General features: G+C 38.6%; 40 non-coding genes across 40 annotated transcripts; all 40 read right to left on the reverse strand.

The window, feature by feature from the left end:
• Positions 1–26,725: 26,725 nt before the first annotated feature.
• TRNAW-CCA (transfer RNA tryptophan (anticodon CCA)) lies at positions 26,726–26,797 on the reverse strand. The gene has a single exon. It is a non-coding gene; the product is annotated as a tRNA-Trp (tRNA).
• A 1,408-nt stretch (positions 26,798–28,205) lies between these two features.
• Positions 28,206–28,277, reverse strand: TRNAW-CCA (transfer RNA tryptophan (anticodon CCA)). The gene has a single exon. It is a non-coding gene; the product is annotated as a tRNA-Trp (tRNA).
• A 2,898-nt stretch (positions 28,278–31,175) lies between these two features.
• TRNAW-CCA (transfer RNA tryptophan (anticodon CCA)) lies at positions 31,176–31,247 on the reverse strand. Its single transcript has one exon. It is a non-coding gene; the product is annotated as a tRNA-Trp (tRNA).
• Positions 31,248–33,169: 1,922 nt separating this feature from the next.
• On the reverse strand, positions 33,170–33,241 carry TRNAW-CCA (transfer RNA tryptophan (anticodon CCA)). Its single transcript has one exon. It is a non-coding gene; the product is annotated as a tRNA-Trp (tRNA).
• Positions 33,242–33,671: 430 nt separating this feature from the next.
• Positions 33,672–33,743, reverse strand: TRNAW-CCA (transfer RNA tryptophan (anticodon CCA)). Its single transcript has one exon. It is a non-coding gene; the product is annotated as a tRNA-Trp (tRNA).
• Positions 33,744–34,650: 907 nt separating this feature from the next.
• TRNAW-CCA (transfer RNA tryptophan (anticodon CCA)) lies at positions 34,651–34,722 on the reverse strand. The gene has a single exon. It is a non-coding gene; the product is annotated as a tRNA-Trp (tRNA).
• Positions 34,723–36,130: 1,408 nt separating this feature from the next.
• Positions 36,131–36,202, reverse strand: TRNAW-CCA (transfer RNA tryptophan (anticodon CCA)). The gene has a single exon. It is a non-coding gene; the product is annotated as a tRNA-Trp (tRNA).
• A 925-nt stretch (positions 36,203–37,127) lies between these two features.
• TRNAW-CCA (transfer RNA tryptophan (anticodon CCA)) lies at positions 37,128–37,199 on the reverse strand. Its single transcript has one exon. It is a non-coding gene; the product is annotated as a tRNA-Trp (tRNA).
• Positions 37,200–38,608: 1,409 nt separating this feature from the next.
• TRNAW-CCA (transfer RNA tryptophan (anticodon CCA)) lies at positions 38,609–38,680 on the reverse strand. The gene has a single exon. It is a non-coding gene; the product is annotated as a tRNA-Trp (tRNA).
• Positions 38,681–40,585: 1,905 nt separating this feature from the next.
• On the reverse strand, positions 40,586–40,657 carry TRNAW-CCA (transfer RNA tryptophan (anticodon CCA)). Its single transcript has one exon. It is a non-coding gene; the product is annotated as a tRNA-Trp (tRNA).
• A 1,396-nt stretch (positions 40,658–42,053) lies between these two features.
• TRNAW-CCA (transfer RNA tryptophan (anticodon CCA)) lies at positions 42,054–42,125 on the reverse strand. Its single transcript has one exon. It is a non-coding gene; the product is annotated as a tRNA-Trp (tRNA).
• A 1,411-nt stretch (positions 42,126–43,536) lies between these two features.
• TRNAW-CCA (transfer RNA tryptophan (anticodon CCA)) lies at positions 43,537–43,608 on the reverse strand. The gene has a single exon. It is a non-coding gene; the product is annotated as a tRNA-Trp (tRNA).
• A 1,396-nt stretch (positions 43,609–45,004) lies between these two features.
• On the reverse strand, positions 45,005–45,076 carry TRNAW-CCA (transfer RNA tryptophan (anticodon CCA)). The gene has a single exon. It is a non-coding gene; the product is annotated as a tRNA-Trp (tRNA).
• A 2,903-nt stretch (positions 45,077–47,979) lies between these two features.
• TRNAW-CCA (transfer RNA tryptophan (anticodon CCA)) lies at positions 47,980–48,051 on the reverse strand. Its single transcript has one exon. It is a non-coding gene; the product is annotated as a tRNA-Trp (tRNA).
• A 1,910-nt stretch (positions 48,052–49,961) lies between these two features.
• Positions 49,962–50,033, reverse strand: TRNAW-CCA (transfer RNA tryptophan (anticodon CCA)). The gene has a single exon. It is a non-coding gene; the product is annotated as a tRNA-Trp (tRNA).
• Positions 50,034–54,410: 4,377 nt separating this feature from the next.
• TRNAW-CCA (transfer RNA tryptophan (anticodon CCA)) lies at positions 54,411–54,482 on the reverse strand. The gene has a single exon. It is a non-coding gene; the product is annotated as a tRNA-Trp (tRNA).
• A 2,907-nt stretch (positions 54,483–57,389) lies between these two features.
• Positions 57,390–57,461, reverse strand: TRNAW-CCA (transfer RNA tryptophan (anticodon CCA)). The gene has a single exon. It is a non-coding gene; the product is annotated as a tRNA-Trp (tRNA).
• Positions 57,462–57,891: 430 nt separating this feature from the next.
• TRNAW-CCA (transfer RNA tryptophan (anticodon CCA)) lies at positions 57,892–57,963 on the reverse strand. Its single transcript has one exon. It is a non-coding gene; the product is annotated as a tRNA-Trp (tRNA).
• Positions 57,964–59,372: 1,409 nt separating this feature from the next.
• Positions 59,373–59,444, reverse strand: TRNAW-CCA (transfer RNA tryptophan (anticodon CCA)). Its single transcript has one exon. It is a non-coding gene; the product is annotated as a tRNA-Trp (tRNA).
• Positions 59,445–61,862: 2,418 nt separating this feature from the next.
• TRNAW-CCA (transfer RNA tryptophan (anticodon CCA)) lies at positions 61,863–61,934 on the reverse strand. Its single transcript has one exon. It is a non-coding gene; the product is annotated as a tRNA-Trp (tRNA).
• A 1,902-nt stretch (positions 61,935–63,836) lies between these two features.
• TRNAW-CCA (transfer RNA tryptophan (anticodon CCA)) lies at positions 63,837–63,908 on the reverse strand. Its single transcript has one exon. It is a non-coding gene; the product is annotated as a tRNA-Trp (tRNA).
• A 1,409-nt stretch (positions 63,909–65,317) lies between these two features.
• On the reverse strand, positions 65,318–65,389 carry TRNAW-CCA (transfer RNA tryptophan (anticodon CCA)). The gene has a single exon. It is a non-coding gene; the product is annotated as a tRNA-Trp (tRNA).
• A 2,404-nt stretch (positions 65,390–67,793) lies between these two features.
• TRNAW-CCA (transfer RNA tryptophan (anticodon CCA)) lies at positions 67,794–67,865 on the reverse strand. Its single transcript has one exon. It is a non-coding gene; the product is annotated as a tRNA-Trp (tRNA).
• A 2,405-nt stretch (positions 67,866–70,270) lies between these two features.
• TRNAW-CCA (transfer RNA tryptophan (anticodon CCA)) lies at positions 70,271–70,342 on the reverse strand. The gene has a single exon. It is a non-coding gene; the product is annotated as a tRNA-Trp (tRNA).
• Positions 70,343–72,748: 2,406 nt separating this feature from the next.
• TRNAW-CCA (transfer RNA tryptophan (anticodon CCA)) lies at positions 72,749–72,820 on the reverse strand. The gene has a single exon. It is a non-coding gene; the product is annotated as a tRNA-Trp (tRNA).
• Positions 72,821–75,225: 2,405 nt separating this feature from the next.
• On the reverse strand, positions 75,226–75,297 carry TRNAW-CCA (transfer RNA tryptophan (anticodon CCA)). The gene has a single exon. It is a non-coding gene; the product is annotated as a tRNA-Trp (tRNA).
• A 2,404-nt stretch (positions 75,298–77,701) lies between these two features.
• On the reverse strand, positions 77,702–77,773 carry TRNAW-CCA (transfer RNA tryptophan (anticodon CCA)). Its single transcript has one exon. It is a non-coding gene; the product is annotated as a tRNA-Trp (tRNA).
• A 2,405-nt stretch (positions 77,774–80,178) lies between these two features.
• TRNAW-CCA (transfer RNA tryptophan (anticodon CCA)) lies at positions 80,179–80,250 on the reverse strand. The gene has a single exon. It is a non-coding gene; the product is annotated as a tRNA-Trp (tRNA).
• A 2,908-nt stretch (positions 80,251–83,158) lies between these two features.
• On the reverse strand, positions 83,159–83,230 carry TRNAW-CCA (transfer RNA tryptophan (anticodon CCA)). Its single transcript has one exon. It is a non-coding gene; the product is annotated as a tRNA-Trp (tRNA).
• A 3,881-nt stretch (positions 83,231–87,111) lies between these two features.
• TRNAW-CCA (transfer RNA tryptophan (anticodon CCA)) lies at positions 87,112–87,183 on the reverse strand. The gene has a single exon. It is a non-coding gene; the product is annotated as a tRNA-Trp (tRNA).
• Positions 87,184–91,064: 3,881 nt separating this feature from the next.
• On the reverse strand, positions 91,065–91,136 carry TRNAW-CCA (transfer RNA tryptophan (anticodon CCA)). Its single transcript has one exon. It is a non-coding gene; the product is annotated as a tRNA-Trp (tRNA).
• A 2,908-nt stretch (positions 91,137–94,044) lies between these two features.
• TRNAW-CCA (transfer RNA tryptophan (anticodon CCA)) lies at positions 94,045–94,116 on the reverse strand. The gene has a single exon. It is a non-coding gene; the product is annotated as a tRNA-Trp (tRNA).
• Positions 94,117–96,515: 2,399 nt separating this feature from the next.
• TRNAW-CCA (transfer RNA tryptophan (anticodon CCA)) lies at positions 96,516–96,587 on the reverse strand. The gene has a single exon. It is a non-coding gene; the product is annotated as a tRNA-Trp (tRNA).
• A 430-nt stretch (positions 96,588–97,017) lies between these two features.
• On the reverse strand, positions 97,018–97,089 carry TRNAW-CCA (transfer RNA tryptophan (anticodon CCA)). The gene has a single exon. It is a non-coding gene; the product is annotated as a tRNA-Trp (tRNA).
• Positions 97,090–97,514: 425 nt separating this feature from the next.
• TRNAW-CCA (transfer RNA tryptophan (anticodon CCA)) lies at positions 97,515–97,586 on the reverse strand. The gene has a single exon. It is a non-coding gene; the product is annotated as a tRNA-Trp (tRNA).
• Positions 97,587–98,015: 429 nt separating this feature from the next.
• On the reverse strand, positions 98,016–98,088 carry TRNAW-CCA (transfer RNA tryptophan (anticodon CCA)). The gene has a single exon. It is a non-coding gene; the product is annotated as a tRNA-Trp (tRNA).
• Positions 98,089–100,496: 2,408 nt separating this feature from the next.
• TRNAW-CCA (transfer RNA tryptophan (anticodon CCA)) lies at positions 100,497–100,568 on the reverse strand. Its single transcript has one exon. It is a non-coding gene; the product is annotated as a tRNA-Trp (tRNA).
• Positions 100,569–100,997: 429 nt separating this feature from the next.
• TRNAW-CCA (transfer RNA tryptophan (anticodon CCA)) lies at positions 100,998–101,069 on the reverse strand. The gene has a single exon. It is a non-coding gene; the product is annotated as a tRNA-Trp (tRNA).
• A 430-nt stretch (positions 101,070–101,499) lies between these two features.
• On the reverse strand, positions 101,500–101,571 carry TRNAW-CCA (transfer RNA tryptophan (anticodon CCA)). Its single transcript has one exon. It is a non-coding gene; the product is annotated as a tRNA-Trp (tRNA).
• Positions 101,572–103,498: 1,927 nt separating this feature from the next.
• On the reverse strand, positions 103,499–103,570 carry TRNAW-CCA (transfer RNA tryptophan (anticodon CCA)). Its single transcript has one exon. It is a non-coding gene; the product is annotated as a tRNA-Trp (tRNA).
• Between the last annotated feature and the right edge of the window lie 40,609 nt (positions 103,571–144,179).

The following is a 144,179-nucleotide window of genomic DNA, read 5'->3' on the forward strand; positions in this document are numbered from 1 at the left end:
GACATAAACAAGAAAGAATGAACATCTTGATATTGGGAATGCAGGGTTTTCCAGTTTAAAATTTAAAGTCTAGTAAAGAACCCTTTTTTCTTCTGGATTAAAAGATGACAATGCTATCATCAAGTTGAAAGGAGATCCCGATGTGACTTAAATATTCAATGTTTTGACTTCGCTTCCCGATGATTTTTCTCATCAGAGAATTGTTTATAAGATATTAATCTATACCAATCAACTAAAAGACACTTTTTTAGACTCTGCGCTGACAGATAGCAACACAGTTTCAATTTTAATCCAGACATGGGTTTAGTTATGAAATAGTTTTCTGACCACGATGTGATTTGAACACGCAATCTTCTGATCAGGAGTCAGACGCGCTACCGTTGCGCCACAAGATCATATGAAAAGAAACTTTCCACCCATAATTCACATGAAAAGTGTATGAAGAAATCGCGCAAATCTGGAAATTTGCTGCTTTTGCTCACAGACTGAAAATGACATAAACAAGGACGAATGAACATCTTGATATTGGGAATGCAGGGCTTTCCTGTTTAAAATTTAGAATCTAGTAAAGAACCCTTTTTTCTTATGGATTCAAAGATGACAATGCTATGATCAAAGTGAAAGGAGATCCCGACGTGCCTTAAATATTCAATGTTTTGATTTTGTTTCCCGATGATTTTTCTCATCAAAGAATTGTTTGTAAGATATTAATCTATAACATTCAACTAAAAGACACTTTTTTAGACACTTTGCTGACAGATAGCAACACAGCTTCAATTTTAATCCAGACATCATGGGTTAAGTTATGGAAAAGTTTTTTGACCCCGACGTGATTTGAACACGCAACCTTCTGATCTGGAGTAAGACGTGCTACCGTTGCGCCACAAGGTCATATTAAAAGAAACTTTCCGCCCATAATATAACTTACTTAAAAAGTGCATGAAGAAATCGTGGCACACCTTCTCAAAATTTGCTACTTTTACTTACAGGCTGAAAAAGACATAAACAAGAACGAATGAACATCTTGATATTGGGAATGCAGGGATTTCCAGTTTAAAATTTAGAATCTAGTAATGAATACTTTTTTCTTATGGTTTCAAAGATGACAATGCTATGATCAAAGTGAAAAGAGATCCCGAAATGCTTTAAATATTCAATGTTTTGATTTCGTTTCACGATGATTTTTCTCATCAAAGAATTGTTTATAAGATATTAATCTATAACATTCAACTAAAAGACACTTTTTTAGACACTGCACTGACAGATTGCAACACAGTTTCAATTTTAATCCAGACATTTTTTAAGTAATGAAAAAGTTGCTTGACCCTGGTGTGATTTGAACTAGCAACCTTCTGATCTGGAGTCAGACGCGCTACCGTTGCGCCACAAAATCTCATGAAAAAAACTTTCCACCCATAATTCACATGAAAAGTGCATGAAGAAATCGCGCAAAGCTTCTCGAAATTTGCTACTTTTGCTCACAGACTGAAAAAGACATAATCAAGAACGAATGAAAATCTTGATATTGGGAATGCAGGGATTTCCAGTTTAAAATTTAGAATCTAGTAATGAACACTTTTTTCTTATGGTTTCAAAGATAACAATGCTATGGTCAAAGTGAAAAGAGATCCCGAAGTTCATTAAATATTCAATGTTTTGACTTCGCTTCCCGATGATTTTTCTCATCAGAGAATTGTTTATAAGATATTAATCTATAACAATCAACTAAAAGACACTTTTTTATACACTGTGCTGACAGATAGCAAGACAGTTTCAATTTTAATCCAGACATGGGTTAAGTTATGAAAAAGTTTTTTGACCCTGACATGATTTGAACACGCAACCTTCTGATCTGGAGTCAGAGACGCTACCATTGCGCATTGAGGTCACATGAAATATAATTTTCCGCCCATAATATAACTCACTTAAAAAGTGCATGAAGAAATCGTGGAACAGTTTCTCGAAATTTGCTACTTTTACTTACAGACTGAAAAAGACATAAACAAGGACGAATGAACATCTTGATATTGGGAATGCAGGGTTTTCCAGTTTAAAATTTAAAGTCTAGTAAAGAACCCTTTTTTCTTCTGGATTCAAACATGACAATGATATGATCAAGGTGAAAGGAGATCAAGATGTGACTTAAATATTCAATGTTTTGACTTCGCTTCCCGATGATTTTTCTCATCAGAGAATTGTTTATAAAATATTAATCTATACCAATCAACTAAAAGACACTTTTTTAGACACTGCGCTGACAGATAGCAACATAGTTTCAATTTTAATCCAGACATGGGTTTAGTTATGAAATAGTTTTCTGACCACGATGTGATTTGAACACGCAATCTTCTGATCGGGATTCAGACGCGCTACCGTTGCGCCACAAGATCATATGAAAAGAAACTTTCCACCCATAATTCACATGAAAAGTGTATGAAGAAATCGCGCAAATCTCGAAATTTGCTACTTTTGCTCACAGACTGAAAATGACATAAACAAGCACGAATGAACATCTTGATGTTGTGAATGCAGGGCTTTCCTGTTTAAAATTTAGAATCTAGCAAAGAACCCTTTTTTCTTATGGATTCAAAGAATACAATGCTATGATCAAAGTGAAAGGAGATCCCGACGTGCCTTAAATATTCAATGTTTTGATTTTGTTTCCCGATGATTTTTCTCATCAAAGAATTGTTTGTAAGATATTAATCTATAACATTCAACTAAAACACACTTTTTTAGACACTGTGCTGACAGATAGCAACACCGCTTCAATTTTAATCCAGACATCATGGGTTAAGTTATGGAAAAGTTTTTTGACCCCGACGTGATTTGAACACGCAACCTTCTGATGTGGAGTAAGACGCGCTACCGTTGCGCCACAAGGTAACATGCAAAGAAACTTTCCGCCCCTAATATAACTTACTTAAAAAGTGCATGAAGAAATCGTGGCACACCTTCTAAAAATTTGCTACTTTTACTTACAGGCTGAAAAAGACATAAACAAGAACGAATGAACATCTTGATATTGGGAATGCAGGGATTTCCAGTTTAAAATTTAGAATCTAGTAATGAATACTTTTTTCTTATGGTTTCAAAGATGACAATGCTATGATCAAAGTGAAAAGAGATCCCGAAATGCATTAAATATTCAATGTTTTGCTTTCGTTTCACGATGATTTTTCTCATCAAAGAATTGTTTATAAGATATTAATCTATAACATTCAACTAAAAGACACTTTTTTAGACACTGTACTGACAGATAGCAACACAGTTTCAATTTTAATCCAGACATGGGTTAAGTTATGAAAAAGTTGCTTGACACTGGCGTGATTTGAACCAGCAACCTTCAGATCTGTAGTCAGACGCGCTACCGTTGCGCCACAAAATCTTATGAAAAGAAACTTTCCACCCATAATTCACATGAAAAGTGCATGAAGAAATCGCGCAAAGCTTCTCGAAATTTGCTACATTTGCTCACAGACTGAAAAAGACATAAACAAGAACGAATGAACATCTTGATATTGGGAATGCAGGGATTTCCAGTTTAAAATTTAGAATCTAGTAATGAACACTTTTTTCTTATGGTTTCAAAGACGACAATGCTATGGTCAAAGTGAAAAGAAATCCCGAAGTTCATTAAATATTCAATGTTTTGACTTCGCTTCCCGATGATTTTTCTCATCAGAGAATTGTTTATAAGATATTAATCTATAACAATCAACTAAAAGACACTTTTTTAGACACTGCGCTGACAGATAGCAACACAGTTTCAATTTTAATCCAGACATGTGTTAGGTTATGAAAAAGTTTTCTGACCCCGACGTGATTTGAACACGCAATCTTCTAATATGGAGTCAGATGCGCTACCGTTGCACCTCAAGATCAGATGAAATGAAACTTTCCGCCTATAATTCACATGAAAAGTGTTTGAAGAAATCACCCAAATCTCGAAATTTACTACTTTTGCTCACAGACTGTAAATGACATAAACAAGGACGAATGAACATCTTGATATTGGGAATGCAGGGTTTTCCTGTTTAAAATTTAGAATCTAGTAATGAACCCTTTTTTATTATGGATTCAAAGATGACAATGCTATGATCAAAGTGAAAGCAGATCCCGATGTGCCTTAAATATTCAATCTTTTGATTTCGTTTCCCGATGATTTTTCTCATCAAAGAATTGTTTGTAAGATATTAATCTATAACATTCAACTAAAAGACACTTTTTTAGACACTGTGATGACAGATAACAACACAGCTTCAATTTTAATCCAGACATGGGTTAAGTTATGAAAAAGTTTTTTGACCCCGACATGATTTGAACACGCAATTTTCTGATATGGAGTCAGACATGCTACAGTTGCACCTCGAGGTCATATGAAAAGCAAGTTTCCGCCCATAATATAACTCACGTAAAAAGTGCATGAAGAAATCGTGGCACACCCTCTCGAAACTTGCTACTTTTACTTACAGACTGAAAAAGACATAAACAAGGATGAATGAACATCTTGATATTGGGAATACAGGGTTTTCCAGTTTAAAATTTAGAGTCTAGTAAAGAACCCTTTTTTCTTATGGATTCAAAGATGACAATGCTATGATCAAAGTGAAAAGAGATCCCAACGTGCCTTAAATATTCAATGTTTTGATTTTGTTCCCCGATGATTTTTCTCATCAAAGAATTGTTTGCAAGTAGTGTTGAGCAATACCTTCCGATATCAGGAAATATCGTATCGGATTGGATCGGACCGATACCCAAAAAGTATCGGATATCGACGATTCCAATACCGGAAACCAATGCAAGTCAATGGGACACAAATATCGGAATGAAAATAAACCCTTTCTTTCCTTGTAGGTTAATTCAACATGAAGTAAAACAACTAAGAATAATGTAGAATGTATTACGCGAAAAGCCGGCAATTCATCAGCGGCATACACCGGTACCCGACAATTTATAACAGACAGAATAGAGCTTCACACATAGATTAGATAGATAGAAACATGTCAGTCACATATATATGAAGTACAGTGACAGTGTTGGTTACTGTACTTGTCATTTAGTGTAAAGGATTTATTTAAAAAAATAATAGTGTTTTCATGCACCGTCTCTTTAAAAAAGCCGGCCGGCAATTCAGCAGAGGTACCCGACAATTTATAACAGACAGAATAGAGCTTCACACATAGATTAGATATATAGAAACATGTCAGTCACATATATATGAAGTACAGTGACAGTGTTGATTACTGTACTTGTCATTTAGTGTAAAGGATTTATTTAAAAAAATAATAGTGTTTTCCTGCACCGTCTCTTTAAAAAAGCCGGCCGGCAATTCAGCATCTGTACCCGACAATTTAGAATAGAAGGAATAGAGAATCACACATAGATTAGATAGATAGAAACATGTCAGTCACATATATATGAAGTACAGTGACAGTGTTGATTACTGTACATGTCATTTAGTGTTAAAATAAAGGATTTATTTAAAAAAAAATTGGCGTGGGGTTCCCCTTAATTTTAGGCTCTAGCGGAGGTTAAGGAGACAGCTGGGGCAGATGTTTGACGCCTGGGAAGGGGGTAATACCCACGGAGCTTCCCATGCTACTAATATCAGCCCCCAGCTGAATACCTAGCCTTTACTAGCTATTAAAATGGGGGACCCCCCAAAAAAATGACGTGGGGTCCCCCCTATTTTAATAGCTAGCAAAGGCTAGGCAGACAGCTGGGGTCTGATATTAATAGCCCAGGAAGGGTGCCATGAATATTGGCCCCCTCCCAGGCTAGAAACACCAGCGTCAGCCGCCCCAGACATGGTGCATGCATAGGATGCGCCAATTCTGGCACTTAGCCTCGCTCTTCCCACTGCCCTGTAGCGGTGGCAGTGGGGTAATAGTGGTGGGGATGATGTCAGCTTATAATGCCAGCTGACATCAAGCCCAGGTTAGTAATGGAGAGGCGTCTATAAGACACCCCCATTACTAACCCCATAGTCAAAGTTTAAAAAAAAACAGAAACACCCAGAATAAAGTCCTTTAATTGAAATAAACACACAATTCTTTATTGTTCTAAATTAAACTATACTTACCATCACGCCCATTCCAGCTGAAGCCAAAGATCTCCTGCAATAAAAGAAAAATAATAAAGCAACATAATCCTTACCTTTCCATGGTTCCCAGGTCAGCTTCAGCTCTGCTACATCGAGATGACAGGCTGGACCGCAGCAGAAAGCTGCCATCCAGCCTGTCATCCCGCAGACACTGAGAAGCGCAGGCATGCTTGCGCTCCTCAGCGTCTCTCTGTGACGGCATAAAGATGAGCCGAGTTCATGTCCAATGAACTCAGCTCACCTCATGTACGTCACTGACAGCGTGGGAGAATTCTCACGCTGAAGCTCTGAGTGCAGGAGAATTTTCCCACGCTGTCAGTGACGTGCATGAGGCTGATATTTAAATTTGGCGCACAAATCGGTGATTGGTCGCGGGCAGCGTCCGCGACCAATCAGCACAGTAGTGTTTAACTTTGGCGGCAAGATCAGTGATTGGTCGTGCGCCAAGACCGCGACCAATCACCGATTTGGGCGCCACATTTAAATATCGGCCGTGACCAATCAGCACAGCGTTGTTTAAATGTGAATCCAAGATCGGTGATTGGTCGTGGCCGATATTTAAATTTGGCGCACAAATCTGTGATTGGTCGCGGGCAGCATCCGTGACCAATCAGCACAGTAGTGTTTAACTTTGGCGGCAAGATCAGTGATTGGTCGCAGTCAAGACGGCGACCAATCCCCGATTTGTGCGGCACATTTAAATAGCGGCAGCACCGCTCCCCGGTCCTCCCTTTACACCCTAGCCACAAGGATGTCAGCGGTGCTGCCTGTGCGGATTCTTCCGCTGCGAGAATCCGGGACATGAGCGGGCGCTCGCAGCAGAAGTATCCCGACCCGCAGCGCCGCTCCCCGGTCCTCCCTTCACACCCTAGCCGCTGATGTCCCCACAGTATCCGCATGGTGTTACAAAGGTCCGGACATTTGTGTAAAAAATCGCTGATTGGTCGCTGGCGCTGCCCACGACCAATCACCGATTTGGGCGCCAAATTTAAATATCGGCCGCGACCAATCACCCATCTTGGCTCCACATTTAAACACCGCTGTACTGATTGGTCGCGGACGCTATTTAAATGTGGCGCCAAAATCGGTGAATGGTCGCGCCCAGCGTCGGCGACCAATCAGCACAGCGGTGTTTAAATGTGGAGCCAAGATCGGTGATTGGTTGCGGCCGATATTTAAATTTGGCGCCCAAACCGGTGATTGGTCGCTGGCAGCGCCAGCGACCAATCAGCGATTTTTAACACAAATGTCCGAATCTTTGTAATACCATGCAGATACTGTGGGGACATCAGCGGCTAGGGTGTCAAGGGAGGACCGGGGAGCGGCGCTGCGGGTCGGGATACTTCTGCTGCGAGCAGTCGCTCATCTCCCGGCTTCTCGCAGCGGAAGTGTCCGACCAGGCAGCGGCGCTCCCCGGTCCCCACCAATACGATTCGCTGATTGGTCACGCTCTCCGCACGCGACCAATCAGTGATCTTGGTGCTAAAGTTACACACCGCTCTGCTGACTGGTCGCGGACGCTGCCCGCGACCAATCACCGATTTGGGCGCCACATTTAAATAGCGGCCGCGACCAATCAGCGAGCTTGGCGCCAAATTTAAACAACGCTCTGCTGATTGGTCGCGGACGCCAGACGCGTCCAATCAGTGAGATTGGCGCCAAATTTAAACAACGCTCTGCTGATTGGTCGCGGACTCCAGCCGCGACCAATCAGCGAGATTGGCACCAAATTTAAACCCTGCTCGGCTGATTGGTCACGGTTGCCGGCCACGACCAATCAGCAGTATTGTCGCCAAATATAAACCCCGCTCTGCTAATTGGTCGCGGATGCCGGCCGCGATTAATCAGCATTATTGGCGCCAAATTTAAACACCGTTCTGCTGATTGATCGCGGTCGCCGTCCGCGACCAATCAGCAGTATTGGCCCCAAATTTAAACCCTGCTCGGCTGATTGGTCACGGTTGCCGGCTGCGACCAATCAGCAGTATTGGCGCCAAATTTAAACCCCGCTCTGCTGATTGGTCACAGTTGCCGGCCGCGACCAATCAGCGATTTTGGCGCCAAATTTAAACCCCGCTCTGCTGATTGGTCGCGACCGCCGGCCGCGACTAATCAACATTGTTGCCGCCAAATTTAAACACCGCTCTGCTGAATGGTCGCGGTCGTGACCAATCACCATTATTGGCGCAAATTTAAACACCGCTTTGCTGATTTTTTCGCGACCGCAACCAATCAGCATTATTGATGCAAAATTTAAACACCGCTTTGCTGATTGGTCGCGACCGCGACCAATCAGCATTATTGGCGCAAAATTTAAACCCCGCTCTGCTGATTAGTCGCGACCGCCGGCTGTGACCAATCAGCGATATAGTCGCCAAATTTCAACACCGCTTTGCTGATTGGTCGCGGTTGCTGGCCGCGACCAGTCAGCGATTTTGGGCCAAATTTAAACACCGCTCTGCTGATTGCGCCGGGTCTGCCGCATACATATTCTAGAATACCCGATGCGTTAGAATCGGGCCACCATCTAGTTTCATGAAATAATTTAAAAAAAAATTGACGTGGGGCTTCGCACTATATTTGTGTCCAGCCAGGTACAGCAGGCAGGAACAGGCTGCCCCCAATCACCAGCTGCCTATTTGTACCTGGACAGACACAACAATATAGGAAAGCCCTTTCTTTCTTAATTATTTCATGAATTTCATGAAATAATTTAAAAAAAAAATACGTGGAGCTTAGCCCTATTTTTGTGTCCAGCCAGGTACAACTAGGCAGCTGGGGGCTGGAATCTGCAGCGCAGGGAGGCCCAAGCTTTCTGGGTCCCCCCCGCTGCAAAATGCAGTCCGCAGCCACCCCGGAAAATGGCGCATTCATAGAAGCACCATCTTCTGGTGCTGTACCCAACTCATCCAGGGCCCTGGTGCGGTGGCTCACTGGGTAATAAAGGGGTTAGGGCCAGCTTGGTATTATCAGCTGGCCCTAAGCCCGAAATTCATGGGGTCACGCCAATATTAGACATGACCGCCATGAATTTCTAGTAAAGTATTTAAAAAAAACACAACACCCAGAAAAAAGTCCTTTAATTGAAATATACACACAATTCCTTATTGTTCTAAATTAAACCATACTTACCATCACGCCCATTCCAGCTGAAGCCAATGTCTTCTGCAATAAAAGTAAAATAATTAAGCAACCTCATCCTTACCTTTCCATGGTTCCCACGACAGCTTCAGCTCTGCTACATCGAGATGACAGGCTGGACCACAGCAGAACGCTGCCATCCAGCCTGTCTTCCCGCGGACACTGAGAAGCGCAGGCATGCTTGCGATCCTCAGTGTCTCGCTGTGACGGCATAAAGATGAGACGAGTTCATGTCCAATGAACTCGGCGCACCTCATGCACGTCACTGACAGCGTGGGAGAATTCTCCTGCACTCAGCACTTCAGCGTGAGAATTCTCCCACGCTGTCAGTGACGTATATGAGGTCAGCTGAGTTCATTGGACATGAATGAGCTCACCTCATGCACGTCACTGACAGCGTGGGAGAATTCTCACGTTGAAGTGCTGAGTGCAGGAGAATTCTCCCACGCTGTCAGTGACGTGCATGATGTGCGCAGAGTTCATTGGACATGAACTCGTCTCATCTTTATGCCGTCACAGCCAGACACTGAGGAGCGCAAGCATGCCTGCGCTTCTCAGTGTCTGCGGGATGACAGGCTGGATGGCAGCTTTCTGCTGCGGTCCAGCCTGTCATCTCGATGTAGCAGAGCTGAAGCTGTCGTGGGAACCATGGAAAGGTAAGGATGAGGTTGCTTTATTATTTTTCTTTTATTGCAGGAGATATTTGGCTTAAGCTGGAATGGGCGTGATGGTAAGTATGGTTTAATTTAGAAAAATAAAGGAATGTGTCTTTATTTCAATTAAAGGACTTTATTCTGGGTGTTTGTGTTTTCTTTTAACTTTGACTATGGCGTTAGTAATGGGGGTGTCTTATAGACGCCTCTCCATTACTAACCTGGCCCAACCCTATTACCCCACTGCCACCGCTACAGGACAGTGGGAAGAGCGAGGCTAAGTGCCAGAATTGCCGAATCCTAAGGATGAGCCATTTCTGGGGCTGCTGACGGCTGGTGTTTCTAGCCTGGGAGGGGCCAATATTCATGGCACCCTTACTGGGCTATTAATATCAGCCACCAGCTGTCTGCCTAGCCTTTGCTAGCTATTAAAATAGGGGGGACCCCACGTCATTTTTTTGGGGGGTCCCCCATTTTAATAGCTGGTAAAGGCTAGGTATTCCACTGTGGGCTGATATTTGTAGCCTGGGAAGCTCCGTGGGTATTATCCCCTTCCCAGGCTTCAAACATCTGCCCCTGCCGTCTGCTTAACCTCCGCTAGAGCCTAAAATTATAGGGAACACCACGCCAATTTTTTTTTTAATAAATCCTTTATTTTAACAATAAATGACAAGTACAGTAATCAACACAGTCACTGTACTTCATATATATGTGACTGACATGTTTCTAGCTATCTAATCTATGTGTGATTCTCTATTCCTTCTATTCTAAATAGTCGGGTACAGATGCTGAATTGCCGGCCGGCTTTTTTAAAGAGACAGTGCATGAAAACACTATCATTTTTTTTAATAAATCCTTTACACTAAATGACAAGTACAGTAAGCAACACTGTCACTGTACTTCATATATATGTGACTGACATGTTTCTATCTATCTAATCTATGTGTGATTCTTTATTCTTTCGAATCTAAATTGTCGGGTACCGCTGCTGAATTGCCGGCCAGCTTTTTTAAAGAGACGGTGCATGAAAACACTATTATTTTTTTTGATAAATCCTTTACACTAAATGACAAGTACAGTAAGCAACACTGTCACTGTACTTCGTATATATGTGGCTGACATGTTTCTATCTATCTAATCTATGTGTGATTCTCTATTCCTTCTATTATAAATTGTCGGGTACAGATGCTGAATTGCCGGCCGGCTTTTTTAAAGAGACAGTGCATGAAAACACTATTATTTTTTTTAATAAATCCTTTACACTAAATGACAAGTACAGTAAGTAACACTGTCACTGTACTTCATATATATGTGACTGACATGTTTCTATCTATCTAATCTATGTGTGATTCTTTATTCTTTCTATTCTAAATTGTCGGGTACCGCTGCTGAATTGCCGGCCGGCTTTTTTAAAGAGACGGTGCATGAAAACACTATTATTTTTTTTGATAAATCCTTTACACTAAATGACAAGTACAGTAAGCAACACTGTCACTGTACTTCGTATATATGTGGCTGACATGTTTCTATCTATCTAATCTATGTGTGAAGCTCTATTCTTTCGGTTCTAAATTGTCGGGTACCGGTGTATGCCGCTGCTGAATTGCCGGCTTTTCATGTTTCACTGTTGGCACTGTTCCCATCGATTTGGGCAATCACTGTAATGCCACAACCACCATGGCTGTGGCATTACAGTGAGTGGCAGACAATCCCTGCATGATTGGTGCTCAAAATAGCGCCAGACATGCAGGACATGCTTTTGGTGCATGAACAGTTATCGAACATAACCTCGAACAGCCGAATTTTTTGCAAATAGTTCGGGTTCGTCGAACAACTCGAACACCGCCCAAAACAGCTCGAATTTGAGATTGGCGAACAGTTCTAGTCGAACACCGCTCATCTCTATCTATAACATTCAACTAAAAGACACTTTTTCATACACTGTGCTGACAGATAGCAACACAGCTTCAATTTTAATCCAGACATGGGTTAAGTTATGAAAAAGTTTTTTGACCCTTACATGATTTGAGCACACAACCTTCTGACCTGGAGTCAGCAGCGCTACCGTTACGCCACGTGGTGATATTAAAAATAACTTTCCGCCCATAATATAACTCACTTAAAAAGTGCATGAAGAAATCGTGGCACACCTTCTCGAAATTTGCTACTTTTACTTCCAGACTGAAAAAGACATAAACAAGGACGAATGAACATCTTGGTATTGGGAATGCAGGGTTTTCCAGTTTAAAATTTAGAATCTAGTAAAGATCCCTTTTTTCTTATGAATTCAAAGATGACAATGCTGTGATCAAAGTGAAAGGAGATCCCAACGTGCCTCAAATATTCAATGTTTCGATTTCGCTTCCCAATGATTTTTCTCATCAAATAATTGTTTATAAGATATTAATCTATAACATTCAATTAAAAGACACTTTTTTAGACACTGTGCTGACAGATAGCAACACAATTTAAATTTTAATCCAGACATGGGTTAAGTTATGAAAAAGTTTTCGGACCCCGACGTGATTTTAATACGCAAACTTCCGATATGGAGTCAGATGCGCTACCGTTGCACCATAAGATGACATGAGAAAAAAACTTTCCGCCCATAATTCACATAAAAAGTGTATGAAGAAATCGCGCAAATCTTCTCGAAATTTGCTACTTTTGCTCACAGACTGAAAATGACATAAACAAGGACGAATGAACATCTTGATATTGGGAATAGACATGAGCGTTGTTCTACTCGAACTGTTCGCCAACTCAAATTCGAGCTGTTTTGGGCGGTGTTCGAGCCGTTCGGCGAACACGAACAATTTGAGAAAAATTCGGCTGTTCGAGGTTATGTTCGATAACTGTTCGTGCACCAAAATCATAACTGGATTTTTTCTCAGTAATGATGAAAATTAATGTTAATACGCAGTTTGAGTGTACAGCGGGGTGGGGGGAGGGGCAGGGGATGGATCTCTGCAGGAACAATGAAGATCTCCATTTTTTTTTTCTCTTTCCCGCATTTACAGTGGGGAGGTGCAATCTGTCAGCCTATCAGCAGCGCACACACGGAGGGAAGTGCTCTTTTTCACACAAGCAAGGGCATGTGTCATTGGCAGTGTATGTCACATGTCCTTGCCCTATAAGACCAAGCCATTTTCCCCGTCGCCACCATTTTCTCACTGCTGCAGCTGCGTGTTAGACGGCACCGCTGTTGCTGTGTGCGCTATACCTTGTTAATTTCAAGCCAATTTTCGCACAAATCTACAGATAGCTTGGGAGTAGGGAATAGTTGTGATTGCAGTCCTTTTAAGGACTAGATTACAGCATTTACTACGACTTTTATCAGGCAGGTCTGTGCTCTTAAATAGATAGATTGTGGGAGTAAAGACTAATTGTAATTGGAGTCCTTTTCAGGACTAGGTTACATCAGTTCCTATCAGTTTTTGCCAGGCAGGTCTGTGCCAGTGCTGTGCAAGTTTTTTTCACAGCATTTGGCTGAATCTAGCAAAGCTAATCCTTATTGGCCTATTGCAGAGTGTGTTAGTCAGTGGAGTAGCCTATCTGTGTTGCAAGATATACCACCTGTGTATAGAATACCAATTTTTTTACTGCACCTAGTGAAGTAAAATCTTTTGGGCATAGCATCATTCTATTAGTCCATCTATACTGACCTCCATCAGGTTGCAAATTGAATATAATTTTTTTCTGCATCTAGCTCTGAAAAAATATTGGGCTTCTAGCTGTGTGTGGGACTTGTTGTATTAGTCCATCTATACTGACCTCCATCAGGTTGCAAATAGAGATGAGCGATGTTCTACTCGAACTGTTCGCCAATCTCAAATTCGAGCTGTTTTGGGCGGTGTTCGAGCCGGTCGGCGAACACGAACAATTTGAGAAAAATTCGGCTGTTCGAGGTTATGTTCGATAACTGTTCGTGCACCAAAATTATAACTGGATTTTTTCTCAGTAATGATGAAAATTAATGTTAATACGCAGTTTGAGTGTACAGCGGGGTGGGGGGAGGGGCAGGGGATGGATCTCTGCAGGAACAATGAAGATCTCCATTTTTTTTTCTCTTTCCCGCATTTGCAGTGGGGAGGTGCAATCTGTCAGCCTATCAGCAGCGCACACACGGAGCGAAGTGCTTTTTTTCACACAAGCAAGGGCATGTGTGATTGGCAGTGTATGTCACATGTCCTTGCCCTATAAGACCAAGCCATTTTCCCCGTCTCCACCATTTTCTCACTGCTGCAGCTGCGTGTTAGACGGCACCGCTGTTGCTGTGTGCGCTATACCTTGTTAATTTCAAGCCAATTTTCGCACAAATATACAGATAGCTTGGGAGTAGGGAATAGTTGTGATTGCAGTCCTTTTAAGGACTAGGTTACAGCATTTCCTACGACTTTTATCAGGCAGGTCTGTGCTCTTAAATAGATAGATTGTGGGAGTAAAGACTAATTGTAATTGGAGTCCTTTTCAGGACTAGGTTACATCAGTTCCTATCAGTTTTTGCCAGGCAGGTCTGTGCCAGTGCTGTGCAAGTTTTTTTCACAGCATTTGGCTGAATCTAGCAAAGCTAATCCTTTTTGGCCTATTGCAGAGTGTGTTAGTCAGTGGAGTAGCCTATCTGTGTTGCAAGATATACCACCTGTGTATAGAATACCAATTTTTTTACTGCACCTAGTGAAGTAAAATCTTTTGGGCATAGCATCATTCTATTAGTCCATCTATACTGACCTCCATCAGGTTGCAAATTAAAAATAATTTTTTTCTGCATCTAGCTCTGAAAAAACATTTGGGCTTCTAGCAGTGTGTGGGACTTGGTCTATTAGTCCATCTATACTGACCTCCATCAGGTTGCAAATTAAAAATAATTTTTTTCTTCATTTAGCTCTGAAAAAATATTTGGGCTTCTAGCAGTGTGTGGGACTTGTTCTATTAGTCCTTCTATACTGACCTCCAGCAGGTTGCAAATTGAATATAATTTTTTTCTGCATCTAGCTCTGAAAAAATATTTGGGCTTCTAGCGGTGTGTGGGACTTGGTCTATTAGTCCATCTATACTGGCCTCCATCAGGTTGCAAATTAAAAATAATTTTTTTCTGCATCTAGCTCTGAAAAAATATTTGGGCTTCTAGCAGTGTGTGGAACTTGGTCTATTAGTCCATCTATACTGACCTCCATCAGGTTGCAAATTAAAAATAATTTTTTTCTTCATTTATCTCTGAAAAAATATTTGGGCTTCTAGCAGCGTGTGGGACTTGTTCTATTAGTCCATCTATACTGACCTCCATCAGGTTGCAAATTAAAAATAATTTTTTTCTGCATCTAGCTCTGAAAAAATATTTGGGCTTCTAGCAGTGTGTGGGACTTGGTCTATTAGTCCATCTATACTGACCTCCATCAGGTTGCAAATTAAAAATAATTTTTTTCTGCATCTAGCTCTGAAAAAATATTTGGGCTTCTAGCAGTGTGTGGGACTTGGTCTATTAGTCCATCTATACTGACCTCCATCAGGTTGCAAATTGAATAAAATAATTTTCTGCATCTAGCTCTGAAAAAATATTTGGGCTTCTAGCGGTGTGTGGGACTTGGTCTATTAGTCCATCTATACTGACCTCCATCAGGTTGCAAATTAAAAATAATTTTTTTCTGCATCTAGCTCTGAAAAAATATTTGGGCTTCTAGCAGTGTGTGGGACTTGTTCTATTAGTCCTTCTATACTGACCTCCACCAGGTTGCAAATTGAATATAATTTTTTTCTGCATCTAGCTCTGAAAAAATATTTGGGCTTCTAGCGGTGTGTGGGACTTGGTCTATTAGTCCATCTATACTGACCTCCATCAGGTTGCAAATTAAAAATAATTTTTTTCTGCATCTAGCTCTGAAAAAATATTTGGGCTTCTAGCAGTGTGTGGGACTTGGTCTATTTGTCCATCTATACTGACCTCCATCAGGTTGCAAATTAAAAATAATTTTTTTCTTCATTTATCTCTGAAAAAATATTTGGGCTTCTAGCGGTGTGTGGGACTTGGTCTATTAGTCCATCTATACTGACCTCCATCAGGTTGCAAATTAAAAATAATTTTTTTCTGCATCTAGCTCTGAAAAAATATTTGGGCTTCTAGCAGTGTGTGGGACTTGGTCTATTAGTCCATCTATACTGACCTCCATCAGGTTGCAAATTAAAAATATATTTTTTCTGCATCTAGCTCTGAAAAAATATTTGGGCTTCTAGCAGTGTGTGGGACTTGGTCTATTAGTCCATCTATACTGACCTCCATCAGGTTGCAAATTAAAAATAATTTTTTTCTTCATTTAGCTCTGAAAAAATATTTGGGCTTCTAGCAGTGTGTGGGACTTGTTCTATTAGTCCTTCTATACTGACCTCCAGCAGGTTGCAAATTGAATATAATTTTTTTCTGCATCTAGCTCTGAAAAAATATTTGGGCTTCTAGCGGTGTGTGGGACTTGGTCTATTAGTCCATCTATACTGACCTCCATCAGGTTGCAAATTAAAAATAATTTTTTTCTGCATCTAACCCAGCCAATAGTTTTGGCCTAATACCACAGTTTGGCCACTCAGCTCTGCTCGGTTACCATCCATTGTTTTTTTGTGCAAACAACTCCAGAGTTGTGAATTAGTTAACCACCAAAATGAGTGGAAAAAGGCCTGCTGCTGGTGGAAAGGGGAATAGGCGTGTTGGGAAGGGGAAAAAAGGTTGTGTCCGTGGGGTAGGTGCAGAAGAAAGACCATCTTCCAGCCAAACTAAAATGTCTACTTCTTTTAGCGGACAATGTGATAAGATCCCTTTCTTACGGCCACGCCAATCGCTACAAATTCCAGATGAGGCACAAAAACAGCAGGTGCTTCAACGGATATCAAGTGCTCCTTTAAGTGGGCTCTCCTCCACATCAACTTCAACATCACAAATACTCCAGTCCTCAAAGGTGTCACCCAAATCGCACTTGCTTCCTCACAGCTCCCAAATCTCCAGCTGCCCGTCTGAGTATGAGGTAGAACAGATGGTTGAGTCTGCAGAGCTGTTTACTCATACTATAGCCTGGGAATCAGAGGTCGACTCCAGCGCTTCTGTGAATCCAGACGAGGAAATGATCTGCACTGATGCCCAGAATCTTTATGAGTCGGATCCAGGACCAGACGCAGAAGGTTCTGACCATAATGTAGACCCTCATTCCCAAACTGTAACTCCTGTTGGTGGAGACAATGAGGAAGACGATGATAAGACTCAAATACCTGATTGGAGCGACAACTTTAGTTTTTTGTCAGGGCAGGAACAGGTTGGCTCTGAGGACGACGGGTGTGATAACGCACAGGGTGATGATGATGAGGTCGGAGATCCCACTTACTGTCAACCCACAGTCAGCCAAGAGATGAGGTCAGCAGAGGAGGTGGAGGAAGATGCTAGTGACGACGAGGTCAGGTTGCGCCTTCCTGGACAGAGACGTAGTACTGGAAGCACGTCAACAACTGCATCCTCAAACACAACTCTGCCTCTCACCACAAGTCGTGGTGGCTCTTCAGGTCGCATGGGTGCTAAGCCTTGCATAGCCTGGGCATTTTTTCAGATCGATAAAGATGACCCAACTCGTGTTATCTGTAACATTTGTCAGCAAAAGCTAAGTAGAGGCCAAAAAATACATAGTTTGAGTACTTCATGCATGAACCGGCACATGGACATGAAGCATAAGTTGCAGTGGGAAGCTCAGTGTGCTACAATGCGGTCTAGCCGGCCGGGCCAACCACCGTCTGCCATATCTTGTGCATCCGCGGCCTCTTCATCCTCTGTGACTGGGGGGACAGCAGTCACACCTGTTTTGGGGCGCAGACCTGCCACCTCTTTACCCGCAACAGCCAGCGTGATTGGCAGGTCATCATTTTCTTTGGAGGTGGTAACACCAGCTGGTGTTGAGCGCTGTCCGACATCGATAGCACCACCTTTGGATCAAGGCAACCTAACATGTCCGCCTGCATCTTCCTCACAGACCGGCAGTTTGCCGGGGACACCCTTATCAACCCCGTCTAAGCACAATAGCCAGCCCTCGGTCCCTCAGATGTGGACAAGTAAAAGACCATTTCCTCCTAGCTAGGAGAAAGCTAAGAGGTTGAATTTCACCATCTGCAAGCTCTTGGCTACAGAAATGCTGCCTTTCCGCCTGGTGGACACAGAGGATTTTCGAGACCTTATGTCCGTCGCAGTGCCCCAGTACCAGATGCCCAGTCGGCACTACTTCTCAAAGAAAGGTGTGCCTGCGCTCCACCAGCATGTCGCACACAACATCACCGCTTCTTTGAGAAACTCTGTGTGTGACAGGGTGCATTTCACCACAGACACTTGGACGAGTAGGCATGGACAGGGGCGTTACATGTCGCTGACTGGGCACTGGGTAACTATGGTGACAGCAGGACAAGGGGCTGCTGTCCAAGTCTTGCCGTCCCCACGAGTTGTGCGTCAATCCTCTTTATGTCAAAGTTCCTCCACTGCTTCTGCCTCCTCAACCTCCTCTCGGTCTTCCACCTGCACCCAAAGCCTGTCTGGTCATGCCACAAGCTTTCTAACTGCGCAGAAGGGATCCTGCACACCTCCTTACTATGCTGGCAGTAGGGCTCAACGTCATCAGGCGGTTTTTACATTGAAATGTCGGGGAAATGTGAGTCACACAGCTGAGGAGTTGTGGTCAGCTCTGGAGAACCAATTTCATGAATGGTTGTCTCCACTGGACCTGAAACCAGGGAAGGCCGTGTGCGACAATGCTGCAAACCTGGGTGCGGCCCTTCGCCGGGGCAATGTCACACACGTGCCTTGTATGGCTCACGTGTTGAACCTGGTTGTCCAGCAATTTTTAGCCCACTATCCCAGACTAGATGGCCTTCTGCAGAGGGCACGGTCGCTGTGTGCTCACTTCCGCCGTTCGCATCCCGCAGCTCAGCGACTTACATCTCTACAGAAGTCGTTGGGCCTGCCACTTCACCGGCTAAAATGCGATGTGCCTACCCGGTGGAATTCGACCCTGCACATGTTGCAGCGACTGTGGCAGCACCGACAAGCCCTGGTGCAATACGTTCTGACGTATAGCCTGGGCCAACGAGATTCAGAGGTGGGGCAAATCACGCTGGAGGAGTGGTCTCAGATCAGGGACCTATGCACCCTTCTGCACAGTTTTGAAATGGCGACGAAGATGTTTAGTGCTGACGATGCCATTATCAGCATGACTATTCCGGTGATTTACATGCTGGAGCACATGTTAAACAGAATTCGGAGTCAGGTGGTGGCACAAGAGGAGGTGGAGGAAGTAGAGGAGGAGGAGTTGTATGCGGAAGGGCTAACATCTGCAAGGTCCAGACGGTCGGCAGCACCAAGGCGGCAGGCATGTGAGGGTGGGGGAGATGATTTTACCAGGGCGCATGGTAGCAGCCAAACTAGTGAGGAAGGTGCAGGAGCCCAGGAAGAAGTGGAGGACGAACTGATGGAAGACTCATCAGATGAGGGAGACCTTGATCACATTTCTGTTGTGCGAGGTTGGGGGGAGAGGACCGAGGAAGGAAGCATGATTGTTACCTCGCCACCAACACAACAGGGACTTGGTGCTCCTGGATGCGCAACACACATGAGTGCCTTCTTGCTGCACTACCTGCAACATGACCCTCGAATTGTGAGAATTAGAAATAATCCTGACTACTGGGTTGCCACACTGTTAGATCCCCGGTACAAAAGTAAATTTGCAGAAATTATTCCTGCCATAGAAAGGGATGCACGCATGCAGGAGTATCAGCAGAGACTGTTGCAGAATCTTACATGTGCTTTTCCACAAAATACCAGTGGTGCACGTAGTGAATCTCACAGTTCCAACTTGCCAACCGTGGGACCGTCAAGTGTTCAGCACTCAAACCGTAACAGAACCACAGTATCTGCTGGTAACATCAATTTTGCGGAATCATTTCACCACTTTTTTAGCCCATCCTTTGCAAGGCCACAGGAGACAAGAAGTCTGACACATAGTCAACGCCTAGAGACGATGGTACAGGAGTATCTCCAAGTAAACATTGAAGCCACGACTGTGTCACTGGACCCTTGCTCTTTTTGGGCTTCCAATCTGGATAAATGGCCGGAGCTAGCCACTTACGCCTTGGAGATCTTGTCATGCCCCGCAGCCAGCGTTCTGTCTGAACGAGTGTTCAGTGCTGCTGGTGGTGTGCTGACAGATAAGCGCACGCGGCTCTCCACTGATAATGTAGACAGACTCACGTTCATAAAGATGAACAAATCATGGATCCGAAACGACTTTTCTACCCCTGTGTCATCCTGGGGAGAGTAAAAGCTTGATGATTGGTTAAAATCACCCTACCAACCGTTTTAAGCTTTCAAATTACTAATCATGTTTATCTGTATCTTGACTGGAAAATAATTTGGGCTTTGTAGCAGTGTGCAGCACTGATCCTATTAGGCCATCTATAATAAGCTTCACCAGATTTAAAATTAAAAATAATTTTTAGCTGCATCTAGCCCGGAAAATAATTTTGGGGCTCCGAGATGCGCAAGACACATAAGTGCCTTCTTGCTGCACTACCTGCAGCATGACCCTCATATTGTCAGAATTCGAAGTAATCATGACTACTGGGTTGCCACACTCTTAGATCCCCCAAACTTTTCGATCAACCTTTTCATTTTAATAAAGACCAAAAAAATGGTCATTTTTGAAATTATAAGCATTAGCAGGTTGTTAGAAACTGAAATCAAACAGTTTTCAACTCAAAACTTTATTCTAGGTGATGTTACATTTTCACATAGGACCCCTTGTTCGAAAGGAGCTTCTGAACTCTCTCGTCCATTGAATTTGTCAGGTTTTGGATGGTTTCTGCTTCAATTGTTTTGCATGAGGACAGGATACCCTCCCAGAGCTGTTGCTTAGATGTGAACTGCCTCCCGCCATCATAGACACTCCTTTTAATGATGCTCCAAAGGTTCTGAATGGGGTAGAGGTCAGGGGAGCATGGGGGTCACACCATAAGTTTGTCCCCTTTTATGCCCATATCAGCCAGAGATGCAGATGTTTTATGTGCAGCATGAGATGGTGCATTATCATGCAGAAAAATGATCTTGCTGTGAAATACACGGTTCTTCTTCTTGAACCATGGCAGGAAGTGCTGTTTGAGAAAATCCACATACATTATGGAGTTCATCTTTAGCGCCTTCAGGGATCCTAAAGGGGCCGACAATCTCTCTCCCCATGATTCCAGCCCAAAACATTACTCCACCTCCTCCTTGTTGGCGCTGTAGCCATGTTTGCGTGGGGTGTCCATCAACCAGCCATCCTCCACTCCATTCATCTGGACCATCGAGCGCTGCACGGCACTCATCCGTGAACAAAACAGTTTTGAAATCAGTCTTCATGTAATGTTTGGCCCACTGGAGCCGTTTCTGCTTGTGTGAAGTGGATAGAGGAGGTCGACAGGATGGCGTATGCACAGCTGCAAACCTCTGAAGGACCCTGCATCTTGTTGTTCGGGGGACGTTGGAGGCACAAGCAGCTTCAAAAACTTGTCTGCTGCTATGACAAGGCTTTTTTGCCGCTGCTCTTTCAACCTGACGTAATTGCCTGTAGGAAAGAGTCCTCAATTTGTCCTTATCAGCACGCACACGTGTGTACTGTGAATCAGCTACATACTTCTTGATTGCCAAGACACTTCATCCTGATCATCGCACAATGTTGATTGTAGTCATGCCTTGACCTAAACACTCCACAATTTGTTGCTTCTCAGCAGCCGACACATCCTTTTTCTTTCCCATTTTGGCAGAAAATGTAGGCTGCTTAATAATGTGAGAGAGCCTTCTTAAGTAGTCTTGCCTTTCATTGGACACACCTGCCAAACTAATTAGCACAGGTGTCTGCAATTGCTTACAGTGATATAAAGAGCCCTGACACACATCACCATCAATGAGTTTAACTGACAAACAAACAAATTCTTCCCTTATCACTCCTAAACACTTTTTGCATAATAATTTGGAACGCGGTGTACATGTGCTTTTCCACAAAACACCAGTGGTTCACGTAGTGAATCTTACAGTTCTAACTTGCCAACCGTGGTCTGTATGGAATTGTTCAATAAAGGGCCCAAAATTAAGATAACATTGATGGGAGAGGTCTCTATGAATAGGAATTCCTAAGTATTTGATACCCTGTGAGGGCCAGGCAAAGGGAAAGTTGGACTGGATGGAATCCTATATGGATTTAGGGAGGGAGACATCGAGGGCCTCAGACTTCGCTGCATTGATTTTAAAATTTTACCATGTAACAAAGTGATCTATTTCAGCCATAACAGCAGGAATGGATATATGTGATTGAGTGATATATATTAGGACATCATCAGCAAATAGAGAGCACTTGTACTCGGTGCCTCCCACCTCAATCCACCTAATATTGGGGTTATGGCGAATTGATGAGAGCAGGTGCTCCGTCACTAGGATGTATAAGAGAGGGGACAGAGGACATCCCTGCCTTGTCCCATTGGGGATTGTGAAAGGTGATGAAAATGTTCTGACGCACCCCCTGGGCCTTGGGACACCCGGGGCCGGACCCATTTTGGTGGATGCTGGTGGTTGTAGTCTTCGTGGCGGCGATCCGGGTCCGTGGCTCAGGGCGGTCAAACCAGTGGCGGAACTATTTATGTGGTTTTGATGTTTAAATGTCCGACTACGCCACCCGTGGATTGCGGTCAGAGTGAACCGCCGCTACAGGGCAGACCGCTAAGGCTGGTGTTGTGGGTGCAGCAGAGCGTAGCATAACTCCCCACGGGAGGAGTATAGCCTCAGGGCAGTGTATGCGGAGGATGGGGGTGATGGTGCAGGGCAGCAGCAGTAACGACACGGAGTCAGTGATGCAGTTCAGGGCCTTTACTCACAGTTCTTATTATCCAGACCACGTCTGCAGGTAACGGCTGCCCACGTCGTACTGTGCTCACCAGGTGAGGGGCTCAGACAACTCCCAGATAACTTTGGAGCCCCTTTGTGTGTCCTTTGTCTGGCCTTTCTTACCAACACTTCTGTCCGGCTGCCTCGGGCCTCCTCTTGGTAAACTTGGCACCAGTTTCCCTGACCCTATGTGGTGCCTTCCTAGCGGGTGGAGCAAGGGGCTGCGCCACATAAAATGTCAGAGCCTCCGGTTTCTAGCTGAGGGTCGTTTCCTGCCTCCACTAGCTCGGGGACCGGTCTCCCCCCTTGGCCTGACCCCTCCACGCAGGTGGATTCGGGCGTGCGGTGGCGACTCGCCCGTCCACACCCCTGGGATCCCTTCATTCCTCGTTCCTGGAGCCTTCTCAGCTCCTCTTCCTTCCTTCTCCCTCTTGCAGGCCTGGGCCTCTGTTACTAGGCCCGCCTCCGGAGCAGAGCTCATGCAGAGCCCCTGCTCCCTGCCACTTCTGCTCAGACTTCTCTGCACTGAACTAAGATGGTGCCCACCTTTTATACTCCCTTCTCAATGCACCGAGGAACTGCTTCCTCCCTGCTCCTGCACTGCAGGGTTCCCCTTCCTCAGTGTTCCCTCCCCCCACTCCAGCCAGGGACAGGGACTGTCGTGCCCATCTCAGGGGCATATTGGTCGCCCTGCCCCACGGCAATGTGGTGTAATGCATGCAGGTTTCGGGTCCTGATCCACACTTCATCCTTATCTGAGAGTGAGATATCACACCTCTGGGTGAGGTGCAATACGTCTGTAGCAACCGAGCCCTCGGTGCTACAGTTCCATTTATCTTCAGCCTAGGTGACGTATTGTGATACAGGGCCGTGATTTTGGCTATAAAAGGGTCCCCTAGACCCCTACCCCAAGCTTTTTAAGAGAATCATATATGGCGTGCCAAGAGACTCTATGGAATGCTTTCTCAGCATCCAACGAGAGTATCTACTTCCAAATTTTTAACTGCATCTAGCCCAGGAAATACTTTGTGCCTAGTAGCAGTGTCTGCTAGTCAGTGGATTATCCCGGCTGTTAAGCAAGCTACACCACCTGTAGTTTGGACACTTAATTTTTTCAAAGGAAATGCTTCGGGACCACGGGATACTCAGTGAAGAGCATCAGGAGGCACCCCAAGGCATAGGGGCTGGGACTGGCACTAGGATGCCTTGCAGTGGACAGCCGAGCTCGATCCTTATAAAAGCTTTTTAACTGCAGCAGCTTTAGTGGACGCTACTGGAGCTGGAATTACGCGGCTGCTGGCATGAGACTTGCCCTCCAATAGATCCTTGTAAATGGATTTAAAGTGTATTCATTCAAATTAGAGGGACAATTTAAATTAAAAAGCTTAGAGCTGCCTCCACCACAGGGGGGCTCTCTCGACCCACCAGCGGACAGGCACCAGTATTGGGAGAGGGGGGCTGGCCGTCAGGGTTCACCGCGGCTCTGGCACAAATCCGGCGACACGGAGGTGGCACGGGCAGGAGCGGACTGGCCGTCTCGGCTTCTCACTTTTTGGATTTTAGAAGGGCATGACATGCCTATATCTGTGTCTCCCCCTCCTTTTACTCCTCCACCTCCTTTCTTTTCGCATGACTATATGTACTTGTCACTTTTCCATGTGTTAGTTGTGTCTTCTGAGCAGTTTGTCAACTTTTGGACACCTTTGAAGGTGTTTTCTAAGTGTTTCTATGTGTTTTTGTTTGCCTGCCATTGGTTTTAACGGTGTTCGACGAACACACGGGTGTTCGACGAACCGAACCAAACTCGAACACTACGGGGGTGGCTCAACACTATTTTTTATAAGATATTAATCTATAACATTCAACTAAAAGACACTTTTTTAGACACTGCGCTGACAGATAGCAACACAGTTTCAATTTTAATCCAGACATGGGTTAAGTAATGAAAAATTTGCTTGACCCTGGCGTGATTTGAACACGCAACCTTCTGATCTGGAGTCAGACGCGTCACTGTTGCACCACAAGATCATACGGAAAGAAACTTTCCGCCCATAATTCACTTAAAAAGTGCATGAAGTAATCGTGGCACACCTCGAAATTTGCTACTTTTACTAACAGACTGAAAAAGACATAAACAAGGACGAATGAATATCTTGGTATTGGGAATTGAGGGTTTTCCAGTTTAAAATTTAGAGTCTAGTAAAGAACCCTTTTTTCTTATGGATTCAAAGATGACAATGCTATGATCAAAGTGAAAAGAGATCCCAACGTGCCTTAAATATTCAATGTTTTGATTTCGCTTCCCTATGATTTTTCTCATCAAATAATTGTTTATAAGATATTAATTTATAACATTCAACTAAAAGACATAATTCATACACATAGCTTCAATTTTAATCCAGACATGGGTTAAGTTATGAAAAGGTATTTTGATTTGAACACGCAACCTTCTGATCTGGAGTCAGACGTGCTACCATTGCGCCACGAGTTCATATGAAAAGAAGATTTCCGCCCATAATATAACTCACTTAAAAAGTGCATGAAGAAATCGTGGCACACCTTCTAGAAATTTGCTACTTTTACTTACAGACTGAAAAAGACATAAACAAGGACGAATGAACATCTCGATATTGGGAATGCAGGGATTTCCAGTTTAAAATTTAGAATCTAGTAATGAACACTTTTTTCTTATGGTTTCAAAGATAACAATGCTATGATCAAAGTGAAAAGAGATCCCGAAATGCATTAAATATTCAATGTTTTGATATCGTTTCACGATGATTTTTCTCATCAAAGAATTGTTTATAAGATATTAATCTATAACATTCGACTAAAAGACACTTTTTTAGACACTGCGCTGACAGATAGCAACACAGTTTCAATTTTAATCCAGACATGGGTTAAGTAATGAAAAAGTTGCTTGACCCTGGCGTGATTTGAACACAAAAACTTCTGATCTAGAGTCAGACGCGCTACCGTTGCACCACAAGATCATACGAATAGAAGCTTTCCGCCCATAATTCACATGAAAAGTGTATGAAGAAATCGCGCAAACCTTCTCGAAATTTGTTACTTTTGCTCACAGACTGAAAATGACATAAACAAGGACGAATGAATATCTTGATATTGGGAATGGAGGGTTTTCCAGTTTAAAATTTAGAGTCTAGTAAAGAACCCTTTTTTCTTATGGATTCAAAGATGACAATGCTATGATCAAAGTGAAAGGAGATCCCGACATGCCTTAAATATTCAATGTTTTGATTTTGCTTCCTGATTATTTTTCTCATCAAATAATTGTTTACGAGATATTAATCTATAACATTCAACTAAAAGACACTTTTTCAGACACTGTGCTGACAGATAGCAACACAGCTTCAATTTTAATCCAGACATGGGTTAAGTTATGAAAAAGTATTTTGACCTTGACATGATTTTAACACGCAACCTTCTGATGTGGAGTCAGACGCGTCACTGTTGCACCACAATATCATACGGAAAGAAACTTTACGCCCATAATTCACTTAAAAAGTGCATGAAGAAATCGTGGCACACCTCGAAATTTGCTACTTTTACTAACAGACTGAAAAAGACATAAACAAGGACGAATGAATATCTTGGTATTGGGAATGGAGGGTTTTCCAGTTTAAAATTTAGAGTCTAGTAAAGAACCCTTTTTTCTTATGGATTCAAAGATGACAATGCTATGATCAAAGTGAAAAGAGATCCCAACGTGCCTTAAATATTCAATGTTTTGATTTCGCTTCCCTATGATTTTTCTCATCAAATAATTGTTTATAAGATATTAATTTATAACATTCAACTAAAAGACATTTTTCATACACATAGCAACACAGCTTCAATTTTAATCCAGACATGGGTTAAGTTATGAAAAAGTGTTTTTGACCCCGACGTGATTTGAACACGCAACCTTCTGATCTGGAGTCAGACGCGCTACCCTTGCGCCACGAGGTCACATGAAAAGAAACTTTCCGCCCATAATATAACTCACTTAAAAATTGCATGAAGAAATCGTTACACACCTTCTCGAAATTTGCTACTTTTACTTACAGACTGAAAAAGACATAAACAAGGACGAATGAACATCTTGATATTGGGAATGCAGGGATTTCCAGTTTAAAATTTAGAATCTATTAATGAACCCTTTTTTCTTATGGTTTCAAAGATGACAATGCTATGATCAAAGTGAAAAGAGATCCCGAAATACATTAAATATTCAATGTTTTGATTTCATTTCACGATGATTTTCTCATGAAAGAATTGTTTATAAGATATTAATCTATAACATTCAACTAAAAGACACTTTTCTAGACACTGCGCTGACAGATAGCAACACAGTTTCAATTTTAATCCAGACATGGGTTAAGTAATGAAAAAGTTGCTTGATCCTGGCGTGATTTGAACACGAAAACTTCTGATCTACAGTCAGACGCGCAACCGTTGCACCACAAGATAATACAAAAAGAAGCTTTCCGCCCATAATTCACATGAAAAGTGTATGAAGAAATAGCGCAAACCTTCTCGATATTTGTTACTTTTGCTCACAGACTGATAATGACATAAACAAGGACGAATGAATATCTTGATATTTGGAATGCAGGGATTTCCAGTTTAAAATTTAGAATCTATTAATGAACCCTTTTTTCTTATGGTTTCAAAGATGACAATGCTATGATCAAAGTGAAAAAAGATCCTGAAATGCATTAAATATTCAATGTTTTGATTTTGTTTCACGATGATTTTTCTCATGAAAGAATTGTTTATAAGATATTAATCTATAACATTCAACTAAAAGACACTTTTTTAGACACTGCGCTGACAGATAGCAACACAGTTTCAATTTTAATCCAGACGTGGGTTAAGTAATGAAAAAGTTGCTTGACCCTGGCGTGATTTGAACACGCAACCTTCTGACGTGGAGTCAGACGCGTCACTGTTGCACCACAAGATCAAACGGAAAGAAACTTTCCGCCCATAATTCACTTAAAATGTGCATGAAGAAATCGTGGCACACCTCGAAATTTGCTACTTTTACTAACAGACTGAAAAAGACATAAACAAGGACGAATGAATATCTTGGTATTGGGAATGGAGGGTTTTCCAGTTTAAAATTTAGAGTCTAGTAAAAAACCCTTTTTTCTTATGGATTCAAAGATGACAATGCTATGATCAAAGTTAAAAGAGATCCCAACGTGCCTTAAATATTCAATGTTTTGATTTCGCTTCCCTATGGTTTTTCTCATCAAATAATTGTTTATAAGATATTTATTTATAACATTCAACTAAAAGACATTTTTCATACACATAGCAGCACAGCTTCAATTTTAATCCAGACATGGGTTAAGTTATGAATAAGTTTTTTTGACCCCGACGTGATTTGAACACGCAACCTTCTCATCTGGAGTCAGACGCGCTACCCTTGCGCCACGAGGTCATATGAATAGAAACTTTCCGCCCATAATATAACTCACTTAAAAATTGCATGAAGAAATCGTGGCACACCTTCTCGAAATTTGCTACTTTTACTTAAAGACTGAAAAAGACATAAACAAGGACGAATGAACATCTTGATATTGGGAATGCAGGGATTTCCAGTTTAAAATTTAGAATCTATTAATGAACCCTTTTTTCTTATGGTTTCAAAGATGACAATGCTATGATCAAAGTGAAAAGAGATCCCGAAATGCATTTAATATTCAATGTTTTGATTTCGTTTCACGATGATTTTTCTCATGAAAGAATTGTTTATAAGATATTAATCTATAACATTCAACTAAAAGACACTTTTTTAGACACTGCACTGACAGATAGCAACACAGTTTCAATTTTAATCCAGACATGGGTTAAGTAATGAAAAAGTTGCTTAACCCTGGCGTGATTTGAACACGCAAACTTCTGACCTGGAGTCAGACGTTCTACTGTTGCACCACAAGATCATATGAAAAGAAACTTTCCGCCCATAATTCACATGAAAAATGTATGAAGAAATCGCACAAACCTTCTCGAAATTTGCTACTTTTGCTTATAGACTGAAAATGACATAAACAAGGACGAATGAACATCTTGATATTGGGAATGCAGGGTTTTCCTGTTTAAAATTTAGAATCTAGTTATGAACCCTTTTTTCTTATGAATTCAAAGATGACAATGCTATGATCAAAGTGAAATGAGATCCTGACGTGCCTTAAATATTCAATGTTTTGATTTTGTTCCCCGATGATTTTTCTCATGAAAGAATTGTTTATAAGATATTAATCTATAACATTCAACTAAAAGACACTTTTTTAGACACTGCGCTGACAGATAGCAACACAGTTTCAATTTTAATACAGACATGGGTTAAGTAATGAAAAAGTTGCTTGACCCTGGCGTGATTTGAGCACGCAACCTTCTGATCTGGAGTCAGACGCGATACCGTTGCACCACAAGATCATATGAAAAGAAACTTTCCGCCCATAATTCACTTAAAAATTGCATGAAGAAATCGTGAATACCTTCTCGAAATTTGCTACTTTTACTTACAGACTGAAAAAGACATAAACAAGGACGAATGAATATCTTGGTATTGGGAATGGAGGGTTTTCCAGTTTAAAATTTAGAGTCTAGTAAAGAACCCTTTTTTCTTATGGATTCAAAGATGACAATGCTATGATCAAAGTGAAAGCAGATCCCGACGTGCCTTAAATATTCAATGTTTTGATTTTGCTTCCTGGTTATTTCTCTCATCAAATAATTGTTTATGAGATTTTAATCTATAACATTCAACTAAACGACACTTTTTCAGACACTGTGCTGACAGATAGCAACACAGCTTCAATTTTAATCCAGACATGGGTTAATTTATGAAAAAGTATTTTGATCTCGACATGATTTGAACACGCAACCTTCTGATCTGGAGTCAGACGCGCTACAGTTGCTCCACGAGGTCATATGAAAAGAAACTTTCCGCCCATAATTCACTTAAAAAGCGCATGAAGAAATCATGGCACACTTTCTCGAAATTTGCTACTTTTACTTACAGACTGAAAAAGACATTAACAAGGATGAATGAACATCTTGATATTGGGAATGCAGGGATTTCCAGTTTAAAATTTAGAATCTATTAATGAACCCTTTTTTCTTATGGTTTCAAAGATTACAATGCTATGATCAAAGTGAAAAGAGATCCCGAAATGCATTAAATATTCAATGTTTTGATTTCGTTTCAAGATGATTTTTCTCATCAAAGAATTGTTTATAAGATATTAATCTATAACATTCAACTAAAAGACACTTTTTTAGACACTGCGCTGACAGATAGCAACACAGTTTCAATTTTAATCCAGACATGGGTTAAGTAATGAAAAAGTTGCTTGACCCTGGCGTGATTTGAACACGAAAACTTCTGATCTAGAGTCAGACGCACTACCGTTGCACCACAAGATCATACGAATAGAAGCTTTCCGCCCATAATTCACATGAAAAGTGTATGAAGAAATCGCGCGAACCTTCTCGAAATTTGTTACTTTTGCTCACAGACTGAAAATGACATAAACAAGGACGAATGAATATCTTGATATTGGGAATGGAGGGTTTTCCAGTTTAAAATTTAGAGTCTAGTAAAGAACCCTTTTTTCTTATGGATTCAAAGATGACAATGCTATGATCAAAGTGAAAGGAGATCCCGACGTGCCTTAAATATTCAATGTTTTGATTTTGCTTCCTGATTATTTTTCTCATCAAATAATTGTTTATGAGATATTAATCTATAACATTCAACTAAAAGACACTTTTTCAGACACTGTGCTGACAGATAGCAACACAGCTTCAATTTTAATCCAGACATGGGTTAAATTATGAAAAAGTATTTTGACCTTGACATGATTTGAACACGCAACCTTCTGATGTGGAGTCAGACGCGTCACTGTTGCACCACAATATCATACGGAATGAAACTTTACGCCCATAATTCACTTAAAAAGTGCATGAAGAAATCGTGGCACACCTCGAAATTTGCTACTTTTACTAACAGACTGAAAAAGACATAAACAAGGACGAATGAATATCTTGGTATTGGGAATGGAGGGTTTTCCAGTTTAAAATTTAGAGTCTAGTAAAGAACCCTTTTTTCTTATGGATTCAAAGATGACAATGCTGTGATCAAAGTGAAAAGAGATCCCAACGTGCCTTAAATATTCAATGTTTTGATTTCGCTTCCCTATGATTTTTCTCATCAAATAATTGTTTATAAGATATTAATTTATAACATTCAACTAAAAGACATTTTTCATACACATAGCAACACAGCTTCAATTTTAATCCAGACATGGGTTAAGTTATGAAAAAGTTTTTTTGACCCCGACGTGATTTGAACACGCAACCTTCTGATCTGGAGTCAGACGCGCTACCCTTGCGCCACGAGGTCATATGAAAAGAAACTTTCCGCCCATAATATAACTCACTTAAAAATTGTATGAAGAAATCGTGGCACACCTTCTCGAAATTTGCTACTTTTACTTACAGACTGAAAAAGACATAAACAAGGACGAATGAACATCTTGATATTGGGAATGCAGGGATTTCCAGTTTAAAATTTAGAATCTATTAATGAACCCTTTTTTCTTATGGTTTCAAAGATGACAATGCTATGATCAAAGTGAAAAGAGATCCCGAAATACATTAAATATTCAATGTTTTGATTTCATTTCACGATGATTTTCTCATGAAAGAATTGTTTATAAGATATTAATCTATAACATTCAACTAAAAGACACTTTTTTAGACACTGCGCTGACAGATAGCAACACAGTATCAATTTTAATCCAGACATGGGTTAAGTAATGAAAAAGTTGCTTGACCCTGGCGTGATTTGAACACAAAAACTTCTGATCTACAGTCAGACGCGCTACCGTTGCACCACAAGATCATACGAAAAGAAGCTTTCCGCCCATAATTCACATGAAAAGTGTATGAAGAAATCGCGTAAACCTTCTCGATATTTGTTACTTTTGCTCACAGACTGATAATGACATAAACAAGGACGAATGAATATCTTGATATTGGGAATGGAGGGTTTTCCAGTTTAAAATTTAGAGTCTAGTAAAGAACCCTTTTTTCTTATGGATTCAAAGATGACAATGCTATGATCAAAGTGAAAGGAGATCCCGACGTGCCTTAAATATTCAATGTTTTGATTTTGCTTCCTGATTATTTTTCTCATCAAATAATTGTTTATGAGATATTAATCTATAACATTCAACTAAAAGACACTTTTTCAGACACTGTGCTGACAGATAGCAACACAGCTTCAATTTTAATCCAGACATGGGTTAAGTTATGAAAAAGTATTTTGACCTTGAGATGATTTGAACACGCAACCTTCTGATCTGGAGTCATACGCGCTACCCTTGCGCCACGAGGTCATATGAAAAGAAACTTTCCGCCCATAATATAACTCACTTAAAAATTGCATGAAGAAATCGTGGCACACCTTCTCGAAATTTGCTACTTTTACTTACAGACTGAAAAAGACATAAACAAGGACGAATGAACATCTTGATATTGGGAATGCAGGGATTTCCAGTTTAAAATTTAGAATCTATTAATGAACCCTTTTTTCTTATGGTTTCAAAGATGACAATGCTATGATCAAAGTGAAAAGAGATCCCGAAATACATTAAATATTCAATGTTTTGATTTCATTTCACGATGATTTTCTCATGAAAGAATTGTTTATAAGATATTAATCTATAACATTCAACTAAAAGACACTTTTCTAGACACTGCGCTGACAGATAGCAACACAGTTTCAATTTTAATCCAGACATGGGTTAAGTAATGATAAAGTTGCTTGACCCTGGCGTGATTTGAACACGAAAACTTCTGATCTACAGTCAGACGCGCAACCGTTGCACCACAAGATCATACGAAAAGAAGCTTTCCGCCCATAATTCACATGAAAAGTGTATGAAGAAATCGCGCAAACCTTCTCGATATTTGTTACTTTTGCTCACAGACTGATAATGACATAAACAAGGACGAATGAATATCTTGATATTGGGAATGCAGGGATTTCCAGTTTAAAATTTAGAATCTATTAATGAACCCTTTTTTCTTATGGTTTCAAAGATGACAATGCTATGATCAAAGTGAAAAGAGATCCCGAAATGCATTAAATATTCAATGTTTTGATTTTGTTTCACGATGATTTTTCTCATGAAATAATTGTTTATAACATATTAATCTATAACATTCAACTAAAAGACACTTTCTTAGACACTGCGCTGACAGATAGCAACACAGTTTCAATTTAAATCCAGACATGGGTTAAGTAATGAAAGAGTTGCTTGACCCTGGCGTGATTTGAACACGCAACCTTCTGATCTGGAGTCAGACGCGCTACCCTTGCGCCACGAGGTCATATAAATAGAAATTTTCCGCCCATAATATAACTCACTTAAAAATTGCATGAAGAAATTGTGGCACACCTTCTCGAAATTTGCTACTTTTACTTAAAGACTGAAAAAGACATAAACAAGGACGAATGAACATCTTGATATTGGGAATGCAGGGATTTCCAGTTTAAAATTTAGAATCTATTAATGAACCCTTTTTTCTTATGAATTCAAAGATGACAATGCTATGATCAAAGTGAAATGAGATCCTGACGTGCCTTAAATATTCAATGTTTTGATTTTGCTCCCCGATGATTTTTCTCATGAAAGAATTGTTTATAAGATATTAATCTATAACATTCAACTAAAAGACACTTTTTTAGACACTGCGCTGACAGATAGCAACACAGTTTCAATTTTAATCCAGACATGGGTTAAGTAATGAAAAAGTTGCTTGAGCCTGGCGTGATTTGAACACGCAACCTTCTGATCTGGAGTCAGACGCGCTACCGTTGCACCACAAGATCATACGAATAGAAGCTTTCCGCCCATAATTCACATGAAAAGTGTATGAAGAAATCGCGCAAACCTTCTCGAAATTTGTTACTTTTGCTCACAGACTGAAAATGACATAAACAAGGACGAATGAATATCTTGATATTGGGAATGGAGGGTTTTCCAGTTTAAAATTTAGAGTCTAGTAAAGAACCCTTTTTTCTTATGGATTCAAAGATGACAATGCTATGATCAAAGTGAAAGGAGATCCCGACGTGCCTTAAATATTCAATGTTTTGATTTTGCTTCCTGATTATTTTTCTCATCAAATAATTGTTTATGAGATATTAATCTATAACATTCAACTAAAAGACACTTTTTCAGACACTGTGCTGACAGATAGCAACACAGCTTCAATTTTAATCCAGACATGGGTTAAGTTATGAAAAAGTATTTTGACCTTGACATGATTTGAACACGCAACCTTCTGATGTGGAGTCAGACGCGTCACTGTTGCACCACAATATCATACGGAATGAAACTTTATGCCCATAATTCACTTAAAAAGTGCATGAAGAAATCGTGGCACACCTCGAAATTTGCTACTTTTACTAACAGACTGAAAAAGACATAAACAAGGACGAATGAATATCTTGGTATTGGGAATGGAGGGTTTTCCAGTTTAAAATTTAGAGTCTAGTAAAGAACCCTTTTTTCTTATGGATTCAAAGATGACAATGCTATGATCAAAGTGAAAAGAAATCCCAACGTGCCTTAAATATTCATTGTTTTGATTTCGCTTCTCTATGATTTTTCTCATCAAATAATTGTTTATAAGATATTAATTTATAACATTCAACTATAAGACATTTTTCATACACATAGCAACACAGCTTCAATTTTAATCCAGACATGGGTTAAGTTATGAAAAAGTGTTTTTGACCCCGACGTGATTTGAACACGCAACCTTCTGATCTGGAGTCAGACGCGCTACCCTTGCGCCACGAGGTCATATGAAAAGAAGCTTTCCGCCCATAATATAACTCACTTAAAAATTGCATGAAGAAATCGTGGCACACCTTCTCGAAATTTGCTACTTTTACTTACAGACTGAAAAAGACATAAACAAGGACGAATGAACATCTTGATATTGGGAATGCAGGGATTTCCAGTTTAAAATTTAGAATCTATTAATGAACCCTTTTTTCTTATGGTTTCAAAGATGACAATGCTATGATCAAAGTGAAAAGAGATCCCGAAATACATTAAATATTCAATGTTTTGATTTCATTTCACGATGATTTTCTCATGAAAGAATTGTTTATAAGATATTAATCTATAACATTCAACTAAAAGACACTTTTTTAGACACTGCGCTGACAGATAGCAACACAGTATCAATTTTAATCCAGACATGGGTTAAGTAATGAAAAAGTTGCTTGACCCTGGCGTGATTTGAACACGAAAACTTCTGATCTACAGTCAGACGCGCTACTGTTGCACCACAAGATCATACGAAAAGAAGCTTTCCGCCCATAATTCACATGAAAAGTGTATGAAGAAATCGCGCAAACCTTCTCGATATTTGTTACTTTTGCTCACAGACTGATAATGACATAAACAAGGACGAATGAATATCTTGATATTGGGAATGGAGGGTTTTCCAGTTTAAAATTTAGAGTCTAGTAAAGAACCCTTTTTTCTTATGGATTCAAAGATGACAATGCTATGATCAAAGTGAAAGGAGATCCCGACGTGCCTTAAATATTCAATGTTTTGATTTTGCTTCCTGATTATTTTTCTCATCAAATAATTGTTTATGAGATATTAATCTATAACATTCAACTAAAAGACACTTTTTCAGACACTGTGCTGACAGATAGCAACTCAGCTTCAATTTTAATCCAGACATGGGTTAAGTTATGAAAAAGTATTTTGACCTTGAGATGATTTGAACACGCAACCTTCTGATGTGGAGTCAGACGCGTCACTGTTGCACCACAATATCATACGGAAAGAAACTTTACGCCCATAATTCACTTAAAAAGTGCATGAAGAAATCGTGGCACACCTCGAAATTTGCTACTTTTACTAACAGACTGAAAAAGACATAAACAAGGACGAATGAATATCTTGGTATTGGGAATGCAGGGATTTCCAGTTTAAAATTTAGAGTCTAGTAAAGAACCCTTTTTTCTTATGGATTCAAAGATGACAATGCTATGATCAAAGTGAAAAGAGATCCCAACGTGCCTTAAATATTCAATGTTTTGATTTCGCTTCCCTATGATTTTTCTCATCAAATAATTGTTTATAAGATATTAATTTATAACATTCAACTAAAAGACATTTTTCATACACATAGCAACACAGCTTCAATTTTAATCCAGACATGGGTTAAGTTATGAAAAAGTGTTTTTGACCCCGACGTGATTTGAACACGCAACCTTCTGATCTGGAGTCAGACGCGTTACCCTTGCGCCACGAGGTCACATGAAAAGAAACTTTCCGCCCATAATATAACTCACTTAAAAATTGCATGAAGAAATCGTGGCACACCTTCTCGAAATTTGCTACTTTTACTTACAGACTGAAAAAGACATAAACAAGGACGAATGAACATCTTGATATTGGGAATGCAGGGATTTCCAGTTTAAAATTTAGAATCTATTAATGAACCCTTTTTTCTTATGGTTTCAAAGATGACAATGCTATGATCAAAGTGAAAAGAGATCCCGAAATACATTAAATATTCAATGTTTTGATTTCATTTCACGATGATTTTCTCATGAAAGAATTGTTTATAAGATATTAATCTATAACATTCAACTAAAAAACACTTTTCTAGACACTGCGCTGACAGATAGCAACACAGTTTCAATTTTAATCCAGACATGGGTTAAGTAATGAAAAAGTTGCTTGACCCTGGCGTGATTTGAACACGAAAACTTCTGATCTACAGTCAGACACGCAACCGTTGCACCACAAGATCATACGAAAAGAAGCTTTCCGCCCATAATTCACATGAAAAGTGTATGAAGAAATCGCGCAAACCTTCTCGATATTTGTTACTTTTGCTCACAGACTGATAATGACATAAACAAGGACGAATGAATATCTTGATATTGGGAATGCAGGGATTTCCAGTTTAAAATTTAGAATCTATTAATGAACCCTTTTTTCTTATGGTTTCAAAGATGACAATGCTATGATCAAAGTGAAAAGAGATCCCGAAATGCATTAAATATTCAATGTTTTGATTTTGTTTCACGATGATTTTTCTCATGAAAGAATTGTTTATAACATATTAATCTATAACATTCAACTAAAAGACACTTTTTTAGACACTGCGCTGACAGATAGCAACACAGTTTCAATTTTAATCCAGACATGGGTTAAGTAATGAAAAAGTTGCTTGACCCTGGCGTGATTTGAACACGCAACCTTCTGATCTGGAGTCAGACGCGCTACCCTTGCGCCACGAGGTCATATGAATAGAAACTTTCCGCCCATAATATAACTCACTTAAAAATTGCATGAAGAAATCGTGGCACACCTTCTCGAAATTTGCTACTTTTACTTAAAGACTGAAAAAGACATAAACAAGGACGAATGAACATCTTGATATTGGGAATGCAGGGATTTCCAGTTTAAAATTTAGAATCTATTAATGAACCCTTTTTTCTTATGGTTTCAAAGATGACAATGCTATGATCAAAGTGAAAAGAGATCCCGAAATGCATTTAATATTCAATGTTTTGATTTCGTTTCACGATGATTTTTCTCATGAAAGAATTGTTTATAAGATATTAATCTATAACATTCAACTAAAAGACACTTTTTTAGACACTGCGCTGACAGATAGCAACACAGTTTCAATTTTAATCCAGACATGGGTTAAGTAATGAAAAAGTTGCTTGACCCTGGCGTGATTTGAACATGCAAACTTCTGACCTGGAGTCAGACGTTCTACTGTTGCACCACAAGATCATATGAAAAGAAACTTTCCGCCCATAATTCACATGAAAAATGTATGAAGAAATCGCACAAACCTTCTCGAAATTTGCTACTTTTGCTTATAGACTGAAAATGACATAAACAAGGACGAATGAACATCTTGATATTGGGAATGGAGGGATTTCCAGTTTAAAATTTAGAATCTATTAATGAACCCTTTTTTCTTATGGTTTCAAAGATGACAATGCTATGATCAAAGTGAAAAGAGATCCCGAAATGCATTAAATATTCAATGTTTTGATTTTGTTTCACGATGATTTTTCTCATGAAAGAATTGTTTATAAGATATTAATCTATAACATTCAACTAAAAAACACTTTTTTAGACACTGCGCTGACAGATAGCAACACAGTTTCAATTTTAATCCAGACATGGGTTAAGTAATGAAAAAGTTGCTTGATCCTGGCGTGATTTGAACATGCAACCTTCTGATCTGGAGTCAGACGCGTCACTGTTGCACCACAAGATCATACGGAAAGAAACTTTCCGCCCATAATTCACTTAAAATGTGCATGAAGAAATCGTGGCACACCTCGAAATTTGCTACTTTTACTAACAGACTGAAAAAGACATAAACAAGGACGAATGAATATCTTGGTATTGGGAATGGAGGGTTTTCCAATTTAAAATTTAGAGTCTAGTAAAAAACCCTTTTTTCTTATGGATTCAAAGATGACAATGCTATGATCAAAGTTAAAAGAGATCCCAACGTGCCTTAAATATTCAAAGTTTTGATTTCGCTTCCCTATGGTTTTTCTCATCAAATAATTGTTTATAAGATATTTATTTATAACATTCAACTAAAAGACATTTTTCATACACATAGCAGCACAGCTTCAATTTTAATCCAGACATGGGTTAAGTTATGAATAAGTGTTTTTGACCCCGACGTGATTTGAACACGCAACCTTCTCATCTGGAGTCAGACGCGCTACCCTTGCGCCACGAGGTCATATGAAAAGAAACTTTCCGCCCATAATATAACTCACTTAAAAATTGCATGAAGAAATCGTGGCACACCTTCTCGAAATTTGCTACTTTTACTTAAAGACTGAAAAAGACATAAACAAGGACGAATGAACATCTTGATATTGGGAATGCAGGGATTTCCAGTTTAAAATTTAGAATCTATTAATGAACCCTTTTTTCTTATGGTTTCAAAGATGACAATGCTATGATCAAAGTGAAAAGAGATCCCGAAATGCATTTAATATTCAATGTTTTGATTTCGTTTCACGATGATTTTTCTCATGAAAGAATTGTTTATAAGATATTAATCTATAACATTCAACTAAAAGACACTTTTTTAGACACTGCGCTGACAGATAGCAACACAGTTTCAATTTTAATCCAGACATGGGTTAAGTAATGAAAAAGTTGCTTGATCCTGGCATGATTTGAACACGCAAACTTCTGACCTGGAGTCAGACGTTCTACTGTTGCACCACAAGATCATATGAAAAGAAACTTTCCGCCCATAATTCACATGAAAAATGTATGAAGAAATCGCACAAACCTTCTCGAAATTTGCTACTTTTGCTTATAGACTGAAAATGACATAAACAAGGACGAATGAACATCTTGATATTGGGAATGCAGGGTTTTCCTGTTTAAAATTTAGAATCTAGTTATGAACCCTTTTTTCTTATGAATTCAAAGATGACAATGCTATGATCAAAGTGAAATGAGATCCTGACGTGCCTTAAATATTCAATGTTTTGATTTTGTTCCCCGATGATTTTTCTCATGAAAGAATTGTTTATAAGATATTAATCTATAACATTCAACTAAAAGACACTTTTTTAGACACTGCGCTGACAGATAGCAACACAGTTTCAATTTTAATACAGACATGGGTTAAGTAATGAAAAAGTTGCTTGACCCTGGCGTGATTTGAACACGAAAACTTCTGATTTACAGTCAGACGCGCTACCGTTGCACCACAAGATCATACGAAAAGAAGCTTTCCGCCCATAATTCACATGAAAAGTGTATGAAGAAATCGCGCAAACCTTCTCGATATTTGTTACTTTTGCTCACAGACTGATAATGACATAAACAAGGACGAATGAATATCTTGATATTGGGAATGGAAGGTTTTCCAGTTTAAAATTTAGAGTCTAGTAAAGAACCCTTTTTTCTTATGGATTCAAAGATGACAATGCTATGATCAAAGTGAAAGGAGATCCCGACGTGCCTTAAATATTCAATGTTTTGATTTTGCTTCCTGATTATTTTTCTCATCAAATAATTGTTTATGAGATATTAATCTATAACATTCAACTAAAAGACACTTTTTGAGACACTGTGCTGACAGATAGCAACACAGCTTCAATTTTAATCCAGACATGGGTTAAGTTATGAAAAAGTATTTTGACCTTGAGATGATTTGAACACGCAACCTTCTGATGGGGAGTCAGACGCGTCACTGTTGCACCACAATATCATACGGAAAGAAACTTTACGCCCATAATTCACTTAAAAAGTGCATGAAGAAATCGTGGCACACCTCGAAATTTGCTACTTTTACTAACAGACTGAAAAAGACATAAACAAGGACGAATGAATATCTTGGTATTGGGAATGGAGGGTTTTCCAGTTTAAAATTTAGAGTCTAGTAAAGAACCCTTTTTTCTTATGGATTCAAAGATGACAATGCTATGATCAAAGTGAAAAGAGATCCCAACGTGCCTTAAATATTCAATGTTTTGATTTCGCTTCCCTATGATTTTTCTCATCAAATAATTGTTTATAAGATATTAATTTATAACATTCAACTAAAAGACATTTTTCATACACATAGCAACACAGCTTCAATTTTAATCCAGACATGGGTTAAGTTATGAAAAAGTGTTTTTGACCCCGACGTGATTTGAACACGCAACCTTCTGATCTGGAGTCAGACGCGCTACCCTTGCGCCACGAGGTCACATGAAAAGAAACTTTCCGCCCATAATATAACTCACTTAAAAATTGCATGAAGAAATCGTGGCACACCTTCTCGAAATTTGCTACTTTTACTTACAGACTGAAAAAGACATAAACAAGGACGAATGAACATCTTGATATTGGGAATGCAGGGATTTCCAGTTTAAAATTTAGAATCTATTAATGAACCCTTTTTTCTTATGGTTTCAAAGATGACAATGCTATGATCAAAGTGAAAAGAGATCCCGAAATACATTAAATATTCAATGTTTTGATTTCATTTCACGATGATTTTCTCATGAAAGAATTGTTTATAAGATATTAATCTATAACATTCAACTAAAAGACACTGCGCTGACAGATAGCAACACAGTTTCAATTTTAATCCAGACATGGGTTAAGTAATGAAAAAGTTGCTTGACCCTGGCGTGATTTGAACACGAAAACTTCTGATGTACAGTCAGACGCGCAACCGTTGCACCACAAGATCATACGAAAAGAAGCTTTCCGCCCATAATTCACATGAAAAGTGTATGAAGAAATCGCGCAAACCTTCTCGATATTTGTTACTTTTGCTCACAGACTGATAATGACATAAACAAGGACGAATGAATATCTTGATATTGGGAATGCAGGGATTTCCAGTTTAAAATTTAGAATCTATTAATGAACCCTTTTTTCTTATGGTTTCAAAGATGACAATGCTATGATCAAAGTGAAAAGAGATCCCGAAATGCATTAAATATTCAATGTTTTGATTTTGTTTCACGATGATTTTTCTCATGAAAGAATTGTTTATAAGATATTAATCTATAACATTCAACTAAAAGACACTTTTTTAGACACTGCGCTGACAGATAGCAACACAGTTTCAATTTTAATCCAGACATGGGTTAAGTAATGAAAAAGTTGCTTGACCCTGGCGTGATTTGAACACGCAACCTTCTGATCTGGAGTCAGACGCGTCACTGTTGCACCACAAGATCATACGGAAAGAAACTTTCCGCCCATAATTCACTTAAAATGTGCATGAAGAAATCGTGGCACACCTCGAAATTTGCTACTTTTACTAACAGACTGAAAAAGACATAAACAAGGACGAATGAATATCTTGGTATTGGGAATGGAGGGTTTTCCAGTTTAAAATTTAGAGTCTAGTAAAAAACCCTTTTTTCTTATGGATTCAAAGATGACAATGCTATGATCAAAGTTAAAAGAGATCCCAACGTGCCTTAAATATTCAATGTTTTGATTTCGCTTCCCTATGGTTTTTCTCATCAAATAATTGTTTATAAGATATTTATTTATAACATTCAACTAAAAGACATTTTTCATACACATAACAGCACAGCTTCAATTTTAATCCAGACATGGGTTAAGTTATGAATAAGTTTTTTTGACCCCGACGTGATTTGAACACGCAACCTTCTCATCTGGAGTCAGACGCGCTACCCTTGCGCCACGAGGTCATATGAATAGAAACTTTCCGCCCATAATATAACTCACTTAAAAATTGCATGAAGAAATCGTGGCACACCTTCTCGAAATTTGCTACTTTTACTTAAAGACTGAAAAAGACATAAACAAGGACGAATGAACATCTTGATATTGGGAATGCAGGGATTTCCAGTTTAAAATTTAGAATCTATTAATGAACCCTTTTTTCTTATGGTTTCAAAGATGACAATGCTATGATCAAAGTGAAAAGAGATCCCGAAATGCATTTAATATTCAATGTTTTGATTTCGTTTCACGATGATTTTTCTCATGAAAGAATTGTTTATAAGATATTAATCTATAACATTCAACTAAAAGACACTTTTTTAGACACTGCGCTGACAGATAGCAACACAGTTTCAATTTTAATCCAGACATGGGTTAAGTAATGAAAAAGTTGCTTGACCCTGGCGTGATTTGAGCACGCAAACTTCTGACCTGGAGTCAGACGTTCTACTGTTGCACCACAAGATCATATGAAAAGAAACTTTCCGCCCATAATTCACATGAAAAATGTATGAAGAAATCGCACAAACCTTCTCGAAATTTGCTACTTTTGCTTATAGACTGAAAATGACATAAACAAGGACGAATGAACATCTTGATATTGGGAATGCAGGGTTTTCCTGTTTAAAATTTAGAATCTAGTTATGAACCCTTTTTTCTTATGAATTCAAAGATGACAATGCTATGATCAAAGTGAAATGAGATCCTGACGTGCCTTAAATATTCAATGTTTTGATTTTGTTCCCCGATGATTTTTCTCATGAAAGAATTGTTTATAAGATATTAATCTATAACATTCAACTAAAAGACACTTTTTTAGACACTGCGCTGACAGATAGCAACACAGTTTCAATTTTAATACAGACATGGGTTAAGTAATGAAAAAGTTGCTTGACCCTGGCATGATTTGAGCACGCAACCTTCTGATCTGGAGTCAGACACGATACCGTTGCACCACAAGACCATATGAAAAGAAACTTTCCGCCCATAATTCACTTAAAAATTGAATGAAGAAATCGTGAACACCTTCTCGAAATTTGCTACTTTTACTTACAGACTGAAAAAGACATAAACAAGGACGAATGAATATCTTGGTATTGGGAATGGAGGGTTTTCCAGTTTAAAATTTAGAGTCTAGTAAAGAACCCTTTTTTCTTATGGATTCAAAGATGACAATGCTATGATCAAAGTGAAAAGAGATCCCAACGTGCCTTAAATATTCAATGTTTTGATTTCGCTTCCCTATGATTTTTCTCATCAAATAATTGTTTATAAGATATTAATTTATAACATTCAACTAAAAGACATTTTTCATACACATAGCAACACAGCTTCAATTTTAATCCAGACATGGGTTAAGTTATGAAAAAGTGTTTTTGACCCCGACGTGATTTGAACACACAACCTTCTGATCTGGAGTCAGACGCGCTACCCTTGCGCCACGAGGTCACATGAAAAGAAACTTTCCGCCCATAATATAACTCACTTAAAAATTGCATGAAGAAATCGTGGCACACCTTCTCGAAATTTGCTACTTTTACTTACAGACTGAAAAAGACATAAACAAGGACGAATGAACATCTTGATATTGGGAATGCAGGGATTTCCAGTTTAAAATTTAGAATCTATTAATGAACCCTTTTTTCTTATGGTTTCAAAGATGACAATGCTATGATCAAAGTGAAAAGAGATCCCGAAATACATTAAATATTCAATGTTTTGATTTCATTTCACGATGATTTTCTCATGAAAGAATTGTTTATAAGATATTAATCTATAACATTCAACTAAAAGACACTGCGCTGACAGATAGCAACACAGTTTCAATTTTAATCCAGACATGGGTTAAGTAATGAAAAAGTTGCTTGACCCTGGCGTGATTTGAACACGAAAACTTCTGATGTACAGTCAGACGCGCAACCGTTGCACCACAAGATCATACGAAAAGAAGCTTTCCGCCCATAATTCACATGAAAAGTGTATGAAGAAATCGCGCAAACCTTCTCGATATTTGTTACTTTTGCTCACAGACTGATAATGACATAAACAAGGACGAATGAATATCTTGATATTGGGAATGCAGGGATTTCCAGTTTAAAATTTAGAATCTATTAATGAACCCTTTTTTCTTATGGTTTCAAAGATGACAATGCTATGATCAAAGTGAAAAGAGATCCCGAAATGCATTAAATATTCAATGTTTTGATTTTGTTTCACGATGATTTTTCTCATGAAAGAATTGTTTATAAGATATTAATCTATAACATTCAACTAAAAGACACATTTTTAGACACTGCGCTGACAGATAGCAACACAGTTTCAATTTTAATCCAGACATGGGTTAAGTAATGAAAAAGTTTCTTGACCCTGGCGTGATTTGAACACGCAACCTTCTGATCTGGAGTCAGACGCGTCACTGTTGCACCACAAGATCATACGGAAAGAAACTTTCCGCCCATAATTCACTTAAAATGTGCATGAAGAAATCGTGGCACACCTCGAAATTTGCTACTTTTACTAACAGACTGAAAAAGACATAAACAAGGACGAATGAATATCTTGGTATTGGGAATGGAGGGTTTTCCAGTTTAAAATTTAGAGTCTAGTAAAAAACCCTTTTTTCTTATGGATTCAAAGATGACAATGCTATGATCAAAGTTAAAAGAGATCCCAACGTGCCTTAAATATTCAATGTTTTGATTTCGCTTCCCTATGGTTTTTCTCATCAAATAATTGTTTATAAGATATTTATTTATAACATTCAACTAAAAGACATTTTTCATACACATAACAGCACAGCTTCAATTTTAATCCAGACATGGGTTAAGTTATGAATAAGTTTTTTTGACCCCGACGTGATTTGAACACGCAACCTTCTCATCTGGAGTCAGACGCGCTACCCTTGCGCCACGAGGTCATATGAATAGAAACTTTCCGCCCATAATATAACTCACTTAAAAATTGCATGAAGAAATCGTGGCACACCTTCTCGAAATTTGCTACTTTTACTTAAAGACTGAAAAAGACATAAACAAGGACGAATGAACATCTTGATATTGGGAATGCAGGGAATTCCAGTTTAAAATTTAGAATCTATTAATGAACCCTTTTTTCTTATGGTTTCAAAGATGACAATGCTATGATCAAAGTGAAAAGAGATCCCGAAATGCATTTAATATTCAATGTTTTGATTTCGTTTCACGATGATTTTTCTCATGAAAGAATTGTTTATAAGATATTAATCTATAACATTCAACTAAAAGACACTTTTTTAGACACTGCGCTGACAGATAGCAACACAGTTTCAATTTTAATCCAGACATGGGTTAAGTAATGAAAAAGTTGCTTGACCCTGGCGTGATTTGAGCACGCAAACTTCTGACCTGGAGTCAGACGTTCTACTGTTGCACCACAAGATCATATGAAAAGAAACTTTCCGCCCATAATTCACATGAAAAATGTATGAAGAAATCGCACAAACCTTCTCGAAATTTGCTACTTTTGCTTATAGACTGAAAATGACATAAACAAGGACGAATGAACATCTTGATATTGGGAATGCAGGGTTTTCCTGTTTAAAATTTAGAATCTAGTTATGAACCCTTTTTTCTTATGAATTCAAAGATGACAATGCTATGATCAAAGTGAAATGAGATCCTGACGTGCCTTAAATATTCAATGTTTTGATTTTGTTCCCCGATGATTTTTCTCATGAAAGAATTGTTTATAAGATATTAATCTATAACATTCAACTAAAAGACACTTTTTTAGACACTGCGCTGACAGATAGCAACACAGTTTCAATTTTAATACAGACATGGGTTAAGTAATGAAAAAGTTGCTTGACCCTGGCATGATTTGAGCACACAACCTTCTGATCTGGAGTCAGACACGATACCGTTGCACCACAAGATTATATGAAAAGAAAATTTCCGCCCATAATTCACTTAAAAATTGCATGAAGAAATCGTGAACACCTTCTCGAAATTTGCTACTTTTACTTACAGACTGAAAAAGACATAAACAAGGACGAATGAATATCTTGGTATTGGGAATGGAGGGTTTTCCAGTTTAAAATTTAGAGTCTAGTAAAGAACCCTTTTTTCTTATGGATTCAAAGATGACAATGCTATGATCAAAGTGAAAGCAGATCCCGACGTGCCTTAAATATTCAATGTTTTGATTTTGCTTCCTGGTTATTTCTCTCATCAAATAATTGTTTATGAGATTTTAATCTATAACATTCAACTAAACGACACTTTTTCAGACACTGTGCTGACAGATAGCAACACAGCTTCAATTTTAATCCAGACATGGGTTAATTTATGAAAAAGTATTTTGATCTCGACATTATTTGAACACGCAACCTTCTGATGTGGAGTCAGACGCGCTAAAGTTGCTCCACGAGGTCATATGAAAAGAAACTTTCCGCCCATAATATAACTCACTTAAAAATTGCATGAAGAAATCATGGCACACTTTCTCGAAATTTGCTACTTTTACTTACAGACTGAAAAAGACATTAACAAGGATGAATGAACATCTTGATATTGGGAATGCAGGGATTTCCAGTTTAAAATTTAGAATCTATTAATGAACCCTTTTTTCGTATGGTTTCAAAGATTACAATGCTATGATCAAAGTGAAAAGAGATCCCGAAATGCATTAAATATTCAATGTTTTGATTTCGTTTCACGATGATTTTTCTCATCAAAGGATTGTTTATAAGATATTAATCTATAACATTCAACTAAAAGACACTTTTTTAGACACTGCGCTGACAGATAGCAACACAGTTTCAATTTTAATCCAGACATGGGTTAAGTAATGAAAAAGTTGCTTGACCCTGGCGTGATTTGAACACGAAAACTTCTGATCTAGAGTCAGACGCGCTACCGTTGCACCACAAGATCATACAAATAGAAGCTTTCCGCCCATAATTCACATGAAAAGTGTATGAAGAAATCGCGCAAACCTTCTCGAAATTTGTTACTTTTGCTCACAGACTGAAAATGACATAAACAAGGACGAATGAATATCTTGATATTGGGAATGGAGGGTTTTCCAGTTTAAAATTTAGAGTCTAGTAAAGAACCCTTTTTTCTTATGGATTCAAAGATGACAATGCTATGATCAAAGTGAAAGGAGATCCCGACGTGCCTTAAATATTCAATGTTTTGATTTTGCTTCCTGATTATTTTTCTCATCAAATAATTGTTTACGAGATATTAATCTATAACATTCAACTAAAAGACACTTTTTCAGACACTGTGCTGACAGATAGCAACACAGCTTCAATTTTAATCCAGACATGGGTTAAGTTATGAAAAAGTATTTTGACCTTGACATGATTTGAACACGCAACCTTCTGATGTGGAGTCAGACGCGTCACTGTTGCACCACAATATCCTACGGAAAGAAACTATACGCCCATAATTCACTTAAAAAGTGCATGAAGAAATCGTGGCACACCTCGAAATTTGCTACTTTTACTAACAGACTGAAAAAGACATAAACAAGGACGAATGAATATCTTGGTATTGGGAATGGAGGGTTTTCCAGTTTAAAATTTAGAGTCTAGTAAAGAACCCTTTTATCTTATGGATTCAAAGATAACAATGCTATGATCAAAGTGAAAAAAGATCCCAACGTGCCTTAAATATTCAATGTTTTGATTTCGCTTCCCTATGATTTTTCTCATCAAATAATTGTTTATAAGATATTAATTTATAACATTCAACTAAAAGACATTTTTCATACACATAGCAACACAGCTTCAATTTTAATCCAGACATGGGTTAAGTTATGAAAAAGTGTTTTTGACCCCGATGTGATTTGAACACGCAACCTTCTGATCTGGAGTCAGACGCGCTACCCTTGCGCCACGAGGTCATATGAAAAGAAACTTTCCGCCCATAATATAACTCACTTAAAAATTGCATAAAGAAATCGTGGCACACCTTCTCGAAATTTGCTACTTTTACTTACAGACTGAAAAAGACATAAACAAGGACGAATGAACATCTTGATATTGGGAATGTAGGGATTTCCAGTTTAAAATTTAGAATCTATTAATGAACCCTTTTTTCTTATGGTTTCAAAGATGACAATGCTATGATCAAAGTGAAAAGAGATCCCGAAATACATTAAATATTCAATGTTTTGATTTCATTTCACGATGATTTTCTCATGAAAGAATTGTTTATAAGATATTAATCTATAACATTCAACTAAAAGACACTTTTTTAGACACTGCGCTGACAGATAGCAACACAGTTTCAATTTTAATCCAGACATGGGTTAAGTAATGAAAAAGTTGCTTGACCCTGGCGTGATTTGAACACGAAAACTTGTGATCTTCAGTCAGACGCGCTACCGTTGCACCACAAGATCATACGAAAAGAAGCTTTCCGCCCATAATTCACATGAAAAGTGTATGAAGAAATCGCGCAAACCTTCTCGATATTTGTTACTTTTGCTCACAGACTGATAATGACATAAACAAGGACGAATGAATATCTTGATATTGGGAATGGAGGGTTTTCCAATTTAAAATTTAGAGTCTAGTAAAGAACCCTTTTTTCTTATGGATTCAAAGATGACAATGCTATGATCAAAGTGAAAGGAGATCCCGACGTGCCTTAAATATTCAATGTTTTGATTTTGCTTCCTGATTATTTTTCTCATCAAATAATTGTTTATGAGATATTAATCTATAACATTCAACTAAAAGACACTTTTTCAGACACTGTGCTGACAGATAGCAACACAGCTTTAATTTTAATCCAGACATGGGTTAAGTTATGAAAAAGTATTTTGATCTTGACATGATTTGAACACGCAACCTTCTGATCTGGAGTCAGACGCGCTACCCTTGCGCCACTAGGTCATATGAAAATAAACTTTCCGCCCATAATATAACTCACTTAAAAATTGCATGAAGAAATCGTGGCACACCTTCTCGAAATTTGCTACTTTTACTTACAGACTGAAAAAGACATAAACAAGGATGAATGAACATCTTGATATTGGGAATGCAGGGATTTCCAGTTTAAAATTTAGAATCTATTAATGAACCCTTTTTTCTTATGGTTTCAAAGATGACAATGCTATGATCAAAGTGAAAAGAGATCCCGAAATGCATTAAATATTCAATGTTTTGATTTCGTTTCACGATGATTTTTCTCATGAAAGAATTGTTTATAAGATATTAATCTATAACATTCAACTAAAAGACACTTTTTTAGACACTGCGCTGACAGATAGCAACACAGTTTCAATTTTAATCCAGACATGGGTTAAGTAATGAGAAAGTTACTTGACCCTGGCGTGATTTGAACACGCAACCTTCTGATCTGGAGTCAGACGCGTCACTGTTGCACCACAAGATCATACGGAAAGAAACTTTCCGCCCATAATTCACTTAAAATGTGCATGAAGAAATCGTGGCACACCTCGAAATTTGCTACTTTTACTAACAGACTGAAAAAGACATAAACAAGGACGAATGAATATCTTGGTATTGGGAATGGAGGGTTTTCCAGTTTAAAATTTAGAGTCTAGTAAAGAACCCTTTTTTCTTATGGATTCAAAGATGACAATGCTATGATCAAAGTTAAAAGAGATCCCAACGTGCCTTAAATATTCAATGTTTTGATTTCGCTTCCCTATGATTTTTCTCATCAAATAATTGTTTATAAGATATTTATTTATAACATTCAACTAAAAGACATTTTTCAAACACATAGCAGCACAGCTTCAATTTTAATCCAGACATGGGTTAAGTTATGAATAAGTTTTTTTGACCCCGACGTGATTTGAACACGCAACCTTCTCATCTGGAGTCAGACGCGCTACCCTTGCGCCACGAGGTCATATGAAAAGAAACTTTCCGCCCATAATATAACTCACTTAAAAATTGCATGAAGAAATCGTGGCACACCTTCTCGAAATTTTCTACTTTTACTTACAGACTGAAAAAGACATAAACAAGGACGAATCAACATCTTGATATTGGGAATACAGGGATTTCCAGTTTAAAATTTAGAATCTATTAATGAACCCTTTTTTCTTATGGTTTAAAAGATGACAATGCTATGATCAAAGTGAAAAGAGATCCCGAAATGCATTAAATATTCAATGTTTTGATTTCGTTTCACGATGATTTTTCTCATGAAAGAATTGTTTATAAGATATTAATCTATAACATTCAACTAAAAGACACTTTTTTAGACACTGCGCTGACAGATAGCAACACAGTTTAATTTTTAATCCAGACATGGGTTAAGTAATGAAAAATTTGCTTGACCCTGGCGTGATTTGAACACGCAAACTTCTGACCTGGAGTCAGACGTTCTACCGTTGCACCACAAGATCATATCAAAAGAAACTTTCCGCCCATAATTCACATGAAAAATGTATGAAGAAATCGCACAAACCTTCTCGAAATTTGCTACTTTTGCTTTTAGACTGAAAATGACATAAACAAGGACGAATGAACATCTTGATATTGGGATTGCAGGGTTTTCCTGTTTAAAATTTAGAATCTAGTTATGAACGCTTTTTTCTTATGGATTCAAAGATGACAATGCTATGATCAAAGTGAAAGGAGATCCCGACGTGCTTAAATATTCAATGTTTTGATTTTGTTCCCCGATGATTTTTCTCATGAAAGAATTGTTTATAAGATATTAATCTATAACATTCAACTAAAAGACACTTTTTTAGACACTGCGCTGACAGATAGCAACACAGTTTCAATTTTAATCCAGACATGGGTTAAGTAATGAAAAAGTTGCTTGACCCTGGCGTGATTTGAACACGCAACCTTCTGATGGGGAGTCAGACGCGTCACTGTTGCACCACAAGATCATACGGAAAGAAACTTTCCGCCCATAATTCACTTAAAAAGTGCATGAAGAAATCGTGGCACACCTCGAAATTTGCTACTTTTACTAACAGACTGAAAAAGACATAAACAAGGACGAATGAATATCTTGGTATTGGGAATGGAGGGTTTTCCAGTTTAAAATTTAGAGTCTAGTAAAAAACCCTTTTTTCTTATGGATTCAAAGATGACAATGCTATGATCAAAGTGAAAAGAGATCCCAACGTGCCTTAAATATTCAATGTTTTGATTTCGCTTCACTATGATTTTTCTCATCAAATAATTGTTTATAAGATATTTATTTATAACATTCAACTAAAAGACACTTTTCATACACATAGCAGCACAGCTTCAATTTTAATCCAGACATGGGTTAAGTTATGAATAAGTTTCTTTGACCCCGACGTGATTTGAACACGCAACCTTTTCATCTGGAGTCAGACGTGCTACCCTTGCACCACGAGGTCACATGAAAAGAAATTTTCCGCCCATAATATAACTCACTTAAAAATTGCGTGAAGAAATCGTGGCACACCTCCAAATTTGCTACTTTTACTTACAGACTGAAAAAGACATAAACAAGGACGAATGAACATCTTGATATTGGGAATGCAGGGATTTCCAGTTTAAAATTTAGAATCTATTAATGAACCCTTTTTTCTTATGGTTTCAAAGATGACAATGCTATGATCAAAGTGAAAAGAGATCCCGAAGTGCATTAAATATTCAATGTTTTGATTTCGTTTCACGATGATTTTTCTCATGAAAGAATTGTTTATAAGATATTAATCTATAACATTCAACTAAAAGACACTTTTTTAGACACTGCGCTGACAGATAGCAACACAGTTTCAATTTTAATCCAGACATGGGTTAAGTAATGAAAAAGTTGCTTGACCCTGGCGTGATTTGAACACGCAAACTTCTGACCTGGAGTCAGACGTTCTACTGTTGCATCACAAGATCATATGAAAAGAAACTTTCCGCCCATAATTCACATGAAAAATGTATGAAGAAATCGCACAAACCTCGAAATTTGCTACTTTTGCTTATAGACTGAAAATGACATAAACAAGGACGAATGAACATCTTGATATTGGGAATGCAGGGTTTTCCTGTTTAAAATTTAGAATCTAGTTATGAACCCTTTTTTCTTATGAATTCAAAGATGACAATGCTATGATCAAAGTGAAATGAGATCCTGACGTGCCTTAAATATTCAATGTTTTGATTTTGTTCCCCGATTATTTTTCTCATGAAAGAATTGTTTATAAGATATTAATCTATAACATTCAACTAAAAGACACTTTTTTAGACACTGCGCTGACAGATAGCAACACAGTTTCAATTTTAATCCAGACATGGGTTAAGTAATGAAAAAGTTACTTGACCCTGGCGTGATTTGAACACGCAACCTTCTGATCTGGAGTCAGACGCGATACCGTTGCACCACAACATCATATGAAAAGAAACTTTCCGCCCATAATTCACTTAAAAATTGCATGAAGAAATCGTGCACACCTTCTCGAAATTTGCTACTTTTACTTACAGACTGAAAAAGACATAAACAAGGACGAATGAATATCTTGGTATTGGGAAAGGAGGGTTTTCCAGTTTAAAATTTAGAGTCTAGTAAAGAACCCTTTTTTCTTATGGATTCAAAGATGACAATGCTATGATCAAAGTGAAAGCAGATCCCGACGTGCCTTAAATATTCAATGTTTTGATTTTGCTTCCTGATTATTTCTCTCATCAAATAATTGTTTATGAGATATTAATCTATACCATTCAACTAAACGACACTTTTTCAGACACTGTGCTGACAGATAGCAACACAGCTTCAATTTTAATCCAGACATGGGTTAAGTTATGAAAAAGTATTTTGACCTCGACATGATTTGAACACGCAACCTTCTGATCTGGAGTCAGACGCGCTACAGTTGCTCCACGAGGTCATATGAAAAGAAACTTTCCGCCCATAATATAACTCACTTAAAAATTGCATGAAGAAATCATGGCACACTTTCTCGAAATTTGCTACTTTTACTTACAGACTGAAAAAGACATTAACAAGGATGAATGAACATCTTGATATTGGGAATGCAGGGATTTCCAGTTTAAAATTTAGAATCTATTAATGAACCCTTTTTTCTTATGGTTTCAAAGATTACAATGCTATGATCAAAGTGAAAAGAGATCCCGAAATGCATTAAATATTCAATGTTTTGATTTCGTTTCAAGATGATTTTTCTCATCAAAGAATTGTTTATAAGATATTAATCTATAATATTCAACTAAAAGACACTTTTTTAGACACTGCGCTGACAGATAGCAACACAGTTTCAATTTTAATCCAGACATGGGTTAAGTAATGAAAAAGTTGCTTGACCATGGCGTGATTTGAACACGAAAACTTCTGATCTAGAGTCAGACGCGCTACCGTTGCACCACAAGATCATACAAATAGAAGCTTTCCGCCCATAATTCACATGAAAAGTGTATGAAGAAATCGGGCAAACCTTCTCGAAATTTGTTACTTTTGCTCACAGACTGAAAATGACATAAACAAGGACGAATGAATATCTTGATATTGGGAATGGAGGGTTTTCCAGTTTAAAATTTAGAGTCTAGTAAAGAACCCTTTTTTCTTATGGATTCAAAGATGACAATGCTATGATCAAAGTGAAAGGAGATCCCGACGTGCCTTAAATATTCAATGTTTTGATTTCGTTTCAAGATGATTTTTCTCATCAAAGAATTGTTTATAAGATATTAATCTATAACATTCAACTAAAAGACACTTTTTTAGACACTGCGCTGACAGATAGCAACACAGTTTCAATTTTAATCCAGACATGGGTTAAGTAATGAGAAATTTGCTTGACCCTGGTGTGATTTGAACATGCAACCTTCTGATCTGGAGTCAGACGCGTCACTGTTGCACCACAAGATCATACGGAAAGAAACTTTCCGCCCATAATTCACTTAAAAAGTGCATGAAGAATTCGTGGCACACCTCGAAATTTGCTACTTTTACTAACAGACTGAAAAAGACATAAACAAGGACGAATGAATATCTTGGTATTGGGAATGGAGGGTATTCCAGTTTAAAATTTAGAGTCTAGTAAAGAACCCTTTTTTCTTATGGATTCAAAGATGACAATGCTATGATCAAAGTGAAAAGATATCCCAACGTGCCTTAAATATTCAATGTTTTGATTTCGCTTCCCTATGATTTTTCTCATCAAATAATTGTTTATAAGATATTAATTTATAACATTCAACTAAAAGACATTTTTCATACACATAGCAACACAGCTTCAATTTTAATCCAGACATGGGTTAAGTTATGAATAAGTTTTTCTGACCCCGACGTGATTTGAACACGCAACCTTCTGATCTGGAGTCAGACGTGCTACCCTTGCACCACGAGGTCATATGAAAAGAAACTTTCCGCCCATAATATAACTCACTTAAAAATTGCATGAAGAAATCGTGGCACACCTTCTCGAAATTTGCTACTTTTACTTACAGACTGAAAAAGACATAAACAAGGACGAATGAACATCTTGATATTGGGAATGCAGGGATTTCCAGTTTAAAATTTAGAATCTATTAATGAACCCTTTTTTCTTATGGTTTCAAAGATGACAATGCTATGATCAAAGTGAAAAGAGATCCGGAAATGCATTAAATATTCAATGTTTTGATTTCGTTTCACGATGATTTTTCTCATGAAAGAATTGTTTATAAGATATTAATCTATAACATTCAACTAAAAGACACTTTTTTAGACACTGCGCTGACAGATAGCAACACAGTTTCAATTTTAATCCAGACATGGGTTAAGTAATGAAAAAGTTACTTGACCCTGGCGTGATTTGAACACGCAACCTTCTGATCTGGAGTCAGACGCGTCACTGTTGCACCACAAGATCATACGGAAAGAAACGTTCCGCCCATAATTCACTTAAAATGTGCATGAAGAAATCGTGGCACACCTCGAAATTTGCTACTTTTACTAACAGACTGAAAAAGACATAAACAAGGACGAATGAATATCTTGGTATTGGGAATGGAGGGTTTTCCAGTTTAAAATTTAGAGTCTAGTAAAGAACCCTTTTTTCTTATGGATTCAAAGATGACAATGCTATGATCAAAGTGAAAGGAGATCCCGACGTGCCTTAAATATTCAATGTTTTGATTTTGCTTCCTGATTATTTTTCTCATCAAATAATTGTTTATGAGATATTAATCTATAACATTCAACTAAAAGACACTTTTTCAGACACTGTGCTGACAGATAGCAACACAGCTTCAATTTTAATCCAGACATGGGTTAAGTTATGAAAAAGTATTTTGACCTCGACATGATTTGAACACGCAACCTTCTGATCTGGAGTCAGACGCGCTACAGTTGCTCCACGAGGTCATATGAAAAGAAACTTTCCGCCCATAATATAACTCACTTAAAAATTGCATGAAGAAATCATGGCACACTTTCTCGAAATTTGCTACTTTTACTTACAGACTGAAAAAGACATTAACAAGGATGAATGAACATCTTGATATTGGGAATGCAGGGATTTCCAGTTTAAAATTTAGAATCTGTTAATGAACCCTTTTTTCTTATGGTTTCAAAGATTACAATGCTATGATCAAAGTGAAAAGAAATCCCGAAATGCATTAAATATTCAATGTTTTGATTTCGTTTCAAGATAATTTTTCTCATCAAAGAATTGTTTATAAGATATTAATCTATAATATTCAACTAAAAGACACTTTTTTAGACACTGCGCTGACAGATAGCAACACAGTTTCAATTTTAATCCAGACATGGGTTAAGTAATGAAAAAGTTGCTTGACCATGGCGTGATTTGAACACGAAAACTTCTGATGTAGAGTCAGACGCGCTACCGTTGCACCACAAGATCATACGAATAGAAGCTTTCCGCCCATAATTCACATGAAAAGTGTATGAAGAAATCGGGCAAACCTTCTCGAAATTTGTTACTTTTGCTCACAGACTGAAAATGACATAAACAAGGACGAATGAATATCTTGATATTGGGAATGGAGGGTTTTCCAGTTTAAAATTTAGAGTCTAGTAAAGAACCCTTTTTTCTTATGGATTCAAAGATGACAATGCTATGATCAAAGTGAAAGGAGATCCCGACGTGCCTTAAATATTCAATGTTTTGATTTTGCTTCCTGATTATTTTTCTCATCAAATAATTGTTTATGAGATATTAATCTATAACATTCAACTAAAAGACACTTTTTCAGACACTGTGCTGACAGATAGCAACACAGCTTCAATTTTAATCCAGACATGGGTTAAGTTATGAAAAAGTATTTTGACCTTGACATGATTTGAACACGCAACCTTCTGATCTGGAGTCAGACGCGCTACTGTTGCTCCACGAGGTCATATGAAAAGAAACTTTCCGCCCATAATATAACTAACTTAAAAATTGCATGAAGAAATTGTGGCACACTTTCTCGAAATTTGCTATTTTTACTTACAGACTGAAAAAGACATAAACAAGGATGAATGAACATCTTGATATTGGGAATGCAGGGATTTCCAGTTTAAAATTTAGAATCTATTAATAAACCCTTTTTTCTTATGGTTTCAAAGTTGACAATGCTGTGATCAAAGTGAAAAAAGATCCCGAAATGCATTAAATATTCAATGTTTTGATTTCGTTTCACGATGATTTTTCTCATGAAAGAATTGTTTATAAGATATTAATCTATAACATTCAACTAAAAGACACTTTTTTAGACACTGCGCTGACAGATAGCAACACAGTTTCAATTTTAATCCAGACATGGGTTAAGTAATGAGAAATTTGCTTGACCCTGGTGTGATTTGAACATTCAACCTTCTGATCTGGAGTCAGACGCGTCACTGTTGCACCACAAGATCATACGGAAAGAAACTTTCCGCCCATAATTCACTTAAAAAGTGCATGAAGAAATCGTGGCACACCTCGAAATTTGCTACTTTTACTAACAGACTGAAAAAGACATAAACAAGGACGAATGAATATCTTGGTATTGGGAATGGAGGGTATTCCAGTTTAAAATTTAGAGTCTAGTAAAGAACCCTTTTTTCTTATGGATTCAAAGATGACAATGCTATGATCAAAGTGAAAAGATATCCCAACGTGCCTTAAATATTCAATGTTTTGATTTCGCTTCCCTATGATTTTTCTCATCAAATAATTGTTTATAAGATATTAATTTATAACATTCAACTAAAAGACATTTTTCATACACATAGCAACACAGCTTCAATTTTAATCCATACATGGGTTAAGTTATGAATAAGTTTTTTTGACCCCGACGTGATTTGAACACGCAACCTTCTGATCTGGAGTCAGACGTGCTACCCTTGCGCCACGAGGTCATATGAAAAGAAACTTTCCGCCCATAATATAACTCACTTAAAAATTGCATGAAGAAATCGTGGCACACCTTCTCGAAATTTGCTACTTTTACTTATAGACTGAAAAAGACATAAACAAGGACGAATGAACATCTTGATATTGGGAATGCAGGGATTTCCAGTTTAAAATTTAGAATCTATTAATGAACCCTTTTTTCTTATGGTTTCAAAGATGACAATGCTATGATCAAAGTGAAAAGAGATCCCGAAATGCATTAAATATTCAATGTTTTGATTTTGTTTCACGATGATTTTTCTCATGAAAGAATTGTTTATAACATATTAATCTATAACATTCAACTAAAAGACACTTTTTTAGACACTGCGCTGACAGATAGCAACACAGTTTCAATTTTAATCCAGACATGGGTTAAGTAATGAAAAAGTTGCTTGACCCTGGCGTGATTTGAACACGCAACCTTCTGATCTGGAGTCAGACGCGCTACCCTTGCGCCACGAGGTCATATGAATAGAAACTTTCCGCCCATAATATAACTCACTTAAAAATTGCATGAAGAAATCGTGGCACACCTTCTCGAAATTTGCTACTTTTACTTAAAGACTGAAAAAGACATAAACAAGGACGAATGAACATCTTGATATTGGGAATGCAGGGATTTCCAGTTTAAAATTTAGAATCTATTAATGAACCCTTTTTTCTTATGGTTTCAAAGATGACAATGCTATGATCAAAGTGAAAAGAGATCCCGAAATGCATTTAATATTCAATGTTTTGATTTCGTTTCACGATGATTTTTCTCATGAAAGAATTGTTTATAAGATATTAATCTATAACATTCAACTAAAAGACACTTTTTTAGACACTGCGCTGACAGATAGCAACACAGTTTCAATTTTAATCCAGACATGGGTTAAGTAATGAAAAAGTTGCTTGACCCTGGCGTGATTTGAACATGCAAACTTCTGACCTGGAGTCAGACGTTCTACTGTTGCACCACAAGATCATATGAAAAGAAACTTTCCGCCCATAATTCACATGAAAAATGTATGAAGAAATCGCACAAACCTTCTCGAAATTTGCTACTTTTGCTTATAGACTGAAAATGACATAAACAAGGACGAATGAACATCTTGATATTGGGAATGGAGGGATTTCCAGTTTAAAATTTAGAATCTATTAATGAACCCTTTTTTCTTATGGTTTCAAAGATGACAATGCTATGATCAAAGTGAAAGGAGATCCCGACGTGCCTTAAATATTCAATGTTTTGATTTTGCTTCCTGATTATTTTTCTCATCAAATAATTGTTTATGAGATATTAATCTATAACATTCAACTAAAAGACACTTTTTCAGACACTGTGCTGACAGATAGCAACACAGCTTCAATTTTTATCCAGACATGGGTTAAGTTATGAAAAAGTATTTTGACCTTGACATGATTTGAACACGCAACCTTCTGATGTGGAGTCAGACGCGTCACTGTTGCACCACAATATCATACGGAATGAAACTTTACGCCCATAATTCACTTAAAAAGTGCATGAAGAAATCGTGGCACACCTCGAAATTTGCTACTTTTACTAACAGACTGAAAAAGACATAAACAAGGACGAATGAATATCTTGGTATTGGGAATGGAGGGTTTTCCAGTTTAAAATTTAGAGTCTAGTAAAGAACCCTTTTTTCTTATGGATTCAAAGATGACAATGCTATGATCAAAGTGAAAAGAGATCCAAACGTGCCTTAAATATTCAATGTTTTGATTTCGCTTCCCTATGATTTTTCTCATCAAATAATTGTTTATAAGATATTAATTTATAACATTCAACTAAAAGACATTTTTCATACACATAGCAACACAGCTTCAATTTTAATCCAGACATGGGTTAAGTTATGAAAAAGTGTTTTTGACCCCGACGTGATTTGAACACGCAACCTTCTGATCTGGAGTCAGACGCGCTACCCTTGCGCCACGAGGTCATATGAAAAGAAACTTTCAGCCCATAATATAACTCACTTAAAAATTGCATGAAGAAATCGTGGCACACCTTCTCGAAATTTGCTACTTTTACTTACAGACTGAAAAAGACATAAACAATGACGAATGAACATCTTGATATTGGGAATGCAGAGATTTCCAGTTTAAAATTTAGAATCTATTAATGAACCCTTTTTTCTTATGGTTTCAAAGATGACAATGCTATGATCAAAGTGAAAAGAGATCCCGAAATACATTAAATATTCAATGTTTTGATTTCATTTCACGATGATTTTCTCATGAAAGAATTGTTTATAAGATATTAATCTATAACATTCAACTAAAAGACACTTTTTTAGACACTGCGCTGACAGATAGCAACACAGTATCAATTTTAATCCAGACATGGGTTAAGTAATGAAAAAGTTGCTTGACCCTGGCGTGATTTGAACACGAAAACTTCTGATCTACAGTCAGACGCGCTACCGTTGCACCACAAGATCATACGAAAAGAAGCTTTCCGCCCATAATTCACATGAAAAGTGTATGAAGAAATCGCGCAAACCTTCTCGATATTTGTTACTTTTGTTCACAGACTGATAATGACATAAACAAGGACGAATGAATATCTTGATATTGGGAATGGAGGGTTTTCCAGTTTAAAATTTAGAGTCTAGTAAAGAACCCTTTTTTCTTATGGATTCAAAGATGACAATGCTATGATCAAAGTGAAAGGAGATCCCGACGTGCCTTAAATATTCAATGTTTTGATTTTGCTTCCTGATTATTTTTCTCATCAAATAATTGTTTATGAGATATTAATCTATAACATTCAACTAAAAGACACTTTTTCAGACACTGTGCTGACAGATAGCAACACAGCTTCAATTTTAATCCAGACATGGGTTAAGTTATGAAAAAGTATTTTGACCTCGACATGATTTGAACACGCAACCTTCTGATCTGGAGTCAGACGCGCTACAGTTGCTCCACGAGGTCATATGAAAAGAAACTTTCCGCCCATAATATAACTCACTTAAAAATTGCATGAAGAAATCATGGCACACTTTCTCGAAATTTGCTACTTTTACTTACAGACTGAAAAAGACATTAACAAGGATGAATGAACATCTTGATATTGGGAATGCAGGGATTTCCAGTTTAAAATTTAGAATCTGTTAATGAACCCTTTTTTCTTATGGTTTCAAAGATTACAATGCTATGATCAAAGTGAAAAGAGATCCCGAAATGCATTAAATATTCAATGTTTTGATTTCGTTTCAAGATGATTTTTCTCATCAAAGAATTGTTTATAAGATATTAATCTATAATATTCAACTAAAAGACACTTTTTTAGACACTGCGCTGACAGATAGCAACACAGTTTCAATTTTAATCCAGACATGGGTTAAGTAATGAAAAAGTTGCTTGACCATGGCGTGATTTGAACACGAAAACTTCTGATCTAGAGTCAGACGCGCTACCGTTGCACCACAAGATCATACGAATAGAAGCTTTCCGCCCATAATTCACATGAAAAGTGTATGAAGAAATCGGGCAAACCTTCTCGAAATTTGTTACTTTTGCTCACAGACTGAAAATGACATAAACAAGGACGAATGAATATCTTGATATTGGGAATGGAGGGTTTTCCAGTTTAAAATTTAGAGTCTAGTAAAGAACCCTTTTTTCTTATGGATTCAAAGATGACAATGCTATGATCAAAGTGAAAGGAGATCCCGACGTGCCTTAAATATTCAATGTTTTGATTTTGCTTCCTGATTATTTTTCTCATCAAATAATTGTTTATGAGATATTAATCTATAACATTCAACTAAAAGACACTTTTTCAGACACTTTTTCAGACACTGTGCTGACAGATAGCAACACAGCTTCAATTTTTATCCAGACATGGGTTAAGTTATGAAAAAGTATTTTGACCTTGACATGATTTGAACACGCAACCTTCTGATGTGGAGTCAGACGCGTCACTGTTGCACCACAATATCATACGGAATGAAACTTTACGCCCATAATTCACTTAAAAAGTGCATGAAGAAATCGTGGCACACCTCAAAATTTGCTACTTTTACTAACAGACTGAAAAAGACATAAACAAGGACGAAGGAATATCTTGGTATTGGGAATGGAGGGTTTTCCAGTTTAAAATTTAGAGTCTAGTAAAGAACCCTTTTTTCTTATGGATTCAAAGATGACAATGCTATGATCAAAGTGAAAAGAGATCCCAACGTGCCTTAAATATTCAATGTTTTGATTTCGCTTCCCTATGATTTTTCTCATCAAATAATTGTTTATAAGATATTAATTTATAACATTCAACTAAAAGACATTTTTCATACACATAGCAACACAGCTTCAATTTTAATCCAGACATGGGTTAAGTTATGAAAAAGTGTTTTTGACCCCGACGTGATTTGAACACGCAACCTTCTGATCTGGAGTCAGACGCGCTACCCTTGCGCCACGAGGTCATATGAAAAGAAACTTTCAGCCCATAATATAACTCACTTAAAAATTGCATGAAGAAATCGTGGCACACCTTCTCGAAATTTGCTACTTTTACTTACAGACTGAAAAAGACATAAACAAGGACGAATGAACATCTTGATATTGGGAATGCAGAGATTTCCAGTTTAAAATTTAGAATCTATTAATGAACCCTTTTTTCTTATGGTTTCAAAGATGACAATGCTATGATCAAAGTGAAAAGAGATCCCGAAATACATTAAATATTCAATGTTTTGATTTCATTTCACGATGATTTTCTCATGAAAGAATTGTTTATAAGATATTAATCTATAACATTCAACTAAAAGACACTTTTTTAGACACTGCGCTGACAGATAGCAACACAGTATCAATTTTAATCCAGACATGGGTTAAGTAATGAAAAAGTTGCTTGACCCTGGCGTGATTTGAACACGAAAACTTCTGATCTACAGTCAGACGCGCTACCGTTGCACCACAAGATCATACGAAAAGAAGCTTTCCGCCCATAATTCACATGAAAAGTGTATGAAGAAATCGCGCAAACCTTCTCGATATTTGTTACTTTTGCTCACAGACTGATAATGACATAAACAAGGACGAATGAATATCTTGATATTGGGAATGGAGGGTTTTCCAGTTTAAAATTTAGAGTCTAGTAAAGAACCCTTTTTTCTTATGGATTCAAAGATGACAATGCTATGATCAAAGTGAAAGGAGATCCCGACGTGTCTTAAATATTCAATGTTTTGATTTTGCTTCCTGATTATTTTTCTCATCAAATAATTGTTTATGAGATATTAATCTATAACATTCAACTAAAAGACACTTTTTCAGACACTGTGCTGACAGATAGCAACACAGCTTCAATTTTAATCCAGACATGGGTTAAGTTATGAAAAAGTATTTTGACCTTGATATGATTTGAACACGCAACCTTCTGATCTGGAGTCAGACGCGCTACTGTTGCTCCACGAGGTCATATGAAAAGAAACTTTCCGCCCATAATATAACTAACTTAAAAATTGCATGAAGAAATCGTGGCACACTTTCTCGAAATTTGCTATTTTTACTTACAGACTGAAAAAGACATAAACAAGGATGAATGAACATCTTGATATTGGGAATGCAGGGATTTCCAGTTTAAAATTTAGAATCTATTAATAAACCCTTTTTTCTTATGGTTTCAAAGTTGACAATGCTGTGATCAAAGTGAAAAGAGATCCCGAAATGCATTAAATATTCAATGTTTTGATTTCGTTTCACGATGATTTTTCTCATGAAAGAATTGTTTATAAGATATTAATCTATAACATTCAACTAAAAGACACTTTTTTAGACACTGCGCTGACAGATAGCAACACAGTTTCAATTTTAATCCAGACATGGGTTAAGTAATGAGAAATTTGCTTGACCCTGGTGTGATTTGAACATGCAACCTTCTGATCTGGAGTCAGACGCGTCACTGTTGCACCACAAGATCATACGGAAAGAAACTTTCCGCCCATAATTCACTTAAAAAGTGCATGAAGAAATCGTGGCACACCTCGAAATTTGCTACTTTTACTAACAGACTGAAAAAGACATAAACAAGGACGAATGAATATCTTGGTATTGGGAATGGAGGGTATTCCAGTTTAAAATTTAGAGTCTAGTAAAGAACCCTTTTTTCTTATGGATTCAAAGATGACAATGCTATGATCAAAGTGAAAAGATATCAAAACGTGCCTTAAATATTCAATGTTTTGATTTCGCTTCCCTATGATTTTTCTCATCAAATAATTGATTATAAGATATTAATTTATAACATTCAACTAAAAGACATTTTTCATACACATAGCTTCAATTTTAATCCAGACATGGGTTAAGTTATGAATAAGTTTTTCTGACCCCGACGTGATTTGAACACGCAACCTTCTGATCTGGAGTCAGACGTGCTACCCTTGCACCACGAGGTCATATGAAAAGAAACTTTCCGCCCATAATATAACTCACTTAAAAATTGCATGAAGAAATCATGGCACACTTTCTCGAAATTTGCTACTTTTACTTACAGACTGAAAAAGACATTAACAAGGATGAATGAACATCTTGATATTGGGAATGCAGGGATTTCCAGTTTAAAATTTAGAATCTGTTAATGAACCCTTTTTTCTTATGGTTTCAAAGATTACAATGCTATGATCAAAGTGAAAAGAGATCCCGAAATGCATTAAATATACAATGTTTTGATTTCGTTTCAAGATGATTTTTCTCATCAAAGAATTGTTTATAAGATATTAATCTATAATATTCAACTAAAAGACACTTTTTTAGACACTGCGCTGACAGATAGCAACACAGTTTCAATTTTAATCCAGACATGGGTTAAGTAATGAAAAAGTTGCTTGACCATGGCGTGATTTGAACACGAAAACTTCTGATCTAGAGTTAGGCGCGCTACCGTTGCACCACAAGATCATACGAATAGAAGCTTTCCGCCCATAATTCACATGAAAAGTGTATGAAGAAATCGGGCAAACCTTCTCGAAATTTGTTACTTTTGCTCACAGACTGAAAATGACATAAACAAGGACGAATGAATATCTTGATATTGGGAATGGAGGGTTTTCCAGTTTAAAATTTAGAGTCTAGTAAAGAACCCTTTTTTCTTATGGATTCAAAGATGACAATGCTATGATCAAAGTGAAAGGAGATCCCGACGTGCCTTAAATATTCAATGTTTTGATTTTGCTTCCTGATTATTTTTCTCATCAAATAATTGTTTATGAGATATTAATCTATAACATTCAACTAAAAGACACTTTTTCAGACACTGTGCTGACAGATAGCAACACAGCTTCAATTTTTATCCAGACATGGGTTAAGTTATGAAAAAGTATTTTGACCTTGACATGATTTGAACATGCAACCTTCTGATGTGGAGTCAGACGCGTCACTGTTGCACCACAATATCATACGGAATGAAACTTTACGCCCATAATTCACTTAAAAAGTGCATGAAGAAATCGTGGCACACCTCGAAATTTGCTACTTTTACTAACAGACTGAAAAAGACATAAACAAGGACGAATGAATATCTTGGTATTGGGAATGGAGGGTTTTCCAGTTTAAAATTTAGAGTCTAGTAAAGAACCCTTTTTTCTTATGGATTCAAAGATGACAATGCTATGATCAAAGTGAAAAGAGATCCCAACGTGCCTTAAATATTCAATGTTTTGATTTCGCTTCCCTATGATTTTTCTCATCAAATAATTGTTTATAAGATATTAATTTATAACATTCAACTAAAAGACATTTTTCATACACATAGCAACACAGCTTCAATTTTAATCCAGACATGGGTTAAGTTATGAAAAAGTGTTTTTGACCCCGACGTGATTTGAACACGCAACCTTCTGATCTGGAGTCAGACGCGCTACCCTTGCGCCACGAGGTCATATGAAAAGAAACTTTCAGCCCATAATATAACTCACTTAAAAATTGCATGAAGAAATCGTGGCACACCTTCTCGAAATTTGCTACTTTTACTTACAGACTGAAAAAGACATAAACAAGGACGAATGAACATCTTGATATTGGGAATGCAGAGATTTCCAGTTTAAAATTTAGAATCTATTAATGAACCCTTTTTTCTTATGGTTTCAAAGATGACAATGCTATGATCAAAGTGAAAAGAGATCCCGAAATACATTAAATATTCAATGTTTTGATTTCATTTCACGATGATTTTCTCATGAAAGAATTGTTTATAAGATATTAATCTATAACATTCAACTAAAAGACACTTTTTTAGACACTGCGCTGACAGATAGCAACACAGTATCAATTTTAATCCAGACATGGGTTAAGTAATGAAAAAGTTGCTTGACCCTGGCGTGATTTGAACACGCAACCTTCTGATCTGGAGTCAGACGCGTCACTGTTGCACCACAAGATCATACGGAAAGAAACGTTCCGCCCATAATTCACTTAAAATGTGCATGAAGAAATCGTGGCACACCTCGAAATTTGCTACTTTTACTAACAGACTGAAAAAGACATAAACAAGGACGAATGAATATCTTGGTATTGGGAATGGAGGGTTTTCCAGTTTAAAATTTAGAGTCTAGTAAAGAACCCTTTTTTCTTATGGATTCAAAGATGACAATGCTATGATCAAAGTGAAAGGAGATCCCGACGTGCCTTAAATATTCAATGTTTTGATTTTGCTTCCTGATTATTTTTCTCATCAAATAATTGTTTATGAGATATTAATCTATAACATTCAACTAAAAGACACTTTTTCAGACACTGTGCTGACAGATAGCAACACAGCTTCAATTTTAATCCAGACATGGGTTAAGTTATGAAAAAGTATTTTGACCTCGACATGATTTGAACACGCAACCTTCTGATCTGGAGTCAGACGCGCTACAGTTGCTCCACGAGGTCATATGAAAAGAAACTTTCCGCCCATAATATAACTCACTTAAAAATTGCATGAAGAAATCATGGCACACTTTCTCGAAATTTGCTACTTTTACTTACAGACTGAAAAAGACATTAACAAGGATGAATGAACATCTTGATATTGGGAATGCAGGGATTTCCAGTTTAAAATTTAGAATCTGTTAATGAACCCTTTTTTCTTATGGTTTCAAAGATTACAATGCTATGATCAAAGTGAAAAGAGATCCCGAAATGCATTAAATATTCAATGTTTTGATTTCGTTTCAAGATGATTTTTCTCATCAAAGAATTGTTTATAAGATATTAATCTATAATATTCAACTAAAAGACACTTTTTTAGACACTGCGCTGACAGATAGCAACACAGTTTCAATTTTAATCCAGACATGGGTTAAGTAATGAAAAAGTTGCTTGACCATGGCGTGATTTGAACACGAAAACTTCTGATCTAGAGTCAGACGCGCTACCGTTGCACCACAAGATCATACAAATAGAAGCTTTCCGCCCATAATTCACATGAAAAGTGTATGAAGAAATCGGGCAAACCTTCTCGAAATTTGTTACTTTTGCTCACAGACTGAAAATGACATAAACAAGGACGAATGAATATCTTGATATTGGGAATGGAGGGTTTTCCAGTTTAAAATTTAGAGTCTAGTAAAGAACCCTTTTTTCTTATGGATTCAAAGATGACAATGCTATGATCAAAGTGAAAGGAGATCCCGACGTTCCTTAAATATTCAATGTTTTGATTTTGCTTCCTGATTATTTTTCTCATCAAATAATTGTTTATGAGATATTAATCTATAACATTCAACTAAAAGACACTTTTTCAGACACTGTGCTGACAGATAGCAACACAGCTTCAATTTTTATCCAGACATGGGTTAAGTTATGAAAAAGTATTTTAACCTTGACATGATTTGAACACGCAACCTTCTGATGTGGAGTCAGACGCGTCACTGTTGCACCACAATATCATACGGAATGAAACTTTACGCCCATAATTCACTTAAAAAGTGCATGAAGAAATCGTGGCACACCTCGAAATTTGCTACTTTTACTAACAGACTGAAAAAGACATAAACAAGGACGAATGAATATCTTGGTATTGGGAATGGAGGGTTTTCCAGTTTAAAATTTAGAGTCTAGTAAAGAACCCTTTTTTCTTATGGATTCAAAGATGACAATGCTATGATCAAAGTGAAAAGAGATCCCAACGTGCCTTAAATATTCAATGTTTTGATTTCGCTTCCCTATGATTTTTCTCATCAAATAATTGTTTATAAGATATTAATTTATAACATTCAACTAAAAGACATTTTTCATACACATAGCAACACAGCTTCAATTTTAATCCAGACATGGGTTAAGTTATGAAAAAGTGTTTTTGACCCCGACGTGATTTGAACACGCAACCTTCTGATCTGGAGTCAGACGCGCTACCCTTGCGCCACGAGGTCATATGAAAAGAAACTTTCCGCCCATAATATAACTCACTTAAAAATTGCATGAAGAAATCGTGGCACACCTTCTCGAAATTTGCTACTTTTACTTACAGACTGAAAAAGACATAAACAAGGACGAATGAACATCTTGATATTGGGAATGCAGGGATTTCCAGTTTAAAATTTAGAATCTATTAATGAACCCTTTTTTCTTATGGTTTCAAAGATGACAATGCTATGATCAAAGTGAAAAGAGATCCGGAAATGCATTAAATATTCAATGTTTTGATTTCGTTTCACGATGATTTTTCTCATGAAAGAATTGTTTATAAGATATTAATCTATAACATTCAACTAAAAGACACTTTTTTAGACACTGCGCTGACAGATAGCAACACAGTTTCAATTTTAATCCAGACATGGGTTAAGTAATGAATAAGTTACTTGACCCTGGCGTGATTTGAACACGCAACCTTCTGATCTGGAGTCAGACGCGTCACTGTTGCACCACAAGATCATACGGAAAGAAACGTTCCGCCCATAATTCACTTAAAATGTGCATGAAGAAATCGTGGCACACCTCGAAATTTGCTACTTTTACTAACAGACTGAAAAAGACATAAACAAGGACGAATGAATATCTTGGTATTGGGAATGGAGGGTTTTCCAGTTTAAAATTTAGAGTCTAGTAAAGAACCCTTTTTTCTTATGGATTCAAAGATGACAATGCTATGATCAAAGTGAAAGGAGATCCCGACGTGCCTTAAATATTCAATGTTTTGATTTTGCTTCCTGATTATTTTTCTCATCAAATAATTGTTTATGAGATATTAATCTATAACATTCAACTAAAAGACACTTTTTCAGACACTGTGCTGACAGATAGCAACACAGCTTCAATTTTAATCCAGACATGGGTTAAGTTATGAAAAAGTATTTTGACCTCGACATGATTTGAACACGCAACCTTCTGATCTGGAGTCAGACGCGCTACAGTTGCTCCACGAGGTCATATGAAAAGAAACTTTCCGCCCATAATATAACTCACTTAAAAATTGCATGAAGAAATCATGGCACACTTTCTCGAAATTTGCTACTTTTACTTACAGACTGAAAAAGACATTAACAAGGATGAATGAACATCTTGATATTGGGAATGCAGGGATTTCCAGTTTAAAATTTAGAATCTGTTAATGAACCCTTTTTTCTTATGGTTTCAAAGATTACAATGCTATGATCAAAGTGAAAAGAGATCCCGAAATGCATTAAATATTCAATGTTTTGATTTCGTTTCAAGATGATTTTTCTCATCAAAGAATTGTTTATAAGATATTAATCTATAATATTCAACTAAAAGACACTTTTTTAGACACTGCGCTGACAGATAGCAACACAGTTTCAATTTTAATCCAGACATGGGTTAAGTAATGAAAAAGTTGCTTGACCATGGCGTGATTTGAACACGAAAACTTCTGATCTAGAGTCAGACGCGCTACCGTTGCACCACAAGATCATACGAATAGAAGCTTTCCGCCCATAATTCACATGAAAAGTGTATGAAGAAATCGGGCAAACCTTCTCGAAATTTGTTACTTTTGCTCACAGACTGAAAATGACATAAACAAGGACGAATGAATATCTTGATATTGGGAATGGAGGGTTTTCCAGTTTAAAATTTAGAGTCTAGTAAAGAACCCTTTTTTCTTATGGATTCAAAGATGACAATGCTATGATCAAAGTGAAAGGAGATCCCGACGTTCCTTAAATATTCAATGTTTTGATTTTGCTTCCTGATTATTTTTCTCATCAAATAATTGTTTATGAGATATTAATCTATAACATTCAACTAAAAGACACTTTTTCAGACACTGTGCTGACAGATAGCAACACAGCTTCAATTTTTATCCAGACATGGGTTAAGTTATGAAAAAGTATTTTGACCTTCACATGATTTGAACACGCAACCTTCTGATGTGGAGTCAGACGCGTCACTGTTGCACCACAATATCATACGGAATGAAACTTTACGCCCATAATTCACTTAAAAAGTGCATGAAGAAATCGTGGCACACCTCGAAATTTGCTACTTTTACTAACAGACTGAAAAAGACATAAACAAGGACGAATGAATATCTTGGTATTGGGAATGGAGGGTTTTCCAGTTTAAAATTTAGAGTCTAGTAAAGAACCCTTTTTTCTTATGGATTCAAAGATGACAATGCTGTGATCAAAGTGAAAAGAGATCCCAACGTGCCTTAAATATTCAATGTTTTGATTTCGCTTCCCTATGATTTTTCTCATCAAATAATTGTTTATAAGATATTAATTTATAACATTCAACTAAAAGACATTTTTCATACACATAGCAACACAGCTTCAATTTTAATCCAGACATGGGTTAAGTTATGAAAAAGTGTTTTTGACCCCGACGTGATTTGAACACGCAACCTTCTGATCTGGAGTCAGACGCGCTACCCTTGCGCCACGAGGTCATATGAAAAGAAACTTTCAGCCCATAATATAACTCACTTAAAAATTGCATGAAGAAATCGTGGCACACCTTCTCAAAATTTGCTACTTTTACTTACAGACTGAAAAAGACATAAACAATGACGAATGAACATCTTGATATTGGGAATGCAGAGATTTCCAGTTTAAAATTTAGAATCTATTAATGAACCCTTTTTTCTTATGGTTTCAAAGATGACAATGCTATGATCAAAGTGAAAAGAGATCCCGAAATACATTAAATATTCAATGTTTTGATTTCATTTCACGATGATTTTCTCATGAAAGAATTGTTTATAAGATATTAATCTATAACATTCAACTAAAAGACACTTTTTTAGACACTGCGCTGACAGATAGCAACACAGTATCAATTTTAATCCAGACATGGGTTAAGTAATGAAAAAGTTGCTTGACCCTGGCGTGATTTGAACACGAAAACTTCTGATCTACAGTCAGACGCGCTACCGTTGCACCACAAGATCATACGAAAAGAAGCTTTCCGCCCATAATTCACATGAAAAGTGTATGAAGAAATCGCGCAAACCTTCTCGATATTTGTTACTTTTGTTCACAGACTGATAATGACATAAACAAGGACGAATGAATATCTTGATATTGGGAATGGAGGGTTTTCCAGTTTAAAATTTAGAGTCTAGTAAAGAACCCTTTTTTCTTATGGATTCAAAGATGACAATGCTATGATCAAAGTGAAAGGAGATCCCGACGTGCCTTAAATATTCAATGTTTTGATTTTGCTTCCTGATTATTTTTCTCATCAAATAATTGTTTATGAGATATTAATCTATAACATTCAACTAAAAGACACTTTTTCAGACACTGTGCTGACAGATAGCAACACAGCTTCAATTTTAATCCAGACATGGGTTAAGTTATGAAAAAGTATTTTGACCTCGACATGATTTGAACACGCAACCTTCTGATCTGGAGTCAGACGCGCTACAGTTGCTCCACGAGGTCATATGAAAAGAAACTTTCCGCCCATAATATAACTCACTTAAAAATTGCATGAAGAAATCATGGCACACTTTCTCGAAATTTGCTACTTTTACTTACAGACTGAAAAAGACATTAACAAGGATGAATGAACATCTTGATATTGGGAATGCAGGGATTTCCAGTTTAAAATTTAGAATCTGTTAATGAACCCTTTTTTCTTATGGTTTCAAAGATTACAATGCTATGATCAAAGTGAAAAGAGATCCCGAAATGCATTAAATATTCAATGTTTTGATTTCGTTTCAAGATGATTTTTCTCATCAAAGAATTGTTTATAAGATATTAATCTATAATATTCAACTAAAAGACACTTTTTTAGACACTGCGCTGACAGATAGCAACACAGTTTCAATTTTAATCCAGACATGGGTTAAGTAATGAAAAAGTTGCTTGACCATGGCGTGATTTGAACACGAAAACTTCTGATCTAGAGTCAGACGCGCTACCGTTGCACCACAAGATCATACGAATAGAAGCTTTCCGCCCATAATTCACATGAAAAGTGTATGAAGAAATCGGGCAAACCTTCTCGAAATTTGTTACTTTTGCTCACAGACTGAAAATGACATAAACAAGGACGAATGAATATCTTGATATTGGGAATGGAGGGTTTTCCAGTTTAAAATTTAGAGTCTAGTAAAGAACCCTTTTTTCTTATGGATTCAAAGATGACAATGCTATGATCAAAGTGAAAGGAGATCCCGACGTTCCTTAAATATTCAATGTTTTGATTTTGCTTCCTGATTATTTTTCTCATCAAATAATTGTTTATGAGATATTAATCTATAACATTCAACTAAAAGACACTTTTTCAGACACTGTGCTGACAGATAGCAACACAGCTTCAATTTTTATCCAGACATGGGTTAAGTTATGAAAAAGTATTTTGACCTTCACATGATTTGAACACGCAACCTTCTGATGTGGAGTCAGACGCGTCACTGTTGCACCACAATATCATACGGAATGAAACTTTACGCCCATAATTCACTTAAAAAGTGCATGAAGAAATCGTGGCACACCTCGAAATTTGCTACTTTTACTAACAGACTGAAAAAGACATAAACAAGGACGAATGAATATCTTGGTATTGGGAATGGAGGGTTTTCCAGTTTAAAATTTAGAGTCTAGTAAAGAACCCTTTTTTCTTATGGATTCAAAGATGACAATGCTATGATCAAAGTGAAAAGAGATCCCAACGTGCCTTAAATATTCAATGTTTTGATTTCGCTTCCCTATGATTTTTCTCATCAAATAATTGTTTATAAGATATTAATTTATAACATTCAACTAAAAGACATTTTTCATACACATAGCAACACAGCTTCAATTTTAATCCAGACATGGGTTAAGTTATGAAAAAGTGTTTTTGACCCCGACGTGATTTGAACACGCAACCTTCTGATCTGGAGTCAGACGCGCTACCCTTGCGCCACGAGGTCATATGAAAAGAAACTTTCAGCCCATAATATAACTCACTTAAAAATTGCATGAAGAAATCGTGGCACACCTTCTCGAAATTTGCTACTTTTACTTACAGACTGAAAAAGACATAAACAATGACGAATGAACATCTTGATATTGGGAATGCAGAGATTTCCAGTTTAAAATTTAGAATCTATTAATGAACCCTTTTTTCTTATGGTTTCAAAGATGACAATGCTATGATCAAAGTGAAAAGAGATCCCGAAATACATTAAATATTCAATGTTTTGATTTCATTTCACGATGATTTTCTCATGAAAGAATTGTTTATAAGATATTAATCTATAACATTCAACTAAAAGACACTTTTTTAGACACTGCGCTGACAGATAGCAACACAGTATCAATTTTAATCCAGACATGGGTTAAGTAATGAAAAAGTTGCTTGACCCTGGCGTGATTTGAACACGAAAACTTCTGATCTACAGTCAGACGCGCTACCGTTGCACCACAAGATCATACGAAAAGAAGCTTTCCGCCCATAATTCACATGAAAAGTGTATGAAGAAATCGCGCAAACCTTCTCGATATTTGTTACTTTTGTTCACAGACTGATAATGACATAAACAAGGACGAATGAATATCTTGATATTGGGAATGGAGGGTTTTCCAGTTTAAAATTTAGAGTCTAGTAAAGAACCCTTTTTTCTTATGGATTCAAAGATGACAATGCTATGATCAAAGTGAAAGGAGATCCCGACGTGCCTTAAATATTCAATGTTTTGATTTTGCTTCCTGATTATTTTTCTCATCAAATAATTGTTTATGAGATATTAATCTATAACATTCAACTAAAAGACACTTTTTCAGACACTGTGCTGACAGATAGCAACACAGCTTCAATTTTAATCCAGACATGGGTTAAGTTATGAAAAAGTATTTTGACCTCGACATGATTTGAACACGCAACCTTCTGATCTGGAGTCAGACGCGCTACAGTTGCTCCACGAGGTCATATGAAAAGAAACTTTCCGCCCATAATATAACTCACTTAAAAATTGCATGAAGAAATCATGGCACACTTTCTCGAAATTTGCTACTTTTACTTACAGACTGAAAAAGACATTAACAAGGATGAATGAACATCTTGATATTGGGAATGCAGGGATTTCCAGTTTAAAATTTAGAATCTGTTAATGAACCCTTTTTTCTTATGGTTTCAAAGATTACAATGCTATGATCAAAGTGAAAAGAGATCCCGAAATGCATTAAATATTCAATGTTTTGATTTCGTTTCAAGATGATTTTTCTCATCAAAGAATTGTTTATAAGATATTAATCTATAATATTCAACTAAAAGACACTTTTTTAGACACTGCGCTGACAGATAGCAACACAGTTTCAATTTTAATCCAGACATGGGTTAAGTAATGAAAAAGTTGCTTGACCATGGCGTGATTTGAACACGAAAACTTCTGATCTAGAGTCAGACGCGCTACCGTTGCACCACAAGATCATACGAATAGAAGCTTTCCGCCCATAATTCACATGAAAAGTGTATGAAGAAATCGGGCAAACCTTCTCGAAATTTGTTACTTTTGCTCACAGACTGAAAATGACATAAACAAGGACGAATGAATATCTTGATATTGGGAATGGAGGGTTTTCCAGTTTAAAATTTAGAGTCTAGTAAAGAACCCTTTTTTCTTATGGATTCAAAGATGACAATGCTATGATCAAAGTGAAAGAGATCCCGACGTGCCTTAAATATTCAATGTTTTGATTTTGCTTCCTGATTATTTTTCTCATCAAATAATTGTTTATGAGATATTAATCTATAACATTCAACTAAAAGACACTTTTTCAGACACTGTGCTGACAGATAGCAACACAGCTTCAATTTTTATCCAGACATGGGTTAAGTTATGAAAAAGTATTTTGACCTTGACATGATTTGAACACGCAACCTTCTGATGTGGAGTCAGACGCGTCACTGTTGCACCACAATATCATACGGAATGAAACTTTACGCCCATAATTCACTTAAAAAGTGCATGAAGAAATCGTGGCACACCTCAAAATTTGCTACTTTTACTAACAGACTGAAAAAGACATAAACAAGGACGAATGAATATATTGGTATTGGGAATGGAGGGTTTTCCAGTTTAAAATTTAGAGTCTAGTAAAGAACCCTTTTTTCTTATGGATTCAAAGATGACAATGCTATGATCAAAGTGAAAAGAGATCCCAACGTGCCTTAAATATTCAATGTTTTGATTTCGCTTCCCTATGATTTTTCTCATCAAATAATTGTTTATAAGATATTAATTTATAACATTCAACTAAAAGACATTTTTCATACACATAGCAACACAGCTTCAATTTTAATCCAGACATGGGTTAAGTTATGAAAAAGTGTTTTTGACCCCGACGTGATTTGAACACACAACCTTCTGATCTGGAGTCAGACGCGCTACCCTTGCGCCACGAGGTCATATGAAAAGAAACTTTCAGCCCATAATATAACTCACTTAAAAATTGCATGAAGAAATCGTGGCACACCTTCTCGAAATTTGCTACTTTTACTTACAGACTGAAAAAGACATAAACAAGGACGAATGAACATCTTGATATTGGGAATGCAGAGATTTCCAGTTTAAAATTTAGAATCTATTAATGAACCCTTTTTTCTTATGGTTTCAAAGATGACAATGCTATGATCAAAGTGAAAAGAGATCCCGAAATACATTAAATATTCAATGTTTTGATTTCATTTCACGATGATTTTCTCATGAAAGAATTGTTTATAAGATATTAATCTATAACATTCAACTAAAAGACACTTTTTTAGACACTGCGCTGACAGATAGCAACACAGTATCAATTTTAATCCAGACATGGGTTAAGTAATGAAAAAGTTGCTTGACCCTGGCGTGATTTGAACACGCAACCTTCTGATCTGGAGTCAGACGCGTCACTGTTGCACCACAAGATCATACGGAAAGAAACGTTCCGCCCATAATTCACTTAAAATGTGCATGAAGAAATCGTGGCACACCTCGAAATTTGCTACTTTTACTAACAGACTGAAAAAGACATAAACAAGGACGAATGAATATCTTGGTATTGGGAATGGAGGGTTTTCCAGTTTAAAATTTAGAGTCTAGTAAAGAACCCTTTTTTCTTATGGATTCAAAGATGACAATGCTATGATCAAAGTGAAAGGAGATCCCGACGTGCCTTAAATATTCAATGTTTTGATTTTGCTTCCTGATTATTTTTCTCATCAAATAATTGTTTATGAGATATTAATCTATAACATTCAACTAAAAGACACTTTTTCAGACACTGTGCTGACAGATAGCAACACAGCTTCAATTTTAATCCAGACATGGGTTAAGTTATGAAAAAGTATTTTGACCTCGACATGATTTGAACACGCAACCTTCTGATCTGGAGTCAGACGCGCTACAGTTGCTCCACGAGGTCATATGAAAAGAAACTTTCCGCCCATAATATAACTCACTTAAAAATTGCATGAAGAAATCATGGCACACTTTCTCGAAATTTGCTACTTTTACTTACAGACTGAAAAAGACATTAACAAGGATGAATGAACATCTTGATATTGGGAATGCAGGGATTTCCAGTTTAAAATTTAGAATCTGTTAATGAACCCTTTTTTCTTATGGTTTCAAAGATTACAATGCTATGATCAAAGTGAAAAGAGATCCCGAAATGCATTAAATATTCAATGTTTTGATTTCGTTTCAAGATGATTTTTCTCATCAAAGAATTGTTTATAAGATATTAATCTATAATATTCAACTAAAAGACACTTTTTTAGACACTGCGCTGACAGATAGCAACACAGTTTCAATTTTAATCCAGACATGGGTTAAGTAATGAAAAAGTTGCTTGACCATGGCGTGATTTGAACACGAAAACTTCTGATCTAGAGTCAGACGCGCTACCGTTGCACCACAAGATCATACAAATAGAAGCTTTCCGCCCATAATTCACATGAAAAGTGTATGAAGAAATCGGGCAAACCTTCTCGAAATTTGTTACTTTTGCTCACAGACTGAAAATGACATAAACAAGGACGAATGAATATCTTGATATTGGGAATGGAGGGTTTTCCAGTTTAAAATTTAGAGTCTAGTAAAGAACCCTTTTTTCTTATGGATTCAAAGATGACAATGCTATGATCAAAGTGAAAGGAGATCCCGACGTTCCTTAAATATTCAATGTTTTGATTTTGCTTCCTGATTATTTTTCTCATCAAATAATTGTTTATGAGATATTAATCTATAACATTCAACTAAAAGACACTTTTTCAGACACTGTGCTGACAGATAGCAACACAGCTTCAATTTTTATCCAGACATGGGTTAAGTTATGAAAAAGTATTTTGACCTTGACATGATTTGAACACGCAACCTTCTGATGTGGAGTCAGACGCGTCACTGTTGCACCACAATATCATACGGAATGAAACTTTACGCCCATAATTCACTTAAAAAGTGCATGAAGAAATCGTGGCACACCTCGAAATTTGCTACTTTTACTAACAGACTGAAAAAGACATAAACAAGGACGAATGAATATCTTGGTATTGGGAATGGAGGGTTTTCCAGTTTAAAATTTAGAGTCTAGTAAAGAACCCTTTTTTCTTATGGATTCAAAGATGACAATGCTATGATCAAAGTGAAAAGAGATCCCAACGTGCCTTAAATATTCAATGTTTTGATTTCGCTTCCCTATGATTTTTCTCATCAAATAATTGTTTATAAGATATTAATTTATAACATTCAACTAAAAGACATTTTTCATACACATAGCAACACAGCTTCAATTTTAATCCAGACATGGGTTAAGTTATGAAAAAGTGTTTTTGACCCCGACGTGATTTGAACACGCAACCTTCTGATCTGGAGTCAGACGCGCTACCCTTGCGCCACGAGGTCATATGAAAAGAAACTTTCCGCCCATAATATAACTCACTTAAAAATTGCATGAAGAAATCGTGGCACACCTTCTCGAAATTTGCTACTTTTACTTACAGACTGAAAAAGACATAAACAAGGACGAATGAACATCTTGATATTGGGAATGCAGGGATTTCCAGTTTAAAATTTAGAATCTATTAATGAACCCTTTTTTCTTATGGTTTCAAAGATGACAATGCTATGATCAAAGTGAAAAGAGATCCGGAAATGCATTAAATATTCAATGTTTTGATTTCGTTTCACGATGATTTTTCTCATGAAAGAATTGTTTATAAGATATTAATCTATAACATTCAACTAAAAGACACTTTTTTAGACACTGCGCTGACAGATAGCAACACAGTTTCAATTTTAATCCAGACATGGGTTAAGTAACGAAGAAGTTACTTGACCCTGGCGTGATTTGAACACGCAACCTTCTGATCTGGAGTCAGACGCGTCACTGTTGCACCACAAGATCATACGGAAAGAAACGTTCCGCCCATAATTCACTTAAAATGTGCATGAAGAAATCGTGGCACACCTCGAAATTTGCTACTTTTACTAACAGACTGAAAAAGACATAAACAAGGACGAATGAATATCTTGGTATTGGGAATGGAGGGTTTTCCAGTTTAAAATTTAGAGTCTAGTAAAGAACCCTTTTTTCTTATGGATTCAAAGATGACAATGCTATGATCAAAGTGAAAGGAGATCCCGACGTGCCTTAAATATTCAATGTTTTGATTTTGCTTCCTGATTATTTTTCTCATCAAATAATTGTTTATGAGATATTAATCTATAACATTCAACTAAAAGACACTTTTTCAGACACTGTGCTGACAGATAGCAACACAGCTTCAATTTTAATCCAGACATGGGTTAAGTTATGAAAAAGTATTTTGACCTCGACATGATTTGAACACGCAACCTTCTGATCTGGAGTCAGACGCGCTACAGTTGCTCCACGAGGTCATATGAAAAGAAACTTTCCGCCCATAATATAACTCACTTAAAAATTGCATGAAGAAATCATGGCACACTTTCTCGAAATTTGCTACTTTTACTTACAGACTGAAAAAGACATTAACAAGGATGAATGAACATCTTGATATTGGGAATGCAGGGATTTCCAGTTTAAAATTTAGAATCTGTTAATGAACCCTTTTTTCTTATGGTTTCAAAGATTACAATGCTATGATCAAAGTGAAAAGAGATCCCGAAATGCATTAAATATTCAATGTTTTGATTTCGTTTCAAGATGATTTTTCTCATCAAAGAATTGTTTATAAGATATTAATCTATAATATTCAACTAAAAGACACTTTTTTAGACACTGCGCTGACAGATAGCAACACAGTTTCAATTTTAATCCAGACATGGGTTAAGTAATGAAAAAGTTGCTTGACCATGGCGTGATTTGAACACGAAAACTTCTGATCTAGAGTCAGACGCGCTACCGTTGCACCACAAGATCATACGAATAGAAGCTTTCCGCCCATAATTCACATGAAAAGTGTATGAAGAAATCGGGCAAACCTTCTCGAAATTTGTTACTTTTGCTCACAGACTGAAAATGACATAAACAAGGACGAATGAATATCTTGATATTGGGAATGGAGGGTTTTCCAGTTTAAAATTTAGAGTCTAGTAAAGAACCCTTTTTTCTTATGGATTCAAAGATGACAATGCTATGATCAAAGTGAAAGGAGATCCCGACGTTCCTTAAATATTCAATGTTTTGATTTTGCTTCCTGATTATTTTTCTCATCAAATAATTGTTTATGAGATATTAATCTATAACATTCAACTAAAAGACACTTTTTCAGACACTGTGCTGACAGATAGCAACACAGCTTCAATTTTTATCCAGACATGGGTTAAGTTATGAAAAAGTATTTTGACCTTCACATGATTTGAACACGCAACCTTCTGATGTGGAGTCAGACGCGTCACTGTTGCACCACAATATCATACGGAATGAAACTTTACGCCCATAATTCACTTAAAAAGTGCATGAAGAAATCGTGGCACACCTCGAAATTTGCTACTTTTACTAACAGACTGAAAAAGACATAAACAAGGACGAATGAATATCTTGGTATTGGGAATGGAGGGTTTTCCAGTTTAAAATTTAGAGTCTAGTAAAGAACCCTTTTTTCTTATGGATTCAAAGATGACAATGCTATGATCAAAGTGAAAAGAGATCCCAACGTGCCTTAAATATTCAATGTTTTGATTTCGCTTCCCTATGATTTTTCTCATCAAATAATTGTTTATAAGATATTAATTTATAACATTCAACTAAAAGACATTTTTCATACACATAGCAACACAGCTTCAATTTTAATCCAGACATGGGTTAAGTTATGAAAAAGTGTTTTTGACCCCGACGTGATTTGAACACGCAACCTTCTGATCTGGAGTCAGACGCGCTACCCTTGCGCCACGAGGTCATATGAAAAGAAACTTTCAGCCCATAATATAACTCACTTAAAAATTGCATGAAGAAATCGTGGCACACCTTCTCGAAATTTGCTACTTTTACTTACAGACTGAAAAAGACATAAACAAGGACGAATGAACATCTTGATATTGGGAATGCAGAGATTTCCAGTTTAAAATTTAGAATCTATTAATGAACCCTTTTTTCTTATGGTTTCAAAGATGACAATGCTATGATCAAAGTGAAAAGAGATCCCGAAATACATTAAATATTCAATGTTTTGATTTCATTTCACGATGATTTTCTCATGAAAGAATTGTTTATAAGATATTAATCTATAACATTCAACTAAAAGACACTTTTTTAGACACTGCGCTGACAGATAGCAACACAGTATCAATTTTAATCCAGACATGGGTTAAGTAATGAAAAAGTTGCTTGACCCTGGCGTGATTTGAACACGAAAACTTCTTATCTACAGTCAGACGCGCTACCGTTGCACCACAAGATCATACGAAAAGAAGCTTTCCGCCCATAATTCACATGAAAAGTGTATGAAGAAATCGCGCAAACCTTCTCGATATTTGTTACTTTTGCTCACAGACTGATAATGACATAAACAAGGACGAATGAATATCTTGATATTGGGAATGGAGGGTTTTCCAGTTTAAAATTTAGAGTCTAGTAAAGAACCCTTTTTTCTTATGGATTCAAAGATGACAATGCTATGATCAAAGTGAAAGGAGATCCCGACGTGCCTTAAATATTCAATGTTTTGATTTTGCTTCCTGATTATTTTTCTCATCAAATAATTGTTTATGAGATATTAATCTATAACATTCAACTAAAAGACACTTTTTCAGACACTGTGCTGACAGATAGCAACACAGCTTCAATTTTAATCCAGACATGGGTTAAGTTATGAAAAAGTATTTTGACCTTGACATGATTTGAACACGCAACCTTCTGATCTGGAGTCAGACGCGCTACTGTTGCTCCACGAGGTCATATGAAAAGAAGCTTTCCGCCCATAATATAACTAACTTAAAAATTGCATGAAGAAATCGTGGCACACTTTCTCGAAATTTGCTATTTTTACTTACAGACTGAAAAAGACATAAACAAGGATGAATGAACATCTTGATATTGGGAATGCAGGGATTTCCAGTTTAAAATTTAGAATCTATTAATGAACCCTTTTTTCTTATGGTTTCAAAGATTACAATGCTATGATCAAAGTGAAAAGAGATCCCGAAATGCATTAAATATTCAATGTTTTGATTTCGTTTCAAGATGATTTTTCTCATCAAAGAATTGTTTATAAGATATTAATCTATAATATTCAACTAAAAGACACTTTTTTAGACACTGCGCTGACAGATAGCAACACAGTTTCAATTTTAATCCAGACATGGGTTAAGTAATGAAAAATTTGCTTGACCATGGCGTGATTTGAACACGAAAACTTCTGATCTAGAGTCAGACGCGCTACCGTTGCACCACAAGATCATACGAATAGAAGCTTTCCGCCCATAATTCACATGAAAAGTGTATGAAGAAATCGCGCAAACCTTCTCGATATTTGTTACTTTTGCTCACAGACTGATAATGACATAAACAAGGACGAATGAATATCTTGATATTGGGAATGGAGGGTTTTCCAGTTTAAAATTTAGAGTCTAGTGAAGAACCCTTTTTTCTTATGGATTCAAAGATGACAATGCTATGATCAAAGTGAAAGGAGATCCCGACGTGCCTTAAATATTCAATGTTTTGATTTTGCTTCCTGATTATTTTTCTCATCAAATAATTGTTTATGAGATATTAATCTATAACATTCAACTAAAAGACACTTTTTCAGACACTGTGCTGACAGATAGCAACACAGCTTCAATTTTAATCCAGACATGGGTTAAGTTATGAAAAAGTATTTTGACCTTGACATGATTTGAACACGCAACCTTCTGATCTGGAGTCAGACGCGCTACTGTTGCTCCACGAGGTCATATGAAAAGAAACTTTCCGCCCATAATATAACTAACTTAAAAATTGCATGAAGAAATTGTGGCACACTTTCTCGAAATTTGCTATTTTTACTTACAGACTGAAAAAGACATAAACAAGGATGAATGAACATCTTGATATTGGGAATGCAGGGATTTCCAGTTTAAAATTTAGAATCTATTAATAAACCCTTTTTTCTTATGGTTTCAAAGTTGACAATGCTGTGATCAAAGTGAAAAAAGATCCCGAAATGCATTAAATATTCAATGTTTTGATTTCGTTTCACGATGATTTTTCTCATGAAAGAATTGTTTATAAGATATTAATCTATAACATTCAACTAAAAGACACTTTTTTAGACACTGCGCTGACAGATAGCAACACAGTTTCAATTTTAATCCAGACATGGGTTAAGTAATGAGAAATTTGCTTGACCCTGGTGTGATTTGAACATTCAACCTTCTGATCTGGAGTCAGACGCGTCACTGTTGCACCACAAGATCATACGGAAAGAAACTTTCCGCCCATAATTCACTTAAAAAGTGCATGAAGAAATCGTGGCACACCTCGAAATTTGCTACTTTTACTAACAGACTGAAAAAGACATAAACAAGGACGAATGAATATCTTGGTATTGGGAATGGAGGGTATTCCAGTTTAAAATTTAGAGTCTAGTAAAGAACCCTTTTTTCTTATGGATTCAAAGATGACAATGCTATGATCAAAGTGAAAAGATATCCCAACGTGCCTTAAATATTCAATGTTTTGATTTCGCTTCCCTATGATTTTTCTCATCAAATAATTGTTTATAAGATATTAATTTATAACATTCAACTAAAAGACATTTTTCATACACATAGCAACACAGCTTCAATTTTAATCCATACATGGGTTAAGTTATGAATAAGTTTTTTTGACCCCGACGTGATTTGAACACGCAACCTTCTGATCTGGAGTCAGACGTGCTACCCTTGCGCCACGAGGTCATATGAAAAGAAACTTTCCGCCCATAATATAACTCACTTAAAAATTGCATGAAGAAATCGTGGCACACCTTCTCGAAATTTGCTACTTTTACTTATAGACTGAAAAAGACATAAACAAGGACGAATGAACATCTTGATATTGGGAATGCAGGGATTTCCAGTTTAAAATTTAGAATCTATTAATGAACCCTTTTTTCTTATGGTTTCAAAGATGACAATGCTATGATCAAAGTGAAAAGGGATCCCGAAATGCATTAAATATTCAATTTTTTGATTTCGTTTCACGATGATTTTTCTCATGAAAGAATTGTTTATAAGATATTAATCTATAACATTCAACTAAAAGACACTTTTTTAGACACTGCGCTGACAGATAGCAACACAGTTTCAATTTTAATCCAGACATGGGTTAAGTAATGAAGAAGTTACTTGACCCTGGTGTGATTTGAACACGCAACCTTCTGATATGGAGTCAGACGCGTCACTGTTGCACCACAAGATCATACGGAAAGAAACTTTCCGCCCATAATTCACTTAAAATGTGCATGAAGAAATCGTGGCACACCTCGAAATTTGCTACTTTTACTAACAGACTGAAAAAGACATAAACAAGGACGAATGAATATCTTGGTATTGGGAATGGAGGGTTTTCCAGTTTAAAATTTAGAGTCTAGTAAAGAACCCTTTTTTCTTATGGATTCAAAGATGACAATGCTATGATCAAAGTTAAAAGAGATCCCAACGTGCCTTAAATATTCAATGTTTTGATTTCGCTTCCCTATTTTCTCATCAAATAATTGTTTATAAGATATTTATTTATAACATTCAACTAAAAGACATTTTTCATACACATAGCAGCACAGCTTCAATTTTAATCCAGACATGGGTTAAGTTATGAATAAGTTTTTTTGACCCCGACGTGATTTGAACACGCAACCTTCTCATCTGGAGTCAGACGCGCTACCCTTGCGCCACTAGGTCAGATGAAAAGAAACTTTCCGCCCATAATATAACTCACTTAAAAATTGCATGAAGAAATCGTGGCACACCTTCTCGAAATTTGCTACTTTTACTTACAGACTGAAAAAGACATAAACAAGGACGAATGAACATCTTGATATTGGGAATGCAGGGATTTCCAGTTTAAAATTTAGAATCTATTAATCAACCCTTTTTTCTTATGGTTTCAAAGATGACAATGCTATGATCAAAGTGAAAAGAGATCCCGAAATGCATTAAATATTCAATGTTTTGATTTCGTTTCACGATGATTTTTCTCATGAAAGAATTGTTTATAAGATATTAATCTATAACATTCAACTAAAAGACACTTTTTTAGACACTGCGCTGACAGATAGCAACACAGTTTAAATTTTAATCCAGACATGGGTTAAGTAATGAAAAAGTTGCTTGACCCTGGCGTGATTTGAACACGCAAACGTCTGACCTGGAGTCAGACGTTCTACCGTTGCACCACAAGATCATATGAAAAGAAACTTTCCGCCCATAATTCACATGAAAAATGTATGAAGAAATCGCACAAACCTTCTCAAAATTTGCTACTTTTGCTTTTAGACTGAAAATGACATAAACAAGGACGAATGAACATCTTGATATTGGGATTGCAGGGTTTTCCTGTTTAAAATTTAGAATCTAGTTATGAACGCTTTTTTCTTATGGATTCAAAGATGACAATGCTATGATCAAAGTGAAAGGAGATCCCGACGTGCTTAAATATTCAATGTTTTGATTTTGTTCCCCGATGATTTTTCTCATGAAAGAATTGTTTATAAGATATTAATCTATAACATTCAACTAAAAGACACTTTTTTAGACACTGCGCTGACAGATAGCAACACAGTTTCAATTTTAATGCAGACATGGGTTAAGTAATGAAAAAGTTACTTGACCCTGGCGTGATTTGAACACGCAACCTTCTGATGTGGAGTCAGATGCGTCACTGTTGCACCACAAGATCATACGGAAAGAAACTTTCCGCCCATAATTCACTTAAAAAGTGCATGAAGAAATCGTGGTACACCTCGAAATTTGCTACTTTTACTAACAGACTGAAAAAGACATAAACAAGGACGAATGAATATCTTGGTATTGGGAATGGAGGGTTTTCCAGTTTAAAATTTAGAGTCTAGTAAAGAACCCTTTTTTCTTATGGATTCAAAGATGACAATGCTATGATCAAAGTGAAAGGAGATCCCGACGTGCCTTAAATATTCAATGTTTTGATTTTGCTTCCTGATTATTTTTCTCATCAAATAATTGTTTATGAGATATTAATCTATAACATTCAACTAAAAGACACTTTTTCAGACACTGTGCTGACAGATAGCAACACAGCTTCAATTTTAATCCAGACATGGGTTAAGTTATGAAAAAGTATTTTGACCTCGACATGATTTGAACACGCAACCTTCTGATCTGGAGTCAGACGCGCTACAGTTGCTCCACGAGGTCATATGAAAAGAAACTTTCCGCCCATAATATAACTCACTTAAAAATTGCATGAAGAAATCATGGCACACTTTCTCGAAATTTGCTACTTTTACTTACAGACTGAAAAAGACATTAACAAGGATGAATGAACATCTTGATATTGGGAATGCAGGGATTTCCAGTTTAAAATTTAGAATCTGTTAATGAACCCTTTTTTCTTATGGTTTCAAAGATTACAATGCTATGATCAAAGTGAAAAGAGATCCCGAAATGCATTAAATATTCAATGTTTTGATTTCGTTTCAAGATGATTTTTCTCATCAAAGAATTGTTTATAAGATATTAATCTATAATATTCAACTAAAAGACACTTTTTTAGACACTGCGCTGACAGATAGCAACACAGTTTCAATTTTAATCCAGACATGGGTTAAGTAATGAAAAAGTTGCTTGACCATGGCGTGATTTGAACACGAAAACTTCTGATCTAGAGTCAGACGCGCTACCGTTGCACCACAAGATCATACGAATAGAAGCTTTCCGCCCATAATTCACATGAAAAGTGTATGAAGAAATCGGGCAAACCTTCTCGAAATTTGTTACTTTTGCTCACAGACTGAAAATGACATAAACAAGGACGAATGAATATCTTGATATTGGGAATGGAGGGTTTTCCAGTTTAAAATTTAGAGTCTAGTAAAGAACCCTTTTTTCTTATGGATTCAAAGATGACAATGCTATGATCAAAGTGAAAGGAGATCCCGACGTTCCTTAAATATTCAATGTTTTGATTTTGCTTCCTGATTATTTTTCTCATCAAATAATTGTTTATGAGATATTAATCTATAACATTCAACTAAAAGACACTTTTTCAGACACTGTGCTGACAGATAGCAACACAGCTTCAATTTTTATCCAGACATGGGTTAAGTTATGAAAAAGTATTTTGACCTTCACATGATTTGAACACGCAACCTTCTGATGTGGAGTCAGACGCGTCACTGTTGCACCACAATATCATACGGAATGAAACTTTACGCCCATAATTCACTTAAAAAGTGCATGAAGAAATCGTGGCACACCTCGAAATTTGCTACTTTTACTAACAGACTGAAAAAGACATAAACAAGGACGAATGAATATCTTGGTATTGGGAATGGAGGGTTTTCCAGTTTAAAATTTAGAGTCTAGTAAAGAACCCTTTTTTCTTATGGATTCAAAGATGACAATGCTATGATCAAAGTGAAAAGAGATCCCAACGTGCCTTAAATATTCAATGTTTTGATTTCGCTTCCCTATGATTTTTCTCATCAAATAATTGTTTATAAGATATTAATTTATAACATTCAACTAAAAGACATTTTTCATACACATAGCAACACAGCTTCAATTTTAATCCAGACATGGGTTAAGTTATGAAAAAGTGTTTTTGACCCCGACGTGATTTGAACACGCAACCTTCTGATCTGGAGTCAGACGTGCTACCCTTGCGCCACGAGGTCATATGAAAAGAAACTTTCCGCCCATAATATAACTCACTTAAAAATTGCATGAAGAAATCGTGGCACACCTTCTCGAAATTTGCTACTTTTACTTATAGACTGAAAAAGACATAAACAAGGACGAATGAACATCTTGATATTGGGAATGCAGGGATTTCCAGTTTAAAATTTAGAATCTATTAATGAACCCTTTTTTCTTATGGTTTCAAAGATGACAATGCTATGATCAAAGTGAAAAGGGATCCCGAAATGCATTAAATATTCAATTTTTTGATTTCGTTTCACGATGATTTTTCTCATGAAAGAATTGTTTATAAGATATTAATCTATAACATTCAACTAAAAGACACTTTTTTAGACACTGCGCTGACAGATAGCAACACAGTTTCAATTTTAATCCAGACATGGGTTAAGTAATGAAGAAGTTACTTGACCCTGGTGTGATTTGAACACGCAACCTTCTGATATGGAGTCAGACGCGTCACTGTTGCACCACAAGATCATACGGAAAGAAACTTTCCGCCCATAATTCACTTAAAATGTGCATGAAGAAATCGTGGCACACCTCGAAATTTGCTACTTTTACTAACAGACTGAAAAAGACATAAACAAGGACGAATGAATATCTTGGTATTGGGAATGGAGGGTTTTCCAGTTTAAAATTTAGAGTCTAGTAAAGAACCCTTTTTTCTTATGGATTCAAAGATGACAATGCTATGATCAAAGTTAAAAGAGATCCCAACGTGCCTTAAATATTCAATGTTTTGATTTCGCTTCCCTATTTTCTCATCAAATAATTGTTTATAAGATATTTATTTATAACATTCAACTAAAAGACATTTTTCATACACATAGCAGCACAGCTTCAATTTTAATCCAGACATGGGTTAAGTTATGAATAAGTTTTTTTGACCCCGACGTGATTTGAACACGCAACCTTCTCATCTGGAGTCAGACGCGCTACCCTTGCGCCACTAGGTCAGATGAAAAGAAACTTTCCGCCCATAATATAACTCACTTAAAAATTGCATGAAGAAATCGTGGCACACCTTCTCGAAATTTGCTACTTTTACTTACAGACTGAAAAAGACATAAACAAGGACGAATGAACATCTTGATATTGGGAATGCAGGGATTTCCAGTTTAAAATTTAGAATCTATTAATCAACCCTTTTTTCTTATGGTTTCAAAGATGACAATGCTATGATCAAAGTGAAAAGAGATCCCGAAATGCATTAAATATTCAATGTTTTGATTTCGTTTCACGATGATTTTTCTCATGAAAGAATTGTTTATAAGATATTAATCTATAACATTCAACTAAAAGACACTTTTTTAGACACTGCGCTGACAGATAGCAACACAGTTTAAATTTTAATCCAGACATGGGTTAAGTAATGAAAAAGTTGCTTGACCCTGGCGTGATTTGAACACGCAAACGTCTGACCTGGAGTCAGACGTTCTACCGTTGCACCACAAGATCATATGAAAAGAAACTTTCCGCCCATAATTCACATGAAAAATGTATGAAGAAATCGCACAAACCTTCTCAAAATTTGCTACTTTTGCTTTTAGACTGAAAATGACATAAACAAGGACGAATGAACATCTTGATATTGGGATTGCAGGGTTTTCCTGTTTAAAATTTAGAATCTAGTTATGAACGCTTTTTTCTTATGGATTCAAAGATGACAATGCTATGATCAAAGTGAAAGGAGATCCCGACGTGCTTAAATATTCAATGTTTTGATTTTGTTCCCCGATGATTTTTCTCATGAAAGAATTGTTTATAAGATATTAATCTATAACATTCAACTAAAAGACACTTTTTTAGACACTGCGCTGACAGATAGCAACACAGTTTCAATTTTAATGCAGACATGGGTTAAGTAATGAAAAAGTTACTTGACCCTGGCGTGATTTGAACACGCAACCTTCTGATGTGGAGTCAGATGCGTCACTGTTGCACCACAAGATCATACGGAAAGAAACTTTCCGCCCATAATTCACTTAAAAAGTGCATGAAGAAATCGTGGTACACCTCGAAATTTGCTACTTTTACTAACAGACTGAAAAAGACATAAACAAGGACGAATGAATATCTTGGTATTGGGAATGGAGGGTTTTCCAGTTTAAAATTTAGAGTCTAGTAAAGAACCCTTTTTTCTTATGGATTCAAAGATGACAATGCTATGATCAAAGTGAAAGGAGATCCCGACGTGCCTTAAATATTCAATGTTTTGATTTTGCTTCCTGATTATTTTTCTCATCAAATAATTGTTTATGAGATATTAATCTATAACATTCAACTAAAAGACACTTTTTCAGACACTGTGCTGACAGATAGCAACACAGCTTCAATTTTAATCCAGACATGGGTTAAGTTATGAAAAAGTATTTTGACCTCGACATGATTTGAACACGCAACCTTCTGATCTGGAGTCAGACGCGCTACAGTTGCTCCACGAGGTCATATGAAAAGAAACTTTCCGCCCATAATATAACTCACTTAAAAATTGCATGAAGAAATCATGGCACACTTTCTCGAAATTTGCTACTTTTACTTACAGACTGAAAAAGACATTAACAAGGATGAATGAACATCTTGATATTGGGAATGCAGGGATTTCCAGTTTAAAATTTAGAATCTGTTAATGAACCCTTTTTTCTTATGGTTTCAAAGATTACAATGCTATGATCAAAGTGAAAAGAGATCCCGAAATGCATTAAATATTCAATGTTTTGATTTCGTTTCAAGATGATTTTTCTCATCAAAGAATTGTTTATAAGATATTAATCTATAATATTCAACTAAAAGACACTTTTTTAGACACTGCGCTGACAGATAGCAACACAGTTTCAATTTTAATCCAGACATGGGTTAAGTAATGAAAAAGTTGCTTGACCATGGCGTGATTTGAACACGAAAACTTCTGATCTAGAGTCAGACGCGCTACCGTTGCACCACAAGATCATACGAATAGAAGCTTTCCGCCCATAATTCACATGAAAAGTGTATGAAGAAATCGGGCAAACCTTCTCGAAATTTGTTACTTTTGCTCACAGACTGAAAATGACATAAACAAGGACGAATGAATATCTTGATATTGGGAATGGAGGGTTTTCCAGTTTAAAATTTAGAGTCTAGTAAAGAACCCTTTTTTCTTATGGATTCAAAGATGACAATGCTATGATCAAAGTGAAAGGAGATCCCGACGTTCCTTAAATATTCAATGTTTTGATTTTGCTTCCTGATTATTTTTCTCATCAAATAATTGTTTATGAGATATTAATCTATAACATTCAACTAAAAGACACTTTTTCAGACACTGTGCTGACAGATAGCAACACAGCTTCAATTTTTATCCAGACATGGGTTAAGTTATGAAAAAGTATTTTGACCTTCACATGATTTGAACACGCAACCTTCTGATGTGGAGTCAGACGCGTCACTGTTGCACCACAATATCATACGGAATGAAACTTTACGCCCATAATTCACTTAAAAAGTGCATGAAGAAATCGTGGCACACCTCGAAATTTGCTACTTTTACTAACAGACTGAAAAAGACATAAACAAGGACGAATGAATATCTTGGTATTGGGAATGGAGGGTTTTCCAGTTTAAAATTTAGAGTCTAGTAAAGAACCCTTTTTTCTTATGGATTCAAAGATGACAATGCTATGATCAAAGTGAAAAGAGATCCCAACGTGCCTTAAATATTCAATGTTTTGATTTCGCTTCCCTATGATTTTTCTCATCAAATAATTGTTTATAAGATATTAATTTATAACATTCAACTAAAAGACATTTTTCATACACATAGCAACACAGCTTCAATTTTAATCCAGACATGGGTTAAGTTATGAAAAAGTGTTTTTGACCCCGACGTGATTTGAACACGCAACCTTCTGATCTGGAGTCAGACGCGCTACCCTTGCGCCACGAGGTCATATGAAAAGAAACTTTCAGCCCATAATATAACTCACTTAAAAATTGCATGAAGAAATCGTGGCACACCTTCTCGAAATTTGCTACTTTTACTTACAGACTGAAAAAGACATAAACAAGGACGAATGAACATCTTGATATTGGGAATGCAGAGATTTCCAGTTTAAAATTTAGAATCTATTAATGAACCCTTTTTTCTTATGGTTTCAAAGATGACAATGCTATGATCAAAGTGAAAAGAGATCCCGAAATACATTAAATATTCAATGTTTTGATTTCATTTCACGATGATTTTCTCATGAAAGAATTGTTTATAAGATATTAATCTATAACATTCAACTAAAAGACACTTTTTTAGACACTGCGCTGACAGATAGCAACACAGTATCAATTTTAATCCAGACATGGGTTAAGTAATGAAAAAGTTGCTTGACCCTGGCGTGATTTGAACACGAAAACTTCTGATCTACAGTCAGACGCGCTACCGTTGCACCACAAGATCATACGAAAAGAAGCTTTCCGCCCATAATTCACATGAAAAGTGTATGAAGAAATCGCGCAAACCTTCTCGATATTTGTTACTTTTGCTCACAGACTGATAATGACATAAACAAGGACGAATGAATATCTTGATATTGGGAATGGAGGGTTTTCCAGTTTAAAATTTAGAGTCTAGTAAAGAACCCTTTTTTCTTATGGATTCAAAGATGACAATGCTATGATCAAAGTGAAAGGAGATCCCGACGTGCCTTAAATATTCAATGTTTTGATTTTGCTTCCTGATTATTTTTCTCATCAAATAATTGTTTATGAGATATTAATCTATAACATTCAACTAAAAGACACTTTTTCAGACACTGTGCTGACAGATAGCAACACAGCTTCAATTTTAATCCAGACATGGGTTAAGTTATGAAAAAGTATTTTGACCTTGACATGATTTGAACACGCAACCTTCTGATCTGGAGTCAGACGCGCTACTGTTGCTCCACGAGGTCATATGAAAAGAAGCTTTCCGCCCATAATATAACTAACTTAAAAATTGCATGAAGAAATCGTGGCACACTTTCTCGAAATTTGCTATTTTTACTTACAGACTGAAAAAGACATAAACAAGGATGAATGAACATCTTGATATTGGGAATGCAGGGATTTCCAGTTTAAAATTTAGAATCTATTAATGAACCCTTTTTTCTTATGGTTTCAAAGATTACAATGCTATGATCAAAGTGAAAAGAGATCCCGAAATGCATTAAATATTCAATGTTTTGATTTCGTTTCAAGATGATTTTTCTCATCAAAGAATTGTTTATAAGATATTAATCTATAATATTCAACTAAAAGACACTTTTTTAGACACTGCGCTGACAGATAGCAACACAGTTTCAATTTTAATCCAGACATGGGTTAAGTAATGAAAAATTTGCTTGACCATGGCGTGATTTGAACACGAAAACTTCTGATCTAGAGTCAGACGCGCTACCGTTGCACCACAAGATCATACGAATAGAAGCTTTCCGCCCATAATTCACATGAAAAGTGTATGAAGAAATCGCGCAAACCTTCTCGATATTTGTTACTTTTGCTCACAGACTGATAATGACATAAACAAGGACGAATGAATATCTTGATATTGGGAATGGAGGGTTTTCCAGTTTAAAATTTAGAGTCTAGTGAAGAACCCTTTTTTCTTATGGATTCAAAGATGACAATGCTATGATCAAAGTGAAAGGAGATCCCGACGTGCCTTAAATATTCAATGTTTTGATTTTGCTTCCTGATTATTTTTCTCATCAAATAATTGTTTATGAGATATTAATCTATAACATTCAACTAAAAGACACTTTTTCAGACACTGTGCTGACAGATAGCAACACAGCTTCAATTTTAATCCAGACATGGGTTAAGTTATGAAAAAGTATTTTGACCTTGACATGATTTGAACACGCAACCTTCTGATCTGGAGTCAGACGCGCTACTGTTGCTCCACGAGGTCATATGAAAAGAAACTTTCCGCCCATAATATAACTAACTTAAAAATTGCATGAAGAAATTGTGGCACACTTTCTCGAAATTTGCTATTTTTACTTACAGACTGAAAAAGACATAAACAAGGATGAATGAACATCTTGATATTGGGAATGCAGGGATTTCCAGTTTAAAATTTAGAATCTATTAATAAACCCTTTTTTCTTATGGTTTCAAAGTTGACAATGCTGTGATCAAAGTGAAAAAAGATCCCGAAATGCATTAAATATTCAATGTTTTGATTTCGTTTCACGATGATTTTTCTCATGAAAGAATTGTTTATAAGATATTAATCTATAACATTCAACTAAAAGACACTTTTTTAGACACTGCGCTGACAGATAGCAACACAGTTTCAATTTTAATCCAGACATGGGTTAAGTAATGAGAAATTTGCTTGACCCTGGTGTGATTTGAACATTCAACCTTCTGATCTGGAGTCAGACGCGTCACTGTTGCACCACAAGATCATACGGAAAGAAACTTTCCGCCCATAATTCACTTAAAAAGTGCATGAAGAAATCGTGGCACACCTCGAAATTTGCTACTTTTACTAACAGACTGAAAAAGACATAAACAAGGACGAATGAATATCTTGGTATTGGGAATGGAGGGTATTCCAGTTTAAAATTTAGAGTCTAGTAAAGAACCCTTTTTTCTTATGGATTCAAAGATGACAATGCTATGATCAAAGTGAAAAGATATCCCAACGTGCCTTAAATATTCAATGTTTTGATTTCGCTTCCCTATGATTTTTCTCATCAAATAATTGTTTATAAGATATTAATTTATAACATTCAACTAAAAGACATTTTTCATACACATAGCAACACAGCTTCAATTTTAATCCATACATGGGTTAAGTTATGAATAAGTTTTTTTGACCCCGACGTGATTTGAACACGCAACCTTCTGATCTGGAGTCAGACGTGCTACCCTTGCGCCACGAGGTCATATGAAAAGAAACTTTCCGCCCATAATATAACTCACTTAAAAATTGCATGAAGAAATCGTGGCACACCTTCTCGAAATTTGCTACTTTTACTTATAGACTGAAAAAGACATAAACAAGGACGAATGAACATCTTGATATTGGGAATGCAGGGATTTCCAGTTTAAAATTTAGAATCTATTAATGAACCCTTTTTTCTTATGGTTTCAAAGATGACAATGCTATGATCAAAGTGAAAAGGGATCCCGAAATGCATTAAATATTCAATTTTTTGATTTCGTTTCACGATGATTTTTCTCATGAAAGAATTGTTTATAAGATATTAATCTATAACATTCAACTAAAAGACACTTTTTTAGACACTGCGCTGACAGATAGCAACACAGTTTCAATTTTAATCCAGACATGGGTTAAGTAATGAAGAAGTTACTTGACCCTGGTGTGATTTGAACACGCAACCTTCTGATATGGAGTCAGACGCGTCACTGTTGCACCACAAGATCATACGGAAAGAAACTTTCCGCCCATAATTCACTTAAAATGTGCATGAAGAAATCGTGGCACACCTCGAAATTTGCTACTTTTACTAACAGACTGAAAAAGACATAAACAAGGACGAATGAATATCTTGGTATTGGGAATGGAGGGTTTTCCAGTTTAAAATTTAGAGTCTAGTAAAGAACCCTTTTTTCTTATGGATTCAAAGATGACAATGCTATGATCAAAGTTAAAAGAGATCCCAACGTGCCTTAAATATTCAATGTTTTGATTTCGCTTCCCTATTTTCTCATCAAATAATTGTTTATAAGATATTTATTTATAACATTCAACTAAAAGACATTTTTCATACACATAGCAGCACAGCTTCAATTTTAATCCAGACATGGGTTAAGTTATGAATAAGTTTTTTTGACCCCGACGTGATTTGAACACGCAACCTTCTCATCTGGAGTCAGACGCGCTACCCTTGCGCCACTAGGTCAGATGAAAAGAAACTTTCCGCCCATAATATAACTCACTTAAAAATTGCATGAAGAAATCGTGGCACACCTTCTCGAAATTTGCTACTTTTACTTACAGACTGAAAAAGACATAAACAAGGACGAATGAACATCTTGATATTGGGAATGCAGGGATTTCCAGTTTAAAATTTAGAATCTATTAATCAACCCTTTTTTCTTATGGTTTCAAAGATGACAATGCTATGATCAAAGTGAAAAGAGATCCCGAAATGCATTAAATATTCAATGTTTTGATTTCGTTTCACGATGATTTTTCTCATGAAAGAATTGTTTATAAGATATTAATCTATAACATTCAACTAAAAGACACTTTTTTAGACACTGCGCTGACAGATAGCAACACAGTTTAAATTTTAATCCAGACATGGGTTAAGTAATGAAAAAGTTGCTTGACCCTGGCGTGATTTGAACACGCAAACGTCTGACCTGGAGTCAGACGTTCTACCGTTGCACCACAAGATCATATGAAAAGAAACTTTCCGCCCATAATTCACATGAAAAATGTATGAAGAAATCGCACAAACCTTCTCAAAATTTGCTACTTTTGCTTTTAGACTGAAAATGACATAAACAAGGACGAATGAACATCTTGATATTGGGATTGCAGGGTTTTCCTGTTTAAAATTTAGAATCTAGTTATGAACGCTTTTTTCTTATGGATTCAAAGATGACAATGCTATGATCAAAGTGAAAGGAGATCCCGACGTGCTTAAATATTCAATGTTTTGATTTTGTTCCCCGATGATTTTTCTCATGAAAGAATTGTTTATAAGATATTAATCTATAACATTCAACTAAAAGACACTTTTTTAGACACTGCGCTGACAGATAGCAACACAGTTTCAATTTTAATGCAGACATGGGTTAAGTAATGAAAAAGTTACTTGACCCTGGCGTGATTTGAACACGCAACCTTCTGATGTGGAGTCAGATGCGTCACTGTTGCACCACAAGATCATACGGAAAGAAACTTTCCGCCCATAATTCACTTAAAAAGTGCATGAAGAAATCGTGGTACACCTCGAAATTTGCTACTTTTACTAACAGACTGAAAAAGACATAAACAAGGACGAATGAATATCTTGGTATTGGGAATGGAGGGTTTTCCAGTTTAAAATTTAGAGTCTAGTAAAACACCCTTTTTTCTTATGGATTCAAAGATGACAATGCTATGATCAAAGTGAAAAGAGATCCCAACGTGCCTTAAATATTCAATGTTTTGATTTCGCTTCCCTATGATTTTTCTCATCAAATAATTGTTTATAAGATATTTATTTATAACATTCAACTAAAAGACACTTTTCAGGCACTGTGCTGACAGATAACAACACAACTTCAACTTTAATCCAGACATGGGTTAAGTTATGAATAAGTTTTTTGACCCCGACGTGATTTGAACAAGCAACCTTCTGAACTGGAGTCAGACGCGCTACCGTTACGCCACGAGGTCATATGAAAGGAAACTTTCCGCCCATAATATAACTCACTTAAAAATTGCATGAAGAAATCGTGGCACACCTTCTCGAAATTTGCTACTTTTACTTACAGACTGAAAAAGACAAAAACAAGGACGAATGAACATCTTGATATTGGGAATGCAGGGATTTCCAGTTTAAAATTTAGAATCTATTAATGAACCATTCTTTCTTATGGTTTCAAAGATGACAATGCTATAATCAAAGTGAAAAGAGATCCCGAAATGCATTAAATATTCAATGTTTTGATTTCGTTTCACGATGATTTTTTTCATCAAAGAATTGTTTGTAAGATACTAATCTATAACATTCAACTAAAAGACACTTTTTTAGACACTGCGCTGACAAATAGCAACACAGTTTCAATTTTAATCCAGACATGGGTTAAGTAATGAAAAAGTTGCTTGACCCTGGTGTGATTTGAACACACAAACTTCTGATCTGGAGTCAGACGCGCTACCGTTGCACCACAAGATCATACGAAAAGAAACTTTCCGCCCATAATTCACATGAAAAGTGTATGAAGAAATCGCGCAAACCTTCTCGAAATTTGCTACTTTTGCTCAAAGACTGAAAATGACATAAACAAGGACGAATGAACATCTTGATATTGGGAATGCAGGGTTTTCCTGTTTAAAATTTAGAATCTAGTTAAGAGCCCTTTTCTTCTTATGGATTCAAAGATGACAATGCTATGATCAAAGTGAAAGGAGATCCCGACGTGCCTTAAATATTCAATGTTTTGATTTTGTTCCCCGATGATTTTTCTCATGAAAGAATTGTTTATAAGATATTAATCTATAACATTCAACTAAAAGACACTTTTTTAGACACTGTGCTGACAGATAGCAACACAGTTTCAATTTTAATCCAGACATGGGTTAAGTTATAAATAAGTTTTTTGACCCCGACGTGATTTGAACACACATTCTTCTGATCTGGACTCAGACACGCTACCGTTGCGCCACGAGGTCATATGAGAAGAAACTTTCTGCCCATAATATAACTCACTTAAAAATTGCATGAAGAAATCGTGTCACACCTTCTCGAAATTTGCTACTTTTACTAACAGACTGAAAAAGACATAAACAAGGACGAATGAATATCTTGGTATTGGGAATGGAGGGTTTTCCAGTTTAAAATTTAGAGTCTAGTAAAGAACCCTTTTTTCTTATGGATTCAAAGATGACAATGCTATGATCAAAGTGAAAGGAGATCCCGATGTGCTTTAAATATTCAATGTTTTGATTTTGTTCCCCGATGATTTTTCTCATCAAAGAATTGTTTGTAAGATATTAATCTATAACATTCAACTAAAATACACTTTTTTAGACACTGTGCTGACAGATAGCAACACAGCTTTAGTTTTAATGCAGACATGGGTTAAGTTATGAAAAAGTTTCTTGACCCGACGTGATTTGAACACGCAACCTTCTGATCTGGAGTCAGATGCACTACCATTGCGCCACGAGTTCATATGAAAAGAAACTGTCCGCCCATAATATAACTCACTTAAAAAGTGCATGAAGATATCGTGGCACACCTTCTCGAAATTTGCTACTTTTACTTACAGACTGAAAAAGACATAAACAAGGACGAATGAACATCTTGATATTGGGAATGCAGGGATTTCCAGTTTAAAATTTAGAATCTAGTAATGAACACTTTTTTCTTATGGTTTCAAAGATAACAATGCTATGATCAAAGTGAAAAGAGATCCCGAAATGCATTAAATATTCAATGTTTTGATTTTGCTTCCTGATTATTTTTCTCATCAAATAATTGTTTATGAGATATTAATCTATAACATTCAACTAAAAGACACTTTTTCAGACACTGTGCTGACAGATAGCAACACAGCTTCAATTTTAATCCAGACATAGATTAAGTTATGAAAAAGTATTTTGACCTCGACATAATTTGAACACACAAACTTCTGTTCTGGAGTCAGGTGCACTACCGTTGCTCCACGAGGTCATATGAAAACAAGCTTTCCGCCCATGATATAACTCACTTAAAAATTGTATGAAGAAATCGTGGCACACTTTCTCGAAATTTGCTACTTTTACTTACAGACTGAAAAAGACATAAACAAGGATGAATGAACATCTTGATATTGGGAATGCAGGGATTTCCAGTTTAAAATTTAGAATCTATTAATAAACCCTTTTTTCTTATGGTTTCAAAGATGACAATGCTATGATCAAAGTGAAAAGAGATCCCGAAATGCATTAAATATTCAATGTTTTGATTTCGTTTCACGATGATTTTTCTCATGAAAGAATTGTTTATAAGATATTAATCTATAACATTCAACTAAAAGACACTTTTTTAGACACTGCGCTGACAGATAGCAACACAGTTTCAATTTTAATCCAGACATGGGTTAAGTAATGAAAAAGTTGCTTGACGCTGGTGTGATTTGAGCACGCAACCTTCTGATCTGGAGTCAGACGCATCACTGTTGCACCACAAGATCATACGGAAAGAAGCTTTCCGCCCATAATTCACTTAAAAAGTGCATGAAGAAATCGTGGCACACCTCGAAATTTGCTACTTTTACTAACAGACTGAAAAAGACCTAAACAAGGACGAATGAATATCTTGGTATTGGGAATGGAGGGTTTTCCAGTTTAAAATTTAGAGTCTAGTAAAGAACTCTTTTTTCTTATGGATTCAAAGATGACAATGCTATGATCAAAGTGAAAGGAGATCCCGACGTGCCTTAAATATTCAATGTTTTGATTTTGCTTCCTGATTATTTTTCTCATCAAATAATTGTTTATGAGATATTAATCTATAACATTCAACTAAAAGACACTTTTTCAGACACTATGCTGACAGATAGCAACACAGCTTCAATTTTAATCCAGACATGGGTTAAGTTATGAAAAAGTATTTTGACCTCGACATAATTTGAACACGCAAACTTCTGATCTGGAGTCAAATGCGCTACCGTTGCTCCACGAGTTCATATGCAAAGAAACCTTCCGCCCATAATATAACTCACTTAAAAATTGCATGAAGAAATCGTGGCACACTTTCTCGAAATTTGCTACTTTTACTTACAGAATGAAAAAGACATAAACAAGGATGATTGAACATCTTGATATTGGGAATGCAGGGATTTCCAGTTTAAAATTTAGAATCTATTAATAAACCCTTTTTTCTTATGGTTTCAAAGATGACAATGCTATGATCAAAGTGAAAAGAGATCCCGAAATGCATTAAATATTCAATGTTTGATTTCGTTTCACGATGATTTTTCTCATGAAAGAATTGTTTATAAGATATTAATCTATAACATTCAATTAAAAGACACTTTTTTAGACACTGCGCTGACAGATAACAACACAGTTTCAATTTTAATCCAGACATGGGTTAAGTAATGAAAAACTTGCTTGACCCTGGCGTGATTTGAACAAGCAACCTTCTGATCTGGAGTCAAACGCGTCACTGTTGCACCACAAGATCATACAGAAAGAATCTTTCCACCCATAATTCACTTAAAAAGTGCATGAAGAAATCGTGGCACACCTCGAAATTTGCTACTTTTACTAACAGACTGAAAAAGACATAAACAAGGACGAATGAATATCTTGGTATTGGGAATGGAGGGATTTCCAGTTTAAAATTTAGAGTCTAGTAAAGAACCCTTTTTTCTTATGGATTCAAAGATGACAATGCTATGATCAAAGTGAAAAGATATCCCAACGTGCCTTAAATATTCAATGTTTTGATTCGCTTCCCTATGATTTTTCTCATCAAATAATTGTTTATAAGATATTAATTTATAACATTCAACTAAAAGACATTTTTCATACACATAGTAACACAGCTTCAATTTTAATCCAGACATGGATTAAGTTATGAATAAGTTTTTTTGACCCCGACGTGATTTGAACACGCAACCTTCTGATCTGGAGTCAGACGCGCTACCCTTGCGCCACGAGGTCATATGAAAAGAAGCTTTCCGCCCATAATATAACTCACTTAAAAATTGCATGAAGAAATCGTGGCACACCTTCTCGAAATTTGCTACTTTTACTTACAGACTGAAAAAGACATAAACAAGGACGAATGAACATCTTGATATTGGGAATGCAGGGATTTCCAGTTTAAAATTTAGAATCTATTAATAAACCCTTTTTTCTTATGGATTCAAAGATGACAATGCTATGATCAAAGTGAAAAGAGATCCCAAAGTGCCTTAAATATTCAATGTTTTGATTTTGCTTCCCTATGATTTTTCTCAGAAAATAATTGTTTATAAGATATTAATTTATAACATTCAACTAAAAGACACTTTTCAGGCACTGTGCTGACAGATAACAACACAGCTTCAATTTTAATCCAAACATGGGTTAATTTATGAATAAGTTTTTTGACCCCGACGTGATTTGAACACGCAACCTTCTGAACTGGAGTCAGACGCGCTACCGTTACGCCACGAAGTCATATGAAAGGAAATTTTCCGCCCATAATATAACTCACTTAAAAATTGCATGAAGAAATCGTGGCACACCTTCTCGAAATTTGCTACTTTTACTTACAGACTGAAAAAGACAAAAACAAGGACGAATGAACATCTTGATATTGGGAATGCAGGGATTTCCAGTTTAAAATTTAGAATCTATTAATGAACCATTCTTTCTTATGGTTTCAAAGATGACAATGCTATGATCAAAGTGAAAAGAGATCCCGAAATGCATTAAATATTCAATGATTTGATTTCGTTTCACGATGATTTTTTTTATCAAAGAATTGTTTGTAAGATACTAATCTATAACATTCAACTAAAAGACACTTTTTTAGACACTGCGCTGACAAATAGCAACACAGTTTCAATTTTAATAGAGACATGGGTTAAGTAATGAAAAAGTTGCTTGACCCTGGTGTGATTTGAACACACAAACTTCTGATCTGGAGTCAGACGCGCTACCGTTGCACCACAAGATCATACGAAAAGAAGATTTCCGCCCATAATTCACATGAAAAGTGTATGAAGAAATCAAGCAAAAATTCTCGAAATTTGCTACTTTTGCTCAAAGACTGAAAATGACATAAACAAGGACGAATGAACATCTTGATATTGGGAATGCAGGGTTTTCCTGTTTAAAATTTAGAATCTAGTTAAGAGCCCTTTTCTTCTTATGGATTCAAAGATGACAATGCTATGATCAAAGTGAAAGGAGATCCCGACGTGCCTTAAATAATCAATGTTTTGATTTTGTTCCCCGATGATTTTTCTCATGAAAGAATTGTTTATAAGATATTAATCTATAACATTCAACTAAAAGACACTTTTTTAGACACTGTGCTGACAGATAGCAACACAGTTTCAATTTTAATCCAGACATTGGTTAAGTTATAAATAAGTTTTTTGACCCCAACGTGATTTGAACACGCAACCTTCTGATATGGACTCAGACACGCAACCGTTGCGCCACGAGGTCATATGAGAAAAAACTTTCTGCCCATAATATAACTCACTTAAAAATTGCATGAAGAAATCGTGTCACACCTTCTCGAAATTTGCTACTTTTACTAACAGACTGAAAAAGACATAAACAAGGACGAATGAATATCTTGGTATTGGGAATGGAGGGTTTTCCAGTTTAAAATTTAGAGTCTAGTAAAGAACCCTTTTTTCTTATGGATTCAAAGATGACAATGCTATGATCAAAGTGAAAGGAGATCCCGACGTGCCTTAAATATTCAATGTTTTGATTTTGCTTCCTGATTATTTTTCTCATCAAATAATTGTTTATGAGATATTAATCTATAACATTCAACTAAAAGACACTTTTTCAGACACTATGCTGGCAGATAGCAACACAGCTTCAATTTTAATCCAGACATGGGTTAAGTTATGAAAAAGTATTTTGACCTCAACATAATTTGAACACGCAAACTTCTGATCTGGAGTCAGATGCGCTACCGTTGCTCCACGAGGTCATATGCAAAGAAACCTTCCGCCCATAATATAACTCACTTAAAAATTGCATGAAGAAATCGTGGCACACTTTCTCGAAATTTGCTACTTTTACTTACAGAATGAAAAAGACATAAACAAGGATGATTGAACATCTTGATATCGGGAATGCAGGGATTTCCAGTTTAAAATTTAGAATCTATTAATGAACCATTCTTTCTTATGGTTTCAAAGATGACAATGCTATGATAAAAGTGAAAAGAGATCCCGAAATGCATTAAATATTCAATATTTTGATTTTGTTTCACGATGATTTTTAACATCAAAGAATTGTTTGTAAGATATTAATCTATAACATTCAACTAAAAGACACTTATTTAGACACTGCGCTGACAGATAGCAACACAGTTTCAATTTTAATCCAGACATGGGTTAAGTAATGAAAAAGTTGCTTGACCCTGGTGTGATGTGAACAAGCAAACTTCTGATCTGAAGTCAGACTCGCTACCGTTGTACCACAAGATCATACGAAAAGAAACTTTCCGCCCATAATTCACATGAAAAGTGTATGAAGAAATCGCGCAAACCTTCTCGAAATTTGCTACTTTTGCTCACAGACTGAAAATGACATAAACAAGGAAGAATGAACATCTTGATATTGGGAATGCAGGGTTTTCCTGTTTAAAATTTAGATTATAGTTAAGAACCCTTTTCTTCTTATGGATTCAAAGATGACAATGCTATGATCAAAGTGAAAGGAGATCCCGATGTGCCTTAAATATTCAATGTTTTGATTTTGTTCCCTGATGATTTTTCTCATCAAAGAATTGTTTGTAAGATATTAATCTATAACATTCAACTAAAATACACTTTTTTAGACACTGTGCTGACAGATAGCAACACAGCTTTAGTTTTAATGCAGACATGGGTTAAGTTATGAAAAAATTTTTTTGACCCCGACGTGATTTGAACACGCAACCTTCTGATCTGGAGTCAGATGCACTACCATTGCGCCACGAGTTCATATGAAAAGAAACTGTCCGCCCATAATATAACTCACTTAAAAAGTGCATGAAGATATCATGCACACCTTCTCCAAATTTGCTACTTTTACTTACAGACTGAAAAAGACATAAACAAGGACGAATGAACATCTTGATATTGGGAATGCAGGGTTTTCCTGTTTAAAATTTAGAATCTAGTTATGAACCCTTTTTTCTTATGGATTCAAAGATGACAATGCTATGATCAAAGTGAAAGGAGATCCCGACGTGCCTTAAATATTCAATGTTTTGATTTTGTTCCCCGATGATTTTTCTCATGAAAGAATTGTTTATAAGATATTAATCTATAACATTCAACTAAAAGACACTTTTTTAGACACTGCGCTGACAGATAGCAACACAGTTTCAATTTTAATCCAGACATGGGTTAAGTAATGAAAAAGTTGCTTGACCCTGACGTGATTTGAGCACGCAACCTTCTGATCTGGAGTCAGACGCGTTACCGTTGCACCACAAGATCATATGAAAAGAAACTTTCCGCCCATAATTCACTTAAAAAGTGCATGAAGAAATGGTGCACACCTCGAAATTTGCTACTTTTACTTACAGACTGAAAAAGACATAAACAAGGACGAATGAATATCTTGGTATTGGGAATGGAGGGTTTTCCAGTTTAAAATTTAGAGTCTAGTAAAGAACCCTTTTTTCTTATGGATTCAAAGATGACGATGCTATGATCAAAGTGAAAGCAGATCCCGACGTGCCTTAAATAATCAATGTTTTGATTTTGCTTCCTGGTTATTTTTCTCATCAAATAATTGTTTATGAGATATTAATCTATAACATTCAACTAAAAGACACTTTTTCAGACACTGTGCTGACAGATAACAACACAGCTTCAAATTTAATCCAGACATGGGTTAAGTTATGAAAAAGTATTTTGATCTCGACATGATTTGAACACGCAACCTTCTGATCTAAGGTCAGACGCGCTACCATTGCGCCATGAGTTCATATGAAAAGAAATTTTCCGCCCATAATATAACTCACTTAAAAAGAGCATGAAGAAATCGTGGCACACCTTCTCGAAATTTGCTTCTTTTACTTACAGACTGAAAAAGACATAAACAAGGACGAATGAACATCTTGATATTGGGAATGCAGGGATTTCCAGTTTAAAATTTAGAATCTAGTAATGAACACTTTTTTCTTATGGTTTCAAAGATGACAATGCTATGATCAAAGTGAAAAGAGATCCCGAAGTGCATTAAATATTCAATGTCTTGATTTCGTTTCCCGATGATATTTCTCATGAAAGAATTGTTTATAAGATATTAATCTATAACATTCAACTAAAAGACTCTTTGTTAGACACTGCGCTGACAGATAGCAACACAGTTTCAATTTTAATCCAGACATGGGTTAAGTTATGAATAAGTTTTTTGACCCCGACGTGATTTGAACACACAACCTTCTTATATGGAGTCAGACGCACTACCGTTGCACCACGAGTTCATATGAAAAAACCTTTCCGCCCATAATATAACTCACTTAAAAATTGCATGAAGGAATCGTGGCACACCTTCTCGAAATTTGCTACTTTTACTTACAGACTGAAAAAGACATAAACAAGGACGAATGAACATCTTGATATTGGGAATGCAGGGATTTCCAGTTTAAAATTTAGAATCTATTAATGAACCCTTTTTTCTTATGGTTTCAATGATGACAATGCTGTGATCAAAGTGAAAAGAGATCTCGAAATACATTAAATATTCAATGTTTTGATTTCGTTTCACGATGATTTTTCTCATGACAGAATTGTTTATAAGATATTAATCTATAACATTCAACTAAAAGATACTTTTTTAGACACTGTGCTGACAGATAACAACACAGTTTCAATTTTAATCCAGACATGGGTTAAGTAATGAAAAAGTTGCTTGACCCTGGCGTGATTTGAACACACAAACTTCTGACTTGGAGTCAGACATGTTACCGTTGCACCACAAGATCATACGAAAAGAAGTTTTCCGCCCATAATTCACATGAAAAGTGTATGAAGAAATCGCGCATACCTTCTCGAAATTTGCTACTCTTGCCCACAGACTGAAAATGACATAAACAAGGACGAATGAACATCTTGATTAGTGTTGAGCCACCCCCGTAGTGTTCGAGTTCGGTTCGGTTCGTCGAACACCCGTGTGTTCGCCGAACTGTTCGTCGAACTGTTTGTCGAACACCTTTGAACACCGTTAAAACCAATGGCAGGCAAACAAAAACACATAGAAAACACCTTCAAAGGTGTCCAAAAGCTGACAAACTGCTCAGAAGACACAACTAACACATGGAAAAGTGACAAGTACATATAGTCATGCGAAAAGAAAAGAGGTGGAGGAGTAAAAGGAGGGGGAGACACAGATATAGGCATGTCATGCCCTTCTAAAATCCAAAAAGTGAGAAGCCGAGACGTTCAGTCCGCTCCTGCCCGTGCCACCTCCGTGTCGCCGGGTTTGTGCCAGAGCCGCGGTGAACCCTGACGGCCAGCCCCCCTCTCCCAATACTGGTGCCTGTCCGCTGGTGGGTCGAGAGAGCCCCCCTGTGGTGGAGGCAGCTCTAAGCTTTTTAATTTAAATTGTCCCTCTAATTTGAATGAATACACTTTAAATCCATTTACAAGGATCTATTGGAGGGGCAAGTCTCATGCCAGCAGCCGCGTAATTCCAGCTCCAGTAGCGTCCACTAAAGCTGCTGCAGTTAAAAAGCTTTTATAAGGATCGAGCTCGGCTGTCCACCGCAAGGCATCCTAGTGCCAGTCCCAGCCCCTATGCCTTGGGGTGCCTCCTGATGCTCTTCACTGAGTATCCCGTGGTCCCGAAGCATTTCCTTTGAAAAAATTAAGTGTCCAAACTACAGGTGGTGTAGCTTGCTTAACAACCGGGATAATCCGCTGACTAGCAGACACTGCTACTAGGCACAAAGTATTTCCTGGGCTAGATGCAGTTAAAAAATTTGTAAGTGGATACTCTCGTTGGATGCTGAGAAAGCATTCCATAGAGTCTCCTGGCACGCCATATATGATTCTCTTAAAAAGCTTGGGGTAGGGGTCTAGGGGACCCTTTTATAGCCAAAATCACGGCCCTGTATCACAATACGTCACCTAGGCTGAAGATAAATGGAACTGTAGCACCGAGGGCTCGGTTGCTACAGACGTATTGCACCTCACCCAGAGGTGTGATATCTCACTCTCAGATAAGGATGGAGTGTGGATCAGGACCCGACACCTGCATGCATTACACCACATTGCCGTGGGGCAGGGCGACCAATATGCCCCTGAGATGGGCACGACAGTCCCTGTCCCTGGCTGGAGTGGGGGGAGGGAACACTGAGGAAGGGGAACCCTGCAGCGCAGGAGCAGGGAGGAAGCAGTTCCTGGGTGCATTGAGAAGGGAGTATAAAAGGTGGGCACCATCTTAGTTCAGTGCAGAGAAGTCTGAGCAGAAGTGGCAGGGAGCAGGGGCTCTGCATGAGCTCTGCTCCGGAGGCGGGCCTAGTAACAGAGGCCCAGGCCTGCAAGAGGGAGAAGGAAGGAAGAGGAGCGGAGAAGGCTCCAGGAACAGGGAATGAAGGGATCCCAGGGGTGCGGACGGGTGAGTCGCCACCGCACGCCCGAATCCACCTGCGTGGAGGGGTCAGGCCAAAGGGGGAGACCGGTCCCCGAACTAGTGGAGGCAGGAAACGACCCTCAGCTAGAAACCGGAGGCTCTGACATTTTATGTGGTGCAGCCCCTTGCTCCACCCGCTAGGAAGGCACCACATAGGGTCAGGGAAACTGGCGCCAAGTTTACCAAGAGGAGGCCCGAGGCAGCCGGACAGAAGTGTTGGTAAGAAAGGCCAGACAAAGGACACACAAAGGGGGTCCTGTGAAGCGCTCCAAAGTTATCTGGGAGTTGTCTGAGCCCCTCACCTGGTGAGCACAGTACGACGTGGGCAGCCGTTACCTGCAGACGTGGTCTGGATAATAAGAACTGTGAGTAAAGGCCCTGAACTGCATCACTGACTCCGTGTCGTTACTGCTGCTGCCCTGCACCATCACCCCCATCCTCCGCATACACTGCCCTGAGGCTATACTCCTCCCGTGGGGAGTTATGCTACGCTCTGCTGCACCCACAACACCAGCCTTAGCGGTCTGCCCTGTAGCGGCGGTTCACTCTGACCGCAATCCACGGGTGGCGTAGTCGGACATTTAAACATCAAAACCACATAAATAGTTCCGCCACTGGTTTGACCGCCCTGAGCCACGGAACCGGATCGCCGCCACGAAGACTACAACCACCAGCATCCACCAAAAAGGGTCCGGCCCCGGGTGTCCCAAGGCCCAGGGGGTGCGTCAGAACATTTTCATCACCTTTCACAATCACCAATGGGACAAGGCAGGGATGTCCTCTGTCCCCTCTCTTATACATCCTAGTGACGGAGCACCTGCTCTCATCAATTCGCCATAACCCCAATATTAGGTGGATTGAGGTGGGAGGCACCGAGTACAAGTGCTCTCTATTTGCTGATGATGTCCTAGTATATATCACTCAATCACATATATCCATTCCTGCTGTTATGGCTGAAATAGATCACTTTGTTACATGGTAAAATTTTAAAATCAATGCAGCGAAGTCTGAGGCCCTCGATGTCTCCCTCCCTAAATCCATATAGGATTCCATCCAGTCCAACTTTCCCTTTGCCTGGCCCTCACAGGGTATCAAATACTTAGGAATTCCTATTCATAGAGACCTCTCCCATCAATGTTATCTTAATTTTGGGCCCTTTATTGAACAATTCCATACAGACCACGGTTGGCAAGTTAGAACTGTAAGATTCACTACGTGAACCACTGGTGTTTTGTGGAAAAGCACATGTACACCGCGTTCCAAATTATTATGCAAAAAGTGTTTAGGAGTGATAAGGGAAGAATTTGTTTGTTTGTCAGTTAAACTCATTGATGGTGATGTGTGTCAGGGCTCTTTATATCACTGTAAGCAATTGCAGACACCTGTGCTAATTAGTTTGGCAGGTGTGTCCAATGAAAGGCAAGACTACTTAAGAAGGCTCTCTCACATTATTAAGCAGCCTACATTTTCTGCCAAAATGGGAAAGAAAAAGGATGTGTCGGCTGCTGAGAAGCAACAAATTGTGGAGTGTTTAGGTCAAGGCATGACTACAATCAACATTGTGCGATGATCAGGATGAAGTGTCTTGGCAATCAAGAAGTATGTAGCTGATTCACAGTACACACGTGTGCGTGCTGATAAGGGCAAATTGAGGACTCTTTCCTACAGGCAATTACGTCAGGTTGAAACAGCAGCGGCAAAAAAGCCTTGTCATAGCAGCAGACAAGTTTTTGAAGCTGCTTGTGCCTCCAACGTCCCCCGAACAACAAGATGCAGGGTCCTTCAGAGGTTTGCAGCTGTGCATATGCCATCCTGTCGACCTCCTCTATCCACTTCACACAAGCAGAAACGGCTCCAGTGGGCCAAACATTACATGAAGACTGATTTCAAAACTGTTTTGTTCACGGATGAGTGCCGTGCAGCGCTCGATGGTCCAGATGAATGGAGTGGAGGATGGCTGGTTGATGGACACCCCACGCAAACACGGCTACAGCGCCAACAAGGAGGAGGTGGAGTAATGTTTTGGGCTGGAATCATGGGGAGAGAGATTGTCGGCCCCTTTAGGATCCCTGAAGGCGCTAAAGATGAACTCCATAATGTATGTGGATTTTCTCAAACAGCACTTCCTGCCATGGTTCAAGAAGAAGAACCGTGTATTTCACAGCAAGATCATTTTTCTGCATGATAATGCACCATCTCATGCTGCACATAAAACATCTGCATCTCTGGCTGATATGGGCATAAAAGGGGACAAACTTATGGTGTGACCCCCATGCTCCCCTGATCTGTACCCCATTCAGAACCTTTGGAGCATCATTAAAACGAGTGTCTATGATGGCGGGAGGCAGTTCACATCTAAGCAACAGCTCTGGGAGGGTATTCTGTCCTCATGCAAAACAATTGAAGCAGAAACCATCCAAAACCTGACAAATTCAATGGACGAGAGAGTTCAGAAGCTCCTTTCGAACAAGGGGTCCTATGTGAAAATGTAACATCACCTAGAATAAAGTTTTGAGTTGAAAACTGTTTGATTTCAGTTTCTAACAACCTGCTAATGCTTATAATTTCAAAAATGACCATTTTTTTGGTCTTTATTAAAATGAAAAGGTTGATCGAAAAGTTTGGGGGATCTAAGAGTGTGGCAACCCAGTAGTCATGATTACTTCGAATTCTGACAATATGAGGGTCATGCTACAGGTAGTGCAGCAAGAAGGCACTTATGTGTCTTGCGCATCTCGGAGCCCCAAAATTATTTTTCGGGCTAGATGCAGCTAAAAATTATTTTTAATTTTAAATCTGGTGAAGCTTATTATAGATGGCCTAATAGGATCAGTGCTGCACACTGCTACAAAGCCCAAATTATTTTCCAGTCAAGATACAGATAAACATGATTAGTAATTTGAAAGCTTAAAACGGTTGGTAGGGTGATTTTAACCAATCATCAAGCTTTTACTCTCCCCAGGATGACACAGGGGTAGAAAAGTCGTTTCGGATCCATGATTTGTTCATCTTTATGAACGTGAGTCTGTCTACATTATCAGTGGAGAGCCGCGTGCGCTTATCTGTCAGCACACCACCAGCAGCGCTGAACACACGTTCAGACAGAACGCTGGCTGCGGGGCATGACAAGATCTCCAAGGCGTAAGTGGCTAGCTCCGGCCATTTATCCAGATTGGAAGCCCAAAAAGAGCAAGGGTCCAATGACACAGTCGTGGCTTCAATGTTTACTTGGAGATACTCCTGTACCATCGTCTCTAGGCGTTGACTATGTGTCAGACTTCTTGTCTCCTGTGGCCTTGCAAAGGATGGGCTAAAAAAGTGGTGAAATGATTCCGCAAAATTGATGTTACCAGCAGATACTGTGGTTCTGTTACGGTTTGAGTGCTGAACACTTGACGGTCCCACGGTTGGCAAGTTGGAACTGTGAGATTCACTACGTGCACCACTGGTATTTTGTGGAAAAGCACATGTAAGATTCTGCAACAGTCTCTGCTGATACTCCTGCATGCGTGCATCCCTTTCTATGGCAGGAATAATTTCTGCAAATTTACTTTTGTACCGGGGATCTAACAGTGTGGCAACCCAGTAGTCAGGATTATTTCTAATTCTCACAATTCGAGGGTCATGTTGCAGGTAGTGCAGCAAGAAGGCACTCATGTGTGTTGCGCATCCAGGAGCACCAAGTCCCTGTTGTGTTGGTGGCGAGGTAGCAATCATGCTTCCTTCCTCTGTCCTCTCCCCCCAACCTCGCACAACAGAAATCTGATCAAGGTCTCCCTCATCTGATGAGTCTTCCATCAGTTCGTCCTCCACTTCTTCCTGGGCTCCTGCACCTTCCTCACTAGTTTGGCTGCTACCATGCGCCCTGGTAAAATCATCTCCCCCACCCTCACATGCCTGCCGCCTTGGTGCTGCCGACCGTCTGGACCTTGCAGATGTTAGCCCTTCTGCATACAACTCCTCCTCATCTACTTCCTCCACCTCCTCTTGTGCCACCACCTGACTCCAAATTCTGTTTAACATGTGCTCCAGCATGTAAATCACCGGAATAGTCATGCTGATAATGGCATCGTCAGCACTAAACATCTTCGTCGCCATTTCAAAACTGTGCAGAAGGGTGCATAGGTCCCTGATCTGAGACCACTCCTCCAGCGTGATTTGCCCCACCTCTGAATCTCGTTGGCCCAGGCTATACGTCAGAACGTATTGCACCAGGGCTTGTCGGTGCTGCCACAGTCGCTGCAACATGTGCAGAGTTGAATTCCACCGGGTAGGCACATCGCATTTTAGCCGGTGAAGTGGCAGGCCCAACGACTTCTGTAGAGATGTAAGTCGCTGAGCTGCGGGATGCGAACGGCGTAAGTGAGCACACAGCGACCGTGCCCTCTGCAGAAGGCCATCTAGTCTGGGATAGTGGGCTAAAAATTGCTGGACAACCAGGTTCAACACGTGAGCCATACAAGGCACGTGTGTGACATTGCCCCGGCGAAGGGCCGCACCCAGGTTTGCAGCATTGTCGCACACGGCCTTCCCTGGTTTCAGGTCCAGTGGAGACAACCATTCATGAAATTGGTTCTCCAGAGCTGACCACAACTCCTCAGCTGTGTGACTCACATTTCCCAGACATTTCAATGTACAAACCACCTGATGACGTTGAGCCCTACTGCCAGCATAGTAAGGAGGTGTGCAGGATCCCTTCTGCGCAGTTAGAAAGCTTGTGGCATGACCAGACAGCCTTTGGGTGCAGGTGGAAGACCGAGAGGAGGTTGAGGAGGCAGAAGCAGTGGAGGAAAAATGACATAAAGAGGATTGACGCACAACTCGTGGGGACGGCAAGACTTGGACAGCAGCCCCTTGTCCTGCTGTCACCATAGTTACCCAGTGCCCAGTCAGCGACATGTAACGCCCCTGTCCATGCCTACTCGTCCAAGTGTCTGTGGTGAAATGCACCCTGTCACACACAGAGTTTCTCAAAGAAGCGGTGATGTTGTGTGCGACATGCTGGTGGAGCGCAGGCACACCTTTCTTTGAGAAGTAGTGCTGACTGGGCATCTGGTACTGGGGCACTGCGACGGACATAAGGTCTCGAAAATCCTCTGTGTCCACCAGGCGGAAAGGCAGCATTTCTGTAGCCAAGAGCTTGCAGATGGTGAAATTCAACCTCTTAGCTTTCTCATGGCTAGGAGGAAATGGTCTTTTACTTGTCCACATCTGAGGGACCGAGGGCTGGCTATTGTGCTTAGACGGGGTTGATAAGGGTGTCCCCGGCAAACTGCCGGTCTGTGAGGAAGATGCAGGCGGACATGTTAGGTTGCCTTGATCCAAAGGTGGTGCTATCGATGTCGGACAGCGCTCAAGACCAGCTGGTGTTACCACCTCCAAAGAAAATGATGACCTGCCAATCACGCTGGCTGTTGCGGGTAAAGAGGTGGCAGGTCTGCGCCCCAAAACAGGTGTGACTGCTGTCCCCCCAGTCACAGAGGATGAAGAGGCCGCGGATGCACAAGATATGGCAGACGGTGGTTGGCCCGGCCGGCTAGACCGCATTGTAGCACACTGAGCTTCCCACTGCAACTTATGCTTCATGTCCATGTGCCGGTTCATGCATGAAGTACTCAAACTATGTATTTTTTGGCCTCTACTTAGCTTTTGCTGACAAATGTTACAGATAACACGAGTTGGGTCATCTTTATCGATCTGAAAAAATGCCCAGGCTATGCAAGGCTTAGCACCCATGCGACCTGAAGAGCCACCACGACTTGTGGTGAGAGGCAGAGTTGTGTTTGAGGATGCAGTTGTTGACGTGCTTCCAGTACTACGTCTCTGTCCAGGAAGGCGCAGCCTGACCTCGTCGTCACTAGCATCTTCCTCCACCTCCTCTGCTGACCTCATCTCTTGGCTGACTGTGGGTTGACAGTAAGTGGGATCTCCGACCTCATCATCATCACCCTGTGCGTTATCACACCCGTCGTCCTCAGAGCCAACCTGTTCCTGCCCTGACAAAAAACTAAAGTTGTCGCTCCAATCAGGTATTTGAGTCTTATCATCGTCTTCCTCATTGTCTCCACCAACAGGAGTTACAGTTTGGGAATGAGGGTCTACATTATGGTCAGAACCTTCTGCGTCTGGTCCTGGATCCGACTCATAAAGATTCTGGGCATCAGTGCAGATCATTTCCTCGTCTGGATTCACAGAAGCGCTGGAGTCGACCTCTGATTCCCAGGCTATAGTATGAGTAAACAGCTCTGCAGACTCAACCATCTGTTCTACCTCATACTCAGACGGGCAGCTGGAGATTTGGGAGCTGTGAGGAAGCAAGTGCGATTTGGGTGACACCTTTGAGGACTGGAGTATTTGTGATGTTGAAGTTGATGTGGAGGAGAGCCCACTTAAAGGAGCACTTGATATCCGTTGAAGCACCTGCTGTTTTTGTGCCTCATCTGGAATTTGTAGTGATTGGCGTGGCCGTAAGAAAGGGATCTTATCACATTGTCCGCTAAAAGAAGTAGACATTTTAGTTTGGCTGGAAGATGGTCTTTCTTCTGCACCTACCCCACGGACACAACCTTTTTTCCCCTTCCCAACACGCCTATTCCCCTTTCCACCAGCAGCAGGCCTTTTTCCACTCATTTTGGTGGTTAACTAATTCACAAATCTGGAGTTGTTTGCACAAAAAAACAATGGATGGTAACCGAGCAGAGCTGAGTGGCCAAACTGTGGTATTAGGCCAAAACTATTGGCTGGGTTAGATGCAGAAAAAAATTATTTTTAATTTGCAACCTGATGGAGGTCAGTATAGATGGACTAATAGACCAAGTCCCACACACCGCTAGAAGCCCAAATATTTTTTCAGAGCTAGATGCAGAAAAAAATTATATTCAATTTGCAACCTGCTGGAGGTCAGTATAGAAGGACTAATAGACCAAGTGCCACACACTGCTAGAAGCCCAAATATTTTTTCAGAGCTAGATGCAGAAAAAAATTATTTTTAATTTGCAACCTGATGGAGGTCAGTATAGATGGACTAATAGACCAAGTCCCACACACCGCTAGAAGCCCAAATATTTTTTCAGAGCTAGATGCAGAAAATTTTTTTATTCAATTTGCAACCTGATGGAGGTCAGTATAGATGGACTAATAGACCAAGTCCCACACACTGCTAGAAGCCCAAATATTTTTTCAGAGCTAGATGCAGAAAAAAATTATTTTTAATTTGCAACCTGATGGAGGTCAGTATAGATGGACTAATAGACCAAGTCCCACACACTGCTAGAAGCCCAAATATTTTTTCAGAGCTAGATGCAGAAAAAAATTATTTTTAATTTGCAACCTGATGGAGGTCAGTATAGATGGACTAATAGAACAAGTCCCACACGCTGCTAGAAGCACAAATATTTTTTCAGAGATAAATGAAGAAAAAAATAATTTTTAATTTGCAACCTGATGGAGGTCAGTATAGATGGACTAATAGACCAAGTCCCACACACCGCTAGAAGCCCAAATATTTTTTCAGAGCTAGATGCAGAAAATTTTTTTATTCAATTTGCAACCTGATGGAGGTCAGTATAGATGGACTAATAGACCAAGTCCCACACACTGCTAGAAGCCAAAATATTTTTTCAGAGCTAGATGCAGAAAAAAATTATTTTTAATTTGCAACCTGATGGAGGTCAGTATAGATGGACTAAGAGACCAAGTCCCACACACTGCTAGAAGCCCAAATATTTTTTCAGAGCTAGATGCAGAAAAAAATTATTTTTAATTTGCAACCTGATGGAGGTCAGTATAGATGGACTAATAGAACAAGTCCCAAACGCTGCTAGAAGCCCAAATATTTTTTCAGAGATAAATGAAGAAAAAAATTATTTTTAATTTGCAACCTGATGGAGGTCAGTATAGATGGACTAATAGACCAAGTCCCACACACTGCTAGAAGCCCAAATATTTTTTCAGAGCTAGATGCAGAAAAAAATTATTTTTAATTTGCAACCTGATGGAGGTCAGTATAGATGGACTAATAGACCAAGTCCCACACACTGCTAGAAGCCCAAATATTTTTTCAGAGCTAGATGCAGAAAAAAATTATATTCAGTTTGCAACCTGATGGAGGTCAGTATAGATGGACTAATAGAATGATGCTATGCCCAAAAGATTTTACTTCACTAGGTGCAGTAAAAAAATTGGTATTCTATACACAGGTGGTATATCTTGCAACACAGATAGGCTACTCCACTGACTAACACACTCTGCAATAGGCCAAAAAGGATTAGCTTTGCTAGATTCAGCCAAATGCTGTGAAAAAAACTTGCACAGCACTGGCACAGACCTGCCTGGCAAAAACTGATAGGAACTGATGTAACCTAGTCCTGAAAAGGACTCCAATTACAATTAGTCTTTACTCCCACAATCTATCTATTTAAGAGCACAGACCTGCCTGATAAAAGTCGTAGGAAATGCTGTAACCTAGTCCTGAAAAGGACTGCAATCACAACTATTCCCTACTCCCAAGCTATCTGTATATTTGTGCGAAAATTGGCTTGAAATTAACAAGGTATAGCGCACACAGCAACAGCGGTGCCGTCTAACACGCAGCTGCAGCAGTGAGAAAATGGTGGCGACGGGGAAAATGGCTTGGTCTTATAGGGCAAGGACATGTGACATACACTGCCAATCACACATGCCCTTGCTTGTGTGAAAAAAAGCACTTCGCTCCGTGTGTGCGCTGCTGATAGGCTGACAGATTGCACCTCCCCACTGCAAATGCGGGAAAGAGAAAAAAAAATGGAGATCTTCATTGTTCCTGCAGAGATCCATCCCCTGCCCCTCGCCCCGCCCCGCTGTACACTCAAACTGCGTATTAACATTAATTTTCATCATTACTGAGAAAAAATCCAGTTATGATTTTGGTGCACGAACAGTTATCGAACATAACCTCGAACAGCCGAATTTTTCTCAAATTGTTCGTGTTCGCCGACCGGCTCGAACACCGCCCAAAACAGCTCGAATTTGAGATTGGCGAACAGTTCGAGTAGAACAACGCTCATCTCTAGTCAAGGCATGACTACAATCAACATTGTGCGATGATCAGGATGAAGTGTCTTGGCAATCAAGAAGTATGTAGCTGGTTCACAGTACACACGTGTGCGTGCTGATTAAGGCAAATTGATGACTCTTTCCTACAGGCAATTACGTCAGGTTAAAAGAGCAGTGGCAAAAAAGCCTTGTCATAGCAGCAGACAAGTTTTTGAAGCTGCTGGTGCCTCCAACGTCCCCCGAACAACAAGATGCAGGGTCCTTCAGTGGTTTGCAGCTCTGCATGCGCCATCCTGTCGACCTCCTCTATCCACTTCACACAAGCAGAAACGGCTCCAGTGGGCCAAACATTACATGAAGACTGATTTCAAAACTGTTTTGTTCACCGATGAGTGCCGTGCAGCGCTCGATGGTCCAGATGGATGGAGTGGAGGATGGCTGGTTGATGGACACCCCACGCAAACACGGCCACAGCGCCAACAAGGAGGAGGTGGAGTAATGTTTTGGGCTGGAATCATGGGGAGAGAGATTGTCGGCCCCTTTAGGATCCCTGAAGGGGTAAAGATGAACTCCATAATGTATGTGGATTTTCTCAAACAGCACTTCCTGCCATGGTTCAAGAAGAAGAACCGTGTATTCCACAGCAAGATCATTTTTATGCATGATAATGCACCATCTCATGCTGCACATAAAACATCTGCATCTCTGGCTGATATGGGTATAAAAGGGGACAAACTTATGGTGTGACCCCCATGCTCCCCTGACCTCTACCCCATTCAGAACCTCTGGAGCATCATCAAAAGGAGTGTCTATGATGGCGGGAGGCAGTTCACATCTAAGCAACAGCTCTGGGAGGGTATTCTGTCCTCATGCAAAACAATTGAAGCAGAAACCATCCAAAACCTGACAAATTCAATGGACGAGAGAGTTCAGAAGCTCCTTTCGAACAAGGGGTCCTATGTGAAAATGTAACATCACCTAGAATAAAGTTTTGAGTTGAAAACTGTTTGATTCCAGTTTCTAATAACCTGCTAATGCTTATAATTTCAAAAATGACCATTTTTTTGGTCTTTATTAAAATGAAAAGGTTGATCGAAAAGTTTGGGGGATCTAAGAGTGTGGCAACCCAGTAGTCATGATTACTTCGAATTCTGACAATATGAGGGTCATGTTGCAGGTAGTGCAGCAAGAAGGCACTTATGTGTCTTGCGCATCTCGGAGCCCCAAAATTATTTTCCGGGCTAGATGCAGCTAAAAATTATTATTAATTTTAAATCTGGTGGAGCTTAGTATAGATGGCCTAATAGGATCAGTGCTGCACACTGCTACAAAGCCCAAATTATTTTCCAGTCAAGATACAGATAAACATGATTAGTAATTTTAAATCTGGTGGAGCTTATTATAGATGGCCTAATAAAATCAGTTCTGCACACTGCTACAAAGCCCAAATTATTTTCCAGCCAAGATACAGATAAACATGATTAGTAATTTGAAAGCTTAAAATGGTTGGTAGGGTGATTTTAACCAATCATCAAGCTTTTACTCTCCCCAGGATGACACAGGGGTAGAAAAGTCGTTTCGGATCCATGATTTGTTCATCTTTATGAACGTGAGTCTGTCTACATTATCAGTGGAGAGCCGCGTGCGCTTATCTGTCAGCACACCACCAGCAGCGCTGAACACACATTCTGACAGAACGCTGGCTGCGGGGCATGACAAGATCTCCAAGGAGTAAGTGGCTAGCTCCGGCCATTTATCCAGATTGGAAGCCCAAAAAGAGCAAGGGTCCAGTGACACAGTCATGGCTTCAATGTTTACTTGGAGATACTCCTGTACCATCGTCTCTAGGCGTTGACTATGTGTCAGACTTCTTGTCTCCTGTGGCCTTGCAAAGGATGGGCTAAAAAAGTGGTGAAATGATTCCGCAAAATTGATGTTACCAGCAGATACTGTGGTTCTGTTACGGTTTGAGTGCTGAACACTTGACGGTCCCACGGTTGGCAAGTTGGTTCTGTGAGATTCACTACGTGCACCACTGGTGTTTTGTGGAAAAGCACATGTAAGATTCTGCAACAGTCTCTGCTGATACTCCTGCATGCGTGCATCCCTTTCAATGGCAGGAATAATTTCTGCAAATTTACTTTTGTACCGGGGATCTAACAGTGTGGCAACCCAGTAGTCAGGATTATTTCTAATTCTCACAATTCGAGGGTCATGTTGCAGGTAGTGCAGCAAGAAGGCACTCATGTGTGCTACGCATCCAGGAGCACCAAGTCCCTGTTGTGTTGGTGGCGAGGTAGCAATCATGCTTCCTTCCTCTGTCCTCTCCCCCCAACCTCACACAACAGAAATGTGATCAAGGTCTCCCTCATCTGATGAGTCTTCCATCAGTTCGTCCTCCACTTCTTCCTGGGCTCCTGAACCTTCCTCACTAGTTTGGCTGCTACCATGCGCCCTGGTAAAACCATCTCCCCCACCCTCACATGCCTGTCGCCTTGGTGCTGCCGACCGTCTGGACCTTGCAGATGTTAGCCCTTCCGCATACAACTCCTCCTCTACTTCCTCCACCTCCTCTTGTGCCACCAACTGACTCCAAATTCTGTTTAACATGTGCTCCAGCATGTAAATCACCGGAATAGTCATGCTGATAATGGCATCGTCAGAACTAAACATCTTCGTCGCCATTTTAAAACTGTGCAGAAGGGTGCATAGGTCCCTGATCTGAGACCACTCCTCCAGCGTGATTTGCCCCACCTCTGGATCTCGTTGGCCCAGGCTATACGTCAGAACGTATTGCACCAGGGCTTGTCGGTGCTGCCACAGTCGCTGCAACATGTGCAGAGTTGTATTCCACCGGGTAGGCACATTGCATTTTAGCCAGTGAAGTGGCAGGCCCAACGACTTCTGTAGAGATGTAAGTCGCTGAGCTGAGGGTTGCGAACGGCGTAAGTGAGCACACAGCGACCGTGCCCTCTGCAGAAGGCCATCTAGTCCGGGATAGTGGGCTAAAAATTGCTGGACAAAAAGGTTCAACACATGAGCCATACAAGGCACGTGTGTGACATAGCCCCGACGAAGGGCCGCACCCAGGTTTGCAGCATTGTCGCACAAGGCCTTCCCTGGTTTCAGGTCCAGTGGAGACAACCATTCATGAAATTGGTTCTCCAGAGCTGACCACAACTCCTCAGCTGTGTGACTCACATTTCCCAGACATATCAAAGTAAAAACAGCCTGATGACGTTGAGCCCTACTGCCAGCATAGTAAGGAGGTGTGCAGGATCCCTTCTGCGCAGTTAGAAAGCTTGTGGCATGACCAGACAGGCTTTGGGTGCAGGTGGAGGACCGAGAGGAGGTTGAGGAGGCAGAAGCAGTGGAGGAACTTTGACATAAAGAGGATTGACGCACAACTCGTGGGGACGGCAAGACTTGGACAGCAGCCCCTTGTCCTGCTGTCACCATAGTTACCCAGTGCCCAGTCAGCGACATGTAATGCCCCTGTCCATGCCTACTCGTCCAAGTGTCTGTGGTGAAATGCACCCTGTCACACACAAAGTTTCTCAAAGAAGCGGTGATGTTGTGTGCGACATGCTGGTGGAGCGCAGGCAAACCTTTCTTTGAGAAGTAGTGCCAACTGGGCATCTGGTACTGGGGCACTGCGACGGACATAAGGTCTCGAAAATCCTCTGTGTCCACCAGGCGGAAAGGCAGCATTTCTGTAGCCAAGAGCTTGCAGATGGTGAAATTCAACCTCTTAGATTTCTCATGGCTAGGAGGAAATGGTCTTTTACTTGTCCACATCTGAGGGACCGAGGGCTGGCTATTATGCTTAGACGGGGTTGATAAGGGTGTCCCCGGCAAACTGCCGGTCTGTGAGGAAGATGCAGGCGGACATGTTAGGTTGCCTTGATCCAAAGGTGGTGCTATCGATGTCGGACAGCGCTCAACACCAGCTGGTGTTACCACCTCCAAAGAAAATGATGACCTTACAATCACGCTGGCTGTTGCGGGTAAAGAGGTGGCAGGTCTGCGCCCCAAAACAGGTGTGACTGCTGACCCCAAGTCACAAGGATGAAGAGGCCGCGGATGCACAAGATATGGCAGACGGCGGTTGGCCCGGCCGGCTAGGCCGCATTGTAGCACAGTGAGCTTCCCACTGAAACTTATGCTTCATGTTCATGTGCCGGTTCATGCATGAAGTACTCAAACTATGTATTTTTTGGCCTCTACTTAGCTTTTGCTGACAAATGTTACAGATAACACGAGTTGGGTCATCTTTATCCATCTGAAAAAATGCAAAGGCTATGCAAGGCTTAGCACCCATGCGACCTGAAGAGCCACCACGACTTGTGGTGAGAGGCAGAGTTGTGTTTGAGGATGCAGTTGTTGACGTGCTTCCAGTACTACGTCTCTGTCCAGGAAGGCGCAACCTGACCTCGTCGTCACTAGCATCCTCCTCCACCTCCTCTGCTGACCTCATCTCTTGGCTGACTGTGGGTTGACAGTAAGTGGGATCTCCAACCTCATCATCATCACCCTGTGCGTTATCACACCCGTCGTCCTCAGAGCCAACCTGTTCCTGCCCTGACAAAAAACTAAAATTGTCGCTCCAATCAGGTATTTGAGACTCATCATCGTTTTCCTCATTGTCTCCACCAACAGGAGTTACAGTTTGGGAATGAGGGTCTACATTATGGTCAGAACCTTCTGTGTCTGGTCCTGGTTCCCACTCATAAAGATTCTGGGCATCAGTGCAGTTCATTTCCTCGTCTGGATTCACAGAAGCACTGGAGTCGACCTCTGATTCCCAGGCTATAGTATGAGTAAACAGCTCTGCAGACTCAACCATCTGTTCTACCTCATACTCAGACGGGCAGCTGGAGATGTGGGAGCTGTGAGGAAGCAAGTGCGATTGGGGTGACACCTTTGAGGACTAGAGTATTTGTGATGTTGAAGTTGATGTGGAGGAGAGCCCACTTAAAGGAGCACTTGATATCCGTTGAAGCACCTGCTGTTTTTGTGCCTCATCTGGAATTTGTAGCGATTGGCGTGGCCATGAGAAAGGGATCTTATCACATTGTTCGCTAAAAGAAGTAGACATTTTAGTTTGGCTGGAAGATGGTCTTTCTTCTGCAGATGTTACTGTTGCTTTAACACCTACCCCACGGACACAATCTTTTTTCCCCTTCCCAAAACGCCTATTCCCCTTTCCACCAGCAGAAGGCCTTTTTCCACTCATTTTGGTGGTTAACTAATTCACAACTCTGGAGTTGTTTGCACAAAAAAACAATGGATGGGAACCGAGCAGAGCTGAGTCGCCAAACTGTGGTATTAGGCCAAAACTATTGGCTGGGTTAGATGCAAAAAAAAATTATATTCAATTTGCAACATGATGGAGGTCAGTATAGATGGACTAATAGAACAAGTCCCACACACAGCTAGAAGCCCAAATATTTTTTCAGAGGTAGATGCAGAAAAAAATTATATTCAGTTTGCAACCTGATGGAGGTCAGTATAGATGGACTAATAGAACAAGTCCCACACACAGCTAGAAGCTCAAATATTTTTTCAGAGGTTGATGCAGAAAAAATATATATTCAGTTTGCAACCTGATGGAGGTCAGTATAGATGGACTAATAGAGAAAGTCCCACACACAGCTAGAAGCCCAAATATTTTTTCAGAGGTAGATGCAGAAAAAAATTATATTCAGTTTGCAACCTGATGGAGGTCAGTATAGATGGACTAATAGAACAAGTCCCACACACAGCTAGAAGCCCAAATATTTTTTCAGAGGTAGATGCAGAAAAAAATTATATTCAGTTTGCAACCTGATGGAGGTCAGTATAGATGGACTAATAGAACAAGTCCCACACACAGCTAGAAGCCCAAATATTTTTTCAGAGGTAGATGCAGAAAAAAAATATATTCAGTTTGCAACCTGATGGAGGTCAGTATAGATGGACTAATAGAGAAAGTCCCACACACAGCTAGAAGCCCAAATATTTTTTCAGAGGTAGATGCAGAAAAAAATTATATTCAGTTTGCAACCTGATGGAGGACAGTATAGATGGACTTATAGAATAAGTCCCACACACAGCTAGAAGCCCAAATATTTTTTCAGAGGTAGATGCAGAAAAAATATATATTCAGTTTGCAACCTGATGGAGGTCAGTATAGATGGACTAATAGAGAAAGTCCCACACACTGCTAGAAGGCCAAATATTTTTTCAGAGCTAGATGAAGACAAAAAATTATTTTGAATTTGCAACCTGATGGAGGTCAGTATAGATGGACTAATAGAACAAGTCCCACACACAGCTAGAAGCCCAAATATTTTTTCAGAGGTAGATGCAGAAAAAAATTATATTCAGTTTGCAACCTGATGGAGGACAGTATAGATCGACTTATGGAACAAGTCCCACACACAGCTAGAAGCCCAAATATTTTTTCAGAGGTAGATGCAGAAAAAAAATATATTCAGTTTGCAACCTGATGGAGGTCAGTATAGATGGACTAATAGAGAAAGTCCCACACACTGCTAGAAGGCCAAATATTTTTTCAGAGCTAGATGAAGACAAAAAATTATTTTGAATTTGCAACCTGATGGAGGTCAGTATAGGTGGACTAATAGAACAAGTCCCACACACTTCTAGAAGGCCAAATATTATTTCAGAGGTAGATGCAGAAAAAAATTATATTCAGTTTGCAACCTGATGGAGGTCAGTATAGATGGACTAATAGAACAAGTCCCACACACAGCTAGAAGCCCAAATATTTTTTCAGAGGTAGATGCAGAAAAAAATTATATTCAGTTTGCAACCTGATGGAGGTCAGTATATATGGACTAATAGAAAAAGTCCCACACACAGCTAGAAGCCCAAATATTTTTTCAGAGGTAGATGCAGAAAAAAATTATATTCAGTTTGCAACCTGATGGAGGTCAGTATAGATGGACTAATAGAACAATTCCCACACACAGCTAGAAGCCCAAATATTTTTTCAGAGGTAGATGCAGAAAAAAAATATATTCAGTTTGCAACCTGATGGAGGTCAGTATAGATGGACTAATAGAGAAAGTCCCACACACTGCTAGAAGGCCAAATATTTTTTCAGAGCTAGATGCAGACAAAAAATTATTTTGAATTTGCAACCTGATGGAGGTCAGTATAGGTGGACTAATAGAACAAGTCCCACACACTTCTAGAAGGCCAAATATTTTTTCAGAGCTAGATGCAGAAAAAAATTATATTCAGTTTGCAACCTGATGGAGGTCAGTATAAATGGACTAATAGAACAAGTCCCACACACAGCAAGAAGCCCAAATATTTTTTCAGAGGTAGATGCAGAAAAAAATTATATTCACTTTGCAACCTGATGAAGGTCTGTATAGATGGATTAATAGAACAAGTCCCACACACAGCTAGAAGCCCAATATTTTTTCAGAGGTAGATGCAGAAAAAAAATATATTCAGTTTGCAACCTGATGGAGGTCAGTATAGGTGGACTAATAGAGAAAGTCCCACACACTGCTAGAAGGCCAAATATTTATTCAGAGCTAGATGCAGAGAAAAAAATATTTTTAATTTGCAACCTGATGGAGGTCAGTATAGATGGACTAATAGAGAAAGTCCCACACACTGCTAGAAGGCCAAATATTTTTTCAGAGCTAGGTGCAGAAAAAAATTATATTCAGTTTGCAACCTGATGGAGGTCAGTATAGATGGACTAATAGAACAAGTCCCACACACAGCTAGAAGCCCAAATATTTTTTCAGAGGTAGATGCAGATAAAAAATATTTTTAATTTGCAACTTAATGGAGGTCAGTATAGATGGACTAATAGAGAAAGTCCCACACACTGCTAGAAGGCCAAATATTTTTTCAGAGCTAGATGCAGAAAAAAATTATATTCAGTTTGCAACCTGATGGAGGTTAGTATAGATGGACTAATAGAACAAGTCCCACACACAGCTAGAAGCCCAAATATTTTTTCAGAGGTAGATGCAGATAAAAATTATTTTTAATTTGCAACCTGATGGAGGTCAGTATAGATGGACTAATAGAGAAAGTCCCACACACTGCTAGAAGGCCAAATATTTTTTCAGAGCTAGATGCAGACAAAAAATTATTTTGAATTTGTAACGTGATGGAGGTCAGTATAGATGGACTAATAGAACAAGTCCCACACACTGCTAGAAGCCCAAATATTTTTTCAGAGCTTATTGCAGAAAAAAATTATATTCAGTTTGCAACCTGATGGAGGTCAGTATAGATGGACTAATAGAACAAGTCCCACACACTGCTAGAAGCCCAAATATTTTTTCAGAGCTAGATGCAGAAAAAAATTAAATTATATTCAATTTGCAACCTGATGGAGGTCAGTATAGGTGGACTAATAGAATTATGCTATGCCCAAAAAATTTTACTTCACTAGGTGCAGTAAAAAAATTGGTATTCTATACACAGGTGGTATATCTTGCAACACAGATAGGCTACTCCACTGACTAACACACTCTGCAATAGGCCAAAAAGGATTAGCTTTGCTAGATTCAGCCAAATGCTGTGAAAAAAACTTTCACAGCACTGGCACAGACCTGCCTGGCAAAAACTGATAGCAACTGATGTAACCTCGTCCTGAAAAGGACTGCAATTACAATTAGTCTTTACTCCCACAATCTATCTATTTAAGAGCACAGACCTGCCTGATAAAAGTCATAGGAAATGCTGTAACCTAGTCCTTAAAAGGACTGCAATCACAACTATTCCCTACTCCCAAGCTATCTGTAGATTTGTGCGAAAATTGGCTTGACATTAACAAGGTATAGCGCACACAGCAACAGCGGTGCCGTCTAACACGCAGCTGCAGCAGTGAGAAAATGGTGGCGACGGGGAAAATGGCATGGTCTTATAGGGCAAGGACATGTGACATACACTGCCAATGACACATGCCCTTACTTGTGTGAAAAAAAGCACTTCGCTCCGTGTGTGCGCTGCTAATAGGCTAACAGATTGCACCTCCCCACTGTAAATGCGGGAAAGAGAAAAAAAAATGGAGATCTTCATTATTCCTGCAGAGATCCATCCCCTGCCCCTCTGTACTATCAAACTGCGCATTAACATTAATTTTCATCATTACTGAGAAAAAATTCAGTTATGATTTTGGTGCACGAACAGTTATCGAACATAACCTCAAACGGCCGAATTTTTCTCAAATTGTTCGTGTTCGCCGAACGGCTCGAACACCGCCCAAAACAGCTCGAATTTGAGATTGGCCAAAAGTTCAAGTCGAACAACGGTCATCTCTAATGCCGACGTGCCTAAAATATTCAATGTTTTGATTTTGTTCCCCGATGATTTTTCTCATCAAAGAATTGTTTGTAAGATATTAATCTATAACATTCAACTAAAAGACACTTTTTTAGACACTGCGCTGACAGATAGCAACACAGTTTCAATTTTAATCCAGATATGGGTTAAGTAATGAAAAAGTTGCTTGACCTGGCGTGATTTGAACACGCAAACTTCTCATCTGGAGTAAAACGCATTACCGTAGCGCCACAAGGTCATATGAAACGAAACTTTCCGCCCATAATATAACTCACTTAAAAAGTGCATGAAGAAATCGTGGCACACCTTCTCGAAATTTGCTACTTTTACTTACAGACTGAAAAAGACATAAACAAGGACGAATGAACATCTTGGTATTGGGAATGCAGGGTTTTCCAGTTTAAAATTTAGAGTCTAGTAAAGAACGCTTTTTTCTTATGGATTCAAAGATGACAATGCTATGATCAAAGTGAAAGCAGATCCCAACGTGCCTTAAATATTCAATGATTTGATTTAGCTTGCTGATGATTTTTCTCATCAAATAATTGTTTATCAGATATTAATCTGTAACATTCAACTAAAAGACACTTTTTCAGACACTGTACTGACAGATAGCAACACAGCTTCAATTTTAATCCAGACAATGGTTAAGTAATGAAAAAGTTGCTTGACCCTGGCGTAATTTGAACACACAATCTTCTGATATGGAGTCAGATGCGCTACCGTTGCGCCCCAAGATCATATGAAAAGAAACTTTCCGCCCATAATATAACTCACTTAAAAAGTGCATGAAGAAATCGTGGCACACCTTCTCGAAATTTGCTACTTTTACTTACAGACTGAAAAAGACACAAACAAGGACGACTGAACATCTTGATATTGGGAATGCAGGGATTTCGAGTTTAAAATTTAGAATCTAGTAATGAAAACTTTTTCCTTATGGTTTCAAAGATGACAATGCTATGATCAAAGTGAAAAGACATCCCGAAGTGCATTAAATATTCAATGTTTTGACTTCGTTTCCCGATGATTTTTCTCATCAAAGAATTGTTTATAAGATATTAATCTATAACAATCAACTAAAAGACACTTTTTTAGACACTGCGCTGACAGATAGCAACACAGTTTCAATTTTAATCCAGACATGGGTTAAGTTATGAAAAAATTTTCTGACCCCGATGTGATTTGAACACGCAATCTTCCGATCTGGAGTCAGAAGCGCTAACGTTGCGCCACGAGATCATATAAAAAGAAACGTTCCACCCATAATTCACATGAAAAGTGTATGAAGAAATCGTGCATATCTCGAAATTTGCTACTTTTGCTCACAGACTGAAAATGACATAAACAAGGACGAATGAACATCTTGATATTGGGAATGCAGGGTTTTCCAGTTTAAAATTTAGAATCTAGTAAAGAACCGTTTATTCTTATGGATTCAAAAATGACAATGCTATGATCAAAGTGAAAGGAGATCCCGACGTGCCTTAAATATTCAATGTTTTGATTTTGTTTCCCGATTATTTTTCTCATCAAATAATTGTTTATAAGATATTAATCTATAACTTTCAACTAAAAGACACTTTGCTGAAACATAGCAACACAGTTTAATTATTAATCCAGACATAGGTTAAGATATGAATAACTTTTTTGACTATGATATGATTTGAACACACAACCTTCTGATCTGGAGTCAGATGCGCTACCATTGCGCCACAATGTTATAAGAAAAAGCTTTCCGCCCATAATTCACATGAAAAGTGCATGAAGAAATAGTGGCACACCTTCTCGAACTTTGCTACTTTTACTCACAGACTGAAAAAGACATAAACAAGGACGAATGAACATTTTGATATTGGGAATGCAGGGATTTCCAGTTTAAAATTTAGAATCTAGTAATGAACACTTTTTTCTTATGGTTTCAAAGATGACAATGCTATGATAACAGTGAAAGGAGATCCCGACGTGCCTTAAATATTCAACGTTTTAATTTTGTTTCCCGATGATTTTTCTCATCAAAGTATTGTTGATAATATATTAATGTACAACATTTAACTAAAAGGCTCTGTTTTAGACACTGCGCTGACTGATAGCCACATAGTTTCCAATTTCAGTTTTAATCCAGACATGTGTTAAGTTTTGAAAAATTGTTTTGACCTTGACGTAATTTGAACACACAACCTTCTGATCTGGAGCCAGATGTGCTACCCTTGAGCCACGACATCATATGATAAGAAACTTTCCGCCCATAATTCACATGAATAGTGCATGAAGAAATTGTGGCACACCTTCTCGAAATTTGCTACTTTTGCTCACAGACTGAAAATGACATAAACAAGGACGAATGAACATCTTGATATTGGGAATGCAGGGTTTTGCAGTTTAAAATTTAGAATCTAGTAAAGAACCCTTTATTCTTATGGATTCAAAAATGACAATGCTATGATCAAAGTGAAAGGAGATCCCGACGTGCCTTAAATATTCAATGTTTTGATTTCGCTTCCCGATTATTTTTCTCATCAAATAATTGTTTATAAGATATTAATCTATAACATTCAACTAAAAGACACTTTTTCAGACACTGTGCTGACAGATAGCAACACAGTTTCAATTTTAATCCAGACATGGGTTAAGTTATGAAAAAGTTTTTTGACCCAGACGTGATATGAACACACAACCTTCTGATCTGGAGTCAGGGCTGCTACCGTTGCGCCACAAGGTCATACGAAAAGTAACTTTCCGCCCATAATATAACTCACTTAAAAAGTGCATGAAGAAATCGTGGAACACTTTCTCGAAATTTGCTACTTTTGCTTACAGACTGAAAAAGACATAAACAAGGACGAATGAACATCTTGATATTGGGAATGCAGGGTTTTCCAGTTTAAAATTTAGAATCTAGTAATGAACTATTTATTCTTATGGATTCAAAAATGACAATGCTATGATCAAAGTGAAAGGAGATCCCGACGTGCCTTAAATATTCAACGTTTTAATTTTGTTTCCCGATGATTTTTCTCATCAAAGTATTGTTGATAATATATTAATGTACAACATTTAACTAAAAGGCTCTGTTTTAGACACTGCGCTGACTGATAGCCACATAGTTTCCAATTTCAGTTTTAATCCAGACATGTGTTAAGTTTTGAAAAATTGTTTTGACCTTGACGTAAGTTGAACACACAACCTTCTGATCTGGAGCCAGATGTGCTACCCTTGAGCCACGACATCATATGATAAGAAACTTTCCGCCCATAATTCACATGAAAAGTGCATGAAGAAATTGTGGCACACCTTCTCGACATTTGCTACTTTTGCTCACAGACTGAAAATGACATAAACAAGGACGAATGAACATCTTGATATTGGGAATGCAGGGTTTTCCTGTTTAAAATTTAGAATCTAGTAAAGAACCCTTTTTTTTATGAATTCAAAGATGACAATGCTATGATCAAAGTGAAAGGACATCCCGAAATGCCTTAAATATTCTATGTTTTGATTTCGTTTCCCGATGATTTTTCTCATCAAAGAATTGTTTGTAAGATATTAATCTATAACATTCAACTAAAAGATGCTTTTTTAGACACTGTGCTGACAGATAGCAACACAGCTTCAATTTTAATCCAGACATGGGTTAAGTTATGAAAAAGTTTTTTGACCCTGACATGATTTGAACACGCAACCTTCTGATCTGGAGTCAGACACGCTACCGTTGCACCATGAGGTCATATGAAAAGTAACTTTCCGCCCATAATATAACTCACTTAAATAGTGCATGAAGAAATCGTGGCACACCTTCTCGAAATTTTCTACTTTTACTTACAGACTGAAAAAGACATAAACAAGGACGAATGAACATCTTGGTATTAAGAATGCAGGGTTTTCCAGTTTAAAATTTAGAGTCTAGTAAAGAACCCTTTTTTCTTATGGATTCAAAGATGACAATGCAATGATCAAAGTGAAAAAAGATCCCAACGTGCCTTAAATATTCAATGTTTTGATTTCGCTTCCTGATGATTTTTCTCATCAAATAATTGTTTAGAAGATATTAATCTATAACATTCAACTAAAAGACACTTTTTTAGACACTGTGCTGACAGACAGCAACACAGCTTCAATTTTAATCCAGACATAGGTAAAGTTATGAAAAAGTTTTTGACCCTGAAGTGATTTGATCACACAGCTTTCTGATCTGGAGTCAGACGCGGTACCGTTGCACCACGAGGTCATAATAAAGTAAGCTTTCCGCCCATAATATAACTCACTTAAAAAGTGCATGAAGAAATCGTGGCACACCTCAAAATTTGCTACTTTTTCTTACAGACTGAAAAAGACATAAACAAGGACGAATGAACATCTTGATATTGGGAATGCAGGGATTTCCAGTTTAAAATTTAGAATCTAGTAATGAACACTTTTTTCCTATGGTTTCAAAGATGACAATGCTATGATCAAAGTGAAAGGAGATCCCGACGTGCATTAAATATTCAATGTTTTAATTTTGTTTCCCGATGATTTTTCTCATCAAAGCATTGTTGATAATATATTAGATTTCAAGTTTAAAATTTAGAATCTAGTAATGAACCCTTTTTTCTTATGGAATCAGAGATGACAATGCTATGATCAAAGTGAAAAAGGACACCGAAGTGCATTAAATATTCAATGTTTTGATTTCACGATGATTTTTCTCATCAAAGAATTGTTTACGACATATTAATCTATAACATTCAACTAAAACACACTTTTTTAGACACTGTGCTGAAAGATAGCAAAACAGTTTAAATTTTAATCCAGACATGGGTTAAGATATGAAAAAACAATTTTGAACATGACTTTATGAAGTGATTTGAACACGCAATCTTCTAATCTGGAGTCAGATGCGCTACCGTTGCACCACGAGGTCATATGAAAAGTGGATTTCCACCCATAATATAACTCACTTAAAAAGTGCATGAAGAAATAGTGGCACACCTTCTCGAAATTTGCTACTTTTACTTACAGACTGAAAAAGACATAAACAAGGACGAATGAACATCTTGATATTGGGAATGTAGGGTTTTCCAGCTAAAAATTTAGAATCTAGTAATGAACCCTTTTTTCTTATGGATTCAAAGATGACAATGCTATGATCAAAGTGAAAGGAGATCCCGACGTGCCCTAAATATTCAACATTTTAATTTTGTTTCCCGATGACTTTTCTCATCAAAGTATTGTTGAAGTGGAATTGGAAGTGCATTGAGGTGAAGGGTACATTGCTGGAAAAGGAAGAAAAAAAAAAAAAAACCTCTTTAAATCTCTTAGTTTGCGAGTGTGAACTAGCTGCGTGTGTCCGGAGCGTAAGTGCGAACGAAAGTAAGTGTGTGACTTGTTTTTCAGTGACTTTGGATTCAGGGAGTTTGGAAGGGAGGACTTAGGACTGAATTACTGACTGTATTTCATTAATTCTTTACTTTACTTTTTACTTAACATTTCTGTCTAGTGCAATCCCCATTAGGAAATGAGCTCCATTATTGACAATGCGATCCAGTGTACATCTTGCCACATGTATGTATTCCTTGAACAGCCGGTCGTGGGTGCATACTGCTGTGCGAGATGTGTGCACGTTGTGCGTTTGGAAGCCCAGATACTGGATCTAAATGAGCAGCTGGCAACACTGAGATCCATTGACAATATGGAAAGGAGTCTGCTGCTCACTGCAGGACAGTGAGGTCGCTAGTTGGGTGACAGTTAGAAGGGGTGGTAGAGGGAAGAGTGCCAGGGAGGCTAGTCCTGATCTGGCACACCCCAATAAGTTTGAAAAGTTGGCAGATGAGGGGAGTGATGGTACAGGGGTAGCACTACTGCAGCAAGGCATGTTCCCTGAAAGCCGGAGGAATGTCAGCTCCAGTAAAGAGGGAAATAGGAGAACAGGGCAGGCCAGGCAGGTGCTGGTAGTGGGGGACTCAATTATTAGAGGAACAGATAGGGCAATCTGTCACAAAGACAGGGATCGTCGAACAGTGTGCTGCCTACCTGGCGCTCGAGTCCGGCACATCGCTGATCGGGTTGACAGATTACTGGGAGGGGCTGGTGATGACCCAGCGGTCATGGTGCACATTGGCACAAATGACAAAGTTAGAGGTAGGTGGAAGGTCCTTACAGATGATTTCAGGGATTTAGGCTGCAAGCTGAAAGCAAGGACCTCCAAGGTGGTATTCTCTGAAATACTACCGGTACCACGTGCCACGCCAGAGAGGCAACGGGAGATTAGGGAGATAAATAAGTGGCTCAAGAACTGGTGTAGGAAGGAGGGATTTGGGTTCCTGGAGAACTGGGCCGACTTTTCACTTGGCTACAGACTCTACGCTAGGGACCGTCTGCACCTTAATGGGGAGGGTGCAGCTGTGCTGGGGGAGAAAATGGCTAGAAGGTTGGAGGAGTGTTTAAACTAGGGGTTGGGGGGGGTATTCATTTTATAGGTGGGGAAGATAGTGCAGATAGTGACCTGGGCACAAATAAAGAAATTGGGGGTGGGGTTAGAACAGTCAATAAAGTAAGAAGGAATAGAGGTACAGAGAGATACATAAAATGCATGTACACTAATGCCAGAAGCCTCACCAACAAAATGGAGGAATTAGAATTAATTTTGTTGGAAAATTATTATGACATGGTAGGGATATCTGAGACGTGGCTGGACGAGAGACATGACTGGGCAGTTAATTTACAGGGCTATAGTCTGTTCAGAAATGACCGTACAAACAAGCGAGGGGGGGTGTGTGTTTATATGTAAAATCATCCTTAAAACCTGTCTTGCGGGAGGATATATGTGAATCTAATGAAAATGTAGAGTCCCTGTGGGTGGAGATAAGAGGAGGGGGAAAAAATAATAAATTACTGATAGGAGTTTGTTATAAGTCTCCAAAAATAATGGAGGTAGCAGAGAATATCCTCGTAAAGCAAATAGATGAAGCAGCGACTCAAGGAGAAGTCATTATTATGGGAGACTTCAACTACCCTGAAATACATTGGGGGACAGAAACATGTAGTTCAAGCAAAGTAAATAGGTTTTTGACTACTATGAAAGACAATTACCTTTCACAACTGGTACAGGACCCAACAAGAAGGGGGGCACTGCTAGGCCTAATATTAACCAATAGGCCAGACCGCATATCAAATATACGAATTGGGGGTCACTTGGGTAATAGTGATCACAAAATAATACGTTTTCATGTAACCTTTAATAAGATGTGTAGTAGAGGGGTTACAAGGACACTAAACTTCAGGAAGGCAAATTTTCAACGCTTAAGAGATGATCTTAGTGCAATATACTGGGACGATATCCTGAGACATAAAACTACACAAAGCAAATGGGAGACATTTATTAACATCCTGAATAGGACCTGTGTACAATATATACCCTATGGGAATAAACATGCTAGAAATAGGAGGAAACCACTATGGCTAAATAGAGCTGTAAGGAGCGCAATAAGTGACAAAAAGAAAGCATTTAGAGAACTAAAGCAAGTAGGTAGTGATGAGGCATTAAATAAATATAGAAAATTAAATAAATTATGTAAAAACCAAATCAAGGCAGCAAAGATTGAGGCAGAGAGAATCATTGCCAGAGAAAGTAAAAATAACCCCAAAATATTCTTTAACTACATAAATAGTAAAAAACTAAAAAATGATAGTGTTGGCCCCCTTAAAAATAGTCTGGGTGAAATGGTGGATGAGGATGAGGAAAAGGCCAATATGCTGAATGATTTTTTTTCAACCGTATTTACACAAGAAAATTGCATGACAGAAAACATGATTAGTGATAACAAAAATTCTCCATTAAATGTCACTTGCTTCACCCAGCAGGAAGTACGGCGGCGTCTAAAAATCACTAAAGTTGACAAATCCCCGGGCCCGGATGGGATACACCCGCGAGTACTGCAGGAATTAAGTAACGTCATAGATAGACCATTATTTTTAATCTTTAAAGACTCCATAATAACAGGGTCTGTACCACAGGACTGGCGTATAGCAATATTCAAAAAGGGGACTAAAACTGAACTTGGAAATTATAGGCCGGTAAGCTTAACGTCTACTGTGGGTAAAATCCTGGAGGGTTTCCTAAGAGATGCTATACTAGAGTATCTGAAGAAGAATAACCTCATGACCCAATGTCAACATGGGTTTACGAGGGACCGTTCCTGTCAAACTAATCTGATCAGTTTTTATGAGGAGGCAAGTTCTGGACTGGACCAAGGAAATGCAGTGGATGTTGTGTATATGGACTTTTCAAAAGCTTTTGATACGGTTCCACACAAAAGGTTGATACATAAAATGAGAACAATGGGGATAGGGGAAAATATATGTATGTGGGTTAAGAATTGGCTCAGTGATAGGAAACAAAGGGTGGTTATTAATGGAAAACACTCAGACTGGGTCTCAGTTAACAGTGGGGTACCACAGGGGTCAGTATTGGGCCCCCTTCTTTTTAACATATTTATTAATGACCTTGTAGGGGGCATACAGAGTAATATTTCAATATTTGCAGATGACACTAAACTCTGCAGGGTAATCAATACAGAGGAGGACAATTTTATATTACAGGAGGATCTATGTAAACTAGAAGCTTGGGCTGATAAATGGCAAATGAGCTTTAATGGGGATAAATGTAAGGTAATGCACTTGGGCAGAGGAAATAAAATGTATAATTATATGCTTAATTGTAAAACACTGGGCAAAACTGTAACTGAAAAAGACCTGGGTGTATTGGTGGACAACAAGCTCACGTTTAGTGGCCAATGTCAGGCTGCTGCTGCAAAGGCAAATAAAATAATGGGATGCATTAATAGAGGCATAGATGCTCATGAGGAGAACATAATTTTACCTCTAAACAAGTCACTAGTGCGACCACACTTAGAATACTGTGTACAGTTCTGGTCTCCGGTGTATAAGAAAGACATAGCTGAACTGGAGCGGGTGCAGAGAAGAGCGACCAAGGTTATTAGAGGACTGGGGGGTCTGCAATACCAAGACAGGTTATTACACTTGGGGTTATTTACTGTGGAAAAAAGAAGGCTTAGGGGTGATCTTATTACTATGTACAAGTATATGAGGGGACAGTACAAAGACCTTTCTACTGATCTTTTTACTCTGAGGCCTGAGACGGGGACAAGGGGGCATCTTCTACGTCTGGAGGAAAGAAGGTTTAATCATAATCACAGACGGGGATTCTTTACTGTAAGAGCAGTGAGACTATGGAACTCTCTGCCGCATGATGTTGTAATGAGTGATTCACTGTTAAAATTCAAAGTGATCAAAGTGAAAAGAGATCCCAACATGCCTTAAATATTCAATGTTTTGATTTTGTTTCCCGATGATTTTTCTCATCAAAGAATTGCTTATAAGATGTTACACTATAACATTCAACTAAAAAATGCTTTTTTTAGACACTGTGCAGATAGACAGCAACACAGTTTAAATTTTAATCCTGACATGGATTAAGAAATGAAGAATTTTTTTGAACCTGACGTGATTTGAACACGCGACCTTCTGATGTGGAGTCAGATGCGCTAAAGTTGCACCACGACGTCATATGAAAAGTAACTTTCCGCCCATAATTCACATGAAAAGTGCATGAAGAAATCGTGGCACATCTTCTCCAAATTTGTTACTTTTGCTTACAGACTGAAAAAGACATAAACAAGGATGAATGAACATCTTGATATTGGGAATGCAGGGATTTCCTGTTTAAAATTTAGAATCTAGTAATGAACCCTTTTTTCTTATGGTTTCAAAGATGACAATGCTATGATCAAAGTGAAAAGAGATCCCGTAGTGCCTTAAATATTCAACGTTTTAATTTAGTTTACCGATGATTTTTCTCATCAAAGTATTGTTGATAATTAGCGTTGAGCGATACCTTCCGATATCAGGAAATATCGTATCGGATTGGATCGGACCGATACTCAAAAAGTATCGGATATCGCCGATTCCGATACCGGAAACCAATGCAAGTCAATGGGACAGAAATATCGGAATGAAAATAAACCCTTTCTTTAAAACAACTAAGAATAATGTAGAATGTATTATGCGAAAAGCCGGCAATTCATCAGCGCATACACCGGTACCCGACAATTTACAACAGAAAGAATAGAGCTTCACACATAGATTAGATAGATAGAAACATGTCAGTCACATATATATGAAGCACAGTGACAGTGTTGGTTACTGTACTTGTCATTTAGTGTAAAGGATTTATTTAAAAAAATAATAGTGTTTTCGTGCACCGTCTCTTTAAGAAAGCCGGCCGGCAATTCAGCATCTGTACCCGACAATTTAGAATAGAAGGAATAGAGAATCATACATAGATTAGATAGATAGAAACATGTCAGTCACATATATATGAAGTACAGTGACAGTGTTCATTACTGTACTTGTCATTTAATGTTAAAATAAAGGATTTATTTAAAAAAAAAATTGGTGTGGGGTTCCCCATAATTTTAGTCTCTAGCGGAGGTTAAGCAGACAGCTGGGGCAGATGTTTGAAGCCTGGGAAGGGGGTAATACCCACGGAGCTTCCCAGGCTACTAATATCAGCCCCCAGCTGAATACATAGCCTTTACTAGCTATTAAAATGGGGGACCCCCCAAAAAAATGACGTGGGGTCCCCCCTAATTTAATAGCTAGCAAAGGCTAGGCAGACAGCTGGGGGCTGATATTAATAGCCCAGGAAGGGAGCCATGAATATTGGCCCCCTCCCAGGCTAGAAACACCAGCCGTCAGCCGCCCCAGAAATGGCGCATCCATAGGATGCGCCAATTCTGGCACTTAGCCTCGCTCTTCCCACTGCACTGTAGCGGTGGCAGTGGGGTAATAGGGCTGGGGTTGATGTCAGCTTATAATGCCAGCTGACATCAAGCCCAGGTTAGTAATAAGGAGGCGTCTATAAGACACCCCCATTACTAACCCCATAGTCAAAGTTAAAAAAAACACAAACACCCAGAATAAAGTCCTTTAATTGAAATAAACACACAATTCTTTACTGTTCTAAATTAAACCATACTTACCGTCACGCCCATTCCAGCTGAAGCCAACAATCTCCTGCAATTAAAGTAAAATAATAAATAAACCTCATCCTTACCTTTCCATGGTTCCCACGATGGCTTCAGCTCTGCTACATCGAGATGACAGGCTGGACCACAGCAGAACGCTGCCATCCAGCCTGTCACAGAGAGACACTGAGGAGCGCAAGCATGCCTGCGCTTCTCAGTGTCCGCGGGATGACAGGCTGGATGGCAGCGTTCTGCTGCGGTCCAGCCTGTCATCTCGATGTAGCAGAGCTGAAGCTGTCGTGGGAACCATGGAAAGGTAAGGATGATGTTGCTTTATTATTTTTCTTTTATTGCAGGAGATCGTTGGTAGTGTTGAGCCACCCCCGTAGTGTTCGAGTTCGGTTCGGTTCGTCGAACACCCGTGTGTTCGCCGAACTGTTCGTCGAACTGTTCGTCGAACACCTTCGAACACGGTTAAAACCAATGGCAGGCAAACAAAAACACATAGAAACACATAGAAAACACCTTCAAAGGTGTCCAAAAGCTGACAAACTGCTCAGAAGACACAACTAACACATGGAAAAGTGACAAGTACATATAGTCATGCGAAAAGAAAAGAGGTGGAGGAGTAAAAGGAGGGGGAGACACAGATATAGGCATGTCATGCCCTTCTAAAATCCAAAAAGTGAGAAGCCGAGACGGCCAGTCCGCTCCTGCCCGTGCCACCTCCGTGTCGCCGGGTTTGTGCCAGAGCCGCGGTGAACCCTGACGGCCAGCCCCCCTCTCCCAATACTGGTGCCTGTCCGCTGGTGGGTTGAGAGAGCCCCCCTGTGGTGGAGGCAGCTCTAAGCTTTTTAATTTAAATTGTCCCTCTAATTTGAATGAATACACTTTAAATCCATTTACAAGGATCTATTGGAGGGCAAGTCTCATGCCAGCAGCCGCGTAATTCCAGCTCCAGTAGCGTCCACTAAAGCTGCTGCAGTTAAAAAGCTTTTATAAGGATCGAGCTCGGCTGTCCACCGCAAGGCATCCTAGTGCCAGTCCCAGCCCCTATGCCTTGGGGTGCCTCCTGATGCTCTTCACTAAGTATCCCGTGGTCCCGAAGCATTTCCTTTGAAAAAATTAAGTGTCCAAACTACAGGTGGTGTAGCTTGCTTAACAGCCGGGATAATCCGCTGACTAGCAGACACTGCTACTAGGCACAAAGTATTTCCTGGGCTAGATGCAGTTAAAATTTTGTAAGTAGATACTCTCGTTGGATGCTGAGAAAGCATTCCATAGAGTCTCCTGGCACGCCATATATGATTCTCTTAAAAAGCTTGGGGTAGGGGTCTAGGGGACCCTTTTATAGCCAAAATCACGGCCCTGTATCACAATACGTCACCTAGGCTGAAGATAAATGGAACTGTAGCACCGAGGGCTCGGTTGCTACAGACGTATTGCACCTCACCCAGAGGTGTGATATCTCACTCTCAGATAAGGATGGAGTGTGGATCAGGACCCGACACCTGCATGCATTACACCACATTGCCGTGGGGCAGGGCGACCAATATGCCCCTGAGATGGGCACGACAGTCCCTGTCCCTGGCTGGAGTGGGGGGAGGGAACACTGAGGAAGGGGAACCCTGCAGTGCAGGAGCAGGGAGGAAGCAGTTCCTGGGTGCATTGAGAAGGGAGTATAAAAGGTGGGCACCATCTTAGTTCAGTGCAGAGAAGTCTGAGCAGAAGTGGCAGGGAGCAGGGGCTCTGCATGAGCTCTGCTCCAGAGGCGGGCCTAGTAACAGAGGCCCAGGCCTGCAAGAGGGAGAAGGAAGGAAGAGGAGCGGAGAAGGCTCCAGGAACGAGGAATGAAGGGATCCCAGGGGTGCGGACGGGCGAGTCGCCACCGCACGCCCGAATCCACCTGCGTGGATGGGTCAGGCCAAAGGGGGAGACCGGTCCCCGAACTAGTGGAGGCAGGAAACGACCCTCAGCTAGAAACCGGAGGCTCTGACAATTTATGTGGCGCAGCCCCTTGCTCCACCCGCTAGGAAGGCACCACATAGGGTCAGGGAAACTGGCGCCAAGTTTACCAAGAGGAGGCCCGAGGCAGCCGGACAGAAGTGTTGGTAAGAAAGGCCAGACAAAGGACACACAAAGGGGGTCCTGTGAAGCGCTCCAAAGTTATCTGGGAGTTGTCTGAGCCCTACACCTGGTGAGCACAGTACGACGTGGGCAGCCGTTACCTGCAGACGTGGTCTGGATAATAAGAACTGTGAGTAAAGGCCCTGAACTGCATCACTGACTCCGTGTCGTTACTGCTGCTGCCCTGCACCATCACCCCCATCCTCCGCATACACTGCCCTGAGGCTATACTCCTCCCGTGGGGAGTTATGCTACGCTCTGCTGCACCCACAACACCAGCCTTAGTGGTCTGCCCTGTAGCGGCGGTTCACTCTGACCGCAATCCACGGGTGGCGTAGTCGGACATTTAAACATCAAAACCACATAAATAGTTCCGCCACTGGTTTGACCGCCCTGAGCCACGGAACCGGATCGCCGCCACGAAGACTACAACCACCAGCATCCACCAAAAAGGGTCCGGCTCCGGGTGTCCCAAGGCCCAGGGGGTGCGTCAGAACATTTTCATCACCTTTCACAATCACCAATGGGACAAGGCAGGGATGTCCTCTGTCCCCTCTCTTATACATCCTAGTGACGGAGCACCTGCTCTCATCAATTCGCCATAACCCCAATATTAGGTGGATTGAGGTGGGAGGCACCGAGTACAAGTGCTCTCTATTTGCTGATGATGTCCTAGTATATATCACTCAATCACATATATCCATCCCTGCTGTTATGGCTGAAATAGATCACTTTGTTAAATGGTAAAATTTTAAAATCAATGCAGCGAAGTCTGAGGCCCTTGATGTCTCCCTTCCTAAATCCATATAGGATTCCATCCAGTCCAACTTTCCCTTTGCCTGGCCCTCACAGGGTATCAAATACTTAGGAATTCCTATTCATAGAGACCTCTCCCATCTATGTTATCTTAATTTTGGGCCCTTTATTGAACAATTCCATACAGACCACGGTTGGCAAGTTAGAACTGTAAGATTCACTACGTGAACCACTGGTGTTTTGTGGAAAAGCACATGTACACCGCGTTCCAAATTATTATGCAAAAAGTGTTTAGGAGTGATAAGGGAAGAATTTGTTTGTTTGTCAGTTAAACTCATTGATGGTGATGTGTGTCAGGGCTCTTTATATCACTGTAAGCAATTGCAGACACCTGTGCTAATTAGTTTGGCAGGTGTGTCCAATGAAAGGCAAGACTACTTAAGAAGGCTCTCTCACATTATTAAGCAGCCTACATTTTCTGCCAAAATGGGAAAGAAAAAGGATGTGTCGGCTGCTGAGAAGCAACAAATTGTGGAGTGTTTAGGTCAAGGCATGACTACAATCAACATTGTGCGATGATCAGGATGAAGTGTCTTGGCAATCAAGAAGTATGTAGCTGATTCACAGTACACACGTGTGCGTGCTGATAAGGGCAAATTGAGGACTCTTTCCTACAGGCAATTACGTCAGGTTGAAAGAGCAGCGGCAAAAAAGCCTTGTCATAGCAGCAGACAAGTTTTTGAAGCTGCTTGTGCCTCCAACGTCCCCCGAACAACAAGATGCAGGGTCCTTCAGAGGTTTGCAGCTGTGCATACGCCATCCTGTCGACCTCCTCTATCCACTTCACACAAGCAGAAACGGCTCCAGTGGGCCAAACATTACATGAAGACTGATTTCAAAACTGTTTTGTTCACGGATGAGTGCCGTGCAGCGCTCGATGGTCCAGATGAATGGAGTGGAGGATGGCTGGTTGATGGACACCCCACGCAAACATGGCTACAGCGCCAACAAGGAGGAGGTGGAGTAATGTTTTGGGCTGGAATCATGGGGAGAGAGATTGTCGGCCCCTTTAGGATCCCTGAAGGCGCTAAAGATGAACTCCATAATGTATGTGGATTTTCTCAAACAGCACTTCCTGCCATGGTTCAAGAAGAAGAACCGTGTATTTCACAGCAAGATATTTTTTCTGCATGATAATGCACCATCTCATGCTGCACATAAAACATCTGCATCTCTGGCTGATATGGGCATAAAAGGGGACAAACTTATGGTGTGACCCCCATGCTCCCCTGACCTCTACCCCATTCAGAACCTTTGGAGCATCATTAAAAGGAGTGTCTATGATGGCGGGAGGCAGTTCACATCTAAGCAACAGCTCTGGGAGGGTATTCTGTCCTCATTCAAAACAATTGAAGCAGAAACCATCCAAAACCTGACAAATTCAATGGACGAGAGAGTTCAGAAGCTCCTTTCGAACAAGGGGTCCTATGTGAAAATGTAACATCACCTAGAATAAAGTTTTGAGTTGAAAACTGTTTGATTTCAGTTTCTAACAACCTGCTAATGCTTATAATTTCAAAAATGACCATTTTTTTGGTCTTTATTAAAATGAAAAGGTTGATCGAAAAGTTTGGGGGATCTAAGAGTGTGGCAACCCAGTAGTCATGATTACTTCGAATTCTGACAATATGAGGGTCATGCTGCAGGTAGTGCAGCAAGAAGGCACTTATGTGTCTTGCGCATCTCGGAGCCCCAAAATTATTTTCCGGGCTAGATGCAGCTAAAAATTATTTTTAATTTTAAATCTGGTGAAGCTTATTATAGATGGCCTAATAGGATCAGTGCTGCACACTGCTACAAAGCCCAAATTATTTTCCAGTCAAGATACAGATAAACATGATTAGTAATTTGAAAGCTTAAAACGGTTGGTAGGGTGATTTTAACCAATCATCAAGCTTTTACTCTCCCCAGGATGACACAGGGGTAGAAAAGTCGTTTCGGATCCATGATTTGTTCATCTTTATGAACGTGAGTCTGTCTACATTATCAGTGGAGAGCCGCGTGCGCTTATCTGTCAGCACACCACCAGCAGCGCTGAACACACGTTCAGACAGAACGCTGGCTGCGGGGCATGACAAGATCTCCAAGGCGTAAGTGGCTAGCTCCGGCCATTTATCCAGATTGGAAGCCCAAAAAGAGCAAGGCTCCAGTGACACAGTCGTGGCTTCAATGTTTACTGGGAGATACTCCTGTACCATCGTCTCTAGGCGTTGACTATGTGTCAGACTTCTTGTCTCCTGTGGCCTTGCAAAGGATGGGCTAAAAAAGTGGTGAAATGATTGCGCAAAATTGATGTTACCAGCAGATTCTGTGGTTCTGTTACGGTTTGAGTGCTGAACACTTGACGGTCCCACGGTTGGCAAGTTGGAACTGTGAGATTCACTACGTGCACCACTGGTATTTTGTGGAAAAGCACATGTAAGATTCTGCAACAGTCTCTGCTGATACTCCTGCATGCGTGCATCCCTTTCTATGGCAGGAATAATTTCTGCAAATTTACTTTTGTACCGGGGATCTAACAGTGTGGCAACCCAGTAGTCAGGATTATTTCTAATTCTCACAATTCGAGGGTCATATTGCAGGTAGTGCAGCAAGAAGGCACTCATGTGTGTTGCGCATCCAGGAGCACCAAGTCCCTGTTGTGTTGGTGGCGAGGTAACAATCATGCTTCCTTCCTCTGTCCTCTCCCCCCAACCTCGCACAACAGAAATGTGATCAAGGTCTCCCTCATCTGATGAGTCTTCCATCAGTTCGTCCTCCACTTCTTCCTGGGCTCCTGCACCTTCCTCACTAGTTTGGCTGCTACCATGCGCCCTGGTAAAACCATCTCCCCCACCCTCACATGCCTGAAGCCTTGGTGCTGCCGACCGTCTGGACCTTGCAGATGTTAGCCCTTCCGCATACAACTCCTCCTCCTCTACTTCCTCCACCTCCTCTTGTGCCACCACCTGACTCCGAATTCTGTTTAACATGTGCTCCAGCATGTAAATCACCGGAATAGTCATGCTGATAATGGCATCGTCAGCACTAAACATCTTCGTCGCCATTTCAAAACTGTGCAGAAGGGTGCATAGGTCCCTGATCTGAGACCACTCCTCCAGCGTGATTTGCCCCACCTCTGAATCTCGTTGGCCCAGGCTATACGTCAGAACGTATTGCACCAGGGCTTGTCGGTGCTGCCACAGTCGCTGCAACATGTGCAGAGTTGAATTCCACCGGGTAGGCACATCGCATTTTAGCCGGTGAAGTGGCAGGCCCAACGACTTCTGTAGAGATGTAAGTCGCTGAGCTGCGGGATGCGAACGGCGGAAGTGAGCACACAGCGACCGTGCCCTCTGCAGAAGGCCATCTAGTCTGGGATAGTGGGCTAAAAATTGCTGGACAACCAGGTTCAACACGTGAGCCATACAAGGCACGTGTGTGACATTGCCCCGGCGAAGGGCCGCACCCAGGTTTGCAGCATTGTCGCACACGGCCTTCCCTGGTTTCAGGTCCAGTGGAGACAACCATTCATGAAATTGGTTCTCCAGAGCTGACCACAACTCATCAGCTGTGTGACTCACATTTCCCAGACATTTCAATGTAAAAACCGCCTGATGACGTTGAGCCCTACTGCCAGCATAGTAAGGAGGTGTGCAGGATCCCTTCTGCGCAGTTAGAAAGCTTGTGGCATTACCAGACAGGCTTTGGGTGCAGGTGGAAGACCGAGAGGAGGTTGAGGAGGCAGAAGCAGTGGAGGAACTTTGACATAAAGAGGATTGACGCACAACTCGTGGGGACGGCAAGACTTGGACAGCAGCCCCTTGTCCTGCTGTCACCATAGTTACCCAGTGCCCAGTCAGCGACATGTAACGCCCCTGTCCATGCCTACTCGTCCAAGTGTCTGTGGTGAAATGCACCCTGTCACACACAGAGTTTCTCAAAGAAGCGGTGATGTTGTGTGCGACATGCTGGTGGAGCGCAGGCACACCTTTCTTTGAGAAGTAGTGCCGACTGGGCATCTGGTACTGGGGCACTGCGACGGACATAAGGTCTCGAAAATCCTCTGTGTCCACCAGGCGGAAAGGCAGCATTTCTGTAGCCAAGAGCTTGCAGATGGTGAAATTCAACCTCTTAGCTTTCTCATGGCTAGGAGGAAATGGTCTTTTACTTGTCCACATCTGAGGGACCGAGGGCTGGCTATTGTGCTTAGACGGGGTTGATAAGGGTGTCCCCGGAAAACTGCCGGTCTGTGAGGAAGATGCAGGCGGACATGTTAGGTTGCCTTTATCCAAAGGTGGTGCTATCGATGTCGGACAGCGCTCAACACCAGCTGGTGTTACCACCTCCAAAGAAAATGATGACCTGCCAATCACGCTGGCTGTTGCGGGTAAAGAGGTGGCAGGTCTGCGCCCCAAAACAGGTGTGACTGCTGTCCCCCCAGTCACAGAGGATGAAGAGGCCGCGGATGCACAAGATATGGCAGACGGAGATTGGCCCGGCCGGCTAGGCCGCATTGTAGCACACTGAGCTTCCCACTGCAACTTATGCTTCATGTCCATGTGCCGGTTCATGCATGAAGTACTCAAACTATGTATTTTTTGGCCTCTACTTAGCTTTTGCTGACAAATGTTACAGATAACACGAGTTGGGTCAT

Source organism: Phyllobates terribilis, unplaced genomic scaffold (assembly GCF_046119375.1).
Source record: "Phyllobates terribilis strain yellow unplaced genomic scaffold, ASM4611937v1 Scaffold_11__3_contigs__length_659146591, whole genome shotgun sequence".
NCBI classification, from domain to species: Eukaryota; Metazoa; Chordata; class Amphibia; order Anura; family Dendrobatidae; genus Phyllobates; species Phyllobates terribilis.